The 144179-nt window shown below is 39.3% G+C and overlaps 4 protein-coding genes, 1 long non-coding RNA gene and 3 pseudogenes across 13 annotated transcripts in view; 5 read left to right on the forward strand and 3 right to left on the reverse strand.

Moving 5' to 3' along the window:
* Positions 1-10067: 10067 nt before the first annotated feature.
* On the reverse strand, positions 10068-13761 carry LOC143653953 (uncharacterized). Its single transcript, XR_013161619.1, has 3 exons — positions 13527-13761; positions 10971-11142; positions 10068-10548 (listed from the first exon to the last, which is right to left on the reverse strand). It is a non-coding gene; the product is annotated as an uncharacterized LOC143653953 (long non-coding RNA).
* A 5-nt stretch (positions 13762-13766) lies between these two features.
* Positions 13767-15782, forward strand: HILPDA (hypoxia inducible lipid droplet associated). Its single transcript, XM_077125292.1, has 2 exons — positions 13767-13994; positions 14872-15782. Exon 2 carries the CDS (start codon positions 14934-14936, stop codon positions 15129-15131), a length of 198 nt encoding a protein of 65 aa, XP_076981407.1. The 5' UTR covers positions 13767-13994; positions 14872-14933; the 3' UTR covers positions 15132-15782.
* Positions 15783-35608: 19826 nt separating this feature from the next.
* GARIN1A (golgi associated RAB2 interactor 1A) lies at positions 35609-76914 on the forward strand. Of its 3 annotated transcripts, none has more exons than XM_077125629.1 (5): positions 35609-35732; positions 38497-38681; positions 39517-39766; positions 41392-41510; positions 76555-76914. In XM_077125629.1, the coding sequence occupies exons 2-5, from the start codon at positions 38602-38604 to the stop codon at positions 76748-76750; spliced, it is 645 nt and encodes a 214-aa protein (XP_076981744.1). In that variant the 5' UTR covers positions 35609-35732; positions 38497-38601; the 3' UTR covers positions 76751-76914. The 3 variants fall into 3 exon arrangements, with proteins under 3 accessions (XP_076981744.1, XP_076981590.1, XP_076981668.1); XM_077125475.1 differs by lacking the exon at positions 35609-35732 and adding an exon at positions 35739-35996; XM_077125553.1 differs by lacking the exon at positions 35609-35732 and adding an exon at positions 36093-36402.
* Positions 58663-59366, reverse strand: LOC143679479 (ras-related protein Rap-1b pseudogene; annotated as a pseudogene).
* A 2428-nt stretch (positions 76915-79342) lies between the features above and the next one.
* Positions 79343-80450, forward strand: LOC143687256 (26S proteasome regulatory subunit 8 pseudogene; annotated as a pseudogene).
* A 1270-nt stretch (positions 80451-81720) lies between these two features.
* LOC143681664 (large ribosomal subunit protein uL6 pseudogene) lies at positions 81721-82342 on the reverse strand (annotated as a pseudogene).
* Positions 82343-104682: 22340 nt separating this feature from the next.
* On the forward strand, positions 104683-133824 carry GARIN1B (golgi associated RAB2 interactor 1B). Of its 6 annotated transcripts, XR_013161707.1 has the most exons (11): positions 104684-104878; positions 106067-106174; positions 108571-108689; positions 109135-109522; positions 110611-110795; positions 111958-112210; positions 120418-120545; positions 123225-123268; positions 125944-126111; positions 126929-127474; positions 133118-133824. XR_013161707.1 is itself a non-coding variant. In XM_077125848.1 (10 exons), exons 4-10 carry the CDS (start codon positions 109277-109279, stop codon positions 126940-126942), a joined length of 1038 nt encoding a protein of 345 aa, XP_076981963.1. In that variant the 5' UTR covers positions 104683-104878; positions 106067-106174; positions 108538-108689; positions 109135-109276; the 3' UTR covers positions 126943-128052. The 6 variants fall into 6 exon arrangements, 5 of the variants coding, with proteins under 5 accessions (XP_076981963.1, XP_076982199.1, XP_076982044.1 ...); XM_077125848.1 differs by lacking the exon at positions 133118-133824 and having other exon boundaries at positions 104683-104878; positions 108538-108689; positions 126929-128052; XM_077126084.1 differs by lacking the exon at positions 133118-133824 and having other exon boundaries at positions 104683-104878; positions 109377-109522; positions 126929-128052.
* Positions 133825-133987: 163 nt separating this feature from the next.
* The window catches only part of CALU (calumenin), a 34761-nt gene continuing 24569 nt past the window's right edge, over positions 133988-144179 (forward strand). For both annotated transcript variants that reach the window (XM_077126198.1, XM_077126276.1), the window contains exons 1-2: positions 133988-134119; positions 143595-143826. In XM_077126198.1, the coding sequence (XP_076982313.1) occupies positions 143606-143826 (221 nt within the window). In that variant the 5' untranslated portion in view covers positions 133988-134119; positions 143595-143605. The remainder of the gene's footprint in view (positions 134120-143594; positions 143827-144179) is intronic.

The following is a 144179-nucleotide window of genomic DNA, read 5'->3' on the forward strand; positions in this document are numbered from 1 at the left end:
AAGCAGTCAACGGGCTGAGTTATGAGCAGTATGTATACTAATAGTGCATGAGCCAGAGATATGCTAACTATCTGTATCAAAAGCTGAGCTGTTTACAAAGCCCATATGACCTGAATGGCAACCTGGAAGCAGGAACAATGGACAGTCATAGATCACCCCCTCTGGGGACAAGAATTGTGGAAAGACATCTAGGATGTCTGCCAACAATGAAAATTCCAGCTGCCAATCACATGCTGGCAACCAGTGGACATCACTAGAGCATGGCCCTTTGCGCCCCCTCCATTGACCATGTAGGCTACTACAACAGATGTGGCACATTGGCTGGTCACAAATCCTGGTGACCCAGAGGCAAATGGATTACATCGGTCCCCTTCTGCTCTTGGAGGGGACGAGGTATGCTTTTACTGTAATGGACATGACTATAGGGTTGTTGCTAGCTTTCCCAGTAAGCAAGGTGAACCAGAGGGCCACCATCAGATGTTTGGAGAAAGTGAGTGCTCTGTACAGAGTACCTACACAGATAGACAGTGATTGGAGGACCCCTTTCCCTAAAAAGATAGCCTAATCCTGGGCCATGAATTGAAACATCATGTGGACATCCTATCTGCCTGTTCTAGTTTGCTAGCTGCTGGAATGCAATATACCAAAACAGAATGGCTTTTAAAAAGGGGAATTTAATGAGTTGCTAGTTTACAGTTCTAAGGCCGAGAAAATATCCCAATTAAAACAAGTCTATAGAAATGTCCAATCGAAGGCATCAAGGGAAAGATACCTTGGTTCAAGAAGGCCGATGAAGTTCAGGGTTTCTCTCTCAAGTGAGAAGGCACATGGCGAACACAGTCAGGGCTTCTCTCTCAGCTGGAAGGGCACATGGCGAATACGGTGTCATCTGCTAGCTTTCTCTCCTGGCTTCCTATTTCATGAAGCTCCTCGGGAGGCATTTTCCTTCATTCCAAAGGTCACTGACTGGTGGATTCTCTGCTTCGTGGTGCTGCAACATTCTCTGCTCTCTCTGAGTCTCCCTCTCCAAAATGTTTCCTCTTTTATAGGATTTCAGAAACTAATCAAGACCCACTCAAATGGGTGGAGACATGTCATCCCCTAATCCAGTTTAACAACCATTCTTGACTAAATCACATCAACCAGGGAGATGATCTCATTACAGTTTCATATATACAGTATTGAATAAGGATTATTCTGCCTTTAAGAAATGGGATTTATATCAAAACATGGCTTTTCTTAGGGGGGCATATATCCTTTCAAACCAGCACACTGCCCTACAATCCTGCAGGTACAGGCCTTATTTAAAGAATGAATGGTGGACTAAAAAGCTATCAGGCCTTAACTCACTTGGATGCAATGCCAGAGCTGCAGCCTTAACTCCTATTAAAATACTAATGACAGGACCAGTGCAGGCTCTAAAAATACAAATTACAGCCTAAAAGGATAATAATAATAATCTGTTGTTGCCTATGCCTTAGACCATGCAAATGGGGGAAAATTAGGTCCTTTAGCCTTAGCACTGGTCTATGCAGCTGTGCTGGGGTGAGGAATCTTAAACCCATGGGAAATAGGAATCACCCAAAACATTGTAATTCACCACAAAAAAATGTTAAAATTTGTATCATTAATCCAGGGCCTCCTATTCCCACAGGATTGTTATGTATAATTATGTAGACATTTCTCATGCCTAGGCTAATGATTAATGTCATGGTAGAGGACTCTCAAAATTTGCAGGGGGAGAATATCTAGTATTTAAAACCTCCCTATAATGTTCCTCTACCTGGTATCTTGTTATCAACCAGTGGAACTCTACCATGTATATTGTTAGCGCAGCATGATCTTATTGTGCCCCATAAACGTCTTTCTTTTTGCCCATACCACCCTAGCAAACATCATCCTACAGCAGGTTTCAGGGGTAACTCATGCCCACAGTCGAACCCAATGCTGTGTTTGCATGGACTTGCCATCTTCAGGCACTACTGGCCTTCCTTAGACTGTGACCCCTGCAAATTGGACTAGGTGGAATACCCTGCTGGCCTGGCAGAATTCAATGTATTGGAAAATCTGGAGAAAAAAAGATCTTATTTACAGAATGCTGTACGTGGGGAAAGCTCTACGTCCCTGCTACCTTATGTAACTTTTAACCTCATAATCCTAGTAATTGGGAAATGGTTTAATTCCATTTCTTAACTATGGTGGCATCTCTTTATGGGGTTGGTATCTCTGTGTGGGAACTCCTAGTGTTCTATTGTCTCTTATACTGTTGTAGAATATCCATGCAATGTCTGTCCTAAAGTCAACATAGGCTGCTGTATGGAGGTGGATTGTGGGGATCCAGGGCCCTGGATTGCCCTTTGTATTGAGAGCAGGTCATTGCACATAGCTGCCTACATGACTGGGACAGACATTAAAGGTCAGGTGTTCTGGATGACATCAGCCTTTCTTGAACAAAGATAACCTCTTGTTGGTGCCTTAATCTGGACGTTTTCAGGGTCTTAGAGCTATACATTTTCAGCTTATTAAATTTTCTTTTTAAAAGTAGTTTCATTTCCGGTATATTGCTTTCTGGCAGCTTAACAAACTAATACAATGAATAATGCTGTCATGAACATTTGTGTTCAAGTTTTTGTGTGAACATATGTTTTTAATTCTGTTGAGTATATTCCTAGAGGTGATCACTAGCCATATGATAACTCTGTGCTTAATTCTTTGAAGACGGTCAAACTTCTCCACAGCTGCTCCACCATTTCACAATCTCAACAGTAATCTATGAGGGTTTCATTCATTTTCCTCACCAACACTTGTTATTTTCCATTTTTGGCTGTTGTTGCTATTTTTACATCCTAGTTGGTGTGAGGTACACATCTCACTGTGTACATTTTATTTTGTGCTTGTTTTAACACAAAGTATAGCATACTATAGACATACCATATACTGCTTTTTTCACTTAACAATATATCATGGAGATCACATCAACATGCAAGAACTGTTTATTCTTTTTTGTTGGCTTTAAGGTAACCCATTGTATAAATGTACCATAATTTATTTAACTAGTCCCCTATTGATAAGTTATGTTTTTTCCAATCATTTTCTGTTACAGTGGCTCAATGATTACCTCTGAAAATATTCCATTCCTTACATGTAAGAATCTCTCTGTAAGACTGATTCCAAGAGGTGGAATTCTATGCCAAATAATTCTTCTATTTTTATAGATATTTTCAAATTTATTTCCATAGAGGACATATCGATTTATATTTTTATACTCACCAGCAATGTAGGGAAATGTTCTTCTTTTTTTTAAAATTTATTTTATTTTGTTTTCTTAAATACCAAAAGAACACCAAATAAATGCAAACATTCTTACTTTCATCATTCCATTCTACATGTATAATCAGTAATTCACAATATCATCACATAGTTGCATATTCATCATCATGATCATTTCTTGGAACATTTGCATCAATTCAGAAAAAGAAATAAAATGCAAACAGAAAAAAAATTATACATACCATACCCCTTACCCCTCCCGTTCACTGATCACTAGCATTTCACACTAAATTTATTTTAATATTTGCTTCCCCATTATTTATTTTTATTCCATATGTTCTACTCGTCTCTTGACAAGGTAGACAAAAGGAGCATCAGACACAAGGCTTTCACTATCACACAGTCACATGGGAGATGTTCTTTAAATGGACACTGAATCGTAAGATCAAGTTTGTGAAGAAATTTCATTCTTAGTATGATTCTCCTATGTGCCAACTATGGAATCCCTTCTGTTGAGGGATTTAGGAACAAGAGTAGCTCACAGGCCACTCTCAGGCAAGCTTCAGCTAGATTATTGCTAATGGCCATGGTTTGCCAAACACCAACCAAGATCATGCCCGTTAACCCTGAAAAACACCTAGGGCTCTAACTGAGACTCTATAAAAGTTGCATGCACTAAGCTTATTTTCCTGAAACCCATTACTTCCAGAGGATTCTAGGTTAGATAAGCACTGAAACCTAGAGGGGCCAGCCTTTCCAAGAATATCAACTAATTCCATCCTCTTATTCTATATTATCAACACCCCTTTTCGACATGAAAAATTTAGAATGTGCTTAGCCCAGATACTCTTAAAAACTGGGAGAAAGATCAAAGAAGGAGGAGGAGTTATAACAAAGTAGATAGGATTTCACAGATGAGTATGACGAATCACTATAGTGATATTTCTTTTAGCCTCTAGTATTTTGGAGAAATTACAAGGAAATACCTGAAACTGTGGAATGGTATCCCATACCAACCTCTGAAATCATTCTGTAGCTGCTTGGTGGATTGTACTTTGGAAATTATTGCTTTTTCTTTTTTCTTTTTTTTTTATATATGTTATATTTCACACACACACACACACAAATTTTTTTTTAAGAGCAGCTCACAAAGAGTTTTTCTGTGTTAGCAGTTCCTAAGGAGGAGGTATAATCTAAAAAGTGTTTGTCTCAGGGGCCTATCTACCTTTCCTTGGAGGTACAATGGGTCCTCATAGAAGACACTGGGTAAGAAAATCATTTGTTCATTTATTCCTTCAATCAACAAATATTTATTGAAAACCTCCTATGTGGTAGTAGGTATCAGGGATGGAATGAAGTAAAACGAGAACCCGACACTGTTTTCATTGAAGTTTTCAGGTTTTTGAGGGGAAGCAGACATTAATACACCCAAGGGAAGGTAACTAAGTACCAGAGAAATGGAGATCATGCTACTGGAGCCTGTAACAAGTATCTGAGGGTTGTAAAAGGGTTCCTAGAGGAAACAAGCTTGAATTGAGATGAGAAAGAGTAAAAGTCTAGGCCAAGAGAATGTCTTTCACCTTTAGCGGGAAGAGTGTGATTAACAAAGAAGAGAGGTAACAAAACCTACTTCACAGGGCTGTTATGAAAATTAAGGCAAATAACATTTTATAAATGAAGAAACTGAGGCTAGCAGAGGTTAGCTAAACTGTCCAAGGACAAAAGCTTGCAAATTGAAGAGATAGATTAAAAGTCAGTACTATTGAGTTCTAACCACTACGCTACCCTGCCTTGGGTTGTTAGTTATCTTCTTGGTCTTATTTACCCAACCAAGTGAGAAGTTCATTTTAGAACAAAAATCTGCATTATATTTTTCTTTTTAAAATATATTCTTATTGAGAAATAGCTACACACATATAGTCCAGCCATATTATACAGTCAATAGCTCACAATGTCATCACATAGTTGTATATTCTTCACCATGATTATTTTTGGAACATTTACATCACTCCAGAAAAAGAAATGAAATAATAAGAAAAAATCTCATACATCCCATACCCCTCACCCCTCCCTTTCTTTGACCGACTAGTATTTCAATCTACCCAAAGTAATAACAGCTGCTGCTTGTTGAGCATTTACTATGTGAGACACACTTTACATGCATTATAAATAACATCACAACAACCCTCTATTTTATATATTATTTTCCTGATTTTAGTAAGGAAGCTTTCCTTTCCTTAGTAAGGAAGCTAAGGCCAAAGTGATGGAGACAGGACTAGAATCCTGGTCCAAAGGCCCAGTACTTACTCAGAGAAGATGGTCAGGAATATTTGCAGGTTGATGGATGGGAACCCACAGGGATATGCTCCCCCAAATAATGGTTATGTCCATCTAGGAGAGGGAATTGCTGGAGAGGTTCCCAGCCTTCTTTATACCAGTGTGAAAATATAAATTTAGAGCTCTCAATAAGCAAAGCCCAAAGGGTTATTGTAGAATTACTGCATTTATTCACTGACTATAGGCTACTTTGAGTAAAGTCCCTCAGTGGGGCTTTTTTTTAATTAGAGAAGTCGTGGGTTTACAGAACAGCCATGAACAAACACCGGATTCCTATATGTCATCCCACAACCAACACCTTACACTGGTGTGGAATATTTGTTACAATTTATGATAGCATATTTTAAAACAATTTTTATTCTGAAAAATAACATATAGAAGAAAGCAACAAATTTCAAAGTACACCACAACAATTAGTTACAGAACAGATTTTAGTGTCTGGTATGGGTTACAGTTCTAAAATTTTAGATTTTTACTTCTAGCTGATCCAAGACACTGGAGACTGAAAGAAATATCAATGTAATGATTCAGCAGTCATATTCATTTGTTAAATCCTATCTTCTCTGTTATAGCTCCTCATTCGTCTTTGGTCTTTCTCCCAATCTTTAGGGATATTTGGCTATGCCCATTCTAACTTCTTCATGTCGGAAAGGGCTGTTGATAATATGGGATAGGGGGATGGAACTAGTTGATATTCTGGAAAGGATGGCCCCTCTGGGGTTTAGGACTTATCTAGCCTAGTGTTCTAGTTTGTTAGCTGCCAGAATGCAATATACCAGATATGGAATGGCTTTTAAAAGGGGGAATTTTTCTTTAATGTTTTTTAATTGTAAAATACATGTACAAAGCAAAGAAAGTAAAACCAATAATTTTCAAAGCACAGTTCAACAAGTAGTTATGGAACAGAACCCAGAATTTTCATGTGCTACCATTCTACCATCTCAGAGTTTTCTTTCTAGCTGCTCCAAAACACTGGAGGCTAGAAGGAATATTAATATAGTGATTCAGCAGTCATACTGGTTTGTTAAATCCTATTTTCTCTGTTATGCCTCCTCTTCCTCTTATTCATCTTTCAATCTATAGGGATTTTTAAGCAATGCCCATTCTGACTTTTTCATGCTAAGAAAGGGTGTGGACACTAAAGGATAAGGGGGTGGTAATCAATCAATACTTTGGAGAGGGTGGTCCCTCTGGGTTTCAGGATTTAAAAGATAGAGTTTTTTAAAATTTTTTATTTTAATTGTGTATTTTATTTAACAATATATTTTATTTAATCCTGTATGTATAAAAATCATTTACATTTTTTTGTACAAAGTCTTTTTTTTAAAATTTTTTTTTAATCAAAAAAAAGAAAAGAAATTAACACAACATTTAGAAATCATTCCATTCTACAAATGCACTCAGTAATTCTTAGTATCATCACATAGATGTATGATCATCATTTCTTAGTACATTTGCATCGATTTAGGAAAAGAACTAGCAAAACAGCAGAAAAAGATAGAGAATGTTAATATAGAGAAGAGAATTAAAATAATAATACTAATAATATATATATATAAAAAGGAAAAAGAAAAAAAACAAAAACAAAAGATACAAACACACAAACAAACAAACAAAAAACCGTATTTCAGGTGCAGCTTCATTCAATGTTCCAACCTAGTTACATTACACTTAGGTATTATTGTGCTGTCCATTTTTGAGTTTTTGTATCTAGTCCTGTTGCACAGTCTGTATCCCTTCAGCTCCAATTACCCATTATCTTACCCTGTTTCTAACTCCTGCTGGTCTCTGTTACCAATGATATATTCCAAGCTGATTCTCGAATGTCGGTTCACATCAGTGGGACCTTACAGTATTTGTCCTTTAGTTTTGGGCTAGACTCACTCAGCATAATGTTCTCTAGGTCCATCCATGTTATTACATGCTTCATAAGTTTAGTCTGTCTTAAAGCTGCATAATATTCCATCGTAGGTATACGCCACAGTTTGTTTAGCCACTCGTCTGTTGATGAACATTTTGGCTGTTTCCATCTCTTTGCAATTGTAGATAATGCTGCTATAAACACTGGTGTGCAAATGTCCGTCTGTGTCTTTGCCCTTAAGTCCCTTGAGTAGATACCTAGCAGTGGTATTGCTGGGTCGTAATCCATTCTGCCATTCTATGTCTTTTGATTGGGAAATTCAGTCCATTAACTTTTAGTATTATTACTGTTTGGATAATATTTTCCTCTACCATTTTGGCTTTTGTATTATATATATCATATCTGATTTTCCTTCTTTCTACACTTTACTCCATACCTCTCTCTTCTGTTTTTTCGTATCTGACTCTAGTGCTCCCTTTAGTATTTCTTGCAGAGCTGGTCTCTTGGTCACAAATTCTCTCAGTGACTTTTTGTCTATAAATGTTTTAATTTCTCCTTCATTTTTGAAGGACAATTTTGCTGGATATAGGAGTCTTGGTTGGCAGTTTTTCTCTTTTAGTAATTTAAATATATCATCCCACTGTCTTCTAGCTTCCATGGTTTCTGCTGAGAAATCTACACATAGTCTTATTGGGTTTCCCTTGTATGTGACAGATTGTTTTTCTCTTGCTGCTTTCAAGATCCTCTCTTTCTCTTTGACCTCTGACATTCTAACTAGTAAGTGTCTTGGAGAACACCTATTTGGGTCTATTCTCTTTGGGGTGCGCTGCACTTCTTGGATCTGTATATTTAGGTCTTTCATAAGAGTTGGGAAATTTTCAGTGATAATTTCTTCCATTAGTTTTTCTCCTCCTTTTCCCTTCTCTTCTCCTTCTGGGACACCCACAACACGTATATTTGTGCGCTTCATATTGTCATTCAGTTCCCTGATTCCCTGCTCAAGTTTTTCCATTCTTTTCCCTATAGTTTCTGTTTCTTTTTGGAATTCAGATGTTCCATCCTCCAGTTCACTAATTGTAGCTTCTGTCTCTTTAGATCTACCATTGTAGGTATCCATTGTTTTTTCCATTTTTTCTTCTTTGTCCTTCACTCCCATAAGTTCTGTGATTTGTTTTTTCAGATTTTCTATTTCTTCTTTTTGTTCAGCCCATGTCTTCTTCATGTCCTCCCTCAATTTATTGATTTGGTTTTTGAAGAGTTTTTCCATTTCTGTTCGTATATTCAGCATTAGTTGTCTCAGCTCCTGTATCTCATTTGAACTATTGGTTTGTTCCTTTGACTGGGCCATATCTTCAATTTTCCGAGCGTCATCCATTATTTTCTGCTGGTGTCTGGGCATTTGATCAGATTTCCCTGGGTGTGGGACCCAGCTGGTTGAAAGCTTTTTCTGTGAAATCTCTGGGCTCTGTTTTTCTTTTCCTGCCCAGTAGGTGGCGCTCGTGGCGCTGGTCTGTCTGCACGGCAGTCGGCCCGGGAAACCGCGCGTGGAGGCGGGGGTCGCTGGCCGCCGCAGCTTGGGAGAGTGCCGGTCCTAATTGCCCAGCTGGCCCGAAACACCAAGCATGGCGGGAGGGCCCTGCTATCCAACGTTCCCAGTCAGACCGGGGAGCCACATGCGTGGAGGGGACCCCAGTCGCCAGCCGCCCTGGCCGGGAAAACGCGCGCCCCTCGGGTATCTCACCGCAGAAGATTCTCCCTGCCCGTTCAGCTGTTCCAGAATGGGGTACGCTGTCTTTTTGGTCTCTGTCGTGACTCCGGGAGCTGTTTCGTATTGTTTCTGTTTCTTTAGTAGCTTTTCTGGAGGAGGAACTAAGACCCGCGCGTCTTACTAAGCCGCCATCTTCTCCAGAAGTGTACAAAGTCTTTGAAGGGCACATTTATAGTACATATCAATTTAGATTAGCCGCAGTGTAAGAGCTCAATAACTACATGTGGCAAATAGTGTGTATTTAGAATTCATAAGTTTTATTACTGTTTTGCTTGCCACTATTTCCTTATTCCATATTTTCATCTCTGTTGGCTTCATATTTTGTTTTTCTGAAGTATATCATCAGGTAATTCATTCTGAAAAGTTCTTTTCAGTGGTAAATTTTCTAAGTCTTTGTTAAACATGCTAACAAAGTGTGTTTATTTAGCTTGTGTCACTTCAATGCTGATTTGCTTGTGTATAGAATTTCAGGTACAAAACGATTTGCCCTTAGAATTTGCTGAACATTCCTCCATTGTCTTGTAGCATCTTGTATTCTCAATGAGAAGTCTAAAAAAAAACCTGATTTTCATTTTTTTGAAGATGAGCTTTTTTTTTTTTTTTTTTTTTTTTTCCTGGATGTTTTAAAATATCTCCCTTATCTTTGGAGTCTCGTACTTTTACCACTTTTTGTTTGTTTGTTTATATTTTTATTGTGAAAACTTAATATATAAACATATATTTATTATTATTATTGACAAAACAAAACAACATGCAAACACGAACATTCTTAACATATGAACATTCCATTCTTGGTGTATACTCAATAACTCACAATATCATCATGTAGTTGTATATTCATCACCATGATCATTTCTTACAACATTTGTATCAATTCAGAAAAAGAAATAAAAAGAAAACAGAAAAAAAATCATACATATAAAAGGAGGAATTTCATAAGTTGCTAGTTCACAGTTCTAAGACCAAGAAAATGTCCCAATCAAAGCAAGTCTATAAAAATGTCCATAGTAAAGCTATACAAATGTCCAATCTAAGGCATCCAGGGAAAGACACCTTGGTTCCAGAAGGCTGATGAAGTTCAGGGTCTCTCTCTCAACTGGAAGGTACTTGGCAAATATGGTGATGCCTGCTAGTTTTCTCTCCAGGCCTCTTGCTTCATGAAGCTCCTCCGGGGATGATCATCATCTTCAAAGGTCTCTGGCAGCATGGGCTCTCTGCTTCATGGCTCTCATCATTCTGTCATCATTCTCTGCTCTCTCAGAATCTCCAGCTTCCTCTTTTAAAGGATTCCAGTAAAGTCGACAAGACCCACCTGGAATGGGTGGGGGGATACGCTCCATTTAATCAAGTTTAATACCCACACACACGTGGAGTCACATCTCTAAGGAGATAACCTAATCATGTTTCCAACCTCTAGTACTGTACAGGGATTAGAAGAAAGGCTGCCTTTACAAAATGGGATTAGGATTAAAACATGGCTTTTCTAGGGTACATAAATCCTTTCAAACCAGCTCACCTAGGAACCCATCTGGAGGTAGGTTTCTGGAAAGTAATCACAGTGCATGGAACCTTTATAGAATCTCAGAGCCGTAGGTGTCATTTAGGGTTAACAGGAATGATGTTGGCTGGGGTTTGGCAAACCATGTCAATTAGCAACATCTAGCTAAAGTTTGCTTAAGAGTAGCCTCCAGAGTAGCCTCTTGATTCTATTTGAACTCTCTCAGCCACTGTTACCTTATTTTGTTACATTTCTTTTCCACCTTTTGGTCAGGAAGGCATTGTCCATCCCATGCCGAGGCCAGGCTCATCCCTGAGAGTCAGGCACCACTTCGTAAAGGAGATTTTCACCCCTGAATGTCATGTTTCACATCAGGGGGAGAGTAATGATCTTCCTTGCAGAATTGGGCTTAGAGAGAAAGAGAGAGGCCACATCTGAACAACAAAAAAGGTTTTCTGGAAGCAACTGAAGCATAATTATAGTTAGGCTTAGCTTGGCTGCTACAGACATAAATTTCATAGGAGCAAGCCTGGCTGTTGGAATTTTGATTGGGATTGCATTGACTCTCTACCTTGTTTTGGGTAGTATTGACATCTTGATATTTAGTCTTTCAATCTATGAACATGAATAGCCTTCCATTTATTTCGATAATCTTTCATTTCTTTTAACAATGCATTGTAGTTTTCTGTATACAAGTCCTTTACATACTTGGTTAGATATTCAAAGGGATTTTGATACTGATTATGTTAGCACTTACATAATGTTTTCGACAGGTCAGTTACTGTTACCAGGCTTTAAATGGATTACCTCATATAACAGTTGAGGAAAACTAAGTACAGAAAAGTTAAAGGACTCACCCAATGTCCCAACTAACAAGTGGTAGGGCTTGGGACATTGAGCAGTGTGATTTCAAAGCTTGATCCTCTCCTAATGACAATGCAACAGAGAGGTCACCAAGTCAAGCACTAAAAACAGATGAATCGCTAGTGTAAACAAGAACAAAAAATTTCCAGCAGGCTGAGCCACAAAGTTAGTTTCAAAGGGTCTGCCTCCTGCCAGCTAGCACGTCTCCATACCCTCCTTCTCCCTTTCCCAGCCTCCCCAGCTCCTCCCCCAAGAGACCACAGAAGGCCTGAAAAATAGGGGAAAGGTCGTGGAGGGATTTGATTTGGCTCCTCCCTTGCCCTGGGCTCTTTCAATACGTCTTCTGCAGGGCCGGCAGAGATGTAGGAGTTCCCTAGCGCTCTCTCATCCAGCCCGGGCACTTTACTAAAGCAAGCAGGACAGAGTTTAGTGAACCTGCCCCGAGTCACGCCAGATTTGGCCCACTATCTTCTCCACCCCTTGAAGAAGGCGGTGGAGCCCCAAACAAGCTTTTCTTGCAGCTTGGATGTTTCCAGGAGACCTCTGAATTCCCGGAATCTTCCCCAGGACTCTATTTCCTGAGATTCCACCTTCAGCAGCTCACCATAGGGCATTTTTGGTTGGGTACAGAGCTTGTTTATTAGGACTTCCTTGCCCCCAAATCTGGGTGTAAGGCGGGACTATGACTTCCCAGGTCTTTGGTTCAAACTGAAAGCAATCTTAAAAATCATCTAGTGACTAATGTTCTAATTTTAGATGAGGAAACTGAGGCCCAATGAGTACAAGTGACCTGTCCATAGCAGTTAGCACAGACACCAGGGCCAGAGAGTATTTTCTATTTTCTAAAACAGCATGAAAAACTCACAGGGAGCAGAACTTAAGACGATGCAAAAGGGCCTCACCATTCCACAATTATTGATGGCAAATTAAACCTCAGGACTTGGAATCGTAACCAAGACATTGGGATTTAAGGGACGATTTTGATTACTGAACTCTTGTGAGGGTGTTCCTTTTCACTTTCTAGTGTATTATAGTAGACAGAGGGAAATACTGAAATCTTTTGAATTGCAATCCAGATGCTTTCACCTCTGATAATGCTTGCACAGCCTTTATCTTGTGTCCTTGTGATTGTAAAAATCTTGTGACTAACCTTCACTTGTACCCATTTATCCAGCTTTTTGACTTTAGAGTCTTGTGATCACTAAAGACAGCCCTTGATGTTTATTAATGCGGGGTCCTGGGTCCCAGAATTAACCTCCCCCAAATCCAAAGGTAACTTGATAACCAAAACTGGATCTAACCAAAATGGGTCCACCTCACATGCTCTGTAACTTAGACTTTAACCTATGTCATCTATACCTCATAATACTGAAAAAAATCACATCCATCATCATATTAAGGCCACGATTTTCTTACATATGTGTTGTGACTAAGTGTGTAATCAATCTGTGCACACTCAATATTTAAATCATCTCTATTTACATCATCTGGGGCCATTAAGCTCATTATCCTAAAACCTGCACATCTTTCAATGTTATAAAACTATCACAATTACTGTATTGGGGAGACAGATTTTTAGGCCTATAGGCCATCTGATCTCCTGCTATACATCTAGTAGTAAACTTATTCTTTCTCTGAAACCCCCGTGTCTCAGGAATTGGTCTTCTGAGCTCATGGGTAAGAATCCATTCTCTTTGTGGTAAGAGAGGTGGTGGTGGTATCTGGAATGTTGGTATCCCAAAGAGGCCAAACAAACACCGCTCTGGTTCTTTCAGTCCCTGAAATGGGGTAAACTTCGGGGTGGGAATGGAGGGGGGGCGTGTAGGTCTGATGCCTTCTGACAATTTTTATTTCAAGGGATTCCGATGAAGAATCCATCTTCCGCTGCCTGGACCTCATCCGACCTGAGGGTGCTTGGACTGGGTTACCTCAGGTATGGGGGTTTTCCATCGACTTGGTCTGGCAGTAAATATGCTTTCTGACTTCAAAAGTTTTCTACAGCAGAAAAAAGGAGGTCGAAATTAATATACACATCTAGTGACACTCCAAACCTCAATGACTTAGAGCCGCTTCATAACGTGTCTTCTGAAACAATTCCGCCTACGAGTGCCACCCGACAATCCCCGACCTCCGGCGCCCTCGCCTCGCGGGCGGGGGCCGCGTACGTGCGTCAGGACGCGTGCGTGCCCGTTCGAGCGCGCCTGCGCGTCTCTCGGGGGCGGGGCCTGGGCTATAAATGGGAGGTGTTGGGCCCGCCCAGGATTGCGCTTTCTGGCGCGCTGGCTTTTGTTTCCTGAGGCTCCCGTGGGTTTAGAACCCGCGCTACAGAGCGGCACGTTTTCTTTCCGACTCCTGCACGTCTGCGAGCGGACCGCTTCCAGCCCTTGCCTCTCAAGGTGAGTGGCCCTGTGGGTTTCCCCGGCTCCCCACGCTTTTCCGTCCCCAAACCCCAGCTGAGCCCCCGAAAGGCCGTCACCCGTTTCCGGTTAGCGTGGCGCCGCTGAAAACCGCCCTTCTCGTCCTGGTCCGCACATGGGGTTCCCGTTCAGCTGCTCCAAGCCAGTTCTTTTCCAGGGGTGGCCCTCTCTAGGGTTATGAACCCATGGGTCCGCGTGGTTCACCCCATGCTCGCAGTCTGGGTTGTGTCGGTATCATGCCTCCCCAACACCCGTTACATCTTCCTATCAAAACACTTAGCGCGCTGACTGCCTTTTTTTTTTTTTTTTTTTTGCCTGTCTCGTCCCTAGCCCTAGCTCCATGAGGGTAGGATTCGTGTGGCCCCAGTACCTTGCAGGGAACCCAACACATTACAGCATTTAGAGTATATTTCTTCAGTGAGTGAACTTGTAGATGTAACCCTTGATTTTCAAAGTTTATGGTTGACTCAAATCCTACTGGTATGTAAGGAGATTTCTAGGGCTCTTGCTTTCTCAAGGGCTTGTTCTACTATCTGTCTCCCCTCCCTCCAAAGTACTTGGTCTGTACGTAAGGAATATCATTTGTCCCTGGGCTGTAGTGCAGGGACTGCGTATTGCACTTGGCAGGAACAAAGTCTTCAGAAGTAAATTAAGTGCTCTTGAATTAGTCCAAGAAGCAAAACCGGTCCCGCAGCCCCATGGAGTTTGCAATGTAAATATACTCGGAGATTCTGATCCACTGGGCTGTGTCTCCTGGCTCGTCAAACCTTTCTATTAGCTCCTTGGAAAGAAGGGTAAGGGTCAGATGCTAGTGTATCCTAAAAAGCTGTAGATCACCCTCCTTCTCTTTCCTCAGGATCCAGAGCCCTCCAGAAGCTGTGGCAGCGGCAGCTGTACCTGTTCTGCAGAGGAGTAGCCATGAAGTCTATGTTGAACCTCTACTTCTTGGGTGTGGCGCTGACCCTGCTCTCCATCATCTTTAGACTAATGGAGTCACTGGAAAATTTACTTGAGGGCCCATCACCTGGGAGCTCCTGGACCAGAGGTCAACTGGTTGCCACAGAGCCCCCCAAGTGCCTTCCAGACCATCAGTCTCAGCCCAGAGGGGTGCGATAAGATCATCCGCCATAACCTTGGAACACCGGTCTGAACATGTCCAGCCAGGTGTCCAGTTCCAAAGCACACAATCTTAGGGCACTGGTGTTAATCAGAGAAGTGACTGTTACTAAGCCCTTGAAGGTTCTCTCCTCCCTAGGAAAAGTGCTTGTTTAACCCACAGGTGTGGATGGGTTGCCTATGACTGTGGGATGGGGTGATCTCAGCCTTCTCCTCAGGCTCTATCGTGTACTTTGCTGTTCTGAACAATGTGGCCCTGCCTTCTCTGCAATGGGGCTTGTGCTGCAATTTCAACTGTTGGGAAATGGTGATATTATTGATCCTATTCCTTAAACATCTTGCAAAGCTGCCTTTGGACTCGGCTGTCTTTTAATAGTTGATTTGGTGTTTGATCTCTCATGCGTGCTTCTCTGGGTTTGGATAACAGAGGTGTGTAAGTTGAGTGTGGGGAAGGGGGAGGATGTGGTACATACTCAGTGTCCACTTTGCATTGTTTTACATTTCTAAGTCCTTCCTCTGACATAGTGTGTATTGTGTATGTATGTTTTGGTCTGAAGTAGGAACTAAGCCTGCTGAGGACATGGACATGATGGCCACCATGTGGCTTAAAATAATTTTTCTAATACAATAAAGTTGAATATGTTTCCAATATGTGTCATGTTGATTTTTGCCCTTGGAATTAGTGGTAGGGAAGAGTCTTCATTCCTAGATTTGAGTTTTAACATCTTAAAACTTTGAAACAGAAAAGTGCTTAAAGCACTTTGTTTAAAATGTAAGTTCAATAAACCTGAATTTGGAGGCAGAGCAGTTGGGCCGGCCCTGTATCAACCAGTTGTCTGAACCGATACCAAGACTATTAACGGTCTTTCCTTGACTTTATCCATCTCAAAAGAAGAAAAATCATCTCATCCAACGCTCTCACCTCCAGTCGCTGATGGGGGAAGGACGAAGGACAGTTCGCTAGGTCTTGGGCTTTTTTCTTCTGTACTCTTAATATCATTTACTTATCAACCAGAATGATTGCTTAATTCTGTTTGTTCTCAAGGTCAGCTGGTAAAATGCCCACATATCACAGATGATTATTTCTGCTCTTTCCCTCAGGTCTAAGCAGTTTGGCCTTTACTTACTCAAAAATAGAGGTTTTCTTTTTTCTTATATTTGATACTTTTCCATTCCCTGCCCAACATGCAAGCATATTCATTTCTGTGATATATATCTGATTATACTCTCATGTGCATCATCTTATGTATGATGGGTTAGATATACTTTTTTGCTAGGAGGCAAGAATGTATGTGGTGTCCTCTGCTTCCGCGAATATTTCTGCTAAGCTTGTTCCACTGTGTTCTTAAACTTCAGTGCCACGAGTCTAGCCCTAGAAATGCATTGGTTATAACGCTGTGGTAGTCATTAGGATTGTTTACACAGGATGCCCGGCTTCTCGGCTTCTGGGCATATGGTAGGATCGCACTTCTTGGTGCCTGTGGCTGGCTAGAATTATGTTACTAGTCCTTTGTTAATGTACTCTCAAAAATGTAGTTGGCTGCTTTTATGAAAATATTTTTATTGTAGTAACATAACTCAAAATTTCCCATTTTAACCACACTCAAGTGTATAATTTGGTGGTGGTAATTACATTCACAATATTGTGCTGTCACTAACATGTACTTGGCTTTTTTTTTTTAATAAAAGAAAAATACTGTTCACTGGTTAGTTTTTCCTATCAAGCAATAGGCTGTTTACAGATAGGCAGATCTCCAATTGATGTACATTAAAATGGCAATTCTATCATTGTTTGAAATCTAAATGAAAAAAATTCATTAAGGCACATTTCATCTGTGAATTTAAAACAAATTTTCTTGTGCAATGACTGATTCATTTTGCTTTTGTCCCCCCCCAGAGGCATGAGCACTAAAATTGTCAATGATCATTTAATATTTAGTAAAACAGTAAGAATGTAAAAATTAAGGGGAGTGTTTTTCAAAAAGAGATCTCTGGAGGTCAGTTTGTTGCAAATAAAACATACTAAACAGTGAGTGTACACTCCTGATATAAATAAATATTAATAACTAACAGTACAGCAGAAATGGCAGAGTTTGAACTGAGATGAAGGATGTTAAATAGATTACAGGTACTTCAGATACAAAGGAGAAAAGAAAACTGTAATTGAAGAATGAGATAGCCGTCTCCATCAACATAGTGCAGACAGGAAGGATGCAGTGAACAAAATCAGTGAATTTGGCTTTTTATCTGTGATTTCAGGCGGTTTCATGTGCTAGAGGCACATGTATTGTCTAAAGCCCTATTCTAGACAATACTTCTTAAATTTGCTGTATTTTCTCATTCTCATGCTTCTGACTAATCTGGGGTACTTTGAGTTCTTAGTTGGGGAGCTGCACTTTAAGTCTCATCCCCAAGCAGTTTAATTGATATTGTTTGCTGGGTGCTACAACTACAATGGAGTCTTGGCTCTAAAATGATTTAATGCACTCAGAGATTTCATCAACAGATGTGATGGCCTGTTCATGGGAAAGATCCAAAAGCTGTTGTTTTGATCCTTCCCACGAGTAGGCTGACCAACTCTCCGGTTTGTTTGGGAAGGGTATATTCCCTGGGACGCAGGACTTGCAGTGCTAAAACCGGAACAGTGCTGGGCAAACTAGGACAATTAGTCCTGACCTACGAGTCTGAATTGGCTTTTGTCACTACAAACATTTTCCAAATTTATCTGTTATCAGAGCTGAGATGCTATTACTCCAGTCAGCCCTGCAAGCCTACGCATTTCTGTAGTGTTTAGATCCCTGTGCCTGCTTACAAGCTGGCCAGTTTTCTGAGCTCATCTCAGCTTGTGGTGCTTTGCCAATGGCAACCAACAGTAACAAATTCACACTCATAAAATTCTGTTGCCTAACTGCTTCTCCTAGATTTACAAACTTATGAAAGTGTCTGTCTTCTAAGTTACTGCTGGTAACACTTTAACCAAGTATCTTGCTACTGTGTAACATGGGCTGCCATCCTTCTAACTTCCAATAAGATCTTTTTGCTGCCCTGGACTTGTCATACATACTAGGGTTTTGTTTTTATTTGAAATGTAGCATACCTTTTAGTTTCCAATTTCTGTATCAGTTAGGTTATGCTGCAGCAACTACCCTAAAATCTCAATAGTTTAAAAGAGATTTATTTCTTAATTCATGTTACATATCTGTCATGGGTCAGCTGAGGGTTCTGCTCCTAATTGTGCTCACTTTGGAATCCAGGCTAATGGAGTCTGGATTAAAAAGAAACTTAAGGGTCCCCAACTCTCGGCAGAAAAGGGATAAAAGGAGGTCAGATGCAAACTTTATTAAGGAAGATTGTGGAATTGTAACCTGATGTTGTGGCTGAATGGAATTCTACTCTTCCGGGGTAGGTGTAGTGAGTATATTCCATCTAGGGGCAGGGTAGTGATCTGTCATTAGTGGAGTCACTAATATTCTTGAAATATTTCTACCCCCACCTTCCAGACACATGATAGCATTGTACATCTGACACCCTTGTGGTTGGATGAGGCTGTGTAATTAATTATGTTCGAGCTGTAGGTGAAAGTTACGTGTGTCAATTCCAGGTGGGAGTATTTAAGTGCTATTTCAAGAACCTCCAAAAGCACTATATCTCCACATCCTTATATACTTCTCAACACATTTGCTTTTTTTTTAGTTTAACTATAGGCATCCTAGTGGGTGTGAAGTGGTATCCCATTATAATTTTGGAAATCAATCAATATAATACACCACATGAATAAAATGATGGGAAAAACCACATAATTTCTCAGTTGATGCATAAAAGGCATTTGAAACACTCTTTTTTTGAAATTTTATTGATATATATTCACATATCATATAATCATCCAAACTGTACTATCAGTGGTTCACAATATTGTCATATAGTTGTGCATAAATCACCACAATCAATTTCTGAACATTTTCATTACTCCAAAAAAAAATAATAATAATAAAAAATAATAACCCAAAACATTCCATACCCCTTATTCCCGCCCCACATTATTTATTTATTTTTGTCTTTATTTTCTCTCGCATCTGTCCAAACACTGGATAAAGGAAGTGTCAGTCACAAGGTTTTTACGCTGTACAAACTGCATAGTTATGCAATCATCTTCAAGAATCAAGGCTACTGGATTACAGTTCAACAGTTTCAGGTATGTTCTAGCTATTTTAATACTATAAAAACTAAAAAGGGATATCCATATAATGCATAAGAATAACCTCCAGAATGACCTCTCAACTCTATTTGAAATCTCTCATCCACTGAAAATGTTTCATTTCTCTTCCTCCTTTTGGTCAAGAAGACTTTCTCAATCCCAGGATGCTGGGTTCAGGCTCATCCCCAGAAGTCACGTCACACGTTGTCAGTGGGATTTACACCCCTGGGAATGAATCATGTCCCATGTAGTGGGATGGGCAATAAGTTTACTGGCAGAGTTGGCTCACAAGAGAGACTGCATCTGAACAGCTGAAAAGGTTCTCTGAGGGGGTGACTCTTAGGCATAATTTTAAGTAGGTTTATCTTCTACTTTGCAGGAATGTTTCATAAGGGCAAGCCTATAATCAAGGGCTTGGCCTATTAAATTAGTAGTCCCCAGTGCTTACAAGAATATCAGGAATTCCTGAGATGGGGATGTTTAATATTTCCACTTTTTTCTCCAGTCTCTCAAGGGAACTGAAATTTATGTACCCCAGAAAAGCCATGTAGTGGTTGTGTAGGGGCAGACTTATTGCTATAGTGTGGAAACTTAGATTGTTTCCATGGATATATGCACACCCAGTTGTGGTTGTGACATTTTGATTGGCTGGAGACCACCCATTCAATGTGGTCTTGATTTGTTTACTGGAGTCCTTTAAAAAGGAGACATTTTGGAAAATGACCATTTATTTTCAACACCCTGCAATATTGACATTCCTTTGTTCTTCATGCAAAAACATTTTTTAATTTGTTTATTTAGTTGCTATCAGTGTACACTCTAGGCATTCCTAGATTATACCATCTCAGTCTTTATCAACTATCTTTTCTTCTGGTATCACATGTACCCCCAGCCCTCCTCCCTCTATCCTTCTCACATTCAGCTTCATTCAGTTTATTTACATTATTGTGCTACAATCAGGTAGTATTGTGCTATCCATTTCTGAATTTTTGCAATCAGTCCTGTTGTACAATCTGTATCCTTTCAACTCCAGTTACCCAATATCTACCCTATTTCTGCCTCCTGATGACCTCTGTTCTTAACTGAAATTCTCCAAATTCATTCATTAATGTTAGTTCATATCAGTGAGACCATACAGTATTTGTCCTTTTGTTTCCAGCTAATCTCACTCAGCATAATGTCCTCAAGGTCCATCCATGTTGTTCTATGCTTCATGATTTTATTCTTACAGCTGTCTAATATTCCATTGTATGTATATACCACAGCTTGTTTAGCCACTCGTGTATTGATGGACATTTGGGCTGTTTCCATCTCTTGGCAACTGTAAATAATGCTGCTATAAACATTGGTGTGCAGATGTTTGTGTCCTTGCCCCAAGACCTCTGAATAGATACCTAGCAATAGTATTGCCAGATCATATGGCAATTCTATACTTAGCTTCTTGAGGAACCGCCAGATTGCCTTCCATGGCAGTTGTACCACTTTACATTCCCACCAACAGTGAATAAGTGTGCTTGCCTCTTTCTCCACATCCTCTTCAACATTTGTCGTTTTCTGTTTTATTGATAATGGCCATTCTGGTGGGTGTGAGATGATATCTCATTGTGGTTTTGATTTGCATTTCCCTAATAGCCAGGGAAGTTGAGCATCTTTTCTTGTTCCTTTCAGCTATTTGTATTTCCTCCTCTGAGAAGTGTCTGTTCATGTCTTTTGCCCACTTTGCAATTGCGTTGTTGTCTTTTTATTGTTGAGTTGAACAATCTCTATATAATACTAGACCCTTATCTGATATGACGTTTCCAAATATTGTCTCCATTGTGTAGGCTGTCTCTTTACTTTCTTAACAAAGTTCTTTGATACACAAAAATGTTTAATTTTGAGGAGTTCCCATTTATCTACTTCTTTGTTTAATGCTCATGCTTTGGGTATAAGGTCTAGGAAACCGCCTCCTATAATAAGATTTATAAGATATTTCCCTACATTTTCTTCTAAAAATTTTATGGTCTTAGATCTAGTGTTTAGGTCTTTGATCCATTTTGAGTTAATTTTTGTAAAGAGTGTGAGATATGGATCCTCTTTCTTTCTTTTTTTTTTTTTTTGCATGTGAATATCCAGTTCTTCAAGCACCATTTATTGAAGAGACTGTTCTGTCTCAGGTCTTTTGACTGCCTTATCAAAGATCAGTTGTCCATAGATGAAAGGATTTATATCCGAACACTCTATTCAGTTCTCTTGGTCAATATATCTATCCTTATGCCAGTACCATGCTGTTTTGATCACTGTAGCTTTGTAAAATGTCTTATTGATCACCGTAGCTTTGTAAAATGCCTTAAAGTCAGGTAGTATGAGACCTCTGACTTCATTTTTCTTTCTCAGGATATTTTTAGCTATTTGGGGCATCCTGCCCTTCCAGATGAATTTGGTTATTGTTTTTTCTATTTCTGCAAAGTAAGTTATTGGGATTTTAATTGGTACTGCATTGAATCTATAAATCAATTTAGGTAGAATTGACATCTTAGCTATACTTAGTCTTCCAATCTATGAACACAGTATGCCCTTCCATTTATTTAGGGTCTCTGTGATTTATTTTGGCAATTTCATGTAGTTTTCTTTATATTGGTCTTTTGTATTCTCAGTTAAATTTATTCCTGAATTTTTTATTCTTTTGGTTGAAATTGTAAATGGAATTTTTTTTCTTGATTTCCCCCTCAGATTGCTCATTACTAATGTATAGAAACACTACAAATTTTTGAGTGTTGATCTTGTAACCTGCCACTTTGCTGTACTCATTTATTAGCTCTAGTAGTTTTGCTGTGGATTTTTCAGGGTTTTTGACATATAGTATCATATCATCTGCAAACAGTGATAGTTTTACTTCTTCCTTTCCAATTTTGATGCCTTGTATTTCTTTTTCTTGTCTAATTGCTCTGGCTAGAACTTCCAACACAATGTTGAAAAACAATAGTGACAATGGAAATCATTATCTTGTTCCTGATCTTAGGGGGAAAGCTTTCAGTTTTTCCCCATTGAGGATAATGCTAGCTGTGGGTTTATCATATATTCCCTTTATCATGTTGAGAAAGTTCTCTTCTACAGAATAAAGTTTTGATGCATGATAAAACATGGATGAAACTTGAAGATATCATGTTGAATGAATTAAGCCAGGCACAAAATGACAAATATTGTATGATTTCACTGATACGAAATATGGATTTCATATAAGCAAATAATAGAGACAGAGAATGGATTACAGGTTACCAACAGTCCGGGGGAAGTGGTGGAGGGAATGGGGAGTTACTGTCTGAGGGGTACAGGATTTCTGTTTGGGGTGATGAAAAAGTTTTGATAATGGATGGTAGTGTTGATCGCACAATATTGAGAGTGTAATTAATATCACTGAATTGTACATGATAATGGTTAAATGGGAAATTTTATGTTGTATGTGTGTTACCAAGGTAAAAAAAAATTTTAACAAAAATTAAAATTTCATTTAACTTTTGAAATAGGTAATATAGCTGGTACAAAGTTCCAAAAAAACAAATGAGTACACAGTGAAAATTAAGTTTCCTTTCTTTTCAGACACCCAGGTTCCCTTCTTAAAGGCAGTCACTATTACCAATTTCTTGAATTTTTTTCCTGATATGTTCTAATCATATTTATATTGTGTTCTTATAAGGTGATATAACGCCTTGCTTCTTTGCATAACAATATCATGGAGATTGTTGCATGTCATTAGAGAACTGTCTCAGTTTTTTGATGGCTGCATGGTATTCCATTGCACAGATGTAATGATATATAGGTGTCATTTAACCAGTCCCTCAGATGATGGATATCTATACTTCATTCAAAGCAGTGGTGTTGCACCATTGGGACTTTCTTTTTTGCCTCCCTCTTCCTGGCTCCAAAGATGTTAAGTGCTTTCTTGATGTTCTGGGTGCTCAAAATTCAATATTTCCTGTTCCAAAACTGGCCCATCCTCAATGAGAGCATTCTTTGTCTCCTGATTTTACAATTTCCATTCATAGCACAACATCTACCCCAAAGTACTCCATAAATATTGGGTTCTTTCCCTCAGACTGGTTAATTTTAGTCAGTGTGTGCCAGGGGGAAAAAAAAGAGGAGATTTGTGGGCCCAAAGACTACTTTAAGAAAGAATTTCCCAGTATAGGGAATAATGTGAGCAAAAATATGGAGATAAGCCTATGCACAGAACATTTCGAAAACTACAAGTACAAATTTTAAATCCCTGGTCATGGTTAGCTTGAAGCCTGAACTCTAGTGCCATCTAGTGGAATTTTCTAAGAAGGAAATATGGGCTTCTACACTGTGCAATGTTTTATAAATTTGAAGGGCTGTGACTCTAAAACTTAAGATATCAGAATTTTAAGTACTGAAAGGACCTCAGATATGATCAAGCCTAGCACTGCTCTTTAGAAATATAATTCAAGCCACATAGATAATTAAAAATTTTCTAGTAGCTATATTAAAAAAGGAATAAAAATTTTAATATATTTTACTTAATCCAACATATTATTGAGATAGTTTACGTTCTTTGTTTTTTACTAATCCTTCAAAATTTGGTGTGCATTTTACACTTATAACACACACTAATTTGGATTAGCCACATTTCAAATGCTCAATAGCCGCATGTGTATACTGCAGATCTAGTCCAATCTTTTCATTTTACTGCGGGGGAAACATGGAAGGAAACTAAGTGACTTAGACAATAATATTAAGTTAATTGATCATCAGTTCCCAGTATGTGGCACAATTCTCTATGTCATGCTTCCCTGGCCCCTTACTTTTTCGACCTTTCAAAAGGCAATGTAGCAAAGCACGTCAATAATGAGCTAATTTTCTTTCTTTAACTCCTGAGACAGTTATTTTGTGGACACATGTTTTTTGTTGTTGCTGAAGAAAACCTACTGTGAATAAATTTAAAATTATAAAATGGAAATAGCTTATGAGAATGTGTATATGTTGCTTTGCCCATTGACAGTAAATAATGCCTATAGACTTGATTTTTTTTATAGCCCAAATAAACCAAATTAATAACTCATAATTCATCATTTAAACACTATTTTTATGTTTCCTTCTAGACCTTGCCCAAATGTATGGGGTATTTCTATATTGTTGTAATAGCTTGGGTACAATTTGGACTCTTTTACTTTTTTTTTCCTCAACATTATGACATGCAGAATTAAATAATTGATAGAGAAGGTGGTTTTATGTAATCTGAGGAATTCTTATTTTGAGAACATTATATTCATAAGATGTTATAGACGTATATAAAGTTTTCAGATTTTAATATGTTTTAGGTGCCCAGAGATGAAGGAAATTAATAATTGGATGAGAGAATAAAGAGACCAAGGCAGTGCCTGCTGGAAATGTGCTAAAAGTGTTTCAAAGGAAAATAAAACTATCATTCAGAAAACAAAATTACCCTCTCCATTTTTATGTAAGGTTTTCTCCTTTTATTAAGGCACTTATTCATGTTGTTGGCAGCGGTGGGTTGTGGGTTTTTTTTTTTTATTAGGGTAGTAGTTGTCTATTGCTGTGTAACAAATTTCCCTACAATTTAGTAGCTTAAAATAACAATCATTATCTCATACAATTCCTGAGGGTCAGGAATGGGTGGGGGGAAGAGGCCGGTGGCTTAGCTGGATGGTTCTAGCTCAGGGTCCCTCATGAGGTTGCAGCCAAGGTGTAGTTGGGTCTGCAGTCATCTGAAGATTCATTGGAGGCCAGAGGATCTGCTTCTAAGCTCACTTGTGTGATTATTGGCTGCTTTTAGTTCCTGGATGGCTATTCCCCAGAGGCCTCAGTTCCTTGTCTTGTGGGCTTCTCCATAGGATTGGCATTAACATAGCAGATGGCTTCCTCCAGGGTGAATGGTGAGAGAGAGAGAGAGAGAGAGCTACCAAGATAGAAGCTGCAATGCCTTTAATGACCTATATTAATCTTGACAACAACATGCCGTCATTTCTGCCTTATTCTTTTAGTCACACACACTAATGCTGATCCACTGTGGGAGGGGATTACTCAAATGTGTGAGTACCAGGAGGCAGGATCATGGGGGCATCTTGGAGACTGGTAACCTTGGAGACTGGTAACCTTCTTCCTTATTAGGGCACTTGCAAGGATGTTATTACTACAGAGGTGGCTATGGACATAATTCCGGAATACATGTTGCACAGGTCTTTATTATACAGCCTTTGCAGTAAAACAATGAATAGACATTCACCAAGGCAGTTATAAAGTGTTGAATGGAAAATTTTAAAAAGAAGAACCAAAATTTAATGTAATGGAACACTCAAAAATCTGTATATGTACATGTATAAACATGTGTTAGGAAAAGCTAAAAAAGAGACATGAAAATCATCCTAAAATAATATCGTCTATTGCCTGGAAAATACATGAGATATTAAAAATTACTTTTTAAATTTAATCATTAAAGTATTTATTAATAATCATGGTGCTACAGGGTACTTATTAAGCATACATTGCTCCATATCTGTGCATGTTCTCTGTTATTATTTTATTGCAGTGAAGTTCACAAAACCTAAAATTAATCATTTAAAAATTAACAATTAAGTGGCATTTAGTCCATTCACAATGCTGTGCAGCCACCATCTTTTATCTAGTTCCAAAATATATTCATCACTCCAAATAAAACCTGAGTCTTAGTTTGCCAGGGCTGCTATGACAAGTAGCACATGATGGGTTGGCTTAAATAACAGAAATTCATTGTCTCACGGTTTTCAGAGGCTGGAAGTCCAAAATCAAGGTATCAGCAAAACCATGTTTTGTCCCTAAAGTTGGTAGCATTCTAGCTGCAGTCCTTGAGCTTCTTTGGCTCGCATCTTCCGCCTTCCTTTACGAGGTGGTCTTTCTTTCCTTACAGCTGCTCTTCTGGTTACTGCTTACTTCCAGTTTCTCCCTGTGGCTCTCTCTGACTTTCTGTATCCAAATTTCCTCCATATGAGGACTCCAGTAATACAGACTAATTCAATTTGGCCACAACTCAACTCACAACAACATCTTCAAAAGGTCTTATTTACAAATGGATTCACAGCCAAAGGAATGTAGGTTAAGATTAAGAATATGTCTTCTGTTGGGGAACATGATTCAGTCTATCTCAACCCCATATCCATTAAGTAGTTACTCCCTCCCCTTTCCTCCCTTCCCATCTGGTATCATTTAACTTCACCCCAAAGAACTTCCTTTATTGTTTCTTGTAGTGCAGGTTTATTGGTAACAATTTTCCTCAACTTTTGTTTGTTCGAATTTTTTTTTAATTTTTTTATTAATCAAAAAAAAAGAAAAGAAATAACACAACATTTAGAAATCATTCCATTCTACACATGTACTCAGTAATTCTTAGTATCATCACATAGATGTATGATCATTTCTTAGTACATTTGCATTGATTTAGGAAAAGAACTAGCAAAACAGCAGAAAAAGATAGAGAATGTTAATATAGAGAAGAGAATTAAAATAATAATACTAATAAAAAATATATATATATAAAAAGGAAAAAGAAAAAAAAAACAAAAGATACACACACACAAACAAACAAACAAAAAACCATATTTCAGGTGCAGCTTCATTCAGTGTTCCAACCTAGTTACATTACACTTAGGTATTATTGTGCTGTCCATTTTTGAGGTTTTTGTATCTAGTCCTGTTGCACAGTCTGTATCCCTTCAGCTCCAATTACCCATTATCTTACCCTGTTTCTAACTCCTGCTGGTCTCTGTTACCAATGATATATTCCAAGCTGATTCTCGAATGTCGGTTCACATCAGTGGGACCATACAGTATTTGTCCTTTAGTTTTGGGCTAGACTCACTCAGCATAATGTTCTCTAGGTCCATCCATGTTATTACATGCTTCATAAGTTTAGTCTGTCTTAAAGCTGCATAATATTCCATCGTAGGTATATGCCACAGTTTGTTTAGCCACTCGTCTGTTGATGGACATTTTGGCTGTTTCCATCTCTTTGCAATTGTAAATAATGCTGCTATAAACACTGGTGTGCAAATGTCCGTCTGTGTCTTTGCCCTTAAGTCCCTTGAGTAGATACCTAGCAGTGGTATTGCTGGGTCGTAATCCATTCTGCCATTCTATGTCTTTTGATTGGGAAATTCAGTCCATTACCTTTTAGTGTTATTACTGTTTGGATAATATTTTCCTCTACCATTTTGCCTTTTGTATTATATATATCATATCTGATTTTCCTTCTTTCTACACTTTACTCCATACCTCTCTCTTCTGTCTTTTCGTATCTGACTCTAGTGCTCCCTTTAGTATTTCTTGCAGAGCTGGTCTCTTGGTCACAAATTCTCTCAGTGACTTTTTGTCTATAAATGTTTTAATTTCTCCTTCATTTTTGAAGGACAATTTTGCTGGATATAGGAGTCTTGGTTGGCAGTTTTTCTCTTTTAGTAATTTAAATATATCATCCCACTGTCTTCTAGCTTCCATGGTTTCTGCTGAGAAATCTACACATAGTCTTATTGGGTTTCCCTTGTATGTGACAGATTGTTTTTCTCTTGCTGCTTTCAAGATCCTCTCTTTCTCTTTGACCTCTGACATTCTAACTAGTAAATGTCTTGGAGAACGCCTATTTGGGTCTATTCTCTTTGGGGTGCGCTGCACTTCTTGGATCTGCAAATTTAGGTCTTTCATAAGAGTTGGGAAATTTTCAGTGATAATTTCTTCCATTAGTTTTTCTCCTCCTTTTCTCTTCTCTTCTCCTTCTGGGACACCCACAACATGTATATTTGTGCGCTTCATATTGTCATTCAGTTCCCTGATCCCCTGCTCAAGTTTTTCCATTCTTTTCCCTATAGTTTCTGTTTCTTTTTGGAATTCAGATGTTCCATCCTCCAGTTCACTAATTGTAGCTTCTGTCTCTTTAGATCTACCATTGTAGGTATCCATTGTTTTTTCCATTTTTTCTTCTTTGTCCTTCACTCCCATAAGTTCTGTGATTTGTTTTTTCAGATTTTCTATTTCTTCTTTTTGTTCAGCCCATGTCTTCTTCATGTCCTCCCTCAATTTATTGATTTGGTTTTTGAAGAGTTTTTCCATTTCTGTTCGTATATTCAGCATTAGTTGTCTCAGCTCCTGTATCTCATTTGAACTATTGGTTTGTTCCTTTGACTGGGCCATATCTTCAATTTTCCGAGCGTCATCCATTATTTTCTGCTGGTGTCTGGGTATTTGATCAGATTTCCCTGGGTGTGGGACCCAGCTGGTTGAAAGGTTTTTCTGTGGAATCTCTGGGCTCTGTTTTTCTTTTCCTGCCCAGTAGGTGGCGCTCGTGGCGGTCGTCTGTCTGCGGGGCAGTCGGCCCGGGAATCCGCACGTGGAGGCGGGGGTTGCTGGCCGCCGCGGCTTGGGGGAGTGCCAGTCCAAATTGCCCAGCTGGCCCGAGACGCCAAGTGTGACGGGAGGGCCCCGCTATCCAACGTTCCCAGTCAGACCGGGGAGCCACATGCGTGGAGGGAACCCCAGTCGCCAGCCACCCTGGCCGGGAAAACGCGCGCCCCTCGGGTATCTCACCGCAGCGGATTCTCCCTGCCCGTTCAGCCGTTCCAGAATGGGGTACGCTGTCTTTTTGGTCTCTGTCGTGACTCCGGGAGCTGTTTCGTATTGTTTCTGTTTCTTTAGTTGCTTTTCTGGAGGAGGAACTAAGACCCGCACGTCTTACTAAGCCGCCATCTTCTCCCCCAATTTTTTTTTTGTTTAATTTACTTTTATATTTGAAGGACAGAAAAAATTGCTATCCCAGAAATCTAATCCAAGGAAAATATTCTTCAGCATTTTGAAGATGTTCTTTCATTGTCTTCTGGGTTGCATTATTTGGATAAGAAGTCTTAAGTAATTTTTCTTTGTTCCTCTATTTGGAATGTCTTTTTTTTTCTCCATTGATTTTCAGCAATTTGATTATGTCTTTTGAGGTTTTCTTTGTGTTTTTCCTATTTGGGATTCATTGAGCTTCTCGGACCTGTGGGTTTACAATTTTCACTATATTTGGAAATTGTTTGACAATTATTCCTTCAAATATTTACCTCTACCTCAGGAAGCAAACAATTATCTTTTAGAGTTCCCTGAACAAATGTCTACAACTCTGATCAGACTAATTTTAGAATTAATAAAATTCTTCTACATAATCTGTGTCTCTTCAAGGATGGGGACATTAACTTTTACTTTTAGACTTCCAATATATAGCACTGTATTTTGTACATAGTTGCTTCTTGGTTCATATTTATAGCACTGTATACATGAGATTTCTTTATATAGCACTTTTCTATTTTAAAATTTATTTATTTAAATAAGAGATGCACATTCCTGATAAATATTTCAAACAGTGCCAAAAAAGTGTTATTTGGAGTACTTTGAAAAGTCCTGTGAAAAATAAGCCTTTTTTTTTTTACCCATTTCCAAACCCCTCTTCCTCCCTAGGCAGCCACTGTTAGCAGAGAACTCTGCCTGCTGAGGCACCATGGCCTGCCCTCTTAGCATTTTGCTTTTATCCTTGCAGAAATTGTCTGAGAATGTTCAAGCATATATAGGTATATATCCCTTTATTTTTTTTTATAAAAATGGTAAGCTATTATATACACTTAACTATAGCCTATTATATAAACTAAACTACTTTTTCTCTTTAACTTAATAATGAATATTGGTGACATTCTGTTTTCTATATCAGATCATTCTATTCTTTTTATGGCTGCATAATATCACATCACGTGAATGTATCATAATTTGTTTAACTGAGCCCCTGTTGATGGACATTTAGGTTGTCTCTGGTCATTGGTTGTTAACAAGCAATGTTGCAATTAATGTCCTTCTACTTAAAATGAGAGCCTATTTCATAAGTATGTGAGGCACCCTATCACGTGGGGTGCCATGATGATGTTCTCTGTGCTACTAAAATGTTTGGTTTATTTGCTATAAATATTGTCAAAGAAACTTTCCTTGTACAAGAAGAGATGTCAAGCACAGAGAGTACTATGCTAAGAAAGCAAAAATAACATTGAAGGTTGTTTGAATGTTTGAATTTCTGGTGTTCTAAGTTTCATATAACTAAAAATGATAAAAACTAGTTTCCTCACCATAAGTACTTGGAATCTCAGGTAGGACATGAGATTTTGTTGGTTTGTCCAGAGTGATGCTCCGATGAATCCCAGAGTGATTCGATCAGTGAGTGGAAAAGTATTTGCAAAGCCCCCTTTGAGGAATGGTGAGAACGGGGAGAAATTCAACTTCCCCAAGTTGAACTCTTGATATTCTCACAAGCAGTGTGGACAACCAAAGCTATAGGCTGAGCCCCCAGTCTTGGGGTTTGTTCATATGAAACTTAACCCCACAAAGGATAGGTCAAGTCTACTTAAAATGTAGGCCTAAGTGTCACCCCCAAGAGAGCCTCTTTTGTTGCTCAGATGTGGCCTTTCTCTCCAGCCAACACAACAAACAATCTCACCACCCTCCCCCTGCCTACGTGGGACATGACTCCAGGGGTGTGGACCTTCCTTGCAACGTGGGACAGAAATCCGAGAATGAGCTGAGACTCAGCATCAAGGAATTGAGAAAAACCCTAGAATGAGCTGAGACTTAGCATCAAGGGATTGAGAAAACGTTCTTGACCAAGAGGGGGAAGAGGGAAATGAGACAAAGTGGCAATGGCTGAGAGATTCCAAACAGAGTCGAGAGGTTATCCTGGAGGTTATTCTTATGCATTAAGTAGATATCACCTTGTTATCCAAGATGTAATGGAGAGGCTGGAGGGAACTGCCTGAAAATGCAGAGCTGTGTTCCAGTAGCCATGTTTCATGAAGATGATTGAATAATGATATAGCTTTCACAATGTGACTGTGTAATTGTGAAAACCTTGTGTCTGATGCTCCTTTTATCTACCTTGTCAACAAAGGAGTAGAACATATGGAATAAAAATAAATAATAGGGGGAACAAATGCTAAAATAAATTTAGTTTGAAATGCTAGTAATCAATGAAAGCGAGGGGTAAGGAATATGGTAAGTATAATCTTTTTTTTTCTTTTCTGTTTTCGTTTTATTTCTTTTTCTGTTGTCTTTTTATTTCTTTTTCTGAATTGATGCAAATGTTCTAAGAAATATGAATATGCAACTAAGTGATGATATTGTGAATTACTGATTATATATGTTAATGTTTTATTTGGTTTGTTAAATTTTTTTAAATTAATAAATAAATTTAAAAAACAACAACGGGCGGGCCACGGTGACTCAGCAGGCAAGAATGCTTGCCTGCCATGCCAGAGGACCCGGGTTCGATTCCTGGTGCCTGCCCATGTTAAAACAAAACAAAACAAAACAACAACAACAACAAAAACTAGTTTCCTCATCTAATGAGAATTGCCTTGGAAGAAATAAGACAATAAGCTATATACTACTGATTCTGGTGAAACAACTTTGGGGAAACAGGCTAGTGAGAAGCAGGTCTCACTTTTGATGATAAGAGAAACATCAGGAGCTTTTACCCCAGCCACGGAGAGGACTGCAGCAGTCTCAAGAGTATAAAAGATGTGGTAGTTTGAAGTTGTTATACACCCTGAGAAAAGGCCACGTTCTTTTAATCCATCCCACTGGGTGCAGACCTGTTGTAGATGGGACCTTTTGTTTAGGTCATTTCAATTAAGATATGACCCACCTCATCAGGGTGGGTCTTGCTCCTATTGCTGGAATCCTTTATAAGAGGATAAAACACATACAGAAACTAAGAGATGAAGTTAAGAGAAGCTCATAGAGGAAAACCCTGGAGGAGCCAAGAGAAAACTCATAAAAGCTCAGAGAAGAAGCCACTGAAACCAGAAACGGAAAGCAAAGAAATCTAGGAGTGGAGGACCAGCAGATGCCAGCCATGTACCTTCTCATGTGACAGCAATGTCCCAGATGCCAGATGCCTGTCTTCAGAGTGCATATAGGATCCTGTTGAGGCCTTGAGTTGGACATTTTCATGGCCTAAGAACTGTAATTTGTAAGTTAATGAATCCCCATTGTAAAAGTCAATGGTATATAGCATATATTCATAATATATTCTGTATATTGCATTCCAGCACCTTTAGCGAACTGAAACTGAAGATATGAGAGAAATTACTCAACCCCTTACCTTGTTCCTTCAATAAAAATTGAGTGAGAGCTTGATAGCTGTCCAGCCATAGTCTGAGTCTAATACCTCATCCCTCCCTAACATCATGCAACTTGAAGAAATAGTCCTAGGAGATAATTTCTTGGTGTAGTCAGCACCACTAGTAAATGTTTAAAAACCAATTCTCAGAGGGGGGAAAATGCATGCCTATATATAAGTTTTGTCTTAATAAATTTTACTGACATAAAGTTTGTACAGCAATTTGCAAATTATAAAATACACAAGACTCTTTATTGTAAATTTCTTATAGCCCACAGAGTCTCATAGAAAACGTTCATTGATTTTTCAAACTTTTATAGTTGTAACCAGCCTCTGGTTTGCAGCTGATGAATGAGTCAAGTTCCAAAATGAATGTTAGCTGATATTTCATTTACATTAATGAGTAAGATGAAAGTCAAATTACAAAGATTTATGTTGGAAATTTATCTGTTTGTTGAAACCATGGGCAAATTCTTTGCTATTAAATCAGATAATAGTTTTCAAAGATTGAAATAATATTTCTTCAGATTTTGTTGTTGTTGTTCTAACAATATCATAGCTGCAGACACACTATTAAGTTTAATCTGCATCATTAACATTTTCTTCACACAAAACAATAAATTGAAAATAAATAAATTCATTAAAAAATAAATTTGTCAGCATTTACTGATTTCCATGGTGTAAACAGCTCCCAGCAGGGCAGATTTCAAACCAGCTACCAACATGAAGTAGCTGAACATGCACTGGGAAGAGATACATGCGTTGTAGCAAGCCACTATATACTATTTCTACAACACAGTTACAATGTGTGCAAATAACTTCAAGAGCATAGAAAGTAGCAAAATATAGTGATTAGGGAGTGATGAGTTTCAGATATTTATTACCTTTGTTTTTAATATAATTTGTTTCATTTTAAGCTTAGGTAACTTAATTTTTAGTAGTGGCTGTGTTTAATAACTGGCTTGTAAAATTCCTGAAAACTGAACAGTTGGCTCTTGGGACCTGGTTTGAGGTGGCTCCATCACACCACTATGCTACTACTTTTACCTTTACCCATTGTTCCAAATAAATAAGCCACTTTTCTTTGATAACGACCTGATGTTTTGCTGTCGTTGTTGTTTTTAATGCTCAAGTTACCCCATGAGACTGGGTAAGTAGGAATAAAATGAGCTGGTTTCTCCTCCCCTTAATTCCTCTGGCCAGGTCAGGGCCTGGTTGTGGGTGAACAATTCAGATTGAGAGAGTTGTTGTTTTTTTTTAAATTTTTATTAATAAAACCAATCAACATACAATATGAACATTCTTTTTTTTTCTTTTTAATATTAATTAATTTATTTTTTGCATGGGTAGGCACTGGGAATCGAATCCACGTCTCTGGCATGGCAGGCGAGAACTCTACCTGCTGAGCCACCGTGGCCCACCCCATTTTTTTTTTCATCACATAGCTGTATATTTATCATCATGATCATTTCTTAGAACATTCGCATCAATTCAGAAAAAGAAATAAAAAGAAAACAGAAAAAATTCATATATACCATACCCCTTAACCCTCCCTTTCATTGATCACTAGCATTTCAATCTACTAAATTTATTTTAACATTTGTTCCCCCTATTATTTATTTATTTTTAATCCATATGTTTTATTTGTTTGTTGATAAGGTAGATGAAGTATCAGACACAAGGTTTTCACAATCACACAGTCATATGCGAAAGCTTTATCATTATACAATCTTCTTCAAGAAACATGGCTACTGGAAAGCAGCTCTACATTTTCAGGCAGTTCCCTCCAGCCTCTCCATTACACCTTAACTAAAAAGGTGATATCTTCACCTTGTTGTTCAAGATGTAGTGGAGAGGCTGGAGGGAACTGCCTGAAAATGTACAGCTGTGTTCCAGTAGCCATGTTTCTTGATGATGATTGAACAATGATATAGCTTTCACAATGAGACTCTGTGAATGTGAAAACCTTGTGTCTGATGCTCCTTTTATCTACCATATCAACGAAAGAGTAGAACATATGGAATAAAAATAAATAATAGGGGGAATAAATGTTAAAATAAATTTAGTTTGAAATGCTAGTGGTAAATGAAACCGAGGGGTAAGGGGTATGGTATGTAAAACTTTTTTTTCTCTATTATCGTTTTATTTCTTTTTCTGTTGTCTTTTTCTTTTTCTAAATCGATGCAAATGTTCTAAGAAATGATGAATATGCAACTATGTGATGATATTAAGAATTACTGATTATATATGTAGAATGGAATGCTATTTTATTGTTTTGTTTGTTTGTTGTTAGTTTTTAATTAATAAAAAAAAGAATACTACAAACAACCCTAAAAAATAAAAATAAAAAATAAAAAGGTGATATCTATATAATGCATTAGAATAACCTCCAGGATAATCTCTCGAATCTGTTTGAAATCTCTCAGCCACTAACACTTTATTTTATCTCATTTCTCTCTTCCCCCTTTTGGTCAAGAAGGTTTTCTCAATCCCTTGATGCTGAGTCCCAGCTCATTCTAGGATTTCTGTCCACATTGCCAGGAAGGGTCACACCCCTGGGAGTCATGTCCCATGTAGAGAGGGGGAGGGCAGTGAGTTTGCTTGTGTTTGACTGAGAGAGAGAGAGGCCACATCTGAGTAACAAAAGAGTTTCTCTGGGGGTGACTCTTAGGCCTAATTTTAGGTAGGCTTAGCCTATCCTTTATGGGGATAATTTCATATGAACAAACCTCAAGATTGGGGGGCTGAGCCATTGCTTTGGTTGTCCCCACTGCTTGTGAAAATATCAAGAATTCTCCACTTGGGGAAGTTGAATTTTCCCCCTTTCTCACTACTCCCCTGAGGGGACTTTGCAAATACCTTTTTATTCACTGGTCAAATCTAGAGAGAGTTTTTGAGGGAGGTTTCCATATGAGGGGAAGAGGCCAAAAAAGGCCATTGGTTCACCAGAGAGCCTTTCTTGTTCTTTGGCCAGCTCACTACTGTCTTGGCATAATAACCTGGAGAGAGCAATTTTCTTCATGTTTGGGGAAAGTTTGAGTGTTTGAAAAATGGGATGGGCTACATTACTGAAGATTTGTAGCCAATAGGGAAATGAGGAGAAAAGAGTCCTGCTTATCCAAAATCCTTCTCTTCTTTTTTTCTCTCTTTCCTGTTGTTACCCAACACATTCCTTGATGTCATTCATCCCATTGTGAGCCAACTGGCCCTCCCAGCTTGACAGACAGCCAAGGTAAGGAGGGGAGGTGGAGCTGTGGAGGGCTGGCCACATCAACACCTGGAGTTGGGCTGGGATTGTGTGGAGCCCCAGAGATGTTTCCCAGCCCATTCTTCCTAAGAACCAATGAGTAAAATTAGGGGCCTACCACCTGAGGTCAGGGAGCCAGGTCCTGGAGTGGAGCTTGGGGTGGAAAATGGCCTTCTTTGTCAACTGATTCATTCTCCAGAATTCAACTTGTTCCCCAACTCAGCAGTGTTTGAAAGCAACTTTATCCAGGTACCCATGTATAGCTCAAGATCATATCTTCTTCCCTTTTTAAAAACCTACTCCCAGGGGGTTGGCCAAGAGATGTTGTGGACTTCGAAAGCCCTGGGGAAGAGAAAGAAGCTATTATGACTAGAGGAAACCAGAGGGTCTGGGTCCCCAAAGAACCTCAATTTGTGCCTACAGCATCATGAAGCTACCTGCCGGTCATGTGCTTTAGAAGAAAGAGTTATGCCTTGAAAAAGGAGAAATCAGAGCTCACTTTCCAAACAGCGTGCACAGGCACCGTCCGGAGTACTAGTCCAAATTGGACGGTCAAAAGGAATGATAGTTGCTGTCAGAGTCTCTGCTTTTAAATCTGGTCTCCCTGTTTCTGGGATGGTTTGAAAACAGCCTCATTTAGGAGCAAGGCCACTGGGTAAATCAGCCTTGCGAAACTTTTAGCAGCCCCCAAAAGGGTGGTGATATGATGGATGGAACTGAGCATTTGTGTTCCATCATGCTCAGTTGGAATGAGCGTGGGGAAGCATGGAGTCATGGGAGTGTGGAGTGAGCATTTTAATATGTATCAAATCTTAGCAAGGAGCTGCCAGCCTCCCTCTAGTGGTCTAGCCGTGCACCTGCGCTCCTTTGCAGGTGTGGCATAATCAGTTAATCAGGCAGGCAGCACATACTAAATGCATAATGTGTGCTGGACAGGGAATGCAAAGAGATCAGATAGTGTCTCTGGGCAGCAAGCTTATGAATTTGTAGGTTTAATGGCATGTGATAAAATAGTACCTGTAAGCCCTATGTCAGATGATTTGGACTAATTGATCTCCAAGGTATGAGTTGAGAGCAGGTAATAAGGGAATTCAAAGCATTCTCTTTGGACTGGTCAGTTGAAAACAGCTTCCTAGAAAATGGGGCCTTAAACTAATCTTTGAGTTACTGCTGAGACTTTAATAAGAGCAGGGAGAGGATATTCCAGGCAAAAGACTACTAATAACCTAGGAAGAGTAGTAGAGGCTGGGATGCACTTAGAAGGTCTGCAGGTCAAGAATCCATTTGGATGAAGTAGAAAAGAGGTGAGGAATTGTAGGCGAGAAGAGTGGAATAATCTGAGGTGAGTCTTGGGCTTAACATGGAGACCTCTTCACAGAGCAGCTCCCAGTCTCTGTGCCACCCCAGGGTTCTGCAGAATTAGGTGATCAGCTGACAAAGCCAGGGACCAACTCATTCCTTGCACACTCATGGGAGGAATGCAGCTGGGAAACCCTGACGGAGGACACCAAACTGGTCTACTTCTACTTGGGTGTGATGATCTTGCAGCAGACTTACTCTCTTAATATGTTCCTGTCGGCCTGACATTAAAACTTTTAGATTTGGTGAATGGACACCAAATGACTCAGGCAGGAGGAAACTCAGAACGTGCTAGGAAGAAGGAGAGCCTGCCACTTGCAGCTGACCAATGGCGGAGTTAGCAGTTGACTTGAAATGATTCAATCCATATAGTTGCACTTCTTTCTCTCTCCCGTCCTCTGCTTTACCATCACTGCCACCACCTCAAAGCAGTATCACCCACAAACATTCACTGAGTTCTTACTCTCCATGTGTGCTGTCCTTTATGTTTGGTTGTGGATGTAAATTTCATTCCATAACATGGGCTCTAAAAAAATTTTTTTTTCACCAAATAAAAGTACACTTTTCTTGATGCTCCATTTGGTCAGGCTTGTGGGAAATTCAATTTCGGCTATGACTTGGACTTCCCTCTTGCCCCAGGGGCTGTGCAATGATCCCAGGGATCTAGAACACAGCGGAGGACCTTCTGGTCATGGGAGCTTAAGTTTTTAAAATAGTCCCTGTTGTTCCTTAGAGGCCACCTCTCTGGTGTGTCTCTGCCAGCCGTGGACAGTGGTGGTCGGTGGGGAGGTTCTTAGCTGAGACTGAGTGCCCCAGTGCTGTGCATCCAGACTCCCTGTCCTGGGGTGCTGTAAGAGAACAGGTCCTTCTTATACTTAAGACCCTGCAACAACCGTGGCCATTCCCTCATCCTGAGGGAAGCTCCCCAAATCTCTCTCCAGCAGGGTTTCTTGGGCCTCTCCTTTCAGCCACTTTTGTCTCACTCTCCACTACCCCACCCCTTGGACTTTCTTTGCACAATCTCCCTTTAAGGTCAATAGAAACCAGGGCTTCTCCTCGTGAGGATGGGGGGCATAAAATTTCAATGCCATTCAGGTTTCTCTTACTAGCTTTTTCTTACTAATGCATCCTTTGACAGTTAGAAAATGCAGAGAACACAAAAAAGTGCAATTCTAGATTCCTGTTGCCAATGAGCTGAAAGGCTGTTTGGGGAGACCAACAAAAAAGATCAGTAAGAGGTCAGAGCCCAGCCCAATGTGCTGTTCAATAGCAAGAAGCATAAGTGCTCCAAGCCTGCCTCCGAGGTGCGGTTGTCCCTTTCAGAGCCTGTATGCTTCCACCTCTTGGCTCTGCCTCTCTCTGACCTGACTCCCTGGGGACTGGTTTCCAGGTCACTAAGTCCGGGAACTGGATAGATGTCCTTGAAGGCTCTACCACCGTGGTCCTCGGGGTGACCTCCTCAGTACCCTGCCTGCCACTCCCCAACATCCTCCTGATGGCCAACGTCACCTGGCCCCAGGGCCCATTTTCCACCCGGAACAAACCTGGTGATGCCCCAGTTATCACCCTTAGCAGGTAAAGGAAGGCTTGAGGGAGGGCCCAGAAGGGGATGGTGGAGTAATTGGTATATGCGTTGTTTTGCAGCTGGCTTTTAGATAAAAGGAGAGGATCATAGTCTTTAGAGCATAAACTATGTAGAATTCATTTATTCATTCATTTAATAAATATTTACATAGCACCTACTATGTACCAAGCACTGTGCTTGGTGCAGGGATAGAGCAATCCACAGTCCTGTCCTGCAGAGCTTAGTTTTTAAGGATCTTGGCTTCCTTTTGCTCCTTTTATTTTGTCAATATAGTCTAGGGAATATCCAAAGAGAAGGTGAGAAGTGTGAAAGTCAAACTGGATTATGTATAGGGGACAACAGAAGCAGACATTGCATCCTTCTCTTGTCCTTTCAATCCGGGTTCCCTTGCCTGTGTATTTCAGGTTTCAGGATCCTGAAATAGAGGGGAAAGAGGCCTGGCAACTGAGTCAGAAAACGTAGTTTCAATTCCTACTTAAATTGTGGAAACCACTTAATTTCTGTAAACTTCGGTTTCAAAACCTATAAAATGGAATTGTCCTTCCTCCATCCCAGGGTTGTTGAGAGGATTAAATGAGTACTATATACCAATGTAGCTGTTATAATTGATGTGGATAGATTCTTTCACAGTGAAGTCCTTCTAGGTCAGAGAAGAATCAGCCTACCCATGTAATCCATTCCCATTCTTGGGCCATGAGCTTTCTCCCTTAAGGATCACCCAAGAAGAACGGGAGGCCAGTGAAGTTGAGCCAAGCTCTAGGTAGGTACCAATGTGATTGATTAAAATCATGGGTTCTGCTATGGGAATTTCCTGATTGTGTCCAGGATTCTTCCCCTGAAGTACGTGGAACTACAGATTTGTGACCGACTCCAACGCATCCTGAGGGTTAGGACAGTGACAGAAAAGATCTACTACCTCAAGCTCCACAAAAAACACCCTGAGGCTGTGTTTCAGTTTTGGATCCGTTTGGTAAGAATTCTGCAGAAAGGTCTGTCCATCACCACCAAAGACCCAAGAATCCCATTCACTCATTGCCTGGTGCCCAAGATGTCCAACAGCTCCACAGAAACAACGGTAAGTGGGGCCTTTCCAGGATCTATAGCAGAACTTGTCAGTGGGGAATTGAAAGCATGTCACTAGGTTAGGGTTGATGGATATCACCGATATGTGCTGTGGCGGGAACAGCAAATTTTTTTAAGGGGGCCAATAATAGGTACACACCAAACTGAGGTCTACAAATGCAAAAAGCAAATTAGTTTAGATTTATTTTTAAAGAGCTATAAAGTTCTTGACTCCCTTAAAAATTGTTTTCAGGTTTTTATTGTTCCCCCCCAGTATATTAAAGTAATTATGCTCATTGAAGAAACTCAGAAAAGTACAGAAAGATTACTCCTAATATCTCCAGCCTGTGGCAATCACTTTTTTTAAAAAACATTTTTGGCATATTATCTTTCAGTCTTTCTTTATGAATTAATTTTAATTTGCATATTTAGGGCTAATTTTACATATTTTAGGATATATAAATACATATATTTGTATATACATATAGATATACTTTTTGAACAGTGGTTTTTTCACTTTAAATTAATACATTTAAATAAGCACATTTCCATGTTTTTAAAAGCTGTTTGTAAATGTCATTTTGACAATTTCATACTATTAAATTGTGTGAATGAGTTAAAATTTACTTAGCCATCCCCTTAATATTAGACATTTGGGATTGCTTCTGATTTTTCATTATTGTAAATAATGCTAAAACAAGCATTTATATGTACTGTCCATGTTTCCAATAGTTTTTTCAGGATAGCTTTTTAGAAGTAGAATTAGTAGATTAAAGGGCATGCTGAAGGGTTTTGATACATATGCCAGATTGCTTTACATAAACATTACACTAAATTATACTCTCACGAAATAATATGAGTTTCTGTGTCGTTATATCTTGTCACACTATATGTTTTAATAAAGTTTCTAATATGAAAGGCAAGGAGTGGCAGTTCTTTGATTTCTAATGAGTTTGAATATTGTTATACATGTATTAATATTCTTTTTGCATTGACTGTGTTCTTTGATCATTTTTCTGTTGGCATCCTTGAAATTTTCAAAATTGGTTTGTAAGATAAAATTTTCAAAATTGGTTTGTAAAATAAAGCTTGTTTTACATCCAGGATGTTAAACTTTTATCACAATTTTTTTTTGCAAATATTTCTCCAAGAATTTGTTATTCCCCTTCAGTTTATATAATGTGTTTCTTGATGCACTGAAGTCCTGTGCTGTATACCTACATACCTGCTTAGTACAGAAGCACTGAAAGAGCTTTATAGACTGGATTTCAAAATCTAAATACTTTGCTCCTTTCTTTTAAGTTGCATGTTTTAAGTATGTTATCACCAATTTTTAAAGTAAGATAAATCCAATTAACCACTGTTTTACAGATCACTTACTCTGATTCTTAACATTTTAAATCTTGTTCTCTGGACAGAGTAGCCACAGCAGCATATCAGACGGAGGACATGATTCTGCCAGGGGCCCCAATCTCAGTCTGATTGTTCTGGGACTTAATGTTAGGGAAGAGGTTTCCAGGGCTAGGGCACAATACCCAGGTGTGATCCTACAAGTCCCTCTAATGTCCTGCCCCTAGGGGGCCAAGAACTATCCATGAGTAGCCCTGGCGATCTGATTCCATACCTTTCTCCAAACAGCCTTCAAGCAGCCTCCTGCCATCCTCCCAGCCCAGTGAAAACCTCATGCTGCTTACAGCAGAGCAGAGCAGTGACAGTTTGCTGCAAATCTCAGAAAAGTCAAAGCTGACAGCAGCCAGGTGGGTACTCAATGCAGTCAGCTCTAGCATCCTTTCCTGCACCTGTGGGGTCAGATCAACTTATCTCAGCTCCTTTTTACTCTAGACAAGCATGCACATGACTATCTCGCTCAACTTTATTGGTAAGCCTGTCCTTAAAAACAGCATTTGTGATTGATTGATTCAAATATCTCACTTGACAAAGCAAAGTGTTTTCATAAGGTGGATACCCAATAAAAGGAACAAGGGATAAGTAAATTAATTCAGAGGAGTGTAACTATGAAGATATTGACTATCTTCAATCCCAACTCACAGGGGTCCCTTGAAAAAGGCATTCCTTAATTCTCTTTGCTTTACCTATCTCTACTATAAAATGGACAGAAGAGGCAGCAACACAAAAGGGGAGCTCCCCACTGGCTTCAAGGTTTTACTAATTTAGAAAGTCACTTCATTAGACTTTTTCTATAATAAGTGATAGAAATGAGTTTCCCACATCCACCAGTTTTTATCATTTTGCCACATTTGCTCTATCACCCATCCATCTCTGTCTCTCTTCCTCTCTCTCTCTCTATCTAACAAATCCATTTTCTGAACACTTGAATGTAGAGTGTATACATCATGTTTCTTGAGCACATAATACTTCCATGTACAGTTCCTTTTTGTGTGTGTGTGTACAGTTCTTAAGAATAAGGATATTCACTTATGTAACCTTAAGTTCAATTTTTCCTGTGTCCCAATGATGTCCCATTGAGCTTCTTTTCCTCCTTTGCTGGATCCCATGCAATCATGGATTATATTTAAATTTCGTTGTCTATTTAGTTGCCCTTTTTTTTTAATTGTGGGAACATATATACAACATACACTTTCCCATCTCAACCACTCCCAAGCACACCTTTCAATAGGATTAATCACATTCACAGCATTGCAGTATTCTCACCACCTTTCATTAATAAAACTTCCCCATCTCCCCAAAAAAGAAACCCTGCACCCATTATGCATTAGCTCCCCATTACCCCTGCCCCCCACCCTGGAAACGTGTACTTTAATTTCTATCTCTATGAGCTTACATAATCTCTGGTACTTTCTTTGAAGTTACCATGGGACTTACATTAAGTTGCTTTGATGTCAACTTAATTCAGTAGTATAAACAAACTATGTCCCTCTATTCCTCCATCTCCTCACCTTTATGTGGTTCTTGTCACAAATTACATGTTTATACATCATGAGCCCAAAAGCAGAGATCTATTTATCACTACATTTTATGCATTTGCCTGTTTAGGAAGTAAAAAATTGCAACCCCCAAATACAATAGTACTGGTATTTATGTATACACATGTTGTTACCTTCACCTGAGATCTTTATTTCTTCATGTGGCTTCTCTCTCGCAGCTTTCAGAATTCTCTTTTTATCTTTGACACTCAACAGTTTGATTATAATATGTCATGGTATTGGTCTATTTGGGTTTATCCTGTTTGGAGTTCATTGAGTATCTTGGATGTATATATTCATGTCTTTTGTTAAAGTTTGGAAGTTTTAAGCATTATTTCTTGGGATAGTCTCTCTGCCCCTTTCTCTCTTCTCCTTTTGGGACTCCCACAATGTATATATTGGTATGCTTGATGGTGTCCCACGGATTCCTCAGGCTTTATTCACTTTTCTGTATTCTTTCTTCTGTCTGCTTCTCGGACTGGATGATTTCAGTTGCCTTATTTCAAGTTCACTATTTTTCTGCCACCTGCCATCAGCTCTTGAATCCCCTAGGGGGGGATTCTTATTTTATTGTGGTCTTTAGTTCTGTTTGATTCCTTTTCATAATTTCTATCTCTGCTGATACTCTCTTTGTGTTCACTTATCATTTTCCTGATTTCTTTCAGTTCTTTGTCTATGTTTTTCTTTAGCTCTTTGAAATTACTTAGGACCATTTTTTTTTAAGATTCTGTTCTTTTTTTAAATTTATTTATTAATTTAAAAAAATTTAACAAACCAAATAAAACACCAACATATATAATCAGTAATTCACAATATCATCACTTAGTTGCATATTCATCATTTCTTAGAACATTTGCATCAATTCAGAAAAAGAAATAAAAAGACAATAGAAAAAGAAATAAAATGAAAACAGAAAAGAAAAAAACAAAGATTATACCTACCATACCCCTTACCCTCACTTTCACTGATCACTAGAATGTCAAACTAAATTTATTTTAGCATTTGTTCCCCCTATTATTTATTTTTATTCCATATGTTCTACTCCTTTGTTGACAAGGTAGATAAAAGGAGCATCAGACACAAGGTTTTCACAATCACACAATCACATTGTGAAAGCTATATCATTATTCAATCATCATCAAGAAACATGGCTACTGGAACACAGCTCTACATTTTCAGGCAGTTCCCTCCAGCCTCTCCATAACATCTTGGATAACAAGGTGATATCTACTAAATGCATAAGAATAATCTCCAGGATAACCTCTCAACTCTGTTTGGAATCTCTCAGCCATTGCCACTTTGTCTCATTTCACTCTTCCCCCTTTTGGTCGAGAAGGTTTTCTCAATCCCTTGATGCTAAGTCTCAGCTCATTCTAGGGTTTTTCTCAATTCCTTGATGCTGAGTCTCAGCTCATTCTAGGATCTCTGTCCCACATTTCCAGGAAGGTCCACACCCCTGGGAGTCATGTCCCACATAGACAGGGGGAGGGTGGTGAGATTGCTTGTTGTGTTGGCCGGAGAGAAAGGCCACATCTGAGCAACAAAAGAGGCTCTCTTGGGAGTGACTCTTAGGCCTAAATTTTAAGTAGACTTGACCTATCCTTTGTGGGGTTAAGTTTCATATGAACAAACCCCAAGACTGGGGGCTCAGCCTATAGCTTTGGTTGTCCACACTGCTTGTGAGAATATCATGCGTTCAACTTGGGGAAGTTCACTATTTAATAGTCACAATAAAATAAGACCACAATAAAATAAGAATCCCCCCCTAGAGGATTCAAGAGCTGATTTTCTGCAGGTGGCAGAAAAATAGTGAACTTGATTAATAGCCCCATTCTCACCATTCCTCGAAGGGGGCTTTGCAAATACTTTTCCACTCACTGATCGAATCACTCTGGGATTCATCGGAGCATCACTCTGGACAAACCAACAAAATCTCATGTCCTACCTGAGATTCCAAGTACTTATGATGTTCAATCAAACTATCTACATAAGTTATATTAGGAAATGCACTAGTCAAAATATAAATTTTGTACCACATAAACATTTTTTGCTTTAGTCTCACACATAAGGTGACATTTTAAAATATTAATTACCATCTATTTTCAGCACCCTGCAATAATGACATTCCTTTGTTATTACTTAGGACCATTTAAAAAAAACTCTTTGTCTGGTGTGTCCCAGGTCTGGTCCTCCTTATCAATGGTTTCTAATGCTTTATTTTTCTCCTTAGCCTGGGCCATTGCTTCCTGTTTCTTTGTATGTTCCGCAATCTTTTGTTGATACCTGAACATTTCGCTATTTTGATATATTATCACTGAAATTAGACTTGGAGGCACCTTTTCCTTATGCTAGCATTATGACAGAGAGCTTTCCTTGAAAGTCAGGAGCTAACAAAATAGAGAGAGAGAGAGAGAGAGAGAGAGAGAGAGAGAGAGAGAGAAATACCTTCCCCAGTCTTTGCAAGTTGACCTGTGTTCAATGTTCTCCTGAAAGGTCTATCCATGTGATGAGTTTAGAGAATTACTTCAGGCCAAAGTGTAGGGTCCTCCCTGATCCTTTCTGTGCATGTATTTTGTCTTGGGTATGTGTGTGTGGCCACAGGAATTCCCCCACTTACACAGATATGAATGTTCTCTCTTTCCTAGGAAACAGTTTTCTTATGACTTGGGACACTATACTGTATATCCCGCAGCCAATAATCCTTTGCCCCAGACAGCACGACTTGACTGCTTTCCTGCGTCATTCTGTAGGAGAGCTCTGTGAACTGCCTTCTATATATAGGTCAAGTTCTTGGATGACAAGTCCCTCAGGCTCCCACAGACTGACTGAGCTTGACATACATGCTCCCAACTTGTGCACAAGGGCTACTCTACTCCCTCTGGAATCAGGACCGGGGATCCACAGGCCAGTTCCTTGCTGAGCCAGTAAAGGATGTGGGAGCAGTCAACCAGGGCTGCACTCCCCTGTTGCTGCAGTCTTTGACTGTTTTCTGGAGCTTTGAGAAAGACGTTTCTGCCAGTTCTTGCTGGTTGCTCAAAACTTCTATGGGTTTGGGGATGCAGACCTGGGGCGTCATACTCCACCATCTTGATTCAGGGCTGTGGCCTTTTCTCAATGATTTTATAACCTTGCTCTCGGGAAGGGGTCCCAGAGTGTCAAAAATTGGTTTTTGGTCATCTACTTTGAAAATCTGTATTTTGATTTTGATAGTAGGCAGTGTCTATTGCCTTTTGGTATCTTTTAGAAAGTTGAGTTATACAGCCTGTCACATCAACTTAACCAAAATTGGAGTTGTATTGGATCCTGTAACTGGAAAGTTTAAGGGCAAAACTGAGGACAAATCTACCTAGAATCTGGGAGTTTGAGAGGTCATCCAAACCCTGTCTCTCGCCCTTCCCTCTGCTGTTCTTCATGTTGATTTTATTCTCAGGCAGGGTCTTTCTACATGTTCACAATTATAGTTATTGAGAGTTCTAGGCTTATTTTCTGCCTTTTCCTCAAAAAGGGTGGCTTTCTACTTAAAATTAGGTCTAAAAATCACCCCCAGAGAACCTCTTTTTTTGCTCAGATGTGGCCTCTCTCTCTCAGCCAACACGACAAGCAAACTCACTACCCACCCCCGCTACGGGGGGCATGACTCCTAGGGGTGTGGACCTTCCTGGCAATGTGGACAGAAATCCTAGAAAAAACTGGGACTCAGCCTCAAGGGAATGAGAAAACCTTTCAGACCAAAAGTAGGAAGAGCGAAATGAGATAAAATACAGTGTCAGTGGCTAAGAGATCTGAAGCAGAGTAAAGAGGTTATCCTGGAGGTTATTCTTACGCATTATATAGATGTCACCTTTCTAGTTCAGGCATATTGGAGAGGCTGGAAGGAAGTGCCTGAAAATGTGGAGCTGTGTCCCAGCAGCCGTGTTTCTTGAAGATGATTGTATAATGATATAGCTTTTGCAATGTGACTGTGTGATTGTGAAAACCTTGTGTCTAATGCTCCTTTCTTCTATGGTATGGACAGAAGAGTAAAACATATGGATTAAAAATAAATAATAGGGAAAACAAATGTTAAAATAAATATAGTGGATTGAAATGCTAGTGATCAATGAAAGAGAGTGGTAAGGGGTATAGAAAAAAATAGGGGAAACAAAGGCTAAAATATATTGGGTAGTTGGAAATGCCAGCCGTCAATGAGAGGGAGGGGCAAGGGGTATGGTATGTACGAGTTTTTTTCTTTTTTCTTTTTATTTCTTTTCCTGAATTGATGCAAATGTTCTAAGAAATGATCATGGTGATGAATATACAACTATGTGATGATATTGTGAGTTATTGATTATATACCAAGAATGGAATGTTCATATGGTAAGAATGTTCATGTTTGTATGTTATGTTTAAAAAAAAAAAAAAAAGGTGGCTTTTCCTCAAAAGTTCCAACAAAATGCCAAGAGAAGAAGCTTATTGGCTCAGCATGACCTATAAACCTGCCCCTGAACTAAGTGATGAGACCTAGGTGATGGCATCATTTCAGTGGCCAGACTTGGGTCATGTGTTGACTTCAAGGTCCTAAGGGTGAGAGTGTCCTCATCCACCTGCAGGGACTGATCTGGAGGAAGGGCGGATCACCAAAGGAAAATCAGGGTGCTATTTCAAAAGAAGGAAAAAGGACGTGGGGCAAACAAAAACATAGTGGTGGTTGGTATTATGCCAATTCTTTGAAAATAGTTGACAAATACTTGGTGTCTATTACATTATTAATTTTGATTTGATGAGTGTTTGAAAAAAAGTTTATTCCCTAATCACTGATACATAATTCTAATAGGTCTATAAGATGTGTCAGTAGTGTGTTGAAATTTTCTGTATCTATATTTTTGTTTCTTTTATCTGTGAACAACTAAGAAAGGTATGGGAAAATGTCCCTCATGACTATGAATTTGGCAGTTTTTCTTTGTAGTTCTACTTTTGCTTTATTTATTTTAAGCCTCTATTTTATTAGTCTTGACATTAAAATTGTTTTATTTTCCTGATGACTTGTTTCTTTCATCATTATACAATTACCTTTTTCCTAATTAGATTTTTTGCTCTAAAATCTATGTCTGATATTAATGTAATTAATACAGATCTCTTAGCTTTATTTTGGTGAGTTCTATATTTTATGGACTCTGGAATTCCATCAACTGTAAGAGTAGTTTTATGTACCACTAAGAAGGAAAAACACTACTTAGTTAACTATGATGCAATGTTTTCTCATTACTTGCACGTTTTATTTTAAAATGAAAAAGAGCTCATATTTAGATATAGATTTTTATTAAATAACAGCCTTGTTTACACATACAAAGGAAAATATAAGCAAGTCTATGTATGCACTGGCAATGGCAGCTACATTTCAACTGCAGCTTGGCTGACCACAATTGTGAGAAGCCATCAATTGTTAGACACATTCCAGTTTCCGTGATGATAAGAATATTAAAAGTTGTACATCTTAGACTTGATCAAATTTAGCATTTGCCTAGAATCTTGTTTTCCATAGTTTAAACTTTTCAATATTTCATGCCCTTATATATAAGGTATGTCTTTTATAAATAGCATTAGCTAATTTATTTTTTCCAGTCTGACAGTCTCTATTCTTTAACTGATGAGTTTAGTTCATTTATATTCAATATAATGACCAATCTATCCACACTATCTTATTGTACTTTCTAGAAACAGTAACTCTTCTATGCTTTTAAAAAATTTTTTCTGCCTTCTTTCTCCCCCTTACTTATATTTGGAAGTAGGATGTTCTGTTTATATTCTTTTAGTTGCTGCTCTTACAATTTTTATGTTATTTGATTATTTTAAGTAAACTTTTTTTTGTTTGTTTGTTTTTAACATGGGCAGGCACCGGGAATTGAACCTGGGTCCCGGGCATGGCAGGCAAGCATTCTTACCGTGGCCCACCCTTTAAGTAAGCTTTTTATTAAACTATACATATAGAAAATACATACCATATAATCATTGCAGCTCAATGAATTTTTACATGACCACACCTATATAATACATGAACACACATAACCATTGTGCTGGTTTGAAACTGTCATGTACCACACAAAAGCCGTGCCCTTTAATCCTCATTCAGTATTGCTGGTTGGGACCTTTCTGATTGTTTCCATGGAGATGTGGCCCATCCAATTATGGTGGTAACTTTTGATTAGGTGATTTCCATGGAGATGTGTCTCCACCCATTCAAGGTGTGGTCACTTACTGAAAGAGCTTTAGAGCCAACAGAACCAACAGAGCCCACACAGCCAGAGATCTTTGCAGATACAGAAGGAAAACTTTCTGCAAGGTTTATGAAGCCTTATGAAATGAGTAGAGAAAGCTAACAGACATTGCCATGTACCATTCCAGCTGAGAGAGAAACTTCATTGGCCTTATCTTTGGAGTTAAGGTATCTTTCTCTGGATACTTCAGTTTGGACATCCTATGGCCTTAGAACTGTAAACTTGCAACTTAATAAGTTCTCTTTTTAAAAACCATTCCATTTCTGGTATATCACATTCCAGCATCTTACAAACTAAAAGAACCACCATCTAGATGAAGACATCGGATGTTAACAGTATTTCAGAAGGCTCTTTTATGCCTCTTCATAGATATTACTCACTTCCCTTGAGGTGATCACAATTCTGACTTCTATCACCATAGATCAGTTTTGTCCATTTTTGAACTTCATGTTAATAATATCATATATTAAGTACACATTTGTGTGTGGTTTCTTTCATTCATTGTTATATTTTTGAGATTCATCATGTTATATATCAGTAGTAGATGTTTCTCATTGCTGCATAGTATTCCAGTGTATATGTATTTATCTGTCATTACTAAAATGAACAAGACAGCAGGTAAATATAACAATTTTATTTTTTAAATATTTTTATTATAAACAATGAACAAATATACAAACATTCTTGACATACAAATGTTCTTACAATCAATGGGTCACAATATCATCACATAGTTGTGTACTCATCACCACTTTTTTGAACATTTGCATCTCTCCAGCAAAAGAAAGAAAACAGAAAAAAAACTCATACAGGCCATACCCCTTACCACACCTTTCATTGACCACTAATATTTCAATCTACTTAATTTATTTTAACCTTTGTTCCTCCTATTATTTGTTTATTTCTTATCCACATTTTTTACTCATCTGTCTATACCACAGATAAAAGGAGCATCAGACCCAAGGTTTTCACAATCACACAGTAACAATTCTGTTTTTAACACTAATAATATATAAGGTTTAAAAATCAATAAAGAAAAAGTAGAATTACAATAAAAAATGACAAGCCCATCTCACACTTGATTATGTGAGATTTTTTCAGCACAATTTTATTTGTTATTGGTGGGATAAACCCGAAAAATATGAATAGGCAAAATTTGAACAGCATCATTAACAAGCTCAATCTTGTAGGTGTATATAGATCTTGCATCCAACAGAGAATACACACAGAGACACGCACTCACATTAAATCAAATTAATTGTTTTAGACCACAAAGTAATTGTCAACTAATTTCAAAGAACTGGTTTAATATGGAATCCAAGGCAATCAAGTTAAAAATCAATGAAAACAAAAAGATAATTAAAATTTAAAAATCCACATATTTAAAAATTAAATACAGTGAGTATAGTAGACAAATATATTTGTTCTACTGTAAATGGATATTTGGTGTTTTTTTCTCTCAGTTTTGGATATTCTTTTTTCCGAAGTGGTTGCTTAAATTTACATTCCTACCAGTACTTCAGTTTTTTACATTTTAGCTAACTTCCTGAGTATTTAGTGAGTGGTATATTTTTGTGGTTTTAATTTGCATTTCCCTGATGGATAATAATGTTGAATATCTTTTCATAAGTGTATTGATCAGGTTGATATCCTCATCTTTAAAAGATCTGTTTAAGTCTTTAGCCCTTTTTTTCTTTTTTCTTATTCAGTTGTTTGGCTTTTTTTTTTTTTTTACTTTTTTTATTGTATAGTATAACATATATACAAAGCAAAGAAATAAAAAAAGCAATAGTTTTCAAAACACTCTTCAACAAGTAGTTACAGGACAGATCCCAGAGTTTGTCATGGGCTACCATACGATCCTCTTAGATTTTTCCTTCTGGCTGCTCCAGGATTTAGGAATCTAGAGGGCTTAAATACTTTTTTTATCATCACAATCGACTTTTTTTTTTCCTTCTTTTTTTGTGAACAATAAAATATATACAAAAAAGCTATCAGTTTCAAAGCACAGCACCACAGTTAGTTGTAGAACATATTTCAGAGTTTGATATGGGTTACAATTCCACAATTTTAGGTTTTTACTTCTAGCTGTTCGAAAACACTGGCGCTAAAAGAGATATCAATTTTATGATTCAGCATTCATATTCATTTGTTAAATCCTATCTTCTCTGTATAACTCCACCATTACTTTTAATCTTTCCATCCTCTCTTTAGGAGTGTTTGGGCTATGGCAATTCTAAATTTTTCATAATGGAAGGATCTGTCATTAATATGGGGTAGGGAGATGGAACTATCTGATGTTCTGGAGAGACTGGGCTAGGTTTCTGGACTTAATCTGGACCAGGGACCCATCTGGAGGTTGTAGGTTTCTGAGAAGTTACTCTAGTGCATGGAACCCTTGTGGAATCTTATATATTGCCCTAGGTGTTCTTTAGGATTGGCTCGAATGGTCCTGGTTTGAGTTTGGCAGGTTATGATAGGTAGCAAGGTCTAACTGAAGCTTGCGTAAGAGCAACCTCCAGAGTAGTCTCTTGGCTCTTTTTGAACTTTCTTTGCCACTGATACCTTATTAGTTATACTTCTTTTCCCCCTTTTGTTGGGATGGAATTCTTGATCCCACGGTGCCAGGTCTTGATTCATCCCTGGGAGTCATCTCCCACATCGCCAGGGAGTTTTTCACCTCTGGATGTCATGTCCCACATAAGGGAGAGGGCAATGATTTCACTTGCAGGGTTGGGCTTAAGAGAGAGTGAGGCCATATCTGAGCAGCAAAAGAGGTCCTCCAGAAGTAACTTTCAGGCATGCCTATAGGTAATCTAAGCTTCTCCGCTACCTACATAAGCTTCACAAGAGTAAACCTCATGCTCGAGGGCCTGGTCTATTGATTTGGGTGTCCCTGAAGTTTGACACAGTGTCAGAGGATTCCCTGATGGTAAGGTTTAATAGTTCCATATTCTTTCTCCCATCCTTCAGGGATCTTTGCCAATACTTTTTGATTATCTGCTTAATATATTCTAGGATGTATCCAGGCATTACAATAATCTATACAGGATTAAAGGATCTCTTTCTTATTCTGGCTCCCTGTGTTTCAGCTGTTTAAATGAGCTATTCAAATAGGTTGAATTAGATTATGCACCACAGAAAATTTCAGTTCTAGACCAAATAAACCTTTCTTCCATTGGTCTCAAAGAGAATATGTGGTTCTAAAGTATAGACACTTTCTTCCTTACCCCTATGTTTTGAATTACTTTAACCCCAACCTGTTCAGCTTTGTTCTTATCTCTAAATATCAGGTTATATATATAAAACAGCCTCTCAAAATACAGAAATAACAATCACCACTCTGTACTTAATGTGTCTGCTCTAAAAGCTTGCAATCTAGGCCCCTGTTTTCTTATAAGCATTTTCTAAAGGTGACCATACCATTCTTGTTCTTTTGTTTCTGGCTTATTTTGTCTCAACAAATGTCCCATATGTTCATTCACATCGTTGCATGCCTCGTGTCTTTGTTCCTTTTTGTAGCAGCATAACCTTCATTCATATGTATACACCATCTACTTCTCCATCAGGGCACCCTTCAGCCACCAGCATTCGTCAGGCATCTTGTATAGGACCCAAAGTCCACAGTCCATCATCATTCTCAATTTTAGATAATTTCATTGTTCCCAAAAGAAAGAAAACCAATAAACACACCCTCGCCAAATAGGAAATCTAAACCTCCTCTTAACTCTTGTCCCTCCCCCCCATTATTTACCTCTGCTGTTGCTGTGGTAGTGCTGATGGTTTCCTTCGGAACATAACTCATAGCATGCAATGGCAGTTTTCCTCCTGTACCCTGGACTGAAACACTTTTTATACAAGAATCATATCTTTGAAGTAATTCTTGTGGAAACTAATTCATATTTCTAGTGTTAATCAGTGGGACTATACAATGCCTTTCAATCTTGTTCATCTTCAATATGGTAATATTACTTCTAGACCCACTAGAGAACCACCTTCACTCCTATCTATTCCCTTACACTGGAGTTCAACCTCATTAGCTAATGGTTCACCCATCTCTACCTTCTGGTTCACCCATCTCTACCTTCTATATATATCTAAGTCCCCTATATTCTGTATTATAAGCCTCTGATTATACCTTTATGCTGGTCATAAAAATGGAATCATGCAAGTTTCTATCCTTTTGTGTCTGGCTAATTTCACTCAGCATTATGTCCTCAAGGCTTATCCATCTTGTTTTGTGCTTCAGGACGTCATTTCGTCTTACTGCTGCATAATATTCCATCGTATATATATGCCACATTTTGTTGATCCACCCGTCTGTTGATGGGCATTTGGTTTGTTTCCATCTTTTGGTGATTGTGAATAATGCTGCTATGAACATCGGTGTGCAAATGTCTGTTTGTGTTGTTACTTTCAGCTTTTCTGGGTATATACCAAGTAGTGCTATTGCTGGGTCATAGGGTAACTCAATACTTAGTTTCCTAAGGAACTGCTAAACAGTCTTCCATAGTGGCTACACCATTATACATTCCCACCAGCAGTGTTTATGCATAAGTGCTCCAGTTTCTCCACATCCTCTCCAACATGTAGAGTCTCTTGTTTGTTTAATAGCAGTGTTTGGCTATTTTTTTAATTAATATTTATGAGTTCCTTATCTATTCTGTATATGAATGCTTTGACAGATATATGTTTTGCAAATATATTTTCCTACTTTGTGACTTGCCTTTTCACTCTATAATCAATCAATATGATCATGTGATTTTTCCCTTTTGATTTGTTAATATGCTGTATTACGTTGATTGGTTTTCTTATACTGAACCAACCACCCTTACATTCCTGGTATAAATATCACTTGGTCATGATGTATAATTCTTTTAATGTGTCATTGGATTCAATTTTCTAGTATTTTGTTAAGAATTTTTGTATCTATGTTCATTAAGGAGAATGGTCTGTGGTTTTCCTTTCTTGTAGCATCTTTATCCGATTTTGGTATTAGAGTGATGTTAGCTTCATAATCTGAGTTAGGTAGTGTTCTGGTTTGCTAGCTGCTGGAATGCAACACACCAGAAACGGATTGGCTTTTAATAAAAGGGGATTTATTTTGTTAGTTCTTCAGAGGAAAGGCTGCTAATTTTCCACTGAGGTTCTTTCTTACGTGGGAAGGCACAGGATGGTCTCTGCCGGCCTTCTCTCCAGGCCTCTGGGTTTCAACAACTTTCCCCAGGGTGACTTCTTTCTGCATCTCCAAAGGCCTGGACTGAGCTGCAAGTGCTGAGATGAGGAATGCCGAGCTGCTTAGGCTGTGCTACGTTGCCATCTCTCATTTAAGCATCAGCCAATTAAGTCAAACGTCCTTCATTACAGCAGGCATGCCTCCTAGCCGACTGCAGATGTAAATCAGCAACAGATGAGGTTCACGTACCATTGGCTCATGTCTGTAGCAACAAAACTAGGTATGCTCACCTGGCCAAGTTGACAACTGAATCTAACTACCACAGGTAGTGTTACTTTTTCCTCAAAAATTTTTGGAGAATTTGAGAAAGCTTTGTTTTAATTCTTTTTGAAATCTTTGAGAAAATTCACCTGTGAAGCCATCTGGTCCTGGGCTTTCCTTTGTGGGAAGTTTTTTGATGACTGATTGAATCACTTTACTTGTAATTGGTTTGTTGAGATCTTCCATTTCTTCTCAAGAAAGTATAGGTAATTCATGTGTTTCTAGGAATTTGTCCATTTCATCTAAGTTGTCCAGTTTGTTGGCATATAGTTGTTCATAATATTCCCTTATGATTTTTAATTTCTTCATGATCTATGGTACTAACCCACCTCATATTTCTGATTTTGTTTATTTGCATCCTCTCTCTCTCTCTCTCTCTCTCTCTCTTTTATTTGTTAATCTAGCTAGGGATCCATCACTTTTACTGATTTTCTCAAAGAACCAACTTTTGATTTTGTTGATTCTCTCCATTGTTTTATTGTTTATTTCTACTTTTTTTCATTCAAACGTTTTTATAAGTATAATATTCTAAGTATAGATTCATCCTACATTAAAAAAAACCCATCCATGTAATATCCAAAGTATTTTCTGTCCTTCCTTCGTCACCCTAAAGAGCTAGTGAAAATTATCCAGAAGATATTTGTCATAAGTTAATATTGCTTGATTTACAAAATCCTTTCCCAAGGAAAAATTCAAAATGTGGCTATGTGGATAATCAAACAATGCTAGAAAAATTTGACATCTTTCACTCAGCATTCTTATAATTAATGAATGAGTCTAGCTAGATCAAATGTTAAATTATGAAACCACACTGTATAAAATGCGCCTATTACGTTTAAAAAGTTAAACCCATATTTATTTACTAGCACTGTTAAACATTACACAAAACATTCAAGTGGCAAGTAATTATAATGCAAGCCCTTGCATGGGAATCCAAATTTATTGAACTACTGATGCTAAGTTATACAAAATTGCACCACTTTAATTAAGGCTTTTAGTTTACCTTTGGCCACCTCAAAGTAGTTGTAACATTGGTTGTTCAATTTAAATACTGTGGCTCCCTGTTGGATAGACATACAATCTTTATACCCAAACATTAATGCATACAAAGCAACAAGGCATTGTTTAATAAAACAGCAATAGTTACTGCAAATTAGGCCTTGTGACCAATTACACATGATTAAAATTACTTCCCACATCCACAGTACTCATCCACCATTTAACATCTCAACCAAAACATTACACATGTGAAACAATCACTAACAGGCAAAAATACTAAACCTGTATATTTGGTGTTGCAAATACACTTATGCATGAGCAAGCAAGGGATTCACAGTGAGAATCTACAGCTGCAGAAGCCTGAAAATGATTTACAGAAATTGTTAAATCATTAAAAAATTGTTTGAAAATATACACTTCTTGTTGTAGACCCCACTGTACACACAACTATAAACATTGTTCCCTATGTAAACAAAAAAGGAAACATATAATAAGAGATTTGAAAAGTCTGGACATTTCCTTCCCAACAGATATTAAAGGCAATATCTTTAATCTAAGACATTTTACTGAAAGGACTATCATATTTTAAAGACAAGATCACTGTCTCCACAGGCTTTTCAAAAATTAAAAGAACTATATAGCTGCGTTAATCAAAAGCGCTTATTTTTCACTATTATTCAACATTGTGTTGGAGGTTCTAGCCAGAGCAATTAGACAAGAAAAAGAAATACAAGGCATCAAAATTGGAAAGGAAGAAGTAAAACTATCACTGTTTGCAGACGATATGATACTATATGTTGAAAACCTGGAAAAATCCACAACAAAACTACTAGAGCTAATAAATGAGTACAGCAAAGTAGCAGATTACAAGATCAACATTCAAAAATCTGTAGCACTTCTATACACTAGTAATGAACAAGCTGAGGGGGAAATCAAGAAACGAATCCCATTTACAATTGCAACTAAAAGAATAAAATACCTAGGAATAAATTTAACTAAAGAGACAAAAAACCTATACAAAGAAAACTACAAAAAACTGTTAAAAGAAATCACAGAAGACCTAAATAGATGGAAGGGCATACCGTGTTCATGGATTGGAAGACTAAATATAGTTAAGATGTCAATCCTACCTAAATTGATTTACAGATTCAATGCAATACCAATCAAAATCCCAACAACTTATTTTTCAGAATTAGAAAAACCAATAAGCAAATTTATCTGGAAGGGCAGGGTGCCCTGAATTGCTAAAAACATCTTGAGGAAAAAAACGAAGCTGGAGGTCTCACGCTGCCTGACTTTAAGGCATATTATGAAGCCACAGTGGTCAAAACAGCATGGTATTGGCATAAAGATAGATATATCAACCAATGGAATTGAATAGAGTGCTCAGATATAGACCCTCTCATCTATGGACATTTGATCTTTGATAAGGCAGTCAAGCCAACTCACCTGGGACAGAACAGTCTCTTCAATAAATGGTGTCTAGAAAACTGGATATCCATATGCAAAAGAATGAAAGAAGACCCGTATCTCACACCCTATACAAAAGTTAACTCAAAATGGATCAAAGATCTAAACATTAGGTCTAAGACCATAAAACAGTTAGAGGAAAATGTAGGGAGATATCTTATGAATCTTACAATTGGAGGCGGTTTTATGGACCTTAAACCTAAAGCAAGAGCACTGAAGAAGGAAATAAATAAATGGGAGCTCCTCAGAATTAAACACTTTTGTGCATCAAAGAACTTCATCAAGAAAGTAGAAAGACAGCCTACACAATGGGAGACAATATTTGGAAATGACATATCAGATAAAGGTCTAGTATCCAGAATTTATAGAGATTGTCCAACTCAACAACAAAAAGACAGCCAACCCAGTTACAAAATGGGAAAAAGACTTGAACAGACACTTCTCAGAAGAGGAAATACAAATGGCCAAAAGGCACATGAAGAGATGCTCAATGTCCCTGGCCATTAGAGAAATGCAAATCAAAACCACAATGAGATATCATCTCACACCCACCAGAATGGCCATTATCAACAAAACAGAAAATGACAAGTGCTGGAGAGGATGCGGAGAATGAGGCACACTTATCCACTGTTGGTGGGAATGTCAAATGGTGCAACCACTGTGGAAGGCAGTTTGGCGGTTCCTCAAAAAACTGAATATAGAATTGCCATACGACCCAGCAATACCATTGCTAGGTATCTACTCAAAGGACTTAAGGGCAAAGACACAAATGGACATTTGCACACCAATGTTTATAGCAGTGTTATTTACAATTGCAAAGAGTTGGAAACAGCCAAAATGTCCATCAACAGATGAGTGGCTAAACAAACTGTGGTATATACATACGATGGAATATTATGCAGCTTTAAGACAGAATAAATTTATGAAGCATGTAATAACATGGATGGACCTAGAGAACATTATGCTGAGTGAGTCTAGCCAAAAACTAAAGGACAAATACTGTATGGTCCCACTGATGTGAACCGACATTCGAGAATAAACTTGGAATATGTCATTGGTAACAGAGTCCAGCAGGAGTTAGAAACAGGGTAAGATAATGGGTAATTGGAGCTGAAGGGATACAGACTGTGCAACAGGACTAGATACAAAAACTCAAAAATGGACAGCACAATAATACCTAATTGTAAAGTAATCATGTTAAAACACTGAATGAAGCTGCATCTGAGCTATAGGTTTTTTTTTTTTTTTTTGTCTGTCTGTTTGGTTTTTTTTTTACTATTATTATTACTTTTATTTTTTTCTCTATATTAACATTCTATATCTTTTTCTGTTGTTTTGCTAGTAAAAAAAAGCGCTTATTTTGTACAATGCAATGATAATGACCTTGAATTTCTTAAAAAAAATTATAATAAGCTACAAGTATCAAAGAAGCGAAGTTATCTGGAGTAGTCTATATAGGAGCTCTTTGGACTTTCTTTCATTAAGCTAAAATAGTGGTGCTTTTAGGATTTACATTATTGTACTCTCCAATACAAAGTTTATGGGGTGTGTTAAAGTATACAGTACACCATTTTCATACATATACAACATTGGTGGATGAAGAATGTCTCTTAATAAGCAGTAATACTGGATGTAGCCTCTGGTTTTACCAGTTGCATACTCTAGGACTATTATATAAGTATAAATCTCTCTTGTGATACTGGAAAGTGTTTAGAATGTGCAAACTGATGTAGTAGCTTTCATCTGCCTCTTAAAGGGTACCATTACAGGAAAGTCCATTTAAGACGTTGGTAGGTTTAACAAAGTTGGAATGCTGGCACTGTTGAATTGGGCAACAGTTCTTCAGACCTGGCTCAGAGCTACAATGCATTTAGTATATTAAAGCAGCTGACATGATGTCTTTTTGTGGGCCTTCCCAGGCACTGGAGCTTTTCTGTTAATTTGCCGTACTAGGCCATAAAAGATCTCATTAACATTAATTTTTGATTTTGCAGAAGATTCTAAGAATGCACAGTTGTTCCACTGTCTTGCTAGATTTTGATCTTGCTCCTTTCCTACAATTCTTCGTCCTCCAAGTCACACTTATTACCAACCAGAATCATTGGAACATCATCAGTGTCTTTTACTCAAAGAATCTGTTCTCTCAGATCTTGTAAAATCATTAAATGTGGATTGTGCTGTGATGGAATAAACTAATGCAAAGCCTTGTCCATTTTTCATGTACAAATCCCTCATTGCTGTATATTGTTCTGTTCCTGCAGTATCCAAGATTTCGAGCATACACTGTTGTGCATCTACTTCAACTTGCTTTCTATAAGAATCTTCTATTGTAGGATCATATTTTTCAACAAAAATTCCTTGAACAAACTGCACGGTCAGAGCAGACTTTCCAACACCTCCTGAGCCAAGAACGACTAGCTTATACTCACGCGTGGTGTGAAGTTGTTGTCAAAATCTAGTACCTCTTGCGCTGTCACCGGTCTGCGCTGTCACCAGTCTGTGCAGCCAGTGTCTCCTCGCGCCTCGCCCTCTCTTGGGGTCGCTGCTCCCGGCGCCACAGCTGTACTGCCGATGCCGCCGCTCCGGCTGGTTACACGCCAGACTCTGCTATTTCTGCTTTAATCTTTATTATTTCTTTTCTTTGCTTTGCTTTGGGGTAAGTTAGCTGTTCTTTCTCTAAATTCTCCACGTGAACAGCTAAATCATCAAGTTTTACTTGTTCCTTGTTTTTTAATACAGGCATTTAGGGCAATAAATTTACCTCTGAGCACTGCCTTTACCACATCCCATGAGTTTTGATGTGTTGTATTCTCACTATCATTCATCTCCAGATATTTACTGATTTCTCTAGCAATTTCTTCCTTGACTTACTGATTATTTAAGAGTGTGTTGTTTAATCTCCATATATTTGTGAAAGCTCTGATTATTAATTTCCAGCTTTATTCCATTGTGATCAGGGAAAGTGCTTTGGATAATTTCAATCTTATTAAATTTATAAAGACTTGGTTTGTGTCCTAGCATATGATCTGTCATGGAGAATTCCACGTGTGCTAGAGAAGAATGTATATCCTGGTGTTTTGGGTGTAATTTTCTATATATGTGGGTCTAATTCATTTATCCCATTGTTTAGGTTCTCTATTTCTTTGTTGATCCTCTGTCTGGTTCTTCTATAGTGAAGAGTGGTGTATTGAAGTCTCCCACTATTGCTGTTGAAATGTCTATAACTCCCTTCAGTTTTGCCAGTGTTGCTTTCATGTACATTAGAGCTCCTTGATTGGGAGCATACACATTTATGATTATTTCCTCTTAGTGAATTGTCCCTTTTATTAACATGTAGTATCCTTCTTTGTCTCATATGATGTTTTTACATTAAAGTCTATTTTGTCTGATATAAGTATAGCTACTACTGCTTTCTTTTAGTTACAGCTTATATAGAAGATCTTTTTCTATCCTTTTCTTTCAATCTAATTGTGTCCTTGAGTCTAAGATGTGTCTCTTGTAAACATCATATAGATGGATTATGTTTTTAAATCCTTTCTGCCAGTCTGTATCTTTTAATTGGTGAGTTTAGTCCATTAACATTCAAAGTAATTATTGTAAAAGCAATTCTTGACTCTACCATCTCATCCTTTAGTTTTTATTTGTCAGATCTATATATCCTTTTCCTTCTCTCTTTTTATCCTTTAAATGACCATTACTTGTATTCTTCAATTCTGTGCTCTCCTGTCTTTTTTTTTTTTTTTTCAGCTCATAGGACTCTTTTTAGTATTTCTTATAGGGCAGGACTCTTGTTGATTAGTTCTCTCAGTCTTTGTTTGTCCTTGAAGATTTTAATCACTCCCTCAACTTTAAAGGATAACTTGGCAGGATAAAGAACTCTTGGCTGAAAGCCTTTCTCATGCAAGTTCTTAAATATATCATACCACTGCCTTCTTGTTGCCTGTTGAGTAGTCCAAAGTCAGTCTTATTGTTTTCCCATGTATGTAGCAGATTACTTTTCTTGTGCTGCTTACAGGACCTTCTGTTTCTCTTCAACATTTGACAGTTTGATTAGCATGTGTCTTGGAGTAGGCCTATTCAGATTTATTCTATTTAGAGCTCCTTGGGTCTCTTTGATTTGCAAATTGATATCTTTTATAGGCATTCAGAAGTTTTCCCTGATTGTGTCTTCAACTAACCTTTTTTTATATTGACAAACCAAAACAACATACAAACACAAACATTCTTAACATACAAACATTCCATATATAGCATGCAATCATTGGCTCACAATATCGTCACATAGTAGTATATCATCACCATGATAATTTCTTAGAACATTTGCATCACTCCAAAAAAAGAAATAAAAAGAAAAAAGAAAAAACTTATACATACCATACTTCTTACTCCTCCATCTCATTGACCACTAGTTTTTCCATCTACCCAATATATTTCAACCTATGTTTCCCCTATTTTTTTTCTATACCCCTAACCACTCCCTTTCATTGTTTACTGGTATTTCAATCTACTCAGTTTATTTTAACATTTGTTTACCCTATTATTTATTCATTTATTTTTGACATGGGCAGGCTCTGGGAATCAAACCCGGGTCACCGGCTCTGCAGGCAAGAACTTTGCCACTGAGCCACCATTGCCTGCCCTATTTATTATTTTTAACCCATATTTTTTACTCATCTGTCCATACTATAGTTAAAGGAGCATCAGACACAAGGTTTCCACTATCACACAGTCACACTGCAAAAGCTATATCATTATACAATTATCTTCAAGATACAAGGCTACTGGAACACAGCTCTGCACTTTTGGGCACTTCCCTCTAGCCTCTCTAATATATCTAAACTAAAAAGGGGTTATCTATATAATGCATAAGAATAACTCCAGGATAACCTCTCAACTCTGTTTGAAATCTCTCAGCCACTGACACCTTATTTTGTCTCATTTCTCTCTTCCCCTTTTGGTCGAGAAGGATTTCTCAATCCCTTGATGCTAAGTCCCAGCTCATTTTGAGATTTTTGTTCCACATTGCCAGGGAGGCTTACACCCCTGGGAGTCATGTCCCATGTAGAGAGGGGAAAGGCAGTGTGTTTGCTTGCCGTGTTGGCTGGGAGAGAGTTCAACTAACTTTCTCAGTCCTTTATTCTTCTTTTCTCCTTCTGTGACACCAGTGATTCTTATATTTGTGCACCTCTTGTCTATCATTTCCCTAAGGTCCTGTTGCATTTTTTCCATCTTTCTTGCCATTTATTATTTTGTCACTCTAGTTCAATTGTCTTGTCTTCTAACTTACTTATCCTTCCTTTTGCTTCTTCATGTGTCTCTAGTATAGTTCCAACTTGGTCTACCATGTCTTTCATTTCTGTGAAATCTGCTATTTTTCTATTTAATCTTCTGAATCTTCTTTATGCTAATTTTAGTATCTTTCTGATGTTCTTTATTTCTTTATAAATATCCTTGAGTAGTTGTTCCATATTCTGTGTCCTCTCTGGAATTTTGATTTCATCATTTGGCTGGGCTATTTGACCCAGCGTGGTTCCTCACATGCTTTCTGATTTTTTGTTATGTTCAGGGCATTTGATTATCTTGATGTGGATATTTTGCAATAAGCCCACAGTGCCAGACTGCTCATCCCTGCCAATGGGGCTGGGGAGTTGACCAGCGCCCAGGGGATCAAATGATCCACAGTATCTGGCAGGCCCACCATTCACTGCACCTGTGGGACCAGCTATTCTTGGCACCTGGTAGGGTGATTACTCCCAGCCCCCATGGTGGATGATGGAGTCTGCCTCCGGGATCTCTGTGAGCATTGCCAACTATGGACCCACTCAGGGAGGTTTCCCCAGCCAGCAAATGGGCTGGAGAAGAGAGACTATCAGTTCAGTCCAATTGCACCTCCCCTCATGCCACTGGCTGCCCCTGGGGGAGAGGAGGTCATGGTCAACCAATCCACCCCACTCTCCCCATCCTGATCTCCCCACCCCACCTCTTACTTCCCCCAAACTCTTTAGAGACCCTGTTTGATTACTTAGAGCCTGGGACCGCAGTCTTGGTCATTTTCTCCTTGCCCCCTATCATGTTCCATGGAGCAGGAGTGAGCTCAATCCACTCAGCTCTGCCATCTTCCCAGAAGTACCTCTGTTCACTTTTGAAGGTAGGGTATTGAGTTTTCCAACTATTATTGTAGAACTATCTATTTTTCCCTTCAATTTTTTCAATTTTTCCTTGTATATTTTGGGTGTTCTATTTTTAGATGAATATGTGTTTATAATTATTATATCTTCTTGGTGGATTGAACCTTTTGTCAAGATTTAATGTCTTTCTTTATCTTTGGTAATATTCTTGGACTTAAAACCTGTTTTGTCTGCCAATAATATAGCCAATTTTCTTTTGGTTATTATTTGCATGGAATATATTTTTCCATGCTTTTACTTTCAACCCCTGTGCTTTGTATCAAAAGTGAATCTCTTATAGACAGCATATTATATGGATCATATTTTGATTTTTTTTTATCCATCTGCCAATCTCTGACTTTCATTTGGAGAATTGAATGTATTCACATTCAAAGTAATTACCGATAAGAAGAATTTACTTCTGCCTTTTAGCTATTGATTTTCTATATGTCTTACATTTATTAGTGTTTCTCAATTACTGCCTTTTATCATATTTACTTGACCTTTTTTGTAGTGTACCATTTGATCCCATTCTACTCTCCTTTTTTTATACTTTATTTTCTTAGTGGTTTCCTTTGGGATTATAGTTAATATTTTAGGCTTAAAACAATCCAGTTTGACAAATACTATATGGTCTCACTGATATGAACTAACATTAATGAACGAACTTGGAGAATTTCAGTTAAGAACAGAGGTCATCAGGAGATAGAAATAGGGTGAATATTGGGTAATTGGAGCTGAAGGGATACAGATTGCACAACAGGACTGATTATAAAAATTCAGAAATGGATAGCTCAATACTATCTGATTGTAGCATAATAATATAAGTACACTGAATGAAGCTGAATGTGAGAATGATAGAGGGAGGAGGGCTGGGGGCACATATGGAACCAGAAGGAAAGTTAGACAATAAAGACTGAGATGGTATAAGCTAGGAATTCCTAGAGTATACAACGATAGTGACTAAATGAACAAATTTTAAAATGTTTTTGCATGAGGAAAAAAACACTTATGCACCCAAATAGAACAGAGAAATTGAGAATATGTAAATATGTACTTGCTTTCACATAGTTACATTCTGAAATTGTTTATTCTTTTATAATGGTCTTGAATTCATATACTGTTTTGGAAATTAAAATGAAATTTAAAAAACAAAAAAATCCAGTTTGAATAATACCAACTGAATTTCAATAGCATACAAATATTCTGCTCCTATACATCTCAGTCCCTCTTCCTTTATATTGTTCTCACAGATTACATCTTTATACACTGGGTGCCCATTAACATAAATTTATAATTATTGTTTATTCGTTTGCCTTTTAGATCACATAAGAATAAAATGGAGGAGAAACAAGTCAAATGTACAATAATGTGGTTTTTTATTTGCCTACATAATTACTTTTACCAGTGTTCTATGGCTTTGAGCTCATGTCTAGTGTCCTTAAATTTTAACCTGAAGGACTTCCTTTAACATTTATTGTAGGGAAGATCTACTGAAAATGAACTCCCTAAACTTTTATCTGGAAATTTCTTAATTTATCCTTGATCCATGAAGGATATATATATATATATATATTTGGTATAGAATTCTGTGTTGATAGTTGTTGTTTTTTACTTTCAGGAATTTAAATATGTCATCCCACTGCTTTCTGGCCTCTGTGTTTTTGTTTCTAGCAGTTTATTAAGATGTTCACATACCATAAAATCTGAAGTGCACAATCAGGTGATTCACAGTATCATCAATAGTAGTGCATTCATCAGCATGATCAATTTTAGAACAATTTCATTGCTCCAAAAAGAAAAAACTAAACATCCCATACTCTTTAACTCATCCTCCCATTATTGGCCCTTAGCATTACTGTGGTATATTTATTACTATTGATGAAAGGATATTAAAATATTACTCTTGACTATAGTCCATAGTTTGCAATAGGTGCATTTTCCCACACATACTACTCTATTAACAACTCCTTGTAATAGTAACATACATTTGTTCTGTTTTTGTTTTTAAACAAAAACAGAACAAAGCCATAGAACACTGGTAAAAGTAATTATGTAGGCAAATAAAAAACCACATTATTGTACATTTGACTTGTTTCTCCTCCATTTTATTCTTATGTGATCTAAAAGGCAAATGAATAAACAATAATTATAAATTTATGTTAATGGGCACCCAGTGTATAAAGATGTAATCTGTGAGAACAATATAAAGGAAGAGGGACTGAGATGTATAGGAGCAGAATATTTGTATACTATTGAAATTCAGTTGGTATTATTCAAACTGGATTTTTTTTTTGAAAACTGAGCTGTTAATCTTATTGAGGGTCTCTTTTTTGTGATGTGTTGCTTCTTTCTTTCTGCTTTCAAAATTCTCTCTTCGTCTTTGATTATTTAAATATAATATGTCCTGGTATAAATCTCTTTGAGTTTCTCTTTGGCTTTTGATGAGCTTCTTGGATATAGACTTGTGTGTTCATCAGTTATGGGAAGTTTTGGGGCATGATTTCTTCAACATTTTTTTAGCTCTTCTCTTTCCCTTTTTCTGGGATTCCTATGATGCATATGTTGATATGCTTGTATGCTAGTTTGAAATTGGTCTTAGCATCTTAATCCTTTCTTGGAGTCCTTTATGAGAGAGAACAAGAGAATTAGAGAAGCTAAGAAAAATGCCCCACGGAGAAGCAAGAAGAACCCACAAGAGCTGAGAGAGCCATTTGAAACCAGAAGCTAGGAGAGAAGGACAGCAGACATCACCATGTGCCTTCCCATGAAACAGAGGAACCCCAGGTGCTAACTGCCTTTCCTCTGAGGGGATATGCTCTTGTTGCCTTAATTTGGACATTTTTGTAGGCTTAGAACTGTAAATTTGTAACCTAAAAAATCCTCTTTGTAAAAGCCAACACATTTCTGGTGTATTTCATTCTGGCAGCATTAACAAACTGAAATAGATTTTGGTACCAGAGAAATGATATGCTGCGATTTGCAAATGCCAAAAATGCTGGAATGGCTTTATAGCTGGGTAAGGTGAAGACTCTGAAAGAACTGTGACATGCTTTATAGAAAAGGTCTAGTTTGCTTTGAAGAGACTGTTGATAGAAATATGTACTCTAAAGATACTTCTGATGAGGTCTTAGATAGAAATGATGAATGTGTCATTGCAAACTGCAAGGAAGGTGGCCCTTGTTTTTCAAGTGGCTGAGAATTTGGCAAAATTGAGTACTGGTTTTGGAAGGAAGGTAGAATTAGAAAGCAACAAACTCGGATAGCTGGTTGAGGAAATTTCCAAACTAAATGTGGAAAAATGCAGCCTGACTTCTTGTAAAGCTTATAGTAATATGCAAGATGAAAGGGATAAGCTGAACTGAATTTACTCTTGGGTACAAAGAAACCAGAAATTGTAGTTTAGAAAATTCTGAACTTTCAGAAAATGAGTCCCCAGAGAATAGTGCCCCATTTTTAACATTGAACATGTTAAATAGTTCAATTTAACCAAACAGTGAACCAGTCAGTCATTTCAGAAAAAGCCATGTTTGGAAATGCAGTTATCCAGGAAGGATTGTATCCTATTGTCTAATAGTTGGGATCCCTGTGTGCTGCATGGAAAGCTAACAAGTTTGTTGTGGGATCTGTATAAACAGAACCACTGCCAGTCTGGACTAAAAAGGACAGATTGAAGGAAAAGTAGCTTCAAAGGCAGAACCATGGAAACTGGGATCCAGAGAGTGGAATGCACTGGTTTAAAATTGTTATGTACCCCAGAAAAACCATGGTCTTTTTTTTTTTTTAAATCATGTTATTTTAATCCAATCTTGTGGGGGCAGACTTATTGGCAGGTGGCACCTTTTGACTAGGTTGTTTCCATGAAGATGTGAAACAACCAGTCTCCCATTCAAGGTGGGTCTTAATCTTTTCCTGGGGCCCTTTATGAAAGACAGTCAAGAGAGCTTAGAGAAACTAAGAAAGAAAATGCCCAAGGGAGAAGCAAGAAGGACCCACAAGAGATGACAGAACCATTTAAAACCAGAAGCTAGGAGAGAAGGACAGCAGATGTTGTCATGCACCCTCCAATGTGACAGTGGAACCTGGATGCCAGCAGCCTTTCCTCTGAGAAGGTATCCTCTTCTTGGTGCCTTAATTTGGACATTTCACAGCCTTAGAATTGTAACTTGTAACCTAACAAATCCCCTTTGTAAAAGCCAATCCATTTCTGACATTATTGCATTCTGGCAGCTTTAACAAACTGAAACAGATTTATAATGTCCCCCTGGCCCTTCAGAGTCTGTTCATTTCTCTGCTCCTCAGACTGGATAATTTCATTTGACTTATCTTCAAGTTTGGTAATCCTTTCTGCTGCCTGTTCAGATCTGCTGCTGAGCCTCTAATGAACCTTTAATTTCAGTTATTGTACTTTTCAGCTCCAGAATTTCACTTTTGTTCCTTTTTATAAGTTCTATCACTTTATAGACATTATTATTTTGTTCATACATCATGTTCCTGATTCCCTTTAGTTCTTTGTCCGAGGTTTTCTTTAGCAGGTTAAGCACATTTAAGACTGCTAATTTAATATCTTTGAACAGAAATTCCAATATCTGGGTTTCCTCAGGGATGATTTCTGTCAAATTCATTTTTTCCCTGTGAATAGGCCATACTTGCTTTTTTTATGCTTCATAATTTTTTTTTATAACTGGATATTCTGAGTATTATAATATGTGACTGCTCCAGTTTGAAGTTGTTATGTACTTCAGAATAACCATGTCTTTTTTCCTGATCCAGTCTTGGGGCAGCCATGTGTCTTTTAATCCTTATTCAGTATTGTGTGGCAGAAACTTTGATTGGATTGGATTTCAACGGAATGTGACTCTATCCATTCAAGGTGGGTCTTGATTAGTTTATTGGAGTCCTTTAAATGGGGAAATATTTTGGAGTTGCTTGAGGGCCAACAGAGACTCAGACATTTGGAGATACTTGGAGTGCTGACAGAGAAAGCAGACACCTAGACACGGGTGTTTGGAGATGCAAAGCCCAGCATATATTGCCACGTGACTTCCCATGAGAGGCTAAGCAAGTCAGAATCCAGAGTTGTGTCCCATCAGAGCCAAGTGAAGGCCCACAGATGCTTAAAGAGGAAACCACTGGCATCAGAATCTGGAAGCAACAGAACCAGGAACAAGGACCAGCAGATGCCAGCCAAGTCCCTTACCATATGACAGACTTCAGCCTTTCTTGAGTCAAGGTATCCTTTTCTGGATGCCTTGGTTTGAACATTTTTATGGCCTTAGGACTGCAAACTTATAACTTAACAAATTCCCTTTTAAAAACCATTGCATTTCTGGTATTTTGCATTCTGGTAGTATTCAGCAAACCAAAACAGATACCTCTCAAAATCTGATTTTCCACATTTCAGGGATTACTGATTCTTGTTGAGGCCTGCAGTCATGTTTGTGACTTCCAAACTAATTTTGCAGTGCTCAGTCCTTGAGTGTGGACTCTAAGGTTTGCATTCTGTCATCTTTTGGTCAGCCAGTAAACTGACAAAGATTTCTTTAAATGTCTGATTCCACAAAAGTGGGAAAACATTGTCTATTTAAATTCTAATAGATGCCACTGGGGCAAGTCATTGCATCCCAAGAGGGCCCAAACCAATGCAAGTATCCGTAGTAGTCCCTCACGGAAATGCCAGACCAACCAAGATATACAACTTCTAGAGGGCAAGTTCTCTATTACCCACTCTGGTACCAGCCAGGAGCTCCAAGAATACTGTCACTGTCCTTGCAGATATGCTAAGGCTGAAGAATGGGGGATGGTAGCCGGTTTGCACATGCTGCTCTCTTATGAAAGATCATGACCCTCCTCTCATCAAGCACTTCCCTGGTTTTTACATATGTCCAGTAGGTTCCAGAGTTCCAGAATAGTTTTCCCATTGGTCTTCTCAGTTAGAAGAAACAAACACCTAGAGCTTCCTACTCCATCATTTTCCCCAAGATCACTGATGTAATTTTACTCCAGTTAGTAAGTATAAGGCAACCAAAGGTCTATTCTATTTTTTACAGACTCTCTGTATTTCTCTCCCCCTTTTTTATTGTTATACTTTATCACATTTTCACAGCATGTAGTCATTTCATACCATACTTCCTCCTTTCTAACCATTTTATTTCTATAAATTAATTTATTTAATACTCTTATCCATTTATATTGATATTTATCCAGTTATTTTAGTTGTTTGAAGCCCTTTCTTTAGCACATTTCTCAGGATGGACTCATGGGTATAAAATATATTCCATGAATTTCTTGCATGTTCCTAAATAGTTTGTCTGGTACTTTTATACTTGGAAGTTTCCCTGGATACAGAATCTTTGGCACATAATTTCCCTGGATACAGAATGCTTGGCTCATAGTTGCTTTTCTTGAGTATTCTAAACATGTCAATCCAATATATTCTGTTATAAAACATTGTTGTCTAAAAATCTGATGATAATTTGATTTTCTTTCTCCTGTAAATGACTTGGTCAGTTGCCTGGATGGCCAAAGGAGGTGTTTTTTATTTTTTCCTTTCTCCTTAAAGCCCAGTATTTTAACTAGCCTATGTTTCAGTACTGGTCATTCTGGGTTGATTTTACCAGATATATGGTGTGCCCTTATGTGGTAGTTTGAAGGTGTATATACTTCAGGAAAGACCATGTTCTTTTTTTTATATATATATAAGTGTATTTTCTTTTATGTATAAAAACAAAGTCCCCCAAAATAGTTTGTTAAACTAGCTATTGACAAGATGTTAAATAATTTTTCCCTTGCTTTGGTTAAAAGAGCCTAGGAACAGCAGTCAGTTCCCCTTTTCTGAGTAGCCTATAAACACAGTAATAGGACTACTTTTCATGCAGAATAAACAAACCTTTTTTAAATTTTAATTAACTTTAAACTAAATTAAACATTTTTACTAATAAATGATTTTTAAGTAGCATCTTTATCCTATTATCTTGGGCATAACATATATGCCAATTTAAAGAAACAAAATTTCTCCCACTATAGTAATTACAGGTGTTGATGCAAACCAGCTGTGGTAGTTAGATTCGGTTGTCAACTTGGCCAGGTGAAGGCACTGTTCTAGTTTTCTAGCTGTTGGAATGCAATATACCAGAAATGGAATGGCTTTTAAAAAGGGGAACTTAATAAGTTGCTAGTTTACAGTTCTAAGGCTGAGAAAATGTCCCAATTAAAACAAGTCTATAGAAATGTCCAATCAAAAGCATCCAGGGAAAGATACCTTGGTTCAAGAAGGCCGATGAAGTTCAGGGTTCCTCCCTCATCTGGAAAGGCACATGGCAAGCAAGGCATCATCTGCTACTTTCTCTCCTGGCTTCCTGTTTCATCAAGCTCCCCGGGAGGCATTTTCCTTCTTCATCTTCAAAGGTCGCTGGCATGTGGACTCTGCTTCATAGTGCTGCAGCATTTGCTGCTCTCTCTGAATCTCTTACTCTCCAAAATATTTCCTCTTTTACAGGACTTCAATAAACCAATCAAGACCCACCCAAATGGATGGAGACATGTCATCCCCTAGTCCAGTTTAACAACCATTCTTGACTAAATCACATCATCCAGGGAGAAGATCTCATTACAGTTTCAAACATACAGTATTGAATAGAGATTATTCTACCTTTATAAAATGGTATTTATATTAAAACATGGCTTTTCTTAGGGGGCATACTTCCTTTCAAACCAGCACAGGCACCTAGTTCAGTTGCTGTGGACATGAGCCAATGGTAGGTGAACCTCATCTGTTGCTGATTTACATCTGCAGTTGGTTAGGAGGCATGCCTGCTGCAATGAAGGACGTTTGACTTAATTGGCTGGTGCTTAAATGAAAGAGTTCAGCATAGCACAGCCTAAGCAGCTCAGCATTCCTCATCTCAGCACTGGTAGCTCAGCCCAGGCCTTTGGAGATGCAGAATGAAGTCACCCCGGGGAAAGTTGTCGGAACCCAGGGGCCTGGAGAGAAGACCAGCAGAGACCATCCTGTGCCTTCCCACGTAAGAAAGAACCTTAGTGGAAAGTTAGCTACCTTTCCTCTGAAGAACTAACAAAATAAATCCCCTTTTATTAAAAGCCAATCCGTCTCTGGTGTGTTGCATTCCGGCAGCTAGCAAACTAGAACACCAGCTATGAAATGAAATTACTTTAATGTACCTTTAAAAATATACTAGGAATAGAAAATGAATTGAAAATTGATGTTTTTCTAAAATAATAGATTAATACTTTACTGCAGAACATAATTCAAACTATTGTTGGCACTTCAATATATTCCTAAAGAAATGGTTAAAAGAACATTTTGTATAACAAAATTGGAACAGAATTTAAGATTCTAATTTATGGCTATGAAAAGGCAATTAATTTATTTTTAAAATTATAGCCAATGATTAAAGATACTTCAAAAATATAAACATTTGGTCTGACAGTCTTTAGTACTGGTTAAAACAGTCTAATGTTTGTTGCTGTCTATGAAGCATATGCATCTCCTTTGTGGATAAATCATGTGCTGCAGAGAACCCAAAACTTGATGGCATTCTCTTAAGTTAAACAAACATATCTGAAGAAAAAAATCTGTTTTTGTCCTAATTTTGATCCTAAATAAAAATGCAAATTTCAGAAACAATTAAGAATGATCTCAACCAAATCTTAGGATCATTGCAAATGTGAGAATTTTATCTCTAAGAGCCAAGTTCTTATTTGCCCTTTGCTATTCCTCTCATCACTGCTCCACTCCACAAACATCATTCAGTTGCAGAAGTGAAAACCCCCAAAAAGAAGAGGAACAAAAGAACTCAGCCCCAAAACCACCCAACATCCCAGTGGGTTCACTTAGCCCGCGGGACATGAGAGACTATATCTTTCGGGGTAGGTTAGGGGCAATCAAAATGGATGAAGCAACACTTCAGCAAAGCAACCATCAGTTGTCCTCACAGACAGTGAAAAATAATTATACAAAATTAACCAAATATAAATGTAATACCTTGCTGTATGTTCAGAATTGGGTTTCATATCTTTGCAATGTCCTTAGTCAACTGCTCACCAATATTTTCTGAGTCTATCTGAAGTATCTTTATTAAACCATTAAAAGTACTGATTCAACAACTAGTCACTTATAAGTATGATGATTAAGAAATCAGTTTCTCAGTTATCACTCTGTACAGTACACTCACAAGTACTGCAAACAAAAGAGTATTAAAAATGAAATAGTAGTCCCTCACTTCTAAACTGGACACAGGAGCAAGACCATATTCTTTTAATCCATTCCTGGTGGGTGTAGACTTATTGTAGGTGGAACCTTTTGATTATTTCAAATGAGGAGTATCCAGGGTGGGTCTTAATCCTCTTACTGGAGAGCTTTATAAGAGGATAAAAGAGAGAGAAGACAGAAAAAAGCCCCCAGAGAAGCTAAGGGAGGACCCACAGAAAATAGGGAGGACACCACTGAACCCAGAAGCTGAAAGCAACAAAAGCTGGGAGAGAAGGAGACACCAGCATGTGCCTTCCCATGTGACAGAGGTGTCCTGGGTGCCAGCAGCCTGTCTCCAGAGTCCAGATATCATCTGGTAATGATATTTTGGTGCTTGGCTTTTCTGTCACAAAGCAATGCATATGGCAATGCACATGGCAGCATTTTCTCCTTTCTCTTCCATGAAGAAGAGAAATGTTAAGTTGGACATTTTCATGGCCTAAGAACTGTAAATTGTAAGTTAATAAATCCCCATTGTAAAAGCCAACCCATTTCTGGTATATTGCATTTCCTCAGCTTTACTAAACCAGAATACCTTATATGTAGCTTCCAGGCATTTTTATAACTTCAAGATAGCTTGAATTATAATGTAAAACTTTCCTCTTTGAATACTGTTGTTGATTGAATCATGTTCCTCGCAAAAGGCATGTTCAGGTCTCAACCCCTTGTTCCATGGGTGTGAAGCCATTTGTAAATAGGACCTTTGAAGATGTTAGTAGCTGAGGTGAGCTCAAATGGAACAAGACTGGACCTTAATCCAGTATGCAGAAGTCCTTACAAGCAAAAAAAAAGTAGAAACAGAGAGAGAAGCAATGGGGAGCCAGAAGAGGCTGGAAATCTTCGAGGCAGAGAATGGAGAAAATGCTGCCCTGTGCATTGCCCTATTAGAAAAGCCACACAGCAAGAATCGCCAGCAGCCAGCCCTGGAAGGCATCTTCTTGAGGAAAGTATCACCTGCTGCAGTCTCAGTTGTGAGCTTCTCCTGGCCTCAAAGCTTTGAAAATCCCCATTGTTTAAGCCAACCTATTGTATGGAATTTGTTTTAGCAGCCAGGAGACTAAAACAGATACTCATTATCTTTATGCTGCTTCATCTTTTCCTGTCTAATATACCTGTCACTTTCTCTATGTAAATTTTTTAACCTTTTTCTCTTAGCACATTATCTGTTGTGTTTGTTTGTTTACTCTTGTGTTCTTTGTAGTTTAGGTTTTGTTTTAGAGATCTGGTTTCTTAAAAGTTTCTAACTCTTGCCTCAAGTTTTGTCACTTCATTTATGAATCTTTTAAATTCTGACTTAAATGTCATTCCATCATTTTCTTAATTTCTTTTAGTTCATTTTGAAATGCTGGGTTGCAGTTTTCCTTTGTAGGCACATTTTTATAGCATGCTTTCATTGTCTCAAAGTATTTATTATGTTCTATGTGCTCTTTCTTATATAACTTTGTACAGGATTTAAACATGATCCTTTTATGATGTTCTAGTTTGCTAGCTGCCGGAATGCAATATACCAGAAATGGAACGGCTTTTAACAAGGGGAATTTAATAAGTTGCTAGTTTACAGTTCTAAGGCCGAGAAAATGTCCCAATTAAAACAAGTCTATAGAGATGTCCAATCAAAGGCATCCAGGGAAAGATACCTTGGTTCAAGAAGGCTGATGAAGTTCAGGGTTTCTCTCTCAAGTGAGAAGGCACATGACAAACACAGTCACAGCCCCTCTCTCGGCTGGAAGGGCACATGGCAAACACGGCGTCATCTGCTAGCTTCCTCTCCTGGCTTCCGGTTTCATGAAGCTCCCCGGGGGAGACGTTTTCCTTCTTCATCTCCAAAGGTCACTGGCTGGTGGACTCTCTGCTTCGTGGTGCTGCAGCATTCTCTGCTCTCTCTGAATCTCTCATTCTCCAAAATATTTCCTCTTTTATAGGACTCCAATAAACCAATCAAGACCCACCCAAATGGGTGGAGACATATCATCACCTAATCCCGTTTAACAACCACTCTTGACTAAATCACATCATCCAGGGAGGTGATCTCATTACGGTTTCAAACATACAGTATTGAGTAGGGATTATTCTACCTTTATGAAATGGGATTTATATTAAAACATGGCTTTTCTTAGGGGGCATGCTTCCTTTCAAACCAGCACGGATGCTTATTATTATTATTCTCTGCATGGGCAGGCACCGGGAATCAAACCCAGGTCTTCGGCATGGCAGGCGAGAACTCTACCTGCTGAGCCACTGTGGCCTGCTCTGTGATATTTATTTTTTTGTGAAATTCTGGATGTTTGGGAAGGAGAGTTGGGGCAGGATAGCTTTTCTAGTTTTGTTGTAGAGTTCCTTCTTGTGTTAATTTTGTGAAGTGTTTGTGACCTTGTGCTTTCTGCAACTCCCTGGCTACGTTTCCCTCCCCCTATCTTTTTAGCTGACTATCCTCTTTAACTTGCCTCAATTGTCCCCATCCTGCTCAACTTGGATTTCATGTCCAGTGGCTTTTCTTCCTTAGCATTTGACTTTGTCCTGTGAAGGAGCTTCTTTGGCTGGTTTTGAGAGATCATAAAGCACAAACTGCTCCAGCCACTTCAGACTTCACCATGGATCCCTTCCGACAGCCTCCCGGTTCCCATTGCTCCCCTCAGCTCAGGCTGCCTTCCTTTCCACGGGGTGGCCTTGGTCGATCTAGGAATTCTCCTATTTTCAAGTCCACCACAGCCCTATTGCATCTCTCTGCTTCCTCTCCTGCAGGTACTGTGTCACACGGTTTTTCTAGCTGTCTCTTTGTAGCTGTAATTTTTAATTATGAGCCTTATCTCAAATAGGTATTTTATTTGTGCGACTTGTGTTAGCCTGGACCGGGAGAAGATGACCCCACAAAACCATTTTCAACTTGCTTCAGCCAGATGCCTCGGGGATATAAATGACTCTGGAGAAATTTTTTATATTAGTTTCTCAGCTTGGGAGTTCTCGGACCATGTGTATGTTCAGACCTCAAGCCAGTATGAAAATAGGCCCAAAGAAAGGAATTTTCAGAGAAGATTTTCATTTTGACTCTGAGCCCAGGCTGATACAGTTGGCCTTCCTTTGCCCCTGAATGGATTTATTTATAGTGTATCCTTTCACTGAGGGTGTAGTTTTGAAAGTCCTGGAATTATGCAAATATCTCAGGTCCAAGGCTTTATCTCCTATCTTACATGGCCATCAAAATGCGAGCCCTTGGTTACCAAGACAAGCAGGTCCCTCTGGACAGCCCCAGCTTCAGCTCATACTCCCTTCTGCAGATTTTAGGTCACTCTTAGTTTTAGGCCACTGGGATTTTCCTATACTTTTTAGTACTTGAATAATGCATTGAAATTATGTTTATTATATTTTATCTAGCATTTCTAGGTGTTTCATAGAAGGAGTTTTTTTAGATTGTTCAACCATCTTGCCAGTCTCTAGCTAAATAAATCTAAAATTATTTACACATAAAAAAAATCACTGCACTTATCTCTGAATAGTAATGCTGTGAGTGGTTTTCATTTTATTTTTGCTGCAGTTTTATAGTTTATATTTCTCTTTTAAAGACAACATGCATTCTACTTATAGTCAGAATTTTTAAGAGAATTTGCCCCTCCTCTTTTTAAATACACTAAGTCATGGTGATTATTCTTAAGTTATTATTTTTATGAAAAACTGATTTAAGGTTTTCTCCTATCTTACATGGCCATCAAAATGCAAGCCCTTGGTTACTAAGACAAGCAGGTCCCTCTGAACAGCCCCAGCTTCAGCTCATACTCCCTTCTGAAGATTTTAGGTCACTCTTAGTTTTTGGCCACTGGGATTTTCCTATACTTTTTAGTACTTCAACAATGCATTAGGCTTATGCCACACCTGCCAGGTTAGAGTGGTCATCAAGCACATCCCAGTGGATTCAGATTTTGCCTTTGGGTGGGTCTTAACACATTAAATTCTCAACATATCAAAACAGTGCTTAAAGTATGAAGAAGTATCTTTCCTGTCCTCAGCTCCAGACTCCCTCCTCTTTGCTTTCTCCCTTCAAGTCAAGTCACTTTTAGATACATCCTACCATATATATATATATTGTCCATGACCATCATTTCCATATACACATCTGTATCCAAGGTTTTCAAATGAGATTTTTAACAAAGTGTTCTTTTTCTTCTATTGCTTTCATTGACTCCAAATTCCTGGGCCGCAACAGACACTCCAGCACCACCACTGACATGGGCAAGTCCAGCAGCAACAAGATACCCTCGCTGGTGGCAAGTGCAATCAGTCCGAATATACCCATGAGAGCCACCTTGAGCCACAGCCTCTGGGAACAAGAGAGCTCAGAAGAGCCCTCCATCGAGGCACCTGTAGCCAGTGCCCTAGGAGAGGACTTTTGGGGACCCTAACACCCAGCCCAAACAGGACAATCTTTCCTCGGCTTTAGTGCACTTGCTACAACTTCCTGTAATGCCACTTTCCCATTGCAGGCCAGGTGAACATGGGAGAGGTAAGATGGTGTTTGTAACAAGGTGCTTCTGTATTTCCATCAATAAATCTCCTGGTGAATCCCTCTTTGTTGTAGGTTGTGCTATAGGGAGGCGTCAAGCTGGATAAGGACAAGTTAGTAGCAAGTGTTCACTCCTTGGAAAACAAGTTGAAAAAAAAGTTTCTGTCTTCTCACTTGAAACCCCAAAGCAGACAAACAAAGCCAAGTAAGCTAGTCCAAAGAAAAGGGCCTCTAGAAATAACCCAACTTCCTGTTTCAAAGGAAAGAGGATGCCTAGTAAAGCTGAGGTAGGGTTGCTACAAGCCCAAAGTGAAAGATAGCATACAAATGATGATAGCCAGCTGGGAGGTACCTTTGTGTTGCTCCACTTCTTGAGCAAGGAATCGACTCCTCACCTACCTGCATTAGTGTCAAAGCTACAAGGCTCACCAGGGTCATACACACTTTGGCTATCAATGAAGGCAGGGATTCTGATAGAGGAAATGGTGACCGCCCTGCCGCTGGAAGTCCTGTGTGATTTGACTCTTACTACCAGAACCTAATGGAAGCAAACCTAATGGAAGGTGTATTGTGTGTACTGGAGATGAGGGTGGGAGCTTTGGCCAGTCTCTAGACAAACAGAAAATATTTACTTGGGAAATAATACCACAAGTGTTCAACAAGTGCTTATTGAGCTCCTGCTAAGTGCCAAGCACTATCCTAATTAAGGGTGTATGAGGGAGAATGAGACAGATATACGAATTCTCAGCCTTTGGAGAGGGTTTGGAAGAGCATACCGAGCCTGTTTTGGAGACATAGGGAGGATGCTAAGGTTGAGGTTGAGCCACCCTGTAAATAAAGGCCGGAGGACCTGTTTTCCCATATTCGCCCTTTGTGTGATAGGGGGAGGTAGGCAGAGCCATAAATCTGACTGGATTTGTTTGGAAAAGACATCTGAACTGAAAGGCTACCTACTGTTTGTAGATTTTTCATGTCCCAAATAAAATACAAAACAAAAACATTATTTTGACTTACTACAATAGAATAAACTGAGAATCATTGGGGTTGGTGAGGAGTATTTAGAAGGTGAATTTACAAGAGATTAATATAAAGGGTGACCATCCTTCCCAATTTATGCCTGCTGTCCAAGCACCATTTTTAATAGTGTACCCCTTCACTCTCAAAGGTGTCCTTGGATGAATGGTAAATTATATGGTTCCTTAACTAATAAGGTATGTTTATAAACATTTAAGAGATAGCTATCCTTGTTTCTATTATCTTGGTTTACACCTCCATCAGCTCTCAATTAGACTATTGCAATAACCACAGTTGGGCTCACAGACTCTATCATCATCACAGCAATTTTTTTGAAACATAAATCTGACCATAGTTCTCCCCTTGATAATACCACATTTTTTGACATGAAATGACAAGACCATGCCATCTTTCCAGTCTCTCCACTAATCTCTACCCCTCTTGAACTTTGTGCTTCTACTATGCCAAACTTCATGTTATTTTCTCATCATGTTTTTATGTACTGCAAGTATGTTGCATATACTTTTGCTCTATCCAAGATACCCCTCCATGCTTTTCCTATCTGTTGCCCTTTGAATACTTGTCCTTGATGGAGTTTTTCCACGTTACTATTGTACCCTATGTGTGTCTTGTATTGAAGCACTTCTCCAACCATTGTAGGTATTGGTTTAACATCTATCTCCTAATCAGAATACAGGGTAAAAGATGATATTGTTTGTATTTTAAAACTTCAACTTCTGTAGGAGTCCAAAGGAAGAGATGTTTATTTGGTACAAAATTCAAATTTTCTATAGTACACTATTTAACTTAAATGACCTAATTACATGGAACCTAGACTAGGAAATGAGAAATTGTTACTCTGTACAGGTTAATGTAATACCCAGATACATTCCAGAGTATTTTGGACAGAAAATAAAAACATATTAGAAAAGCCACCTTGAGGAACTAGAGAAAAATATAGATTTATTAAACACCTGGAGAATTCCTGATATTCTCTCAGGCATTAGGGACACCCAATTTAGTAAGCCAAGCCCTTGCTTCCCTTTATGAAACTTATCTCTGCAATGGCAAAGCTAGGCCTGCATGTAATTATGCCTAAGAATCACCTCCAGAGAGCCTCTTTTGTTGCTCAGGTGTAACCTCTTTAAGCCAGTTCTGCAAATAAATTCTCTATCCTCCCTTCTACATGGGACATGACTCCCAGAGATGAGCCTGACCCTGGCATTGTGGGATTGAGAATGACCAAAAGGGGGGAAAGAAATGGAACAAAGCAAAGTTTCAGTGGCTAAGAGATTTCAAAAAGAGTTGAGAGGTCATTCTGGAGGTTACCTTTATGCAAGCTTTAGCCAGCTATTTCAAACTACCCAACCAACAGTATTCTGAAAATCCTAGGGAGTGCCCTAGGCTCTATCTAAATCTGTATAAAAGTTTTTCTTAGGAAGATGGGTATGCCTGCCACCTCTGCTGAAGATGGAAAATGTCGCTTGACAGGCCAGAGCAGATGGAACTGGAAGAAGGGAAGGCAGGCAGTGGACTCTGCCAATATTACCTGTCCAAGAGTAAAGAATTTCAGCTGATTGTGAATAACAAGAGTCAAAACTTCTGGTGGCCATAGGCACAGAGTAAAGAGCTGAATACAAAATTTCATGGTGTGGAAAGAGCTCCAGCTGCTGCAGGAACAGGGCTCATATGTGGGGGAAGTTGTCAGGCAATGGGTAAGAAGAAAGTGTTGGTTAAGGTACATCCTGAGGGCAAGTTTGTTGCAGATGTGGAAAAGAACATTGACATCAATGATGTGACACCCAGCTGCTGGCTGGCTGTAAGGAATGACAGCTCTACTTTGCACAAGATCCTGCAATAAGGTGGACCCACTGGTGTCATTTGTGATGGTGGAGAAGGCACCAGATTCAACTTATGAGATGATTGGTGGATTGGACAAGTAGATCAAGGATATCAAAGAAGTGATTGAGCTGCCAGTTAAGCATCTTGAGCTTTTTGAAGACTTGGGCATTGCACAACCCAAGGGAGTGCTGTTGTATGGACTGCCAGGCATGGGAAGACATTGTTGGTACAGAAATTCACTGGAGAAGGGGCAAGAATAGTGAGAGAGCTCTTTGTGATGGCTTGAGAACATGTTCCATCCATTATCTCCATGGACGAAATTGGCTCCTCAGAGCTGGAAGGGGGTTCTTGAGGGAACAGTGATGTACAGTGCACAATGCTGGAGCTTCTCAGCCAGCTGGATGACTTTGAGGCCACCAGGAATATCAAGGTCATCATGGTTACTAATAAGATTGATATCCTGGACTCAGCATTGCTTCATCTAGGGTGCATCAACAGAAAAATTGAATTCCCACCCCCAAGTGAGGAGGCCTGGTTAAACATTTTGAAGATCCATTCTCAGAAAATGAAACTAACCCAGGAGATCAATCTGAGGAAAATTGCTGAGCTCGTGCCAGGAGCATCAGGGGCTGAAGTGAAGGGTGTATGCCCTGCGGGAACCCAAGAGGACCTGAGATACAGTAGCTAAGGTTGTGCAGAAGGATAGTGAGAAAAACATGTCCATCAAGAAGCTGTGGAAGTGATGTGGACCTGCTTTGTGTGGATCCCTCAAATAAAGCTCTGTGGGACATGCTCTAAAAAAATTTTTTTTTTCTAAGTTAGTTTATTTTTTCAGAAACTTATCCTAAGCCAGATAAGTCCTGGAACCCAAAGGTACCAGTCTCTCCAAGAACAACAACCAGGTTCATTCCTTTACCCCAGAAAGTCAACACCCCTTTCCAGCATGAAGAGGTTAAAATGGTCATTGCCCAGATATCCCTAAAGAGTAAGAGAAAGATCAAATGAGAGGGAGGAGGTTTAACTGAGAAATTTGGATTTAACAAATGACTGTGACTACTAACACATTATATAGATATTTACTTTTGGTGTCTAGTGTTTTAAAATAAAAGCCAGAAGGAAATACCTGAAGCCCTGGTCTTTGATAATGATTGTATAACATTATTGTAAAAAAACAAAACAAAACACTATATTGCCAAAAAAAAAAAAGTCAGTTGCCCATGTTTGTATGGGTCTACTTCTGGATATTTTGTTCTGTTCCACTGATATATATATATATAATCTATGAATTCTACACTGTCTTAGTTAGCCTACCTCTATTCTAAGTCTTAAAATTGGGTAGACTGCAATACTAGCGGTCAGTAAGAGGGAACTATAAGGGGGATGGGATGTATTTCTTTTTCTTTTTTGGAGTAATGCAAATGTTCTAAAAATGATCATGGTTATAAGTACACAATTGTGTGATGATATTGTGAACCATTGATTGTATACTTTGGATGAATTGCATGGTGTGTGTAGGTATCTCAATAAAATTACATTTTAAAATATTTCACTGGCAATAGCAACTAAAAGAATCAAACATCTAGGAATCTTTTTAAAGAAGGATGTAAAGGTTTTGTAATGTAGAAAACTATAAAACATTGTTAAAAGAAATACGAGAAGACCTATATATGCAGAAGTATATTCTGTGTTCATGGATTGGAAGACTAAATATTTTTAAAATGTTGATTCTACCCAAAGCCATTTACAGATTGAATGCAATCCCAATAAAAGTTCCAGCAGCCTTCTTTGCAGAAATGAAAAAAGCCAATCATCCCATTTTCATGGAAGGGTAATGGTGTACCCAAAGCCATCTGAAAAAGAGCAAAGTTGGAGAACACACACCTCCCAATTTTCAAAATTATTATGAAGCTACCGTGGTCAAAACAGACATAGACCAATGGAATGGAACTGAGAGTTGAGAAATAAACCCTCATATCTGTGACCGATTGATTTTTTTTTTTTAACAAATGAGCTTTATTGCTTCTTCAAAATCAAATAGGTCTGGTATCTTGTTTCCATCGCTGCACCACTCCTTAGATCTTGTTCATCAGCCTGTTGAACCATTCCTTTTGCAGAAACAAATTTTCTTATTTCCTTGTTTATCACTGTCGTGGCTTGCTGAATCAAAGCAGCTGAATTTGATACAAGTTCAATGTCATTTTCTTCAAAAATTAACTCATCTTTCTGGGCTTGAGATACCGAACAGGCAATACCTGGCCTCATCTAAACCCTGCGGATGTATTTTTCAGCCAAGAAATTTCAGATTTCATCCAGAGACCCACTCTCCTGAATGACTACATTGATGGGGAAGTGAGCACACCCAGACGTCATCTTGTAACGGAAGCCCAGGGGAACACCCTTGACCATATTCTGTACATGAATACAGAATAGTGCGAACTGTAGCCAGTTCCTATTTCCTATTTGTCAACCTGAAGCCTTTTCTTTTTCTTCCCAAGTAGACCGAGCTCTACATTGATATGATTGAAGTCCCTTTGCAGGGTTCCTCTGAGGCCCTTCACAATAACTGTGCATCCCTTCAGTATATGTTGAAATTTTCTGGAATGTCGACAGTCTGGTTGCTAACAATGGTCTTCATTCTCTCAGATGCAGCAAAGAGAGGACCAATTGATTTTTGACAAAGTTGCCAAGTCCACTCACTGAGGAAATAATTGTCTCTTTAAAAAATGTTGCCAATAAAACAGAATATCCATTTGCAAAAGAATAAAAGTAGACCCCTGTGCTGGTTTCAAAGGATGTATGTCCCCTAGAAAAAGCCACGTTTTAATCTAAATCCCATTTTGTAAAAGGCACAATAATCCCTATTCAATATTGTATGTTTGAATCTGTAATTAGATAATCTCCCTGGAGATGTAATTTAATCAAGAGTGGTTGTTAAATTGGATGAGGTAGAGGCATGTCTCCATCCATTTGGGTGGGTCTTGATTAGTTTCTGAAGTCCTATAAAAGAGGAAACGGAGATTCAGAGAGAGCAGAGAATGTTGCAGCACCACGAAGCAGAGAGTCCACGAGCCAGCGACCTTTGGAGATGAAAATGGAAATGCCGCCCGGGGAGCTTCATGAAATAGGAAGCCAGGAGAAGAAGCTAGCAAATGATGCCGTGTCTGCCATGTGCCCTTCCAGATGAAAGAGGAACCCTGACCATGTCCACCATGTGCCTTTCCAGATGAGAGAGAAACTGTGACTGTGTTTACCATGTGCCTTCTCACTTGAGAGAGAAACCCTGAACTGCATCGGCCTTCTTGAACCAAGGTATCTTTCTCTGGATGCCTTTGATTGGACATTTCTATAGATTTACTTTAATTGGGACATTTTTTCGGCCTTAGAACTGCAAACTAGCAACTTATTAAATTACCCTTTTAAAGAAGCCATTCTGTTTCTGGTATATTGCATTCCGGCAGCTAGCAAACTAGAACAACCCCTACCACATATCATGTACAAAAAACTCAGAATAGGTCAAACACCTCAGCATAAGAACCAAAACAATAACCAGAATACTTAGATTTCTTAGCATTTTTACCCCAGACTCCTCTGCAAGTCTAACCAATTTCCATCAAGCTCTTCTTCTAAAACCTTTGATGAGCAGTGATGGAGAAAGAATTTTCAGTTGCTTCCATAGACTTTACCTGTTCGTTTCCCTGCCCTTGGACTTGCAGTGACCACCAGGAACACAGGACAGCAGCTTGCTCCTGGAAGAAATCTTAGGGAAGCATCTTTAGGACTTTGTATTAGGCAGTGGTTTCTTAGGCTTTACACCAAAAGCATAAGCAACAAAAGAAACTACAAATAAATGGATCTTCATCACAGTTTAAAACTTTTGCGCATCAAAGGACTTCATTATGAAGGTAAAAGGCAACAAACAAAATGGAAGAAAATATTTGGAGACCGCATATCCAATAATTTTTTATATCTAGGTTATATAAAGATCTACTATTCAACAACAAAAAGACAAACAACACAATTTTAAAAACAGAAAAGGGACTTACATAGACATCTTCCCAAAAAAAAGATATATAAATTGCCAATAAGTACATGCAGAGATGCTCAATATCATAAGACATTAGAGAAATACATATCAAAACCACAATTAAGTACCATTTTATATTCAATAGAATGATTGATATTTTAAAAATATAACAAGTGCTCATGAGGATGTGGAGAAATCCTTTCAATGTTGATGGGGATGTAGATTGGTGCTGTTGTTGTGGAAATCAGTTTGGTGTTCCTCAAAAATTAGGTATAGAATTATTAGGTGATATGGCAAGCATGTACCCAAAGAAAAGTAGGGACTCAAACAGATATTTGCACACCAGTGTTCAGAGTGCTATTTTTCTCAATTGCCAAAAGGTGGAGGCAATTCAAGTGCCCATCAATGGTGGAATGGATAAACAAAATATAGTATATCTATAAAATGGAATATTATTCAACCATAAAAAAGAATGAAGTTCTGATACATGCTATAGCATGGATGAATTTTGAAGACATCAGGTTGAGTGAAATAAGCCAGACACAAAAGGGAAAAATATTGCATGATCTCACTTGAGATATGAATTTATTATATATTATGATATGAGATATATCATATCTCACTGATATGAAATCATTAAGAATAAGAAAATTTACGGAGTCAGAAACACAAGATGGGGTGCATTGGTGGATATAGGGAACGTGGGGTTAATGCCTAATGTGAACATGGTTTCTCTTTGGGGTGATAGAAAAGTTGTGACAATGGATGGTGGTGATGGTAGCGCAATATTGCGAATGCAGTTAATTCCACTAAATCATATATTTATGGTGGATGAAAGGGGACATTTTAGGATACATATGTTACTAAATAAAATTCTTAAAAAACAGAATTGTACAACACAAAGATTGAATTCTAAGGTAAACCATGGACTGTAGTTAATAGTATAATTAAAATAATATTGTTTCACCAATTATAGTAAAGATACCACACTAATGTATGATGATAATAATAGGGGAAACTGCATATGTGAGGGATATATATATATATATATATATATATATATATATATATATATACTCTGTATTTTCTTCATGATTTTTTTGTGAGCCTACAACTTCTCTTTAAAGAAATAGTGTTTAAACTTGGAAAAAAATCTATCTCCGTAGCTAGAGACTGTGAACTCTTTGAGACTATAAATTGATACTATTTTGTATCAGAGTTTTTTGGCTTCCAATAGAAGAAGCTAATTTTAACTTTAACCGAAAGGAATTTATTGGAAGTATATGAGTTGGCTCACTGAATGTGCTGGATTGAAACTGTTATATACCCCAGAAAAGCCAAGTTCTAATCCAGTTGTGTGGTTACAGAACTATTATTGGGTGGGACCTTTTGATTAGGTTGTTTCCATGAAGATGAGACCCACCCAATTGTGAGTGGGACCTTTTGATTAGGTTATTTCTACAGAGGTGGGGCCCCACCCATTCAAGGTGGGTCTTAATCTGCTTACTGGAGTCCTTTAAGAGGGAAACATTTTAGAGAAAGCACAGATGCTTGGAGAGCCAACACAGAGAGCAGAGAGATGAAACCAAGACACAGACGTTTGGAGATGCTAAGCTAAGAGATGAAATCTAGAATTTGCCCTGGAGAAGCTAAGTGAGGACCCACCAGAAACTTAGAGAGAAAGCCACTGAAATGAGAAGCTGAAAGCCACAAACCGGGATCAAGGACCAATAGATGCCAGCCACATGCCTTCCAGCTGACAGAAGTGTTCCAGATGCCAGAAGTCTTTCTTCAAAGTCAGGGTATCTTTCTCTGGATGCCTTAATTTGGACATTTTCACAGCCTTAGAATTGTAAATGTGTACCCTAATAAATCCCCTTTGTTAAAGCCAATCCATTTCTGGTACATTGCATTCTGGCAACCTTACTAAACTGACACACTGAATCAAAGGGAAAGCCAGTCTTGGAATGCACTGACGCTAGCACAGCTCTGGGGATTAAGGTAGGAGTTTCAAGTGCTGCAGTGGGACTGGGTGGTTTTCCCAAAGGAAATTGAGAGAAAATATAAACACAAATAGAAATGGATGTCTGGGGCTGGATAATCATAAATGTCTACTACATTCTGACTCTTTGCTCTCTGTTAGGAGAGGTCCTCTACCATGTGCCTCAACCATCTCTGCACACCTTCACTAAGTATGCCAAATTTCAAGACCTTACTGTCCCCCAACTTTAGGTCATTTCTGTAGCTAGTCAAATAGGCAATTAAATACGTCAAGGTGACTCCAGCATGGCTACCTTAGGACTGACTACTTGCTGTCCAGGGGATGGGACTGGTTTGTTTACTGTTTGCTATAAAAGGTACTGGGCCCTTAGCTCTGGGTTCCTCAGCTGCAGAGCAATCCATTGCATCTATAGCCATCATCTGTTCCCCTATGGCATTGTGTTGCCCTATGGGACTTGGAGGCAGGGTAATTGGTAATACCAGGCTGATGCTCCTGCTGTTTGCTGTGTTGTTAGTAATGAACTGCCTTGCTTTGATCCATTGAATCTGTTGTCTACTTTTGGCACCTATGGGATTATGGTGAGTCAACATACTTGCTTCCTCAGTTATCTTCTTTGGAGTCTTGGTCCTCCCTGCCAACTTTTATGAAACTTGGGAACTGCTCTGACACTGTTCAACCCTGTATACATACTTATGCTATAATTTAAAATATATATCTCCACTAACATAATGCCTCTCTCTCTTGAAAAAAAAAATGGAACTTACCTCTCTGTGGTGGTTTGAAGCTGAACCCCCAGAAAATCATGTTCTTAAAGCTAATCCATTCCTGTGGGTGTAAACCTACTGTAAGTAGGACCTTTTGATATGATTACTTCAGTTAAGGCATGACCCATTGTGGGTCTTAATCTTCTTATGGAATGAATACAGACAGAGAGAGTGAGAAAACAACAGAATCAAGAAGCTGAAATAAATGAAACCTGGAAGATAAGGGAGAGACCAGCAGATGCCATATGTGCCTTGCCATGTGGCAGAGGAACCAAGGATCACTGACAGCCAAACTTTGGGAAGAAAGCATCGCTTTGATGATACCTCGATTTAAACATTTTCCCAGACTCTAATTGTAAGCAAATAAATTACCATTGTTTGAGCTGAACAATTTAATGGCATATTGTTTTTAGCAGTCTAGGAAACAAAAACACCCTCTTTATAGGGAAAACACAAAGCCTTATCAGTTACTGCATCCATCTCTAAGTATAGATTCATTGGATAACATCCATCCGTCCCTTGGTTTGTTTCCATCTTGCCTTCATAATCCAATACTTCTAGGCCAGGTGGAAAATTTAACTACTACAAACACACTCTATGTACAATAACGCTGGAAGGAAAAACTTAAATATAAAAATATAAATGTGTGTGCATATATATAATCTGAAAATAAAAAATTATAGGTGGAAATTTTAGTATTTGTTTTTGAATCTTGGTTATAAGGTACTAGCAGGTATTTATGACTTCCTTCCCTTACTACCCATTCCATGCATCTCTTGCAATGAATCAGCATCTCAGCTGGTTGGTGTTCTTTTCCTCCTAGGAAAACCACAAGCTTTCATTCCTGAAGAACTTAAGCCCTTGATGGTCTTGCATGTGCAGAGTAGTGTCATCTGTAAACTAAGCATAGTGCTATAGGAATCACCTGGTTACCTATCCTACTCCCCCTCACCCCATTTTGTAGCTACAACTCTTTTTGCCTTTGATAGTAAGGGTTAAACAATATCATAACTGCTTTTTTTCACATGTTCATCTAATGGCAGGAGGAGCTCAAAATGGCTTTTTTCAGTTTCAATTCAGCAGAATTGTTTTTGTGCTCCTAGTAACACATCATGTTATTTAATATGTATATAAGTACATACCAAACCAGTAGAGCCTAGAGTTACAGGGATGGGAAGTAACAATTTTGTGAGCGAGCCATTAGGTGGATTCCTAGAATGTATTATTTTCATTATCAACTTGGGGTTCTTCAACCTGTATATTATGATTCTGGAGGAATTGTATCACATATTAGTATATGACTTAGAGCATGTACTTCACTTTTCAGGACCCACCCCAGTTTTTCAAACTGTCCTATTACTGGGACAGTATCATAAATGTGTATTGCTGCTCTTGCCAGGTGAAAGCAGACTTCTATTTTTCCCTATTTGGATCATGGAGGAAAATAATTTCCATATCAGTAGATGCATACCAATATCCAAGGACTATTTTGAATTCTTGCAAGGAGTGCACATCTAGAACAGCACTTACAAATGGAGTCACTGCCTTAAGTTTATGATAATTCACTATTTTCCAAACACTATCAGTCTTCTTCACATGTCAATCTAGAGATTTGATAGGGATATAAAAAAAAGTCTCCACTCCTGCCTTTTTCAAGTCTTTGTTTGTAGCACATTCTTTCTGGTTTTCTCAGAGATTTGGAATTACTTTTAATTAACTATTTTGGAAGGAAAGAATCAATCTAGGGATGCCCACTGGACCTTTCTTCCTATATTAGTAGTTTCTCCACAGGTAAGAGAGTCAATATGGGAATCGTGCAAGTTTTTGAGACTATCCTTTGCAACTAAAACTCAGAACCTGGAAAAATACACATCAGGTAGGTTTCTGGGTCTTGTTAGGCTTACCATGAGGTGGACTCAGTGAAAATTCCATTGAGGTAAGGCCATCTTCTTGTCAAAGATGGCAGATGAAACTGCATTTACTTCTGCCCGTCCTCAAACACCACTATTATGGCACTTAGTAGTACTACAATGTTTTATTATGGAAAATATCAATTATATACAGAAGTTGAAAAAAATATTATGAGGAATTTTCATGTACCTATTATTTGGCTTTAACAATTATCAATTCATGATCAATCTTGTTTTATCCATTCCCATGCCCACTGGATTATTTTGAGGCAAATCCTAGATATTACATTTCACCCACTAATATTTCAATATATATCTCTAAATAATAAAAATTATCTTAAGATATAACCATATTAACATCAAATGTTTAAAATTAATAATCTTTAATATCACCAAATATCTGGTTAGCATTTACGTTTCTTAATTTTCTTATGTTATATTTTATAGCTTATCTGAATCAAGAACTAAATAAGGTTTATATATTGTATTCTGGTTTGAAGATGTTATGTACCCCATAAAAGCCATGTATTAATCCTGATCCAATCTTGTGGGGGCAGACCTATTATTTAGGGTAGAAACTTTTATTGGATTGTTTCCATGGAGATGTGACATACCCAGATGTGGGTGTAACCTTTTGATTAGAGAAGATGTGACTCTGCCCATTCAAGGTGAGTCTTTAATAGTTTACTGGAGTCTTTAAGAAAGCTCACAGAAAGGGAAAGAGCTCAGGGCCAACATAGATGCAGATGTTTGAAGATTGAGACAGAAATAGCCCTGGTGCTAAGCAATAACTCATAGAAATAACCAAAACTTGAAGAGAAGAAATCTCCAGCCCTGGCCAGGAGATGAAACCCAGAGTTTTGCCCTGGAACAGCTAAGTGTGAACCCATATATGCTTAGAGAGGAAGCAACTGGAATCAGAAGCTGGAAACAACAGAACCAGGAACCAGAACCAGCAGATGCAAGCCACATGCCTTCCCATTTGACAGGCATCGGCTTTTCCTCAGAGGCAAGTTATCTTTCTCAGGATGCCTTAGTTTGGACATTTTTAAGGACTTGGAACTGTAACCTCATAATGTAATAAATCCCCTTTATAAAAGCCATTCCACTTCTGATATATTGCATTCCGACAGCTTTAGCAAACTAAAACACATTGCAATTAGTGGATGTATCTCTTAACATCTCTTTTAAATGCATAGCTTTTTAACCTCCATATTTTACCCCTTGCAATTATTTGTGAAAGAAACTGGATCACTGGTCCTGCAAAGTTTCCTACAGTCTGTTTTTGTTTTTTTAAAACATTTCTGCAGCATAATTTAACATGTTTATTTAACACAGATTTCTTTTAAGACATTAAACCCACAGGTCAAAGAACAGAAGAGAAAAGAACAACAACAATAACATTTTTAGAATCTGAACAGATTTATATGAATAGTAACTAACTTCAAAAGCCCAAGAAATGCAGACTCTACATTGGCAGTAGGGGGATCTGGAAATCCAAGAAACAGCCCCAGAAATATTCAGGAATTGGTCATTTCAAGTAATTCTAAAAGTGGAGATAAACACTGTTCTGAAATAGGAAGGCTGATTGAAAGCATGCTTAGGATCAAGTCAGACCTCCACATCCTCTCTCCATGACGAGAATACTAGCAGTTTATCTCTGGAAAGGAACAAAAATGACTTTTGAATGGGAACACTAGGCACAGCTAGGGGCAGAAGTATCATACTGAAAACAGAGATTGAGTGAAAGTCTACAAAGACACACACCCCTTCCCAAAGTCCCCTTCCCACACTTGGCTCCTTGACAATTTGCACAACAGGCTTGTGGCCTCTAGGTGGGAGATGGAAGCTTTTACCCTGGAAAGTACAAACAGGGGTCAGTGACCCAAATCTGGCCTGCGGCCTATTTTTGTAAGGCCTAAAGCTACAAATGGTTTTTATATTTTCAAAGAGTTAGAAAAAAAAAAAAAGCTACAGAAACCATATGTGGCTCACAAAGCCTACAATATGTATTATCTGGCCCTTTACAGGAAAAGCCTGCTAACTCCTGGTCTAGAACAGGTTTTCAGATAAAATAACCCAGCTAGATCATCAAACAGTGACCCATCAGTCAACAACCTCTGTGCTGGTTTGAAAGGATGTATGTACCCTAGAAAAGCCATGTTTTAATCAAAATCCCATTTTGTAAAGGCAGAATAATCCCTATTTAACACTGTATTTGAATCTGTAGATCATCTTCCTAGAGACGCAACCCAATCAAGAGTGGTTGTTAAACTGGATTAGGTGATGACATGTCTCCACCCATTTGGGTGGGTCTTGATTGGTTTACTAGAGTCCTATAAAAGAGGAAACATTTTGGAGAATGAGAGATTCAGAGAGAGCAGAGAATGCTGCAGCACCATGAAGCAGAGAATCCATCAGCCAGTGCTTTGGAGATGAAAAAGGAAAATGCTTCCCAGGGAGCTTCATGAAACAGGAAGCCAGGAGAGAAAGCTAGCAGACGACGATGCTGTGCTCGCCATGAGACTTTCCATATGAGAGAGAAACTGTGAATGTGTTTGTTATCTACATTCCTGGATGAGAGAGAGACCCTGGAATTCATCAGCCTTCTTGAACCAAGGTATCTTTCCCTGGATACCTTTGATTAGACATGGTTTAATTGGGACATTTTCTTGGCCTTAGAACTGTAAACTAGCAACTTATTAAACTACCCTTTTTAAAAGCCATTCTGTTTCTGGTATATTGCATTCCAGCAGCTAGCAAACCAAAACAATCTCTCCATGTACAAAGAGTTTCCAATCAGCTTTTTAGTGTCCCATGTAAATTTGAAGATGGCCAAAAATCAGCTGATTGTTTAAGCTGAAATATGAAAGGTGGAGACCAAACAGGAAAATAAAGGACGGTATAGAAAAAGAAGCAATGCAGAAAAAATAAACCTTAAAGAAAAACAGCCTTCAGAGAAGTGAGAGAAAATATCAAATTCATGAGAAAAATAAAGAATGCTATAAAAAGTATGGAAATTGGTAAACAATACAGACATGGTGCTTTTTTTTTTTAATACATGCTATATGGCAGGGATCACATTTCATTCTTTTTCCATGTGAGTATCTCCTTATTGCAGCACCATTTGTTGAATTTTTCTTTTGTTTTTCATTTGTTTGTTTTTTGGGGAAGCACATGAGCAGGGAATTGAACCCAGGTCTCTCACATGGCAGGCGAGAATTCTACCACTGAACTACCCTCTCAGCCCCTACTTTTTTATTATTATTAGAGAGCTGTTTTACCAGCACATGACTGCATTCTGAATAAAGTAACAGGAAGGAAAATATAGTTCTTAGCAATTTTGATTAAAACTTAAAAATAAAAAATACACTGAATTATATATTTGAATGTGGTCAAGGGGGGAAATTTTAGGTGGTGCATATGTTCTAGAACAAAAATTAAAAAGAAAAAACATAGTACTGTATAGCATAGTGAACTCTTGTAAACAATAATATAGTTAATGGTACAATTATAAAAATGTTCTTTCGTGAATTGTAACAAAAGTACCACACTAATCCAAGGAGTTAATAATAAGGTGTTATAGAGGAGCTCTTATTTTATGCCTGCTTTTTCTGTAAACCTACACCTTCTCTAATAAAATAAATAATAAAAGTTATGCAGCAGATATTTGCATCCCATTATGAATCTGATGAAAAGAAATATCGGCAGTACAGATGGAGTCCCTCTGTGACTCTCCTTTGTTGAGTCTTCAGTTCCTTGAACCTCAGGGGTGATTATTGCCCTAAATGTGGTATTAATGATTTCCATTTGTGTGTATGTGTTTAATTCAAATATCCTTCTAAAATGGCTCCCTAAAATCCCTTTCCCCTGATACACATGCCTGTGTATAATCTCCTCCCCTTGAGCGGTCTGGATTTAGTGACTTGTTTCTAATGACTAGCAGATCACTTTCAAGATTAGGTTATACACCATAAGCACATGGAACCTTGAGTAGGGCATGAGATCTTGTAGGTTTGCCCAGAGTGATGCCCTGATAAAGCCCAGAGTGATATGAACAGTGAATAAAGAAGTGTTTGCAAAGTTCCCTTGGGGGAATGATGAGAAAGGGGGAAAATTCAACTTCCCCAAGTTGAATTCTTGATATTCTCACAAGCAATGGGGACAACCAAAGCAATAGGCTGTGCCCCAAATCTTAGGGTTTGTTCATATGAAACGTAACCCCACAAAGGATAGGTCAAGCCTACTTAAAATTAGGCCTAAGAGTCACCCTCAAGAGAACCTCTTTTGTTGCTCAGATGTGGCCCCCTCTCCAGCCAACACAATAAGCAAAGTCACTACCCTACCCCTGTTCCTGGCAACGTGGGTCAGAAATCCTAGAATGAGCTGGGACTCAGCATCAAAGGATTGAGAAAACCTTCTAGACCAAAAGGGGGATGAGAGAAGTGAGACAAAATAAAGTGTCAGTGGCTGAAAGATTTCAAACAGAGTTGAGAAGTTATCCTGGAGGTTATTCTTACGCATTATACAGATATTCCCTTTTTAGTTTAAGGTGTATTAGACAGGCTAGTGGGAAGTGCCTGAAACTGTATAGCTGTGTTCCAGTAGCCATGTTTCTTGGAGATGATTGTATAATGATATGGCTTTTGCAATGTGACCATGTGATTGTGAAAACCTTGTGTGCGATGCTCCTTTCATCTATGGTACGGACAGATAGTAAAAAATATGGATAAAAAATAAACAAATAATGGGGGAACAAATGTTAAAATAAATTTTGAGTAGATTGAAATACTAGTGAACAATGAAAGGGAGTGGTAAGGGGTATAGGAAACAAATACGGGAACAAAGGTTAAAATATATTGGGTAGATGGAAATACTAGTGGTCAGTGAGAGGGAGGGGTAAGGGTATGGTATGAGTTTTTTCTTTTTAGTTTTTTTTCTGGAGTGATGCAAATGTTCTAAGAAATGGTCACGGTAATGAATATATTATTATGTGATGATATTGTGAGCCATTGATTGTACACCAGGTATGGAACGTTCATATGTTAAGAATGTTTCTGTTTGAATGTTGTTTTGTCGATAAAAATATTTTTTTAAAAAAGATTAAGTTATAAAAGGCTGCGGCTTCCATCTTGCTGGTTTTCTATCCCTGGCTCTTCTCATGTGCTTGTTCTGTTGGGGAAGAACATCTGGCCAGGTACCGAAGGTGACCTCTGACCAACAGCCAGCAGAGAACGTAGGCTCTCCATCCAACAGCCCACGAGGAGCTGTGGATCGGAATTGTGCTGCTGAATTATCTTGGATGTGGAGCTTGTCCCATTTGAACCTTAAGATCACTGTGGCCCCAGCCATGGTCTCATGAGAAACCCTGAAGCAGAGAACCCAACTAAGACATGGCTGGATTTTGCCCAGATTCCTGGCTTATAGAAACCCTGAAATAATAAATGTATGCGGTTTTAAGCCACCAGGTTTGGGGGTAATATGTTACACAACAATAGATAAGTAGTACTTATATCATGTATCTGTGTCTGTATTTAGATGTCCATATCCCTATCCCTATCTCTACTCATATTTTTTTCTCTGTATCTCAACTATTTATCTATGTCTATGTCTAGATATAACCTTGAGACATTTGTGAGCTGTTTTGCATGCATCCATGTTGAGACAGGGATGAAGAGTGTGGATAGAGTGCTATGCTTTGTGTGTTCTTCAGAAACTTGCTTTTTTCACTCCACATTGTGTTTGAGGAGCCCATGCTGCATGGCAGTCTGCACATTAGCATTTCGGGTCCCCCCATTAGTATTAACTCAGAACTAACACCCTACGGTCCCTGAAAGTTTGTGTATTTCCCTTTTACCAAGGAACATTACTCTTGTAAGTAGCCTCAGGTCTCCCTTTGGGGGAGCCTAGGAAAAAGGCATAGGAGGTGTTTTTTGATGTTTATCATACGGTCCCAGCTAAAGGGTTCTGGCCTTTCACGATGCTTCAAGTCTGAGCCTTAACTCAGCACTGAGAGTTGGTCAGCAGCCATGATTCTAATCATGATTATGATTACTAAATTATTATATAGCTATTCCTCTTAACTTTCTGGTATATTGGAGTAGACAGAGGGAAATACCTGAAATCTTTAAACTGTAATTCAGCTTCCTTGAACTCTGATAATGATTGTATAGTCTTTATCTTGTGCCCTTGTGATTGTAAAACCCTTGTGACTAAACTTCATTTGTACCCATTTATCCAGTTTTCCAACTTTAGAGTCTTGTGATCACTAAAGGCAGTGCCTAAGTTTTATTAATGAAGGGTCTTGGGTCAGCCCAGAGCTAACCCACCCCAAGTCCAAAGTTATCTTGATAACCAAACCTGGATCTAACAAAAATGGGCCCACCTGACATGCTCAGTAGCTTAGACTTTAACCTATAAGTCACCTATAGCTCATAATATTAAAATCATGCCCATCATCATATTAAGACCACCATTTTCTTATTATGTTCTGTGACTAAGCATGTTAATCAATCTGTGCAAGCTCAATAATTAAATCACCTCTAATTACGTCATTTGGGGCCATTATGCTCATTACCCTAAAACCTGCCCATCTTTTTTTCTTTTTTAACTTTTAGTATAACATATATATACAAAGCAAAGAAATTAAAAAGCAATAGTTTCCAAAGCACTCTTCAACAAGTAGTTACAGGACAGATCCCAGAGTTTGCCACAGGCTACCATATGATCCTCTCAAATTTTTCCTTCTAGCTGCTCCAGAATATAGGAGGCTAGAGAGTTTAAATATTTTTTTATAACCGCAATCAACTTTTTCCCTTCTTTTTTTGTGAAAAATAACATTTTTACAAAAAAGCTATCAATTTCAAAGCACAGCACCACAATTAGTTGTAGAACATATTTCAGAGTTTGACATGGGTTACAATTCCACATTTTTGGTTTTTACTTCTAGCTGCTCTAAGATATTGGAGACTAAAAGATATATCAGTTTAATGATTCAGCAATCATATTCATTTGTTAAATCCTATCTTCTCTGTATAACTCGACCCTTACTTTAACTTTTCTACCCTTCTCTTTAGAGGTGTTTGGCCTATGGCCATTTTAACTTTTTCATATTGGAAGGGTCTGTCAATAACATGGGATAGGGAGATGGAACTATCTGATGTTCTGGAGAGGCTGAGCCCTCTAGGTTTCAAAACTTATCTGGTCCAGGGACCCATCTGGAGGTTGTAGTTTTCTGGAAAGTTACTCTAGTGCATGGAACCGTTGTGGAATCTTATACATTACCCTAGGCATTCTTTAGATTGGCTGGAATGGTCCTGCTTGGGGTTTGGAAGGTTATGATAGGTAGCAATGTCTAACTGAAGCTTGAGTAAGAGCAACCTCCAGAGTAGCCTCTCAACTATATTTGAACTTTCTCAGCCACTGATACCTTATTTGTTATACTTCTTTTCCCCTTTTTTGGTCAAGATGGAATTGATCCTACAGTGGCAGGACTAGATTCATCCTTGGGAGTCATCTCCCACCTTGCCAGGGAGACTTTCACCCCTGGATGTCATGTCCCACATAGGGGAGAGGGCAATGATTTCACTTGCAGAGTTAAACCTGCCCATATTTTAATGCTATAAAACTATCAGAATTACTGTAGTTCATGGAAACAGATTTTGGAGCCAAAAGGCCATCTGATCTCCTGCTACATGCCTAGCAATAAACTTTTTTCTCTGTTTGAAACCCCAGTCTCAGGAATTGGTTATTTGAGCACACAGGCAAAAGAATCCATAGCCTTTGTCCAGTAACAGTACCTTAGAATGTGACCTTATTTGAAATAGAGTGGTTGAAGATGGAGTCAGTTAAGATGATGTGATACTGGAGAAGGCCATTCAGGCCCCTTAATCCAGTATGTCTGGTGTCCTTGTAAGAAGGGAAATAGAGACACACAGGGGAGAATGCCATGTGAAGTCAGAGACAGATTGGAGTGATGCATCCATAGGACAAAGTACACCAAGGACTGCCAGAGACATTGGAAGCTAGAAGAGGCAAGGAGGGATTCTCTTCCCTGCAGGTTTCATAGGGTGGCTGGCCCTGCCACACCTTGATTTCAGACTTCTAGTCTCCAGAACTGTAACACAATACATCTCTGCTGTTTTGAAACATCCAGCTTGTGGTACTTTGCTGTGGCAGCCTCAGCAAACTAAGACAGTGTCTTACTTGTTTTTGTAACTTCTAGACTCACAAAGTGTCCAGTTTCTAATAGACACCCAGTTAAATTTAACGGTTGCTAAATGAACCCATTTCCGCGATAGGTAGCTCTGACTGCCCATATCGTTCCTTTTCCCCAAACAAGGAAAGAAACTACAGCCTTTGCTGAATGGGCTTACCACGTAAGTTGATTTCCCAGAGACTATTTCTTAGATGAAAATAATACCACATAAGGGAGTGCTGAAGCTTTTCATGGTGATAAACATGCCATTTAAAAGAAAAAAGAAGCAAAACATTGTAATCCAGAGTTGATTAAGGCTCACCAGGACATGACACCTGAAAAATAATTCCCAAAACAATGTAAAATGCACTTTAAAGTTATTGAAAGGGAAGTCAGAGAAAAGAGAAAATACCCTCAAGAAATAATACCAAGATGGCCCCATTGAAAATGTGTGATGAAAATGAAACTACAGCTACACAATTGTCCTTGCAAGTCTTAAGAAAAATAATAAGCAGCTGGTCAATTAAGACTCTCCCTCCTGGTGTTGATGAGACAGGAGGTAAGGAAAGCAGAAAACTGGGGGAAAAAGAATATATAGAAATAAATGGTTCTGGGAGTCAATAACGAACTCTCAGAACAATAGACAGTTGACTTAGTTAGAAATAATAAAAACCACAAGGGCTCAATCTTCAGAAATCCAACAGCATGGTTTCAAAGGAGGGAAACAACCGCTGAGAGTGGAAAACCTTTATAATTTAAAATGAATATTTCAAGCTATGAAGGCTAACGGCACTTACTGAAGCTATAACTTGAATGGAATCAACCAGAAACACTACAATCTAGAGATATTCTGAGAAAGAGGTTCTGGTTTTCGCTCTGTCTCTGGTTCCTGCCTGACTTAAATCAGTTTCTCCACTGGGGATATGCATAGTTTTTAAATGAAAATATCACTAAAAATTTTAACTATGCCTAAAGAAATACTGCTTTGTTATATTAATAATTGCAAAAATAACTGGAGATGCAGATACCCATGATATGCCCATGACAGGCAAAGAAATATTGAAAGATGGTTTGTTCTAAATTGGTTTTACAGCCCCCTAAAGTCTCCGATTAAGCACATTGCCTCAAACAAAGAAGAAAAGGAATTTCTGTAACATCCATTCCTCCCTTCTCTGCTTTCAAGGGCCATCTCTAGATGTGAGAAGTATGTGGCAATGGGATTGTCACACACACACACACACACAGGTCCTCTCAGAACATTTGATTTATAAACGCTTTGCATTTTTAAGTGTCTCTGCAATCGACAACCTAATGTCATCCGTATCATTATGTGAGATAGCTGTTGGAATGAGTTACACTTCAGAGAAAAGTAAACTGTAAGTGAGCTTATGTGATGAATAAGCCCTGTGAGTATAGACATGAGCCTTGGGCAACCCGTGATTCTCCAGGTCCAGCAGGCAGAGGTGAAGGCCTCTGGTCTTCTTCTCACAGGGATCAGCCTCCAGTTTGCCCATTCCTCTTAGCTGTCATCCACTGAGACCTTTTGTTTGCAGGCTCAGCCCAGACTAGCCGCTATGCAATACATCCAAGGGAAGGGTGTAGCTTGGTGTACCAGCCTTTAGCAGGCACCATTGGAATGAGTCGGGTCCCTGCAGTGGGCACGTGGATGTCCTGACCTTCCCTGCCGCTCATGGGTTGAGTCGGTTTCTGCCGGGATTACAGTCCCTCTCTCATCCCAGCACACAGGGCTGAGGTTCTGATGCTACCCAGACTAACTCTCACCAGCGGCCTCCCCTGAAAGGCTGGATCAGTTTCCTATACACTATAATGTCAAATTTCTAGTGTGCTAGTTTCTCCAAATATCTCCATTCTTTTATGGCAGACAACTAAATCTTATCACTTAAAGCTTTTTTTTTTTTTTTAAGGAAAATAACCATTTCCTTGGGAAATTTTCTAAAATGCCACAACATCCCCTTCCTGCCTTCTTAAAACAGCTGTCTGTAAACCTGATTCTGGCCATCCTCAGGTCCCTAATCTCATTCTTGGGAGCCAGGAAACCAGCTGACTGTGGTGTTTAAAATCCTTTGTAACCCAGATGTCAGCTTAACCTCTCACCCCTTGGAGATACACATGGATATTCCTATTCCCTCCACTAATTTCTGCCCTCGGCATCAGTGCAAGCCATTGCTGTTTTGTACCCAACCACAGTGAACTCAGAACTCAGTCCTTTTACTGATTCCTAAAGAAAGCTACACAAGCCAGTTCTGAGTCTAGTGGACTCTGTTAAAGAGGCAGGCTCACCTAACAGGACCTCCACCATCCCTCTCCCTCCCCAACCCACTCACTTCCCATCCCTTCCTCCACCTCACTTCCAAACTCCAAACTCTTCTCCAATCATACACAGAAATCCAGCTCCCCCAGCTCCAACATCTAAATGAGATAAGCCCACTAAGCTGCTCAGCAAAGGGCCCGTAACCAAGAGGAGACACCTCCTTTGAAGGTACTTAGGATTACAAATATTTTTTAAAGTAAAGAAGAGGATGAGTTTCTGTTACCTATTTCTAAGTGAAGAGTAAGTGGGCTAAGTAAAGATGAGGATGGTGATATGGTTTTAGGGCACACATATAGTCCACCATAATGCAAATAAATTTTATAAGGCAGTGTTTCAGTTTGCTTAAGTGGCCAGAATGCAATATACTAGAAGAGAATTGGCTTTTACAAGGGGGATTTATTAGGTTACAAATTTACAGTTCTAAGGCCATGAAAATATCTGAATTAAGGCATCAACAAGATGATCGCTGCACTCTGAAGAAAAACCATGGGCACCTGTAACACTTCTGTCAGCCAGGAAGGCAAGTGGCCTGTGGTCAGCTGGTCCCTGTTCCTGGTTTTGTTGCTTTCAGCTTCTGATTCTAGTGGCTTTCTCTCTGTGTCCTGTGGATCTTCTCTTAGCATCTTAAGTGTCTGTGTGTCCTCTCTTAGCTTCTCCAGGACAAACTGGATTTCATCTCTTAGCTTAGCATCTCCTGGGGCACTTCCTGTCTCCAAGTGTCTGCTGTCCTTCTCTCCTGGATTCTGGTTTCGAACGCCTCACTCAGCAACTGTGGGTCTTTCTTGCTTCTCCCTAGGGTGTTTTCTTTCTTAGCTTCTCTAAACTCTCTGGGTTCTCTAAAGGACTCCAGCAAGCAGATCAAGACCCATCTCGAATAGGTGGAGTCACATCTCCATGGAAACAACCTAATTACAAGGTCCCATCCAACAATAGGTATGCCCCTACCAGATTGGATTAAAAGAACATGGTTTTTCTGGGGTGCATAACAGTTTCAAGCCAGCTCAGGCAGCATTCCATAAGGGGTACTGATTACAGAAATTTTTCCTCCCTGGGCATAAGAATTTGGTAGAGTCCACCCTGACCATGTATCTTAATATCATAGTGCATGGAGGGACTCTTTTCTTTGAGAGGTTATGAACACAGTAAAGGGGTTTGTTGAGAATGTCTAAATCCACGTCCTCAAATGAAGACTAAATATATTTTGCAATGCAGTTAATTTAGACATATAGTCATCCAACAATGAAAGCTATGGATGGAATTCTGAATATCAACTTTCAGCCATCTTCTGTAAAGACTGACATTTTTTTTTGCTTAGATCTTGTCTGGGCTCCTTTCTTCCCAGGTCTGCTGGTCTTCTTTGTGTGCCCCCATGTTATCTTCACAGGATGCTGGCTTCTTGCTTCAGGGTCCATATCTTTCAGGCATGTGCTTAGCTGTAAGCAATCTAGAACCCAAGGTGGCTTAAACAAACAGGGGTTTACTCTCCTGAGCTTTATGAGTGATAAGATCATGAGTTCAGTGTTTCTAACCTTTAAAGAAAAAGATGTTCCATCTGTGCAGGCCAAACAAAGCCCTTTGCTGCTATGCTGGCTAGGGGCCACCCTCCCTCCACCAGCCCTCTCCCCACTGCTTTTCTTCCTCTTTGCCCTGAGGCAGATGTCTATGGACTGCCTATCAGCAGGTTCCCACGTTCTCTGGCTTTGGTTGGGTTTGGCTAATAGGCAAGGAAGGAGGATTGGGTAAGAAGAGTCTCAGACTATAGCACAGTTCCAAGAAAGGAATTCTCCAGCCACTGGCTCATTAGAGGAGCCCAATACCTTGAGGGAATGGGTCTGCCTGAGCCCACTGTTGTGCTCATGGGCTGGAGCAGCTGTGGGAAACATGGGCTCAATGGCAGATGTGGTGGTGTAATCAGAGGAGTAGCAAATGGGACCATCAGTCAATTTGTTCTCTCTGCACCAGATCTGAGCAGTGCATTTGCATGCCCACCACCAGCGTGTATAGAATACAATGCTGACTGGGCTAACTTGAACTGAGAGCACTTTTTCTCCTCATGAAACGCCTATTAACATCCCCCTTAAAACTAATATTGTAAAGAATGCAGTTCGGAAGAATTATATAAACCGTTCTTGAACATCTTGATAGTTTCATCTTTTACCTTCTCCAATAGAATGAATTCCATATGTATACTGAACATTGCATAGAAAAATATATTTCATAAAATTGCCTCTTTCTAGTTTTTTAAGTGCCCCCAAGGAATATATACTTGTATGGAACTGCTAAATTGTTTCATCCTTTGTGTTTTTCAAACTTCATCACTCTCCCTCCTTCCTGATTTGTCCCTGCACCCTCTTTATCTGCTTGGCTTTTTTTTTTTTTAGCATGGGCAGGCACCGGGAATTGAACCTGGGTCTCCAGCATGGCAGGCGAGATGCTTGGCTATTTTAAATGCCATTGTATTGTCTTTCTCTGGTTCTTCTTCCTTTCTTCTCTCAACTCAGTTTTTTCATCTGGAGACTGAAATGTTAGACCAGTTTGTTATTTTTTCCCCAAGATTCTAGGTCAATGATTCTCAATGGGGGTAAAATCTGCCACTGGAGGTGTTTGGACTTCTTTTTCTTGATTGGGAATATTTGGGGGAGCCATCATTGTGGGAATGCTTTAATGGGATTTAGGGGTGAAGCCCAGTATGCTAGAAGTCCTGCAGAGAGGAAAGAAATATTCTGCATCCTGCATATTTCCTTATGCCACCCTAAATATTCTTCCAGGTGAAAAAATTTTAGGGTCTATGACTTTAGTCTAGACTCTAACTCTATGGTAAACCAAAGTTTTGTTTGTGTGTTTGTTTTGTCCAATTTTAATATACACTGAATTTCCAGGAGTGTGAACTCCGTATAAATTGAAGGAAAATGATACTTTGTTTTGTTTGGCACTTGACCAAAAGTTGTTCACTGTTTGGAAAATTACAGCAAAGCTGATGGTAATACAGTAAAACCTACTTAATAACTAAATTCAGATAAAATGGGATTGGCCCTCACTCCCATCCCCTACCCAATGTTCTTAGTAGGGATTCACTGTGAGGTGTAGGGCTTGGAGGGGAGGGCAAAGCCAGAATGGAAAGACAGGCAACCAATCTTGGAGGTGGAGGATCACTTCTCTGGGTCTAGTATTCTTCCCAGATTGGGCCAAGGAAATGGGTATCAAGTAACCAGACAGTCCTGGAATTGCCACTGACCTGAGACTCCCAGATAGCCATAGGACCCCGATTTTTTTCCACATTGCCGTGGAAATCAAAAGGATGAAAGTACCAGGTGATGCTATACAGTAGCTGGGACACCAATGGATTGGATCTGCAACTCCTGGACCCTTGGCTGAGCAGACTAACTCCAGGCATTATATTTACCTCACGATAACACCACTCCATCCTTTACCCAAGATTTTGGACCCCACTTATCAATCTGTAGTGGAGTACCGCTATTAGTAGCCAATTCAATACACCTCTATAGGTCTGTTTTTGTAATTGTGTCATTCTGGGTACAGACATCCGATCATATTTCTATATTTTCTTTATCTCCAGGTCGTGCACAGCCTTCACATTTTGGAATATGTATATTACTACAATTTTTCCTTTATAGTAGAGCTGGGACATTGTATGTATTTTTAAAATTATTTGCATAGGTAGATTATATTTGCTATGAATTTTATTTCAGGATGGTAAAAGATGTCACAAAATATGTATCATGAAAAAGGAACTTGGATCTGACAGAGCTGAGAACCACTATGTTGGAGTTTTGGCCTTCTCAATACTCTTCTATTTACTTCGGTGATACCTTCAAGACAGTTTCTGTTTAGCCTCCTTTGCTACCTCCACCTCCTACTCCCACCTCACACTGGGGCTGCTCCTCTAGGCTCCTTTCCTCTGCTATTCCCAGACCTTCTCTTCTGCTCTCAGGGCAGGAAGTCCTTGTCAGCATCACTTGCTTCCCGCAACAATCCCAGCCATCTCATCTGTGGTGGTTTGAAGCTGTATGTACCACAGAAAAACGAATGGATAAATTTAATCCATTCCTGTGGATGTGAAATCATTGTAAGTAGAACCTTTTGATGAGGCTACTTCATTTAAGGTGTGACCCACTGTATTAGTTAGTGTTCTCTAGAGAAACAGAATCAACAGGAAACACTCGCAAACATAAAATTTATAAAAGTGTCTCACATGACCATGGGAACACAGAGTCCAAAATCCGCAGGGCAGGCGGTGAAGCCTATGATTCCAATGGAGTGTTTGGATGAACTCCACAGGAGAGGCTCATCAGCTGAAGCAGGAAGAGAGCCTGTCTCTTCTGAATCCTCCTTTAAAGGCTTCCAGTGATTAGATTAAGCGTCACTCATTGCAGAAGACACTTCCTTTGGCTGATTACAAATGGAATCAGCTGTGGATGCAGCTGACATGATCATGATTTAATTCTATGAAATGTCCTCATTGCAACAGTCAGGTCAGCTACTTGCCCAAGCAGACAAACAGGTACCACCACTTGGCTAAGTTGACACATGAACCTGACTGTGATACCCACCTCACTCAGGATGGGTTTTACTTACTCCTATTACTAGAGTCCTTTATAAGGAGATGAAATTCAGACAGACATTAAAAAAAATCTGCTTTAATTTTAAGCATACATAGACAATTTGTAAGCAAAATGACCAGATCCTGGGCAATAAGACAAGTTTCAGCAAATTTCAAATAAGTGAATAGCATACAGCAGTATTAAAATTTAGATCACAATGCATTTAAGCTAGAAATCAAGCAAAAAGATCATGAAACCATTCCCCAATAGTTTGAAGTTTAAAACCATATAAATAACTAAAACATGGGTCAAATAGGAAATTATAATGGAAAAATATTTTAAACCATATGATAACAAAAATTGCTACATTTCAAACTTGTAGGACTCAGAAATTAGAGTGAGTAGAACACAGGAGAACACAACACCCCCAGGAATCCTCAGGAATGACAAGGAGGGCGTTGTGTTTCTCAGTAAGTGTAGCCTGAGGCTTATATCACTTTATTTAGGCAAATGAAACAGTAACCTTAGAAGGTTACTGAACTTTGGCACTCTTGGATTACAAAAGGACAAATGAGTTATTACATGAGAAGTTTGTTGAAACGGTTTTAGGGGAGTGGATGAATGGGCACAGAAGTTTATTTCTGAATTACCAGAATCTCTGTGAACATTATTTTTGTAATGCATAATTAAAATTTTTTTCATAAAAATCATTAAAACCATAACATTATTACTGTACTCACTGAGCTGATTACTCACTCCCTCAGGCTGCCTCTCTCAAATTAGGGGAGGGCAGGAGAGGGGAGTAATTTGTGAGAATACACAGAATGTTATTAATTAGCCTTCTCTTTCCCTATTATCAGGTCACACCCACGTTTTCTGTTCTCCCAGAACTTGATTACTATGTAACCCATTTCCTTGTTAGTTAGTCACTAGTGTTTTTGCTACTTAAAATTATTTATTATGTATTTAGTGTGTATGTTGGGGGAAGTAATTCTGTGGCACGGCTTTTTGGTGGAGGCCGATAATTGTCTACCAATATCCATTGGCCCCTTAAATGACAGAACTCTCCATTTTATCTGAGTCCATGGCCACCCAGCTAAAAGCTACATTTCCCAGCTTCCTTTGTACTTGGGTGTGGTCATATGACTGAATTCTGACCAATGGGATGTGAGCAAAGGTGATTATGCCATTACTGGGTCATGCCCTTAAAAGGAAAGAGTGTGCAATACCTCCTCCCCTCCCTCCTTTCCACCCACTGGCCAGGATGCAAACATGATGGCAGGGGCTGGAGTAGCCACTTTGGAACCCACAGGAGGAAGCTGCATGTTGAGAATGGTAGATATTCTAAGAGCTCTGGACTGCCAGCCTCTGGACTGTGGTGTAAGAGAAAATCAAAAATCTATCTCATTTAAACCACTGTATTTTTGGGTCTTTTTACAACCTAGAGTATAGCCAAACTAATACAGCTTCATGCCACTATCTTTCCCCAGAAACCTGTACTTCCTCTTCATCTGTACTTATTTATGCGTTCTTCTTTCAAATTTTATGTTTTATGTTGCCTTTTTAAAAAATTAAACAATTAGCTAGTGACTTTCCCACCACCACTCCGCCAGAGTACCAGTGTATAGATTTGCTTATACTAGTGTGCTTAATGTTTGTAGATTATTTTTGTTACCTTTACACTTGAATGGATTTGTAGCCATTTATAGAATTACTGGGTCATACCCTTTGTTCCTCAAGATTCTTCTACATTGTTTCATTGTCTTATGTCATCTGAAGTTGCTAAAAAGAAATCTAAGGTGAGTCTCATTTTATTCCCTTTGTTAGATTGCCCACTTCTCCTATCTGGATGTTTGTAGATAGGATACTTTTGTTATTCCTAAATTTTAGAAACTCCTCAAGAACTGTTCTGTTCTCAATGGTTTCTGTACTCAATTTACTTGAAATACAGTGTAAATTCAGTTTATTTGCCAAATTGGGTCCTTTTTTTGTTTCAAGAAAAGCTCTTTTCTTTTAGACTAGTTTTTTCAATTCTGTTTGTTCTCTCTTCATCATGGACTCTATCTGTATGCCTGATCTCTAAAAAACTCTTACATACCTATCATTTTCTCTCTGGTAATTTCTTTTCCCTTCTTCATTGTGTTCCATATGATATTCACATCACTGACATGACATTTTCTGCCATTTCAACTCTGCTTCTTAAAGTTTCTGATGTGACTTTCAGATATTTAGTAGGTTATTCTTCTATTTCTTTCCTTATTGCTTCCAGTCCCCTTTTCATCTTCTTTTGGTATTCTCGATTTTTTTTGTCTCACAGGGTCCATACAATATTTCATTTCCTTGAGAGTGTAAAAATTCCGGTCAAAGATTTTCTTCTATTACCTGGAATCATTTCTTCTTTTGATATATTTTCTTCATGTTTATTTTTCTCCTGACATTCTTTGAGAGAGAAGGGTAGTATCTTACATAAATTCCATGCTAGATTTTTACTAAGAAATCGTGACTATTCTAAATGAATATGTTTACCTCGATTCTATCCACCCTTTAGAAATAACTTCTATTTCATAGGAAATACAGTGGCTACAGAAGCAAGCTAAACACCTCTTCAAGGAAGCAACCAGACCAGTTCAGAAGGTGGAATAGTCTGCTGGACAGTTGACTCAATTGCTTTGAATAGTAAGTGTGCTAAAAAAGGAACTGCGGATTAAAATTAACTTAGGGGAAAATGTATGACTCTGGATTGTATACAGATTTGGATAAACCAGCTGTAAAAATAGAGTTAATTAGAGAAATTTTAATGTGATCTGGAAATAGATGAGAGGAGATATGATGAAAACATACTGAAACACAAAGGTATAGATTGTTGACTGAGTAAATTATGTCATACAACAATTTTTAGAGTTTGATGTCATCTTAGTTACACACACACACACAAACACACACCATTGTTTCAGTGGTGCTCTCTGGGAGGTAGGAATATGATCTATTTTGAATCTTGTCTGTATTTTTTAATTTTCTACAAAGCATACATGCACTGCTCATGCAATAATGAAGTTTTTTTTAAATGGTGACAATAAATTTAATTAAATGAGACAGATTTAACATGCAGATAATAAAAAACTTAAGCTTCAGGCCCACTCATTAACATGGGCCCTTCCAAGACCCTAGGAGGACCTCTAGCAATTCTGTGTCCGACTTGGGTATTCTTTTTATTTTTAAGGATTGCCCACATTGTATAAGCTTTAAGCCCCATAAAACCTGGGTCCAGCCCCAGCTGATCAAGCCAATCTTGGTAACTCCAGGACAAGCTTTGAAATGATACCTAATATTACCAAAGTGGCTCTAGCCTCAAACCAAAGGATGATCAATATAATTGAGGAGAGTGTCACCAAAATGGCCATCTCTAGACATGCAAAGGTCAGTGTTTATGGAAGCAACAACATCACGGAATACCAATACCCAGGAAAGGTGCAAGCAAAGAGTTTTCTCATATTACTAAAATATAAGAACTTTCCCCAGAGGCTACAAGTTTTGTTATCACAAAGCCCTGAATTAATGTAAATTAACTCTATTTTCTTCATTGTTTAGAACTATTAGATATTATTGATAGTGTTTTATAGTTAAATCAGTTAGTTATAAATCTGGCTCAATATGACAGGAATTCCAAATTTATTTCTGTCACACCTACAGAAAATCTGCAGGCACACAAGTCGAGAACTGGTATCATAGTTTTGTGATCATCAAGGAACTAGTACCCATCTAGCTTCTTATACTAGCATCTTTTTTTTTTTTTTAACATGGGCAGGCACCGGGAATTGAACCCAGGTCCTCAGGCATGACAGGCAAGCACTCTTACCTGCTGAGCCACTGTGGCCTGCCCATGCTAGCATCTTTGGCATGCCACTTCATGGCCCAAAACAGCTGCTTAAGCTCCAGCCATCAAATCTGTATTCCAGGCAGAAGGAAAAACAAAGGAGTCAAAAAGAGCATGCCCTTTCTTTTAAGGATTTCTTCCAAAAATTGCACTTAACTCTTCAGCTTACATCTCTTTTGCCTTAAAATAGTTATATGCCTTACCTAGTTGCAAAAGAGGGTAGGAAGTGTAATCTTTATTCCAGAAGACCTGTGCCAAACTAAAAATCAGGCATTCTATTACTAAAAAAAATTTTTTTTTAAATGGAGAGGATGGCTATTGGAATAGACAACTAACCATCTATCATATGGTTTTTAAAAAGATTCAGTGCATTAGATTCTGTTGTCGTTGTTTCATAGAGGTAATGAGGTGGAAGGGCAGACCTTAAAGCATGTAATTGCTTATGACCTTGAGCTGAAGGTTTGCTTTCTCACAATTAGCTTTCTAGACTGGGGCTTCTTCCACTAAGGGATGAGGAACACCACAGAAATTGGCCTAATAGAGATGTATGGAAAAGAGAAAAAGTCATCTTCCCAGTTAAAGGGGCTTTTGGATGTCTGAATGGCTAAATCTATCCAAATCACTTACTTCTGTGCTTACAATAAGCTGTATTGTTATGGTTAAGCCTTAACTATGAAAAGCAACATGCCAGTTTATTAGCTACCATTGTTTTTGTACTGTGTTTTCCATTTCCTGTCTGTTTCCAGGGAAATGTAAACCACAGGACTTGGGCTCTGACCACATCCTTTGAGAATATTGCCCTGTAGGTCATTTTTCCTACATAATAAACAAAAGAAAATGCACGTGACTTCATAAATGGCTTTACTAACGAGCAAGGAACTGTTATAGGTGCCTTAGCAGGGGGTTGAGGGAATCAGTTGAGGAAAGCTGCGTGACCTTACCTTTTGGCCCTCTCCCTGACTTTATCATGAAATGACAAAAATGAGCCTCTAGGTTTGTACTTTGCATATGTTGCTTGTTAGAAACTTTTTTTTCTAAATTGATTTCATTTGTTCTTTATGATTAATACATTATTTAGTACATTCTGAAATTTTGTACAAATTGAAATACACTTCTCCCTGAAATGGACTTGAATAATGATCAGCCTGCTTGGCCTCTGATCCAGCTGGCCCGGGATTTGGGCTCTTTCTTTCCCCAGGTCAGGGACAAAGGAATCGGTCAATCTCTGAGAGAAGGGACGGCCTGTTGAACCGGTTGGAAGAGCTCGCTGGGGTTCTTATTTCTCCCAGCTGGCACCCTCACAAAGCCAGCCTCTGGGTAAGAAACTCCTTCTACTGCTTCTTCACACTGACCTCCTAAGGGAAAGGAAGCTTGTAGAAGCAACCAGCCAGCCCTAGCAGAGCACAGAGCAGCCTTAGTACAAATTCTAGTAAAAGCTGTTCCCTAGAAGCTGGGGTATGGGAAAACCCACTTAATGCAAAGCTCAGGAAAGCTAGGGTTTAAATGGACAATGCCTTTAAAAATATGTTTGGCGTAGACGGCAGTAAGAGTTAGGTGAGGCTTGAAAGGCAGAGAAGGTATTTTCCTCTTAGCAGCAGCAAGAGCTTCCCAACAGCCCTCCTTGCTTTCTGCCTGGCTCACAGCTTTCCAGGAGTGCTATGTCCTCTGGTCTGGAGAAGGGATGGAAAGGTCAGGGCATACAGGAGTCATGAGTGCACTCTGGAGAGAAAGGGAGGCTCCTCTGCATTTCCCTTTCCTGCAGGCTTGCCCTGATTTTTCATGATGTCATCCATTCATCATTGTGAGCTGATCTGCGGTCCCAGGCCTTGGCCAGCAGCCCAAGGCAGGAGGAAAGAGAGAGATCCCAGGACAAATGTGCAGCAGGGCCCTAAGCATGTATAGTAATGTCATCAGTTCCACATAGAAAGCCTTGGCGGAAATCAAAGAAGACAGTAAAAGTCACAAGATCCTATCCAACCTTCCCTCCCCTGTATGCCTGGGAAGAATTCAGGGGCCTCTTGCCTGTGGATGAGGAACCAAACCCTGGAGTGGGCCTTGGCGTGGAGGAGGGACTGCTCTGCCAGATGGTTCATTCTCCAGAATTCAACCTGTTTCCTGATTCAGTGGTGTTTGAAAGCAACTTTGTCCAGGTACTCTTGGGCCACTCAGAATAACAGTCTTTGACTCTTTTAAACCTGTTCCCAAGATTTGGCCAGGAGAGTCCATTCCTGGGACTGGAGTGAGAGCTGAGGCCAGGAGAAGCTAGCAGACTTGGAAGGCAGGGTCACCCAAGGCAGAGCTCCTCCAGCAGACAGTTTTCATCCCAGGATCAGGTGTTCTGGGCTCTGAGTGGAGGATTTGTATTCAGATCCCCCAATTGACTTCCTCCTCCAGGCTGTAAGTGCAAAGCAGATAAACAAAGAGGCACTGAAATAAAATCCCTTCTGAGTCTTAGGAGCAGAAATACTAATTGATGAAAGAACATGAGCTGGGGACCCACGGAGACCTGGGCTCAGATTCCAAGTCTCTTTGGGAGGCATCATTGTTAAGTAACTTACAAACTCTGAATTGCCATTTCCTCAGCTGTAAAAGGGGTTGGGCTTGACTTGAAGGTCAAATGCAAATACAGGAGGAAAAGTCCTTAGTACAAAAGATGCCCAATACATTTTCACTTCTCTGCCTGGGCTGTCCCCAGCCCAGATTGTACCTGGAACTGGTTTCAGAACTTGGGAGTTGAAAGGAACTTTACAGTTCAGTGAAGGAACAGAGCATGATAGGCCCCCTCAAAGAAAGGCCAAAAGGATGTGTTTTTCATAGGAAAGCCGGGAAACAGTCTAGGAACAGATTCAGAGAAAGTTATGGATGGCAGGCACCCCCTGAGTTATACAGTTCTTGTGGGCAGTTAAGAGCATGTAGTGTAAATACTGTTACGGCCATTTAACTAATATAGGTTAAAACTGGTTCTCAACCCAGACCATCCACCCAACCACTGCCAGGGGACATTTGACAATGGCTGGAGACATTATGGGTTGTCACAACTTGGAGAAGGGGTTGCCACCAGCACTTGTGGGTAGAGGACAAGGATGTTGCTAAACATCCTACATTGCACAGGACAACCCCCTACAACATAGGTTTATCTCACCCAAAATGTTAATAGTGCCAAGGTTGAGAAACTCTGTTAGAACACCCTGCCACTTCTGCCAAATGCTTAAGCTGTGCCCATGGGGCTGTTTTGCAGGTCAAAAGGGGCAGAAACTGGAGACACATCTACAAAGCCTCCTACACCATGGCCCTTGGGGTAACCTCCTCTGTGCCCTGCCTGCCCCTTCCCAACATCCTCCTCATGGCCAGTGTCAAGTGGCATCACGGGCAGAACCAGACATGGAACAGACCATCTACAGCCCCCAAAATCATCCTGAAGAGGTAAACAACCCATTGGGAGCAAGGGACAAGAGGATGAGGGGTGCATCTGACATGGAGGCCGCCTTGTGACTAAACCCAATGAGGGGAGAAAGCAGAGGAGTCATCAACAATGGCATTTATTTCTTTAGACAATATAATCCAAAACAGGTGGTGTACTGGAAGCATGGAGGCCACGTGGTGCAAAGAGAGGGCTTTGTGGGCAAGAATGAGAGCCAAGTCTACCTGCCCACTTTCCATCTTGTCGCATTCACTTCAATGCATTCATAGGCTATCTGTCAGCCTAAGACTGAGGGACAAAAAGGCAGTGAGGTCTGGCAGGTAGAACACTGTTGGGAGATGCAGCTTCTGTACTTGGTATGCATCTAACTAGACTCAAACAATTTTTAAGAAGTCACAAGTCACTTGCAACACCTTAGTTTTCCTATCAGTAAAGTGAGTGTGACTAAGTCTCTCATAATTATAGTGTATAGGGGCATCCCCGTGTCTGTGATGAGATAGCCTTTGTGATATTTGGGCCCCTTAAAGTAATCTGTAGGATATCTTGAGAATCTTAAGATAGCTCCAGAAGTATAGGAAAACTCCTTTTCTCCATGCTGCCTCATGACTAATCTCTCCATTACATTCTGAGTATACCTGTAGCAAGTACAACCCGGTCCCAGCTGACTCATAGTATGAGATCCAGAGCCAGCTCCTTGAACTTTTGGAAGAGTACTTAGGCATCCAGCGCAACTGAATGAACCAAGTTGGACAGTGGGGTCAATTCTGTGGCAGAACAGAGCAGCTCTCCATGTACTACCATGAAAGAAAGTGCAAAACCCCATGACACCGTCACTTTGCTCCTAGGTCGTGTCTGCCAAGCAGGATCTAGAGAACTCCAGCATGAAAATCATGGCAAGGTGGGTGGGGGTTAAAATGCAGATTCCAGGGCCACACTCCATACATACTGAACCTGACTCTTTGGGAGTATGATTTAGGTATTTGCATTTTAAACAAACTCCCCAGTTGAATCAGATCTCCCTAAAGTTTAAGCACAACTATGCTAAGCACCCTCTATCTGTACCTTTGAAGTCCCCCATCCCTATTCCTGAATGAGGTAGCTTTTTTTAATGCAGTCATTACAGAAGCAATAGATTTGTCATTATGTCTACCATCATGCCTTCAGGATTCTTCCACTGAAGTTTGTGGAGCTCCAAATCTGTGACCACCTTCAACGCATCCTACGGTTAAGGACAGTGACTGAGAAGATCTACTACCTAAAGCTCCATCCTGACCACCCCCAGACTGTGTTCTACTTCTGGATCCGACTGGTGCAAATTCTGCACAAGGGCCTGTCCATCACCACCAAAGACCCTAGGATTCTTGTCACTCACTGCCTGGTACCCAAAAACAGCTGCAGCCCCTCAGGAGACTCAAAGGTAAGTGGGTACTCCATTGCCAATCTTCAGCCAAGGCCAGAACTGAGAGGTGGAGCTTAGGTTAGCTGGTATGTGAGAGTCCTGTGAAGGAATCTCTGCCTTAGGCTTTTTTTTTTTCTTAAGAGCTTTATTGAGGCATAACTTATAACCAGAAAATTCATTCATTATGAGAAATTCAACACCTTTAGTAAATACAGAGTTGGACAACGGTCACTACAATCCAGTTATAGAATATTTCCATCACCCTAAAAAGTTCACCTGTGCTGGTTTGCAGTTATTCCCTGTTCCCACCCCGAGCCCTAGACAACCACTGTTTTCAGTGTCTAAAGATGTGTCTAACCTAGACATTTCATGTAAGTGGAACAGACGATAGTAATGTGGTGGTTTGAAAGGATGTATGTCCCCTAGAAAAGCCATGTTTTAATCTAAACCCTATTTCGTAAAGGCAGAATAATCCCTATTCAATACTGTATATTTGAAACTGTAATCAGATCATCTCCCTGGAGATGTGATTAAATCAAGAGTGGGTTAAACTGGATTGGGTGATGACATGTCTCCACCCATTTGGGATGGTCTTCATAAGTTTCTGAAGGTCCTATAAAAGAGAAAACATTTTGGAGAATGGCGATTCAGAGAGCGCAAGAAGAACAACATAGCCACAAGAAGCAGAGAGCCCACAAACCAGCGACCTTTGGAGATGAAGAAGGAAAATGCCTCCCGGGGAGCTTCATGAAACAGGAAGCCAGGAGAAGAAGATGGCGGATGACACCATGTTCTCCATGTGCCCTTCCAGATGAGAGAGGAACCCTGACCATGTTCATCATGTGCCTTTCCAGATGAAAGAGAAACTCTGTGTTTGCCATGTGCCCTTCCAATTGAGAGAGAAACCCTGAACTTCATTGACCTTCTCGAATCAAGGTATCTTTCCCTGGATGCCTTTGATTGGACATTTTCTTGGCCTTAAAACTGTAAACTAGCAACTTATTAAACTCCCTTTTTTTTTTTTTTTTTTAAAGGAAAGACAGAGAGAAGGAAGGAAGGATAGAAGGAAGGAAGGAAGGAAGAAAGGGAAACATTTTTAAACATTTTCTTGTTTTTATTGTATTCTGTTTCTCCGTTTTTGTTACATGGGCTGGGGCCGGGAATCGAACCGAGGTCCTCCGGCATAGCAGGCAAGCACTTTGCCCGCTGAGCCACCGCGGCCCGCCCAACTCCCTTTTTTAAAAACCATTCTGTTTCTGGCATATTGCATTCTGGCAGCTAGCAAATTAGAACAAGTAGTCTTTTGTGTCTGGCTTCTTTCACTTAGCAATGTTTTTGAGGTTCATCCATGTTGCAGTATTTACCAATAGTTCATTCCTTTTCATTGCTAAATAATATTCCACAGTATAGATATACCACATTCTGTTTAAACTTTCACCAGTTGATGGACATTTGGATTCTTTCCAGTTTGGGGCTATTATGAATAATACTGCTTTGAACATTTCTGTGTATGTATTTGTGTAGACATGTTTCATTTATCTTTAAGATAAATGGCAAGGAATGAAATTACTGAGTCATATGGGAACTTTATATTTAACTTTCTTTTCTTTATTAGAGAAGTTATGGGCTTACAGAACAATCATACATAAAATACCAGAATTCCCATACACACCCCACCAACAATGCTTTGCATTGGTGTAGAGCATTTGTTACAATTTATATTGGCACATTTTTATAGTTGCACTATTAATTAAAATCCATAGTTTAATTTAGGATTCATTGTGTAATGTAGATCCATGGATTTTTTTTAAAATTTTGTTCTGTTACCATATACACAATCTAACATTTTCCCTTTTAATCATATTCAGATTTTATATTTCAGTGTTGTTAATTGCGTTCACAGTGTTGTGCTACCATCACCTCCATCCATTACCAAAATGTCTTCATCATTCCAAATGCTACTGGTCCTTAGTAGAGACCGAACACTTAACCACAGGCCACCAAGTTACTATGAGACCTGAGTCATCTGTCATGTACGGGGTGTCTGACCTACCAAGCCATAAGATTGGGTGTGCATAGCAACACTATCATAAAATGGAAGTGGTATATACAATGTAGGACACAAGCAGGTCCTGAAGGCACAAGTAAGTTACATGAGGAAGTGGCCCAAATGCCCAGTGGCCCCCACTCCTGCTACATTACCTTTTCTTTCCCAGCCCAGAGCTATGGGCTCTTGGGGAGTTCCTTACAGTCAGTGGACTAAAGAAGAGGAAAGTTGGACCTGGTTTACAGATGGTTCTGCACAATATGCGCTGTATGATATGCAGCAACCACCCAAAAATGGGGAGCTGCAGTACTGCAGCCCCTTTATGGTTTGTCCCTGTAGGATGGTGGTGAGGGGAAATCCTCCATGGGTAGAACATTGAGCAGTGCACCTGGTTGTTCATTTTGCTTAGAAGGAGAACAGGCCAGAGGTGCATATATATACTGATTCATAGGCTGTTGCTAATGGTTTGGCTGGATGGTCAGGGACTTGGAAGGAGTATGATTGACTGGAACACTGGTGACAAAGAAGTCTGGGGAAGAGGTATGTGGATAGCCCTTTCTGAGTGGACAATAAACATGTAGATATTTGTACCCCATGTAAATGCTCACTAGAGGGTGATGTCAGCAGAGGAAGGTTTGTTTTGCTTTTGTTTTTGTTTTTTTTTTTAACTTTATTGTAAAATATGTATACAAAGCAGGGTGGTGCAATCGTGGCTCAGTGACAGAATTCTCACCTGCTATGCCAAAGATCCAGATTTGATTCCCAGAGCCTGCCCATGCCCCGCCCCCCAAAACAAAACAAAAAAAAAAACAATTAAATACAAAGCAAAGAAAGCCACATCCTTGCCTTGTTCCTGATCTTAGGGGGAAAAGCATTCAGTTTTTCATCATTAACTATGATGTTAACTGTGAGTGTTTTCATCGATGTCCTTCATCAGGTTGGAGGAAGTTCCCCTTTATTTCTAATATATTGAGAGCTTTTTCATGAATGGGTGATGGATTTGTCAAATGATAGTTCTGCATCTCTTGAGATGATCATATAGTTTGCCCTTTTTCTCAGTTAACATAATGTATTACATTAATCGATTTTTGGATGTTAAGCCAACTTTGTGTTACTGGGATAACTTTCTCTTGGTCGTGGTGTATAATCCTTTTTTGCATTTTACTGGGCTTGGATTGCCAGTAATTTTTTTTTAATTTATTTATTTATTAGTTTAAAAAATTAAGAACAAACAAAAACATTAACATATTCCGTTTTACATATATAATCAGTAATTCTCAATATCATCACATAGTTGCATATTCATCATTTCTTGGAACATTTGCATCAATTCAGAAAAAGAAATAAAAACACAACAGAAAAAGAAATAAAATGATAACAGAAAAAAAAGATTATACACACCATACCCCTTACCCCTCGCTTTCATTTATCACTAGCATTTCAAACTAAATTTTTTTTTAATTTTTTTTATTAATCAAAAAAAAAGAAAAGAAATTAACACAACATTTAGAAATCATTCCATTCTACACATGCACTCAGTAATTCTTAGTATCATCACATAGATGTATGATCATCATTTCTTAGTACATTTGCATCGATTTAGGAAAAGAACTAGCAAAACAGCAGAAAAAGATATAGAATGTTAATATAGAGAAGAGAATTAAAATAATAATACTAATAAAAAATATATATATATAAAAAGGAAAAAGAAAAAAAACAAAAACAAAAGATACAAACACACAAACAAACAAACAAAAAACCATATTTCAGGTGCAGCTTCATTCAGTGTTCCAACCTAGTTACATTACGCTTAGGTATTATTGTGCTGTCCATTTTTGAGTTTTTGTATCAAAAACTGTTGCACAGTCTGTATCCCTTCAGCTCTAATTACCCATTATCTTACCCTGTTTCTAACTCCTGCTGGTCTCTGTTACCAATGATATATTCCAAGCTGATTCTCGAATGTCGGTTCACATCAGTGGGACCATACAGTATTTGTCCTTTAGTTTTGGGCTAGACTCACTCAGCATAATGTTCTCTAGGTCCATCCATGTTATTACATGCTTCATAAGTTTAGTCTGTCTTAAAGTTGCATAATATTCCATCGTAGGTATACGCCACAGTTTGTTTAGCCACTCGTCTGTTGATGGACATTTTGGCTGTTTCCATCTCTTTGCAATTGTAGATAATGCTGCTGTAAACACTGGTGTGCAAATGTCCATCTGTGTCTTTGCCCTTAAGTCCTTCGAGTAGATACCTAGCAGTGGTATTGCTGGGTCATAATCCATTCTGCCATTCTATGTCTTTTGATTGGGAAATTCAGTCCATTAACTTTTAGTGTTATTACTGTTTGGATAATACTTTCCTCTACCATTTTGGCTTTTGTATTATATATATCATATCTGATTTTCCTTCTTTCTACACTTTACTCCATACCTCTCTCTTCTGTCTTTTCGTATCTGACTCTAGTGCTCCCTTTAGTATTTCTTGCAGAGCTGGTCTCTTGGTCACAAATTCTCTCAGTGACTTTTTGTCTATAAATGTTTTAATTTCTCCTTCATTTTTGAAGGACAATTTTGCTGGATATAGGAGTCTTGGTTGGCAGTTTTTCTCTTTTAGTAATTTAAATATATCATCCCACTGTCTTCTAGCTTCCATGGTTTCTGCTGAGAAATCTACACATAGTCTTATTGGGTTTCCCTTGTATGTGACAGATTGTTTTTCTCTTGCTGCTTTCAAGATCCTCTCTTTCTCTTTGACCTCTGACATTCTAACTAGTAAATGTCTTGGAGAATGCCTATTTGGGTCTATTCTCTTTGGGGTGCGCTGCACTTCTTGGATCTGTAAATTTAGGTCTTTCATAAGAGTTGGGAAATTTTCAGTGATAATTTCTTCCATTAGTTTTTCTCCTCCTTTTCCCTTCTCTTCTCCTTCTGGGACACCCACAACACGTATATTTGTGCGCTTCATATTGTCATTCAGTTCCCTGATCCCCTGCTCAAGTTTTTCCATTCTTTTCCCTATAGTTTCTGTTTCTTTTTGGACTTCAGATGTTCCATCCTCCAGTTCACTAATTGTAGCTTCTGTCTCTTTAGATCTACCATTGTAGGTATCCATTGTTTTTTCCATTTTTTCTTCTTTGTCCTTCACTCCCATAAGTTCTGTGATTTGTTTTTTCAGATTTTCTATTTCTTCTTTTTGTTCAGCCCATGTCTTCTTCATGTCCTCCCTCAATTTATTGATTTGGTTTTTGAAGAGTTTTTCCATTTCTGTTCGTATATTCAGCATTAGTTGTCTCAGCTCCTGTATCTCATTTGAACTATTGGTTTGTTCCTTTGACTGGGCCATATCTTCAATTTTCCGAGCGTCATCCATTATTTTCTGCTGGTGTCTGGGCATTTGATCAGATTTCCCTGGGTGTGGGACCCGGCTGGTTGAAAGGTTTTTCTGTGAAATCTCTGGGCTCTGTTTTTCTTTTCCTGCCCAGTAGGTGGCGCTCGTGGCGCTCGTCTGTCTGCGGGGCAGTCGGCCAGGGAAACCGCGCGTGGAGGCGGGGGTCGCTGGTCGCCGTGGCTTGGGGGAGTGCCGGTCCAAATTGCCCAGCTGGCCCGAGACGCCAAGCGTGACGGGAGGGCCCCACTATCCAACGTTCCCAGTCAGACCGGGGAGCCACGTGCGTGGAGGGGACCCCAGTCGCCAGCCGCCCCGGCCGGGAAAACGCGCGCCCCTCGGGTATCTCACGGCAGCGGATTCTCCCTGCCCATTCAGCCGTTCCAGAATGGGGTACGCTGTCTTTTTAGTCTCTGTCGTGACTCCGGGAGCTGTTTCGTATTGTTTCTGTTTCTTTAGTTGCTTTTCTGGAGGAGGAACTAAGACCCGCACGTCTTACTAAGCCGCCATCTTCTCCGGAAGTCCTCAAACTAAATTTATTTTAACATTTGTTCCCCCTATTATTTATTTTTATTCCATATGTTCTATTCGTCTGTTGACATGGTAAATAAAAGGAGCATCAGACCCAAGGTTTTCACAATCACAGTCACATTGTGAAAGCTATACCATTATTCAATCCTCCTCAAGAAACATGGCTACTGGAACACAGCTCTACATTTTCAGGCAGTTCCCTCCAGCCTCTCCATTACATCTTGAATAACAAGATGATATCTACTTAATGCCTAAGAATAACCTCCAGGATCACCTTTCAACTCTGTTTGGAATCCCTCAGCCATTGTTACTTTGTCTCATTTCACTCTTCCCCCTTTTGGTCAAGAAGGTTTTCTCAATCCCCTGATGCTGAGTCTCAGTTCATTCTAGGGTTTTTCTCAATCCCTTGATGCTGAGTCTCAGCTCATTCCAGGAATTCTGTTCCACGTTGCCAGGAAGGTCCACACCCTTGGGAGTCATGTTCCACGTAGACAGGGGGAGGGTGGTGAGTTTGCTTGTTGTGTTGGCTGGAGAGAGAGGCCACATCTGAGCAACAAAAGAGGCTCTCTTGGAGGTGACTCTTAGGCCTAAATTTTAAGCAGATTGACCTATCCTTTGTGGGGTTAGGTTTCATCTGAACAAACCCCAAGACTGGGGGCTCAGCCTATAGCTTTGGTTGTCCACACTGCTTGCAAGAATTCAACTTGGGGAAGTTGAATTTCTCCCAGTTCTCACCCTTCCCCGATGGGGACTTGGATTGCCAGTGTTCTTTAGAGATTTTTGCATCTGTGTTCATGAGGGATATTGGTCTATGGCATTCTTGTCATATCTTTGTGATACCATGGCTTTGGTTCAGAGTAATACTGGCCTCACTGAATGAGCTGGAAAGTGTTCCTTCTTAGTTTTAGTTTGTTAAGGCTGCTGGAATGCAATACACCAGAGATGGAATAGCTTTTTAAAAAATGAATTTATTAAGTTGCAAGTTTGCAGTTCTCAGGCTGTGAAAATATTCAAATTAAGGCACAAATAAGAGGTTATTCAAGAAAGGCTTATGCTGTCTGGAACACCTCTGTCAGCTTGGAAGGCGCATGGCTGGCATCTGCTGGGGTCTTTTGCTTCTGGACACTTCTGTCAGCTGTGTAGTCACATGGCAACATCTGCTAGCTTTTTCTCCTGGCTTCTTGTTTCATAAGGATTCCTCTGGGGTGTTTTCTTTCTGCATCTCCAAAGGTCTCTGACTGTATGGGCTCTGTTGGTTCTGAAGCTTTTTTCCAAAATGGTTTCCTCTTAAAGGCTCCAGTAAGTGACTCCACCTTAAATGGGTGGAGACACATCTACATGGAAACCACCTCATCAATAGGTACCACCCACAATTGGGTGGGTCACATCTCCATGGAAACAATAAAAAAGATCCCATCCAGCAATACTGAATGAGGATTGAAGAACATGGCTTCTCTGGGATACACAACAGTTTCAAACCAGTATATTATTCTTCCATTTTCTGGAAGAGCTGCAAATAATTGATAATACTTTTTCTTTAAATATTTGATAAAATTCAACAGTGAACTAGCTGGACCTTTCTGCTTCTGGCCTTTGAGCATGATAAATGTAAGCCGATTTGAGCTACAATATAAACTCCATGAAGGCAGGGATTTTTGTCTCTTTAGTTCACTGCTGTATCCTCAGTGCCTGGCATGTAGTTGGCATTCAATAAATATTCAATGAATGAATGAATGAATGTGGACACCATGTACAACTGGAGTACCTTTGAGGTATTACAGGCATCAGGAAAGAAATCGATTTTACCCAGCTGTAAAAAAGCAACTCAATATAGGATTTTTCTTAGAAAAATTAATTTGAAAACCATTCATTAAATTCCTACAATGACTGTTTCCTCTACATTTAAATATAAAGCCAAATACATAACTTTTTTTAAAAATACATAACGTTTTATTAAGGCTTGTACTACCAGACTATGCAATGGATTATAGTAAGGTATATTAATAGGTTATTTACTAAATTGGCTTAAAGTGGTGAATGAAGATATTATCCTAAGGGCACGAAAGGATATTTATACCAATACAGGGGACATAAACAAACAGATATGGACCCAGCATTGCTTGTGTCAGTAGGCTGACATGGTCAACTAGTGAAACCAAGTTTGAGTTCCAATGTTTCAGGGTCTGGACCACGAAATTAGGAAATGCAGATATTGGGGAAAGGCCTTACCAACTGCTTTGCTTTTCTCTCCATATAGTTAATACGGAAAAAAACAAAACACCCAGCCTCTAAGCCCAGTGAGAGCCTCACGCAGCTGATGGCCAAGGGAGAGAATGACGTCCTCTCCCAGATTTTTGCCGACTTGCACCAGCACCAGAAGTTCAGGTACATGACTTAAGTCAGGTCAGCCTTTTCTATCCCATCAGACAGCCAGCTGGACTAGGCCCATGAAATTCAGAAACACAATAACTTGGTTAATGAGATAGGGAGGGAACATTAAACACTGCCACTCAGTATCCAGTCTCTATCCTGACTCAGGGCAATCTTCTCCCAATCCTCTTTGCATCATTTACCTTCTCCACACAGCAAGCATAGCAGCTTAACTCCAGTAAGGAATTTTATAAAAAATAAAAAGTAACTTTACAATAATGAAAATTGGTTAGTAACTGAGGTGAAAAGGTAAAAATCGAATTTCCAATCTAATTCCTAGTCCTGCAGAGAAATAACCAAAACATTACTTTAAACATTGTCTCCCTATTGGGTTCATTTACCCACTCACCTGCTTTGTATTTGGGGTTGATGGAGCTTCTGTGGTCGTCATCTAAATATTCAGTCTGTTCTGGAAAGCCCCCACTGTTCAGGTCTAACTTCTCCAAGCCTGAGGAAATGCCCCTGTATGCACAGATGATGCAAGGTTGAGTTTTAAGAGTGGATGGTATTAGACAGGCAGGAGTTGAGAGCACTTAAATCACAGGACTACCAGAGCAAAGGTAAAGGAGGACCCAGTGTCCTAGTGAACTTTGTGATTTATAAGAAAAGGGAAGGATTGCAAGGGTAGTTCAGTGGTAGAATTCTCCCCTGTCAATGTGGGAGATCCAGATTCAATTCCTGGCCCATGTACTTCCCAAAACAAACAAACATAAATTCAACAAATGGTGCTACAATAACGATACTCACATGGAAAAAGAATGAAATGTGACCCTGCCATACAGTATACAAAAAAAAAAAAGAAAAGAAAAGGGAGAACAGAAATAAATTAATAAACATCACCAAAAGAGAAAAATGAGATGTCAGAGAGAAGGAGATTTTTGTCCCAACAACGGCCAGTTAGATGAACAGCTCAGGGACAAAACAAATGAGCTTTCTTTCTGAATGCTGGCAGTAAACTGAAAACCAGCAGGGTTCAGAAGAAGCAATCTCTTGTAATGGTTAAGAACTCACACAGACGTGGGTTCAAGTCGCTGCCATGACTGTGTGCTTTTGGGCACGTTTCTTATCTTCTCTAAACCTCAGTTTCCAGATCTGTAATATGGAAACGATAGTAGAAATGACCTGATCTCGATATTGTCAGGATTAAATGAGCTCATTTACATCAAGTAGCTTGCACATTTCTCAGCAGATTTAGAGGTAGATATAAGTAAGGTCTTAATAGGTATTAACATGTATTATTAACTCTAACTTGGGCTGGAGGTAGAAAAGTGTTAACACAAGGAAAAGCTTTATCAGTTGCCCAGTGTATATACTGGAGGTCATAAGTGTGTATTTTATACAGACAGCTGTAATTAAGGGATTTCTGGGTTAGCTGGAGAGTACTGGACTCTAGTAAAGCAAAATATTTTGAAGCCACGATTTGGCTGTCTCAAGATGTTAGAGCACTGATTTTTATTACTATTCAAAGGACAGCCTCTGCTAAAATCTCACTGGCCACAACATAGCCACGTGATCACACCCCGATGTAAGGGAGGCCATGAAATACAGTCTCCATTCTGGTTACAGGCTGCACCCAACAAAATCAGGTGTCCTGCCCCCAAGGAAAAAGAGAGCAGGGATATCCTGGGGGCCTACTAGCAGTCTCTGGCACTGCAGCTTTTAACACTAAGTCTGGAAGGCCAGAGAAGGCAAAACCCTGAAGGAGAAACAGGTAATAATCAAATAAAAGGTGGGGAAGAATTTCACAGGTTAAGGGAACAAACAGGTACGAAGGCCGAGCCTTCACTTTGAGGAGGAAACTTTGTTGAGTCAGAGAAAGGGAAAGAAGGCCAGTGGAGAAGGGGAGGTGATGGAAAGGATTGAGTAGAAGTGAACAGGGGCCGAGCCAGGCCGGGCCTGGGAAGCCATGCTAATGAATTTAGACTTCATTTTAAGAGTAATGGCAGCCTGAGCAGGCTTTTTAGCAAGGAAGTGATATTATCCAATTTGCATTTTGAAAAGGTCATGCTAGCTGTTGTGGTGACAGCTGATTTGAAAGGAGGGAGGGATTCATGGAGAGACCAGCTAGGAAGCTGGAGCAACCTAGTCTGGGAATGAGTTCATTTTATAGCTTAGATTAGAGGTCTCTTGGGCTGTCTAATACAAAATCGATGGGAGGGGAAGGAAAAAATAATTTTTGCTTCCCTATTATCTTAATAATTCTTTGTATAAATATTCCTTTTCTTCTCTGATTTCCCAGGACGATGCCCTGAATGATGATTTTTCTTCTCATTCAGGCAAGTTCTGGTGTGGTTGCAGCCAGATCAGTTTTTTCCCATTGGCATCAACATGCAACACACCTAGCAAATAAATGGCTGAGACACAGGACCGAACAGATGGAGTCATGCACACTCCCCATGATTTCTGCTTCCCCTCTACCCTATTCCACCTCCCCCTCCCCTATTTCTTCTTTTGTACTTGAATATGCATCACACCCACCCAGTATAGCCACAGCTGGCCATTTTCATATTTATAACTGCCTCTGAGGCTTTTGCGTCAGGAAAAATATAATTGGAAACAGAATTTGAAATATGAATTTAATGCTGTCTTCTTTTCTTTTTGGTTTTCCTTTCCTTGAACCTGAAATGGCTGGAGTTCCAAGAGCAGCAAAAAGATGGGGACCAAGAAAAATAGCTCAGGTAAAGGAGGACAGGTACTCTTGTCTCAGGGCACTTTTTGTTCTCACATGTAGGAATATGACCCCTCCAGCTGCCCCATCCTGATGATTCTTTCCTGGTGCTGTCAGGATCACCATCTTCCCTCTCCTTAATTTGAATCCTCTAAGCTCTTTGACTACCAGAGTCGACTTGGCACCAAGTTCTTCCCTTGAAATGTTTTGTATATTCTTTATTTATTTCTACACTTGCAAATCTCACCCCAGTTCAGGCCCTGATCACCTTAAGCCTGTGGTGATCTGCTATTACATTCATTCTGCTGTGGTGATCTGTATTACATTCACTCATTTAAAAACATATATTGAGGGTGGTGCACTGGTGGCTCAGTGGTAGAATTCTCTCCTGCCATGCCAGAGACCTGGGTTCGATTCCCAGAGCCTGCCTAGGCTAAAAACAAAACAAAACAAAAAACATTTATTGAGCATTAGGTAAGTTCCAAACACTGTGGTTGACTTTGGGGTCATCATGAAAAAAGGCACAGCTGCTCTTCCAAGGAGCTTATAATTTGCTGGAATCATTTGGATGAATCTCAAAATTACAAACACTTTCCTTCCAGGCAACATTCAAAGCTCAGACTGGGGTGCCCAGGGAGCACAAAGAAGTGGTACCTCACTCCTTCCAGGAAGCTGTCCTGGATGACCTGGTGTTTGAGCTGAGTCATAGAGAATGAATTACAAAAAAGCTGGCCAAAGGAGATGAGGCAGGAGGAAGAAGAGACAGTGAGTGTGTATAAGCGAGCATGAGGCATTCTGGAAACAGCAGCTAGTTCCCTATTTCCAGGTTCTAGTTCACCCCAAAGCCACACTTTGGCATGCATGGCCCTGCATAAACTTCCCCTATCTTCCTGATCTTACCTGATCACACACTCCTCCAATTGGAGCCTTCTGCTTCTCTTCTCCAGTCCAAATAATCTTCTCTAGTCAAAGCATAGCTGTCCTTCCCCAATCCCGTCTGCTTCCCCCCCCCCCCCCCGCACCCATTCTCTACTTTAAATCCTACCTATCCTTTCAAGGTTTACCTCACAACGCCTTCCTACCCAGACTCATCTTTCCTTGGCCATACCTTCTCTTACATTATTCCCTAGTTGTTTCATAGGTGTAAGTCTTATTTATTCAACCAATACTAACATTTCTCATGCCTCTGAATTATCGACAGCTGCAGGCACAGGACTGGGAACACAAGAGTTGCTCAGTAAAAGATCCATGCCATCACACCACTAATAAATTATTTCTCCAGATAGGCTCAAGAGGCAGCCAGCTTATCATGTTATAACATATTTAGAAATTTAGAGGCCTATGTAGATCTCAGGGGAAAAGGCAGAAGCGTTCTGCCAACTTTCATCCAAACCAGGGAGTATAACTGCCCAGGTGTTACAAATGTTTGCAGGTGGTATAAATGGGTAAAGGGGCTGGCTGATACGGATATAAGAAATAATTAACTTTTTTCTCAACTCCATCATAAGTAAAACAACAGCTGGCAGCTGACATTTGGTTTCATCATTGAGACAATAGGGTGTTGGGGGGAGAGTGGCAACTGAGAAAGTGAAGGTTTACTCAGCTTCGACTGTTGCTATGCTGGAGTACAGGCCTGGTGATTTAGATAGTCTTGATTTTTTGCCAGAAGCCAAAAATCTGGATTTTTATTTGACGTATCTGTCCCCTGCCCCCCATTAAAGCCAACATTTAGTGAGCAAACAAAACATATCTGCAGTCCAAATTCAGCCTGAAGGCTGCCATTTTACAACCTGGTTCTAAATATGGTGAGTAGATTTCCTAAGTCTATGATTGTTTTCCCATGTTTTAGGACTGAAACACAAAGGTGACTCATTTCTCTGTTTTTACACACACATACACTCACATACACACTTAAAACATACCCCATAATATGTGAGTGGAGAAAAATAGAAATAGAAACTATTTCAAACTTATTTCTGCAACTTGAAGGAATTATTAGAATTTCAGAGCCATGAGATAACAGGTGCCATTAGAACTACCACTCCTGAGATGTTCCTAAGCTGTTATTAATCATTATGGGATGTCGTCTGGACCCTTCTCTTTCCTCAAAGCTCTTTGGGGAAAAGGAAACCCTTCCATTCTCTTTGGGCCAGTTTGGAAGGACAGTTTCACCTCAGCCTCTTGGAACTATTGGATGAAAAAGGAGAGAGCTACATTTCCCTGCCTGCTGGAAAAACCACACACCCAAAGTTTATCTAGATGGCTGAACCTTCTCATGCCCCAGCAGTGGGTGATGTGGCCTATGGCACTGCTCCCCAAACTTTAATGTGCAAACAGTGCCATGGGGATCTTGTTAAAATACAGATAATGGTTCAGTGGGCCTGGATGGATCCAAGAGGGCCAAAGATTGTGCATTTCTAATGTACTCCCAGGTGATGCCAAAGCTGCTGGGATATGGACTACCTTTGAGTAGCCAGGACAAAGAGGACCAAAAACAGGCTCTGGCACAGGCCATCTGTGTTCCAGGCTGTTGCCAGCTCAACTAGCCATATATCCTGGGGAAAATCACACAGTTAACATTTTGGAACCATGTTAGTTCCTTCATTTTACTGTTACTGCCTTGCTCACAGAAAGCAGTGGTTTAGAGCATGGGCTCAAAACAAATGCATTTCTTTTTCTACCTAGAAAAAGACACTACCTATGAAGACCATATCCCTTGCACCCCAGATCTCAGCTGGAGGGATTCGTTCACCTACGGAGAGTGGGAAAGAGAGAACCCATCTGGGCCACAACCCCTCTCGCTACTCAGCACTCTGGCAGCCGGCACTAGGCCACAGCTGGTCCTACCCAAAGGTACAGTGACAGAATTCATCCAACTGCTATCACAGGTCAAGCCCTGGAGTTCAACCTCAGGCCTAGGTTTGGGTCCAGGGTCCTGGGATCCTTGGCTTGGTTCCAGGATTCTGACTCCTGGATGCTGCAGGGGGGTGCCAGCCACAGCTACCCTAACCCTCTTTTTTCTGCCCAGTCTTCTTTACCTTAACTGGAGTGAGTGAAATTCTGAAATGTGGCATCTCCAGAGCTTCCAGAGACCACTGAGAGTTCCTGCAAGTGCCTCTACAAGGCTAGAGATTAGGGTGACACTTTTGTAGCTTTATTTTTGCTGTGTCCAGGAGGTGTCAGAGGGCCTCCTCCAGGGAGTTCCTTTGAGGTCTTCCCTAAGAAGGAGTAAAGGTAGGGAGGTTGGGAGACAGGCTTCCCTTTTCCTTTCCTAAAAGCTCTTAGAGAGCTTTCTTATTGCTGTGGTTGGGGTGCAAAGAGTGAAGTGAGAAGGAGCTAAGCTGGGAGAGCAAGGGTGGGGGCTAAACTTCCCTGGGTCCCAAGCTCTTATCTCACCATGCTGCAAGGTTCATCCATCCATCCATCCATTTAACATTTGTTAAGTCCCTTCTATGTACCTCTGTCTGACCATAGCTAGATCTCTGCAGAAGGCAGAGGTGAGTTTATGTTTTCTAAAGTGAAATATTATTAATAAACTACTAGCTTTTATAAGATTTCTGTTCTTATTAGTGGACAATTTTAAAAACTAAAATAAGCTCCTATGTGCCCACAGATGAGCTTTGTAAGTAATTTGTAGCCTTTTGAACATTCTTCTCCCCCTCACTCACAGGAAATTCCATTTGAAGCCATTCTTTCACAATGGGGAAGATTTATCCAGTTCTTGCCAATGCCACGCTGCAGGATTCAGCTTTCTGAGGGACTCGCTTTGGATGGACGAGAGAAAGTGAAAACTAAGGAAAATGAGACTCAGCTCATGAAGAGCGCATAGCCTTTCCTTGGAACACCACTGAGGGTCAGGGATCCCGATTGGGCAGCCTCATTCCCCATGCAACTTCATGTCCTTTCTGCCATGCACCACCACACCCCACCTCCACTCTACCACAGCAGGCTGAGCTCTCAGAATGGCTGAGACCAAGAGATGGCGAAAGCAAATGAACGGAAAGCAAGACCAGAGATCAGGTGGAAGAGAGTGAAAAGTGAATGGAGGTGAAAGGGAAAGGTAGAGGCAAAAAGTCAGAAAAGAGGAAGAAATAAAGAAGTGGTAACAGGAGGAAACAGAAGAGACTTGGGAGAGAAGATGAAGAGGCTGAGAGAAGAAATACACTGCTGAGAGATGCCTCATCAAGCTTCTATTTATCTAATTTAAAACTTGAAAGTAAGGCCATATGAAAAAAAAAACATAACAACAACAACAAAAAAAACCCAACACTTTTTTTTCTTCTCTGCTTAGACCTTTCTGGATAAGTAGGAGGGGCCAGAAATGAATTCCAACCCCTCCCCTTAAATGTATTTTATTTTATTTTATTTTTTGCCAATTTTTCTTGTTAGTCCCTCTTTTCTGATTCAACCTTTGTACGTTTTTCCTTAACCTGATCCCTAACTTGGACGTGCAAGCCCAGTCCTGGTGTATCCAAATGGGGCTTTGGGTTTGAGGCTGAGGAAAAGCTCCTACAGGAGGTAGTAAGAAAAAGTGTGTGCAGTGGGCTGAATTTCTCTTTGAAGTTCAGACTTTTTAAGTTTGCAACTATCACAGCCCTACAAAAAATACTGGTTCTATTGTTTTTGTATGACACCCCCTCAAAATGTTGGCATACCTTCTCAGTGCTTATAAAATTAGCAATTCCAAACAAAAGATACAGATTCAAAGCACGGGTAAATCAGACACACAAAATACAAATCAGACTATAAATTTGTAGATGAATAAATCTCCATTGTAAAAGCCAAAAAAAAAAATACAGATCAGAGAATCACTAAGGAGTATCTGTCAGATGGCCCACGTACTGGCCGCTTTGTTTAAAATGCACAGTATTTCACATTCAGTAAAAACCAGACTGTGAGTATTTCAGAAAAGCTACCCAATCTCCAACTGGAAAGGCTTTTGAATGTTTTGTTTTAAGATATCCTAATGGTCAGGAGGGTGTTTTCCTTTACTGAAGTGGTTTTTAGACTGAAGTGGTTGGAGGGCTAAAACTAAGCTCTAGCAGGGGTGCACAAGTGGCTCAGTGGTAGAATGCTCGCCTTTCATGAGTGAGACCTGGGTTCGTTTCCCGGACCATGCACCAAAAAAAAAAAGCTCTAGGACAATGTCATACTTTATGAGTATATGTTGCATCCTAATTCTTGGTACTTTCAGAGCCACATAGGTGATCCTTCCCATATCCTGGTCACTGTTCTTTGAACTCCTCTCCTCCAATGACCCTGTCCTCCATCCTCAGCCACTGACTCCATTTATCTTACCCTAGAATCTGTCATTAATAACCATCTCCTACCCCATTATTCCCACTCTCCAGCTATACCACCTCCTATCATTCCTTTTGAGTCCAATAATTGTTCAGCCTCACCAATCCAACAATCTATTGTTCCTTCCATGTTTCCACTATCCTTCATGCCATTTCCCTCCTAATGATAAACCATTATCACCCACTTGCATGCACCCACAACACCTTTGTGTCTTTTGCTTTCTTCTACTCACTCAGCTAAATCCAACTCTATAATGACTCTGTGCCTGCACTATGCCACTAAACTTGCCTGGGGGAAACCATGTGGTATACCAACCAATCTCACTTCAAAATCATAAACACTAGCCTCAAATGAGTTCTTAATGTTGCCTGGAAATCTTAACGCATTTCCCTGCTCTGTTCATTCTGCTGAATAGTTATTTCACTCCTCTCTCTTCAAAACTCCTGATGACCCAGCTTCCCCTTTCCCAAGAACATATTAGTCACCAAAAGAGAATTCCAAAGTTTCCCCACCATTTCTATGACTTATCTGGACCCAGACTCATAGGCTCTGGCTTCTCATCTTTTTAATATGGAGAAATTGTCCCTGCTACAAGCAAAATCAAACTCTTCCCCTTGCATACTACATAACACACTCTCTCACACTAATGAAGGATACTGTTCCAACTCTCCCTTTATCCTACATCAATCTGTTCCTTGCTATTAGATCTTTCCTATCAACAGACATACCAGTATTTCTCCCAAACATACTGTCATTTCTTCTATTTAAATACCAAATAAAAGAAAATCAAAACTTTTCTTGGCTATCTGTCCCCTCTGCTCCATTTTTATCTACTCCTCTATAAATTCCTTGAAACAGTTTCCAGTTTCTCACCTCTCTTGAACCCCTCCAATCAGGTATGCTCCTATCACCCCACTGACCTGTCAAAGTTACCAATGAAGCCCACGTTGTTAAAGCCAATGGCCAATCTGTCTCCATTTCACTGTCAGCAGCAGGTAGCATATGTGATCACTCCTTTCTCCTTGAAACATTTTCTCCACTTGGCTTTCAGGACATCGCACTCTTTGTCATTGGCTTTTCAGTTTCCTTTGATGCCGTCTCACCAACACTCCTCCACGATATCTAAACATTAGAAGTTCCAGGGTTCAGTCCTTGGAGTTCTTCTTTCTCATCAAAACTTATGGCTTTTATACCACATGTACACCAGTTACTCCAAATTTATATCTCTAATCCAGACCATCTGAATACCCACCTGCCTACCTAATATCTCCATTTATGTGGCTGATAGGTAACCGAACATATCAAAATTAATTCCCCGACATTATCCCCCAAAACATACCCTTCCCAATTCTATGAAATGGAAGTTCTATTCTTCTAGTTGCTCAAAATCTTGGAGTCATACTACCCATCCCTTACTCTCTCAGCCCATTTCCAAGCCATCAAGAAATACTTTTTACTCTATTTTCAAAATATATTCAGAATCTGACCACTTCTCACTATTTTCACTGCTACCACCAAGCCATCTTCCTCACTTAACCTGTATTGTTATGAAAACCTTCTAAATGTGCTCCTGGTTCTAAACCTTACCTTGTTTTGTCTATGTCACTTCTTAGATCATGTCACATCTCTGCTTAAAACCTTCCAAGCTTCCTACCTGTATTATTAGGGTAATGTTAGCTCTGCAGAAAGAAACCCCAATAATATCAATGGCATTATATAACTAGTAGTTTATTTCTTACAAAAAATATAAAAAGAGTGTTCCAGGTTAGTGAACAACTCTTTAAAAGGAACTGGAGCTCCTTTTATCTTATGGCTCTGCCATCTGCAATACATGGCTTCCAGGGATCTTGGAGAATACTACAAGGCAGGTTTGCTTGGTCAGGATTAGAGAGAGTGTACATCATTTCTGCCTTCCTTCTTTTGTCCAGAGCTCAGTCACACACTGAGGAAGGAAGTCTACTTGTGTTCCCCAGAAGAAAAGGAAACAGATTGGTAAATAGCCAGTCTCTTTCATACCATCTTATTCATAATAAGCAAAGCCCTTACAGTGGCCTAAAGGTTCTACATAGTCTCACCACATCCTCTCCTACTACTTCTTAGATCTCAAGTCTTCTACTCTCCTCTTTGATTCCCTAGCTTCATACTGCTCCTCAAACACTCCAAACATGGTCCCAGCTCAAGGCCTCTGCCTTTGCTTCTCTCTCTTCATAGACTATTCTTCACCTTCACTTCAAATGTTCACTCACTACTCAACATCTTTATAAGTCTTCCCTGGCCACCCTTCCTAAAGAAGTGGCAACACACTCCTAATAGTCCCATCATTCCCCATCTCCTTCCCTGCTTTATTTTACTCCTTAGCACCTGTCGCCACCCATCATTCTACATATTTTGCTTTTTTAATCTTTTTTATTGGCTGTTTTATCTACTCTCATACACTGGAATATGAGCACCATAAGACAGCTTGTCCATTTTGTTCACTGGTATATCCTCATTGCCTAGAACAGTGTCTGTCACGTAGGAAAAGGATCAAATTCATTTGTGAAGTGGATGTTCAGTAATACCTTGTGAGCAGAGCTGAGATGTGTTCTAGTTTGCTAGCTGCCGGAATGCAATATACCGGAAATGGAATGGCTTTTAAAAAGGGGAATTTAGTAAGCTGATTGTTTACAGTTCTAAGGCCGAGAAAATGTCCCAATTAAAACAAGTCTATAGAAATGTCCAATCAAAGGCATCCATCCAGGGAAAGATACCTTGGCTCAGGAAGGCCATTGAAATTCAGGGATTCTCTCTCAAGTGAGAAGGCACATGACGAACACAGTCAGGCCTTCTCTTTCAGCTGGAAGGGCACATGGTGAACACGGCGTCATCTGCTAGCTTTCTCTCCTGGCTTCCAGTTTCATGATGCTCCCCAGGAGGCGTTTTTCTTCTTCATCTCCAAAGGTCGCTGGCTGGTGGACTCTGCTTCATGTTGCTACAGCATTCTCTGCTCTTTCTGAATCTCCCATTCTCCAAAATGTTTCATCTTTTATAGGACTCCAATAAACCAATCAAGACCCAGCCAAATGGGTGGAGACATGTCACCTAATCCACTTTAACAACCACTCTTGACTAAATCACATCATCCAGGCAGATGATCTGATTACAGTTTCAAACATACAGTATTGAATAGGGATTATTCTACCTTTATGAAATGGGATTTTGATTAAAATATGGCTTTTCTAGGGGGCATACATCCTTTCAAACCAGCGCAGGATGCTTAAAGCAGAACATCAGCTTTTTGAGGTTGACACCATCATACCTGTCCCACACAGTCTATCAGTGCTTCTCTCAGGGACAGAATCCAGGGCTAGATTCTTTAGTGCAGCCCATGGTGACATTTCTTATGTGTGTCACACCTCAAGTCCTTTCCCTCCTCCACCTGATTTCTAACTCTGGGGCTCCCATGAAGCCTAATCTGCTTTTTGTTGTTCTCTTGGCTCCATCCACTGCCTCCTGGCCAATGACCTCTCGCCTAAATCCAAGTATCTCTTCCAGCCTATTGGCTCTTTCTCTTTAACTGCTCTGCCATAACGCTAAACTTAACACTTCTTGAACAGCCCATTTCTTTCATATTCCACTCATTTAGCTCTTCTTCCAGTCTTCTATGATTAGAACTTAATTTTTGAGTGATTCCCATTTCTTTCATTCAAGTAGTCACTAAGTACAGGACTTATGTCTACTTTAAAAAATGATCTTGTATATGATGGTTTATTTCTATTTCTCTTGCCCTGACTAGGCCAGACCCTTATCCACAGAGAATCTCAGGGTTTGAGGGTTCCATTTCTGTCCAAGCCCATACATCTCATCCAACCTCTGCTAGGACCCTTCCAGGTTGGATGACTCTCCTGGTAGATTGCTGTTCTTTGAGATCAGGGACCATGTCTTATTTGTTGTCACTTCACCAACACCTAGCACTGTGCCTGACTTCAAAAGCAGGCTATTCTTACACAGTTAATCCTTATTAGGAGCGTCAGCTCCCTGAAAAAGCCAACCTCCCTCAGACCCTATCTGGCTGAGAATTTACCTCCTACCCTTCCTTTGTTACTCCTGTTACTTGTTTTGGACAATCCATTCAGAACCTTCTTTTTTTTTTGCATGGGTAGGCACCAGGAATCAAACTTGGGTCTCTGCTTGGTAGGCAAGAACTCTGCCTGCTGAGCCAGCATGGCCTGCCCTATTCAGAACTTTTTATGTCCAGCCTAAGTCACACTTTCTGAAGTCCTCTTTGTCTACCACCAAGGGTCACTGTCAATTCTTTTGTCTGAATTCCTGCAGCAGTAGTTACCTTCTCATCTTGACACTTAAATGCAAGCCAGCTTTTAAAAAAAGGTAAAGTAACTTGTTCTATCTTTAACTCTTTCATCACCATTCAACTTCTCAACTGGATTTTAAACTATAGAGGCTTTATGTGTTAAGAACATAGTAGGTTAATACTTCATTTGTGTTGTCAACATAGTAGCCCTCATGTTTTAATTTTATGAAATGAAAATGAATAATTTCCTGTCTTCCTCTTAAACAGAGACATACAGCTTTCTGACATCCAGATTCAGTTAAATTAATCATTATTGAGCATCTACTTTGAACTGGGCAGTAAGTTCAGAGCTGTAGATACAAAGATGAATATGGCTACATGGAGCTTAGTACAGAGGATAGAGGCAGTCCTTATAACAAAATGCAGCAACATGTACTGAATATATGAATACCAAGTGCTATAAGGCAAACAAGTGAAGATTCTTCAGTAGTATTAGTTTAGGAGAGGTTTCTAGAACGAACATCTGAAGTGGGATTTGAAGTTCACAAGGCAGAGAATCGGACATATTCCTTTATTCCGGGCTGAGGAAACAGCTAGATGAATACAGACCAAAAAGATGTGAAAGAGCAGTCTGCTAGGGAACGCCACAACGATTCCTCACAGAGCGCACGATATGTGAGATGAAGCTGAAAGATAAGACTACAGCCAAACTGTGGAGAGACTTCTGTAGGATACCACATCAGTTAGGTAGCTCACTTGCGAAGGAAAAGAAATTGGAATTGTTCAACACATAGTTGGTGACTGATAAGTGTCGCATTAATTCTGCCCCGGTGCTCCGGACATGAAGATAACGCGCAGGGTAACCCAGGAAGCCCTGAAGCGGCAGAGTCACGCACTATGAATGGGGACGTGGCGTCAAGACGGCCGCGCCCACACGCCACCGGGAACAGGGGGCCGGAGCCCGCCATCCCCACAGGGCCCGGGACAAGAGCTGGGCGGGAAACCAGTCCACGCAACTCGTCGCGCTCGCGGGGACGTGGCGCTTTCCAGCCAATCCCGGTGAGGCGATTGTGGAGCCAATGGTTGGCTGGACAAGCTGTGCGACAGAGGCGGGTTTGTTGTTGATTGGTTCGGAGGCCTCCGGCGAAGCGGATGGGGGCGGGGCGAGCAGTCGCTTCCGCTTGGGCGGTGCTTGAGCGCGTGAGCGGAGCCGGTCGGTGGACCGCGGCCACGGCAACCTGGGCGGCGGCGATAGCAGCAAGAAGAAAGGTAAGCACGGCGTCGCTGGGGCACTACCAGGCCACCTCGTCCCTTTCAACTTAATTTCTGGCCCCGGGCTTCACTCCCCGTGCAGTAGGAGTGCCCTTATTCGGGAACCGTCTTGCTCCTAGAGTCTGGGCCCCAGGCCTCAGCTTGCTGGAGGTTCCGGTACCCTCCGCGCGCAGCCCGGGTTGGCGGCCGCCGCTCACCTCCTGCGCGCTCCCGGGCGGGGCTGGGTCCTGTCGGACTCAGGCTTTTGGCTTTCCATCCTGATCGGCTCAGTTTTCCTGGCTTGCGGACCCCGCGCCCTCGTCTTCCTCTGTCCCTGGGCCCTGGCCACTCACCAAGTCTGTCGGACCAAAGGGTCACTCTTGTTTGCCTCCTGAAGGTCGAGGGCAGCTGTGCAGTGTTATCCACAGGTCCCGGCCACTTCTCGCTCAGGTCTTGCTTGTGCCCTCCAGCCCCGCCCCAAGGCCATAGCTTGAGAGTTGAATGCTTCTGCCAAGAAAGTCTTGTTCGCTGAGGGTGTAGCAACAAGAAAAAGAAGGAATGAAGATGTTGTGATGTTTAAATTTTAAAGAAAAGCCTAATGTTTCGAACTTGCTTGTTTTGCTGTATATTTCGACCAACGATAGAAAATCGTTTAAACTTTATTAGGCGTAAAACCTTTTACCTTGTTTTTGTTGCTAGTAACGTCAGGCCCTGGTTGTGACTTGAGGCATGCTGTGTTTGGAAGTAAACTTAATTCCCTGCAGCTACCATGATTAAGAGTATGGTAGAGTTTGGTTTGCATTGTCGAAAGCTTATTTTGCATCAGAGACAAAGTTCCCTGGGTCTCCTGCTAAAACTTTGGGTCTTTGATTTGAACATTAAGGGTGTAAAGTCCCAGTGTTAGAGTTCTTTAAGAATTGAATTGCATTCACTTGCTAGCCTGGGCTCGAAAATCAGCGATCATGGATTCGGGATAAGGTGGCTCCTTAATTTTTGTTGTAGTAGTTTATTCAGTTTGGTGGGAGAACCGTGGTATCTCTGATAGATTATTGTTTGCGTAGGAATGGAACTTGACACAAGACAAATGCATGTTTGACCTTATTCAGTGGATTTAGTTAACCAAGTATTGAACCATGACCATTACGGAAGAGGTCCAGAGATAACCCTTAGATTGTACTTTTGTGGAGAGAGGATGAATTTGCCTAGGCCTAATCTGAGATTCCACCGTGATTCAGGGATCTCCAATAGGATTCTTTTGAGAACTACCACTAGGGCTGTGAAATAGGGAGAACCATGAGCTCATTAAGATATATTGAGTGAACCTGAATGGATGGGTACCCAGGATACAGCTTTGAAATCAATTCCTCATCTTCACTCTGAAGATAATCATTGTTTGCCTCCATTCATCTGATAATGTATCAGGAGATAATTATTGATGGTACTTTGTATACATTGCACTCCTATAGGAGATTAATACATTAGCATTAACACAGATTTTTGTAATATGGGTGTGCCAGGGGTGTTGGAAGGATGGGGAAACAGCGAGGAAGGGGTAGCCATAGGAGATGCTTGCTAGGCTATAGGGTCTTAGGTTTTTTCTCTATAAACTTTTAATTATGGGTATTATTGATGCTGTAATTTATGTATTGGGTGTTACGTAATGCTTTTGAGATAACACTTTTCTCTGTGGCTGGCTGGAAGCCAGATCCATTCAGGGAAATTTGACTTGGGGAAGCACATGAAGCAGGAACCAACCAGATCACTGCTAAGTATCATCCAGTTACTAAATTTGTTACTTTATTTGTACCTAAAAAGTGCAAAAGGCTCTAGTAGGGACTGAAGACAAGTATTAGTTTATATTAGCTGAGATTCTTGCCTTCCAAAAATGTGGAATTTATAGTGCAACTAAGGAGACAACTTAAAACAGCTATGATCCTTATTATAGAATGGTATAACCAAGTTTTATAAAAGTTTAGAGGAGTAGGTACAGATCACTTCCAGCAGGAGTGATTATAGTAAATAAGTCTTTTAATCTAAGATCTTTAAATTATAGACATTTGCCACTGAAGGGAGGTTGAGCTAAATTAACAAATTCTCAAGGACTTCATGCATGTTACATATGCATTACAAAATTACACCTGGAATCAGAGCTCATATCCCTACATTTTGAATAACATTCTTGTGGAAATTAATTATGTATTATATTTCATCAACGAAAAGGAAACTTTTTAACTCTCAGAATTTCTAGAACTTTATTCTTACAAGAAAGTTTTTTCACTCTGTAGCCAGAAAAATTTGAAGTTTCTGCTGGGTTGCTTTGGTCATAGAGCTAATAAAGGCCGAGTAATTCTTTCAGTCATTCTCAGAGCTTTTCTTCTACAGCAAAATTTTTCTTTTTAGTATACTCACCTGTCTTGTAAATGAATGTCCTCTGAACTCATGTAAGCTCCATTTAACAAATGGTTTGTATCATAGTTTTTATCAAATGATGACAGATAACGTTATTAGTTTAATGTGGTAATCCATTGGCGGTATTTGTACTAAAGTCTGTATGTGAAGAATGTCAGATAGATAACCAGAAAACTTTAATTTCTAGTTTTCATAATCCTGCTGCTTAATATACTTAAATTGTTGCTTTTAGGCTGCCCTTACCTTCCCTCCCCGGCAGGTGAAGTAGATACTTAAGAGGAAGATCCTCCTTTTGCTGTTACAGAGAAATGGCTTTTCTGAATATCCAGCTCAGAAAACTGGAATTTTACCACCACACCCATTTCTCCCACTTGTTAACATTGAGCAGTTGGTCTTTGATCAGCCACAATAACTGTGGGGTCACTAAATGTTAATGTTCTTGAGAAGTTGAATTTGATCCAGACATCTATTTCCCTGAAGCAATTTAAGTGTTCTGTGACCAGTGGATTTTGCCAAAAATGACTGGAAGGAAAGGGAAAAAATGATAAGAATTTAAAGCTTTCGAAGAAATTTTTTAGTGGATAAAATTAATTCTTAAAACATTGTTATAAGGGGCAGGGAATATGGAATGTATGGATTTTTTCTTCTCTATTTCCTTTTCTGGAGTGATACATATGTTCTAAAAATGATCATGGTGATGAATATACAACTATGTGATGAAAATGTGAACCATTGATTCTATAGTTTAGATGGACTATATGGTGTTATGAAGATATCTCAAAAATACTTTTTAAAAAGACTCATTATGAAAGGAAATTCAACCTTATACCATTAATCTTTTCTCTTTATAAATTACTGGAACAATTCATGAAAACTTTGTAGAAGCCCACTATTGATGACATACTGCAAGAGGGTGATAGCTCCTTGATCTCTTTCCTATTCTAGCCCTTCAGTTTGTGTTTTTAACATGGCACTGTCCAATAGAAATAAAATGCAAGGCGGGCCACAGTGGCTCAGCAGGCAGAGTTCTCACCCGGAGACCCGGGTTCCATTCCCAGTGCTTACCCATGCAAAGAAAAAAGAAATAAAATGCAAATCACATATATAATTTAAAATTTTCCATCGGTCATATTAAGTAGAAAGAAACATGAAAGTAATTTAATGATGTATTTAATCCAATATATCTAAAATATCAGTTTTTATGTCATAACACCGTATCTTTTTTTTTTTTTTTTACCTTTTTTATTGTACAGTATAACATATAAACAAAGCAGAGAAATAAAAAAGCAATAGTTTTCAAAGCACACCTCAACAAGAAGTTACAGGACAGGTCCCAGAGTTTGTCATGGGCTATGACACAAGATCCTCTCAGATTTTTTCTTGTACCTGCTCCAGAATATAAGAGGCTAGAAGGCTTAAATATCTTTTTATAACCACAATCAACTTTTTCCCTTCTTTTTTTGTGAAAAATAACATATATACAAAACTATAAATTTCAAAGTACAGCACCACAATTAGTTGTAAAACATATTTCAGAGTTTGACATGGGTTACAATTCCACAATTTTACATTTTTACTTCTAGCCGCTTTAAGATACTGGAGACTAAAAGAGATATCAATTTAATGATTCAACAGTCATATTCATTTGTTAAGTTCTGTCTTTTCTGTATAACTCCACCATCACCTTTGATCTTTCTTTCCCTCTCTTTACGGGTGTTTGGGCTATGGCCATTCTAACCTTTTCATGTTGGAAGGGTCTGACACTAATATGGGGTAGGGAGATGGAACTATCTGATATTCTGGAGAGGATGGCCCTCTAGGTTTCAGGATGTATCTGGTTCAGGGACCCATCTGAAGGTTCTAGGTTTCTGGGAAGTTATACACATGCATGGAACCTTGGTGGGATCTTATATTACCCTGAGTGTTCTTTGGGATTGGCTGGAATGGTCCTGGTTGGGGGTTGGCAGGTTATGGTAGGTAGCAATGCCTAGCTAAAGCTTGCGTAAGAGCAATCTCCAGAGTAGCCTCTTGACTCTATTTGAACTCTCTCTGCCACTGATACTTTATTAGTTACACTTCTTTTCCCCCTTTCGGTCAGAAATTATTGATCCTATGGTGCCCGGGCCAGATTCATTCCTGGGAGTCATCTCCCACCTCACCAGGGAGACTTTCACCCCTAGATAACACCATATCTTAATAGATACTAGCCACATTACAGGTGTGTAATGTGTAATTACACACATGGCTAGTGGCTACCTGTGGTAGTTAGTTGTCAACTTGGCCAGGTGAACATGCCTATTTCTGTTGCTGTGGACATGAGCCAATGGTATGTGAACCTCTTCTGTTACTCATTACATCTGCAGTTGGCTAGGAGGTGTGCCTGCTGCAGTGAATGATGTTTCACTTAATTGACTGGTGCTTAAATGAAAGAGCTCAATGTAGCACAGCCCAAGCAGCTCAGCATACCTCATCTCAGCATTAGCAGCTCAGTCCAGGCCTTTGGAGATGCAGAAAGGACTCACCCCAGGGAAAGTTGTTGGAACCCAGAGGCTTAGAGAGAAGGCCAGTAGAGATTGTCCTGTGCCTTCCCATGTAAGAAAGAACCTCAGTTGAAAGTTAGCTGCCTTTCCTCTGAAGAACTAATGAAATAAATCCCCTTTTATTAAAAGCCAATCTGTCTCTGGTGTGTTGCATTCCGGCAGCTAGCAAACTAGAAGACTACCTTAATGGTGCAGGTCTAGACTGGTTGTTGTTTAATAAAAAATATTAGATGCTGCCTTTGATGAGAAAAGGGCAGAATTTTAGAGATATAAACTTGCAGGTCACTTGAGAAATGGGAGATAGGGAGATGAATTTTTCACAGCCATTGACTTGCCTTCTAAATCACATAGTGAAAGCTCATGAATAGCTAAGTCCTTCATATATATATTCATATATATATTATATAGTATATATATAGCACTGTATATATATAGTAATTTTCCCTGATATTCTGTTATCCATTGAGGCGTACCTGTGATGGTTGAAGGAAGGAAAAGAAGAAGGGATATTTAACTGTTTATTATTTGGTTGAAAAAAATAGGATGCAGCAGAAATGAACTGCATTAAATTAATGTAGTTCTTTAAATGCCTTGTGTGAAGTTTTTTGTACTGTTTCTTCTCATGTCTTTCCACGTAAGATATCCTTGTCTTAAGGGACGCTATACTTTGTTTCTACTTGAACATTTTTATATGTATATGGTTTTAGATAAATCAAGTGCGATTTCTTTTTTCTCTTTTTTGGAGAAGGAGGTGTATGGTCCGGGAATTGAACCCGGGTCTCCCGCATGGAAGGCAAGCATTCTACCACTGAACCACCCGTGCACTGTAGTACTATTTCTTTTAGTGTCTATATTCATAAAACAAGAAGGCTTTTAGTTAAGTTTCTGGTACTCAGAAGTTGGTATAGTTTATGTGGGCAGAAAGAGTCGATCTCTCTCTATATTATAGATAGATAGATAGACAGACAAATAGATTAAATATAAATATAGATAGATAGTTTTTTAAGTTATTTGACATCCAGGTTTTTTCATTGCCCACTGCAGAGAGTTCAAGGACTGGGTAGGACCAATGGCTTTGTTCTTCAGGTAGCCCTTGATGACCTTTTTAGGTAAACAGTTTCATCTGTGTAATGTGGAAAGCTGAGTTTAAATCAAAGTGGTTGATGAGGAAGCAAAAGCAACAGTGTAGACAACAACTAGAGAACTGTGTAGGTGAAAGAGAACAGCAAGCTTGAAGGAATTGGCAGAGTGGGAAAGATGGGTTTGGGGTTGTGGAGACCTGGAAAATGTCAGAATGGAGGAACCTATAGAGGGGTAGGGACTGGAAGTTTTATTGAGAGAGGGGAAGAAAAGAGAGATGGAGAAATGATATAAAGCCAGGTTACTTGGCTTTTAATCTCTTGAATTCTTTTCTTATCCTTGTAATTTTCCCTCGAAATCACAAGTGAACCAGTCTGTTACATTCTTATATGTCTCGATACTTTGCATAGTACCTATCCTTTCCAAGCCTAGATGATAAGTGTAAGCATTTATTCATATTGTAATATTTGGGGTTTGTAAGAGTCATTAGGGCATTACACTGTATTTTATTCTGGGAATATAATTTATATGTAATTTAAGTGCCATAACATTTTCCTAAATAATTCTCATTACCTGTAGACATATGGAAAATCCTTTGTCACTGTGACTCTTGATTTCACTTGATTATGTAAGCCTCTTAACATTATGGATATTGCTTGGGTATAGCAGAAAACACCAGTAATATGTACTCCTATTCCTTGTCTTTAACAAGTGTTATTTGTCTAAGAAATTGTGCTTGAGATAGAAGTTTTATTTTCCCCTAAAATAAAGTCAGACTTACTTTGACATATTAAAGAAAGTAACTAAGCCTCAAAGCATTTTAGTCTGCTTTTTTCCACTGATTTGTTGAATCAGTTCAGTTATTGAAAGATAAGCCAGAATGTTACTTACTTAGAACAGTATATTTTACTTTAGAAATACAGTTTCTTTTATGTCTTGAGGATAGAAATGTATATTTCCTTAAATTTCTTTTTTCAACCTGAATTAATGGCTTGAAAATTATTGCTTTGCCTCCTAATATTGAAAAGTTTTTACAAAAGTATTTTAATTAAAAAGCAGTGCGCACAAAAAGATATATACATGAATACATGCTCATTTTTAAAAATTAGATAACACAATAGAGTGCATTATTAAAGTTCACCTTCACACCAGCATCACCAATTCACTCTCATCTCTTATCCCTGGACCCAGAGGCTGTCACTATTTAGAGATGGATGTTGAGCCTTCCACACCATTTTCATGTGTATGTTATAATTTATACAACTGTAAATAATATAGGGAGGTTGTTTAGTTTTGTGTTTTACACAGATGAGATCTTTTAACATTGTTTTGCAACTTGATTGTTTGTTCACTTAGCATATCTTGTTGAGTTCTGTGTTCCACCTCATTCTTTTTAACTTTTATGTATTATCCCATGATAGAGATTAAGTATATTTTACCAGTTCTCTGGTTTATCTTATTTTCCAGTTTTTCACCATTATTAATTGTAGTCATTGAACATCTTTAAATGCAAATTTGACTTTCTCCATGAACCGTATGAAACAACGCTGATGAACTTTCAAAGACAGCCACGATCTGACGTTGGTGGAGGCAACTAAAGTACCACCTTCTAGCCCCTTCTCTGTGGGTCTCATGGTCTTGTTTTCACTCTGCTTCCTCTAATGATTTTCACGAGAGCCTTAACTACCATCACATTATCAGTGACAGTACCTTTTAAAATATGAATACCTGTAGACATATTTAATTTCTTTATCCCTCAGCACAATTCTTTCGCTTCATTCTAGTTCCCAAGACCTTGAGACAGGATCAGATATGTGCAGTTCTTTCACATTAAGTATACTTTTGTGTCAAATATCTTAAGAGCCCCTTCCTTTTCTCTGTAAGCAGAAGTGTTGGTTTAAAGTGCCCGCTTTGAGATTCAGTCTAGAATTGTTAATGATATTACTGTAGCTGTTTGAGAGTTTTGTTAGAAACCAGTTCTCAACTCTGCCATGCATAGAATCACCTAGGAAGCCTTTTCAAAATGTTGATGCCTAGGGGTCACTCTGAGATAATCTTATTTGATTGATCAGGGATGCAGTTGAGGTGTCATAGTTGCTTAAAAAAAAAATCCCTAGATGATCCTGGATTGAGAACTGAGTTAGAAGCTGTGTTGAAAGAATTTTCTCATTTTTTAAGTATTTAAATTGAACATGTGAGCCCTGAGAATAGCTCCACTAGTGTCTTCCTGTGGTAAGGTGAAGTCTGTGACTGGTTTTCTCTAACCTGCATAATAAGACAAGGTGTAATATATTTAACTTTCGTGTGAGACAGCATTCTTTTGTACTTAGCTTATGCCTAACAACCACCTTCCCATCCAGTAAGGGAACCATTCATTGGTCACACAGGGAATAAGGGATAACGTGAAATTCCAAAATCTTATCCTCACTACAGGTAGAAAAAGCATCCAGTATCCGTGAAGAATGAAGGATTAGTTAAAATATGAAAACCTGGTAAAATCCTTCCCCTAGATTTTAAGTTTTCAGTTTCTCTCCAAGACCTTGAAACCTCTCTGACAGTACTGTGGAGTATCTGTAGAGTGTTCTACACAGATAGCCGTCCTGCAGATTCTCTCTAATTTCTTGTCACATTTTTAGATAAAGTGTCCCAGCCTTGTGCTGGTTCATAAGAATCACCTGAAGACTCCAGAGATTTTGAGGGTGTGGGGGTAGGACCTGCAAGTCTGTTCTTTGAATAAGGTGGTTCTTATGCCCTGGCAAATTTGGGAAACACTGCTGTAAATAAAGAAGGATAAAGTAATTGTTATCTGTGGCCATACCATCTGATTGGTTTGTTTTTTAAAGTAATTTGAGGTTGTGCCTGGGTAGTAAATGGGGAAACCCTGGTGCTATAGGCCAAGGAAACTGCCTGAATGCTTCATTGTTTCTTAATCTGATGATCATCAGAATCACCTGAGAAGCTTTTAAAACTACAGTTGCCTGGGTTCAACCTCAGCAATTCTAATTCAGTAGGGAGATTTTTTTTTTTTTTAATGTTTTCCTAGGTGATTGTGGTAACCAATCAGGTTTAAAGATCAGACCCCTGCTGTATTGCAAAAGTAAAGGATTTGGAGTGAAAAGGTCTGGATGTAATCTTGGTCCTTTCACATTCAAGTTTTATAAACTTGGGTAAAAGATTAAAGCTTTACTTTTTTATGTTTTTAATGGAAACTTCTTAGAAGAAGGTGGACCTTTTAACCATAAATTACCTGTTAGCCTTCAGTCAGATGAAGGAAATTGGTGAAAATTTCTCTGAAGAAATAACTGGAGACTCTGATACTCTCCCTAACTTATTAAGTAATAATAGTGGGAGGAGACTGTAGATGACTTGCATAGATTTGGGTATCACATTAATACTCCAACTGGGATTTGAGCTTTTAATTTCTTGTTTAATTATTAAGCATACTATCTCTCACTTTCTTTAAGGTCTGATTATCATGGACCTGCAACAGTTTCTTATGTGCCTGTCTCTGTGCACAGTCTTTGCCTTGAGCAAGCCCACAGAAAAGAAGGACCGTGTACACCATGAACCTCAGCTTAGTGACAAGGTTCACGATGATGCTCAGAGTTTTGATTATGACCATGATGCCTTCCTGGGTGCTGAAGAAGCAAAGACCTTTGATCAGCTGACACCAGAAGAGAGCAAGGAAAGGCTTGGGTAAGATGCCAGCTTTTGGGGGCTAATTAGGATAATGGCATTCTTTATAATTCAGCTAATTCTTTTTTTTCCTCTTCTGGCTCAGTTGCCCAGTAAAGCTATGTTGAACTATATCTTCTGAACACTAATCACAGAATTGCTACTGCTAAAAATTAACCAACAGTTTGCTTTCATATGTTTCTCTTGAATAACAGTTTTTCCCTCATTCTACAAAGCAAAACCATTTTTGTATACAAGTACCAAGCACTATGGGATGCAGCTTGAACTGCATCATCTGGATCCTTGAAAAAAAATTGTGCATAGTAGGGCTTCTCTGCTGCTTAAAAACTGTGAGCTATTCATTATTGCCCAAG

This window comes from Tamandua tetradactyla, chromosome 1, assembly GCF_023851605.1.
Source record: "Tamandua tetradactyla isolate mTamTet1 chromosome 1, mTamTet1.pri, whole genome shotgun sequence".
Classification (NCBI taxonomy): domain Eukaryota; kingdom Metazoa; phylum Chordata; class Mammalia; order Pilosa; family Myrmecophagidae; genus Tamandua; species Tamandua tetradactyla.

Bases quoted from the DNA above. Each gene is read 5' to 3' on its own strand.
- GARIN1B (XM_077125848.1), top strand. From the start codon at position 109,277: ATGTCATCAGTTCCACATAGAAAGCCTTGGCGGAAATCAAAGAAGACA. The intron at 112,211-120,417 runs GTAAGTGGGTAC...CTCTCCATATAG, and splicing joins GCCCCTCAGGAGACTCAAAG to TTAATACGGAAAAAAACAAA. The intron at 120,546-123,224 runs GTACATGACTTA...AAATGGCTGGAG, and splicing joins CACCAGCACCAGAAGTTCAG to TTCCAAGAGCAGCAAAAAGA.
- GARIN1A (XM_077125475.1), top strand. From the start codon at position 35,844: ATGAGTAAAATTAGGGGCCTACCACCTGAGGTCAGGGAGCCAGGTCCT. The intron at 38,682-39,516 runs GTAAAGGAAGGC...GATTGTGTCCAG, and splicing joins CCAGTTATCACCCTTAGCAG to GATTCTTCCCCTGAAGTACG. The intron at 41,511-76,554 runs GTGGGTACTCAA...GGGCCGCAACAG, and splicing joins TCAAAGCTGACAGCAGCCAG to ACACTCCAGCACCACCACTG.
- HILPDA (XM_077125292.1), top strand. From the start codon at position 14,934: ATGAAGTCTATGTTGAACCTCTACTTCTTGGGTGTGGCGCTGACCCTG.